Raw genomic sequence first — 144,179 nt, forward strand, 5'->3', positions numbered from 1 at the left:
CCACCAGTTCACCCTTCTTGTTTATCAGGGGGCGTACATTCTCCTTGGACTTTCTTTTCCGACCCATGTAATTATAGAATCCTTTCTTGTTATTCTGCATGTCGCTTGCCAAGTCCTGTTCCAACTTTGCCTTAGCTTTCCCCACCCTACACATTCCAAACATATCCCTGTACTCTCCCCAGGACACCTATTTCTGCTTCCACTAGCTGTGCATTTCTTTCAGTTTGAGGAGCGGATCCTTGCTCAGCCACGCCAGTTTCAGGCCTGCCTTGATCGGTTTCCTAGACACCGGGATACAGAGATCTTACAGTCTAAGAAAGTGGCCTTGATGAGCTGCCAGCTCTGTTCAGCCCCTCTGTCCTTTGGCAGCTTCACAGAGGATCTCATTCACCAACTCCTTAATGAGCTGAAAACTCGCTCTTGCAAAATTCAGGGATTTGACTTTGCTCCTCATGATTTACCACTTTTTGAGGCTGGGGGTTTTCCTCAGTTTCATCTTCATTCTCTCTTCTAGTGTTGACACCCAATCAGACACAAAATGGGTCGAAATTGGAAGTTCCAAAAAAGGAACAGTGACAAGGTTGCACAGAACTATAAGTCCTGGTAAAGTCTGATGAGATTCCAGGACTACTTCCATATGTATCAGGTACATTTGAAAAATGTTTCATGAATAATATTTAATGGTGGGGAAGAAACAACATCATCTTCTTTACTTGACGGTAGAATGCAAATGTCTATATTTTCCTTAAACAGTCTCTGTCATTGGATAAGCTCTCCAAATGTAATTAAAAAAGATTATGTCAGCCTCCGTTGTGGCTATAATTACAGAATTTAAGGCTGAGAAAGGTTTCATCTTGTTGTCTTCCACATCAGGACGAGGAGGAACTGGAAAACAGCCTATCTATTTAGTAAGGTAATAATTCAGCTATTGACTGCAATAGCTTAAGAAAGATCATACTTCTAAAAATCCTCTAATTAAAATTAATTCTAAAAAATTAATTGGTCTTCGTTTAAATATTTATAATTTAATCTCTGGCAGCATTAAACACTGGTGCGATATTAATTTTATATTTACTTCAACATTTTTTAGTCTGGGAAGCTTTCACATATTCTGTGCTGCTGCGTGCAAGTGTCTGAAATTGTCTCAGAATTTTAGTTTTCAAGTCTTTAGAGTCAATTAAGTTGAGAGGGAGAATTCTGGAAATGCCAGCTAAGACTTTCAAGGTTGGTAATATTGTTTGTTGATTTCTGTCGGTTGTCCTCAGGTCTTCCCCCTCATCATCCCCCCCATGAATATGCATATCTATTTTGTTTCAGCTGTAATGTACTGTTCATCGTATTTAATTTTACTTTCTATTTCACGTTTCTACATCTATCTACATTACATCCAGACTAGAACATCAAAGAGCAAATTTCCTTTGGTACGTATCTCATGTTACGTCGAATTTCCCTGAAAGGAATGTTTTGTTCGTGATTGCAGTTAAACGGGTTCCTTTTCTTGCCATTAGATGTCTCTGCTATCCTTTGTAAAACACCAAATGCCACAGGACTTTTTCAGTGTTTCCTGAATTGTACTTAGAGGATTCTTTTTATCCCTCTCTCTTATGCTTTTATTTGGGAGAACATGTATATTAGTTGTTTTAAAGACAGAATTCATCTCTCCCTACATCTTTAAAGTTTAAATAGAACAAATAACTAGGAAAAATTCTACAGTGTTGCATTCCAACACATAAAAGTAAGGACTTTCTTATTGTTGGTTTGTCAGAGTACAAACAAAATTACAAGCATCAATAAAAAAGTCTTCCCTCTGCATACCTCTTTCTCAAGTGGAGAAAAATAGAGAGATAAGGTCTTACAAAGATAAGGCATCCACTGTCTATTGAATCTCCTTGCTCTCTTTGCCTATATACTGTCATGTAATTATTGACTGATTTTGTAATCAAGATGCACCAAATTTTATTTTATTTATATTACAGCTATCCATAATTTTAAAGTTTTTCTGGAACGTAAAGCATTTATCTAGCTTGATGCAAGATGCCTCTATACTACCTCTCTAGTAGCATTATTAGAGAAAAAGGGTTAGGAAAACAGAAAAAGCTGTAAAATAGCATCTCTCAGCAACTCCTTTTACTTACATGAAGAAATTAACCAAAGCTGCCCAATCAAAATAGAAAATTTAGAAAATAGTCCTGACACAGCTAGCAATAAGAGACCACTGTTTTTCATAATAATCTGTATTATTTTGGCACAAGGAAGCTTCATCTGCCAGATTAGCCAAAGATATGATCAGCTCCTAGGCAAACACCATCAGCCCATGGTACTTTCTGAGGGATGACTGACAGTGTGACAGCAATTCCAACTGTAGACTGGTGTGGACGCCATTAAGTTGTCGAAAGTACTTCTAGAGATTAGCTGGCTGGTCTAAGAGGAAATTTAGTCATATTTTGGTTTGCATATTTTTATTTTGGTGAGCCTTTTTTGGTAAGGCTAGTACAGAACTGGGGACTAAGCTAGAATCTGTACCTGACTGTATGACATGAACAAAATTGGTACATAAATCCTCATTGCAAATCCTTTTTTCCTTTGTGGATTCTAGTACCATTAAAACCAGCTTTATTCTTACAAATCACCCAAACTTTCAAGCAGTTGCAAAATCCAGAGTATAACTTATAAAGAAGTTCATCAAGAACTTCTTTATTTCATCCAAGACTCATCAAGAAATGATAAATGAGGAATCCACAAAGTATCTTTTATGGAAAACACTTTTCAGAGCAGAAACACATTTTAATGTCAACTGAGTGAATGCTTTACATTGAAGAAAAAAACAGTGTACCATCTGTTACTTTTAATAACAAATGGACAACATGAATTGTAGTGAATACTGTTGATGTAAAATGTAAGAAGAATGGTATAAAACTGCTCACTGACAGATATAAACATGTTTTGAAATATGAATGGGCTCACTAAATTTAATATGCAACTTTTACCAGACAGCTGTTCTCAAAAGATAAGGCAACAACAGATTTTAACAAACCCTATGCCAGGCAAATGCAAGCTCAGTTCTCTGTCCCACAAGATGATTGGAGAAGCATTTCCTATCTAAAGCACACGTAGGGTGACAGATTCTTTCCATTAAAACACTCCAATCTTAGGTGAAACAATTTTCTTTTATAGAATTGTCACACTTCTGGCAGTCTGAGAGGTGGTATGAAAATGTCATCATGCGTATGTGTATTTATCTATATCTATCTATATTTATCTCTTTAGAAGAGACTCTTTGACAAAGATTTTTTTACAAAGGTATCCAGAAAAATCCAAATGACATTTCTTCATTTTTTGCTTAACATATGGTGCTACAATGAGGTTAGTTGTAGCATAGATCTTAGCCCTGTAAATGCTGATGTAGTGGGATGTGGCACATGAATAACAACCTATCCACTCAACGTGACAACTGCCTTTGATAAGACCAATATTAAATCACAAAGGAATTATCTTTATTAGAGCTCCCTCATTTTAAAACTAAACATTATACACCCTCTATATAAAATGCATTTTCAACTCATTGGATGATCAAGATTATGATTTAGGAATTTTATTTATACTATTGTCATTAAGAATAGTCTTGTTTCCCTTCTGCTAGATATTATCTTACTGCTTTTAATATCTGTGAAATGTTCTTCCTCATCCTGAATGGTTCAAGAAAACAGACAAAAGTGTTTCTTGACAGAGAACATGCCACTGAAATCTTTTAAATATTGTCTATTAATGTCTGGCCTTTTAGTGAGGAACATTTGCTAGTTTTGTTGATCCATCTAGAACACAAACTAGATTCTTTTTATCTTCAATAATAGGAAATAATAAAACATAAAAAAGAACACATTAAATAAAACATAAAGAACGCATTACTTTTCAAAGACTTTTCAGATTTCATTGAAACACATAACTTATGAGTCATCATAGGTTTCAATTCAGTGTACTGGTGTATTTCTCACCCATGATTAATTATATTTAGTTAACTAGAGCTATACTGACTTCTGGGCCAATTACTTCTTCACACCTATGCTGAACATTGCCAATAATAGGTTTAAACTATCTGTTTGGGTCAATTTACACAAAATTACTATAAAAATTGTCAGAAACCAGTAGCAAGATCATATCACAGAATCCATAATCTCTGTAGTCTGACCTGTCCCTTTGATTCCCTTTATAATAGTTGCCTTGATTTGTCTGTTGTTTATTTAAACTTCTTTGAAAGTGTAGGTGTAAATTGATAAATTAGGCCAATGGTGGTAGTAGTAGATTTACATGTAGCACTTGAATTTACTCATCTGGCAGTAGAGTGTTAGGAGGTTTGTGAGAGTCTAGGTGCATGTAAATTTATCTAATTTCATCTACCTTACACATACCCTGCATTTGACCTGCTGAATTTGAACTGTAACTTTACACATATGAAGCTGTTTATTTCAAAAGAACTATTCTTGAAACTTCAGTTTTGGCTTTTTCTTGAATCAAATGTGCTTTTTCCTGCTTTGCCTTATTTTCATAGAGCTTTTGACTCTATTGTGAATTACAATAGAGGAAAAAATAATGACTTTGGTATAAGACTGTAACCATGAGTGAGTTAACTGCTTACTGGGGCAGTGACCCTGCCACCTGGGTCACAGCAGGCAGTGCAAAGCCAAGCAACTACTTTATCAAAGAAGAGAGAAATACCAGGAGCTGGCCAGTTACTGCTGGCGTTGAGAGCAGCAGCAGTAGCTCTTGGCTCTTGCCCTTTAAACTTTTGAGAAGTAAGCTTGAATCCACAGGGCCTTTACTACTCTCTTCCTCAGCCCCTTTTGTGCTCAAGCCTCTCACTTTTATGGCTGGAAAATTCAGTTCTGGTTTTGCAATTGTCATGGGTTAATTACTTTCCCAGATGGTTAGTCAAACAAACAAAATACAACAAAAGAACAACCAATCAACCAACCAACAAAACTCTGTCCCCCCCACCCCCCCAAAAAAAAGAAAAATTTCTGTTCTTGTTCATGCAACTCAGACTTAAGTCATTCAGGACTTAGCTTTGGTAAAGATTTTTCAGAAGTTTGTGGGGTTTTTTTCTAGATATGCTTTACAGTTTTCAAAATCTGAAGCATTCATGCCTAACTGGTGTGTTGTCTTAGGACTGTTGAATTCATGTAACTTCTAATTGGCCTGATGTGGCCATTAATAGTAATCTAGAGGAAACTAACAGATTTTTTTATGGCTGAAAAATATAGACACAAATGTTCGCCTACAAATTTTCAGAAAATCCAATTTAGAAGGTTTATTAGGAATCTGATTATTTGACTTGCCTGTATTATTCATGTTTTCTATTCCCACCCAACTGGATGGAAGGAAATAGTTCAGGTGAATCGCCCTCCACATACTTCACACTTGCATTTGGATGGAATGAAAATGAAAATGTTCCTCAGCAGGTCACAAGTCTAGTGCATGGAAAGAATTGTTTCATTTTGATTCTCTTTCAGCAGAACAACCCCAGTGAATACTCTTCTTTACTGTGAGTTCCCAGGAGACGAGCTGCTCCGCTCATCTGAATGCCTCCTAGCCCCACAGCAACCCTGCCATGGGTGTCTGCAGATGAAAGGCATATGTTGAATTTACATTGCTGGACAGAGATAATTTCCTGATGCAGGACATGGATCTGGGGTCTACAGTAGATTTCCTTTTCTCTATGTACTCACCATAATGTATTTAGTATCTACAAGAATGTCTTCTCCTTTCCCTGGACAGTGGTCTTTGCAATGGCTTGGGACTGGATGCAGCCTTTTATTGGGATCAATTTCAAATATTTTCTACTGCAGCATTGCTACAGAAGTGTATCTCCCTAAAGGTAACCATCACAGTACTGATATGAATTTTTTTTTTTTTATTGGAACCAAGTGAGTCATACTGACATGGTGGGTAAATAATGTTTTTATGTAGATTTTCAGGTCTGTTTGCTTCACAGACGGTAAGGAGGGATAATGCCTGCTTTTATATCCCTCCAGCATTATAGAGCATATGCCTGCCCAGTTTGGCTGGTAGACACCAATGGAGTTTTGCCCTTGATAGCTCCTGTTTATACAGATGGTTTTAAAAATGCTACTGGAAGAAAAAACAGCCTGCACTGTAGGAAGCACCTTATACAGGAGCCAAGACCTAACAAGGAAAACTATTTTCGTCGTTCTCTCCTGTTTAGCTGGGAAATTTGAGCAAAATTTGACTGTCAGTCTTAAAACTAAATTTAAATTTATTTTTTTCTGTTATATTTAGACATAAGATTTTCAACATGATATTTTGAAGATCCTGTTTAGAAGATTTATTAGAGATCTGGTTACTTGACTTGTCTGTACTAGTCGTGTTTCTCATTCCCCTCCAAGTGGATGGAAGAAAAGAGTTCAGATGAATCACTCTCCACATACTTCTTCATCCTTGCCGTTGGATAGAATGAATCATTCTCTAGAGAGGCCCCATGCCTTCCTTCTGGCTGCAAGGGGAACTGAGCAAAACCAGATATAGATAAACTATACATAGGACAAGCATTTCATTCCAGAATCGTATCGAAGTTAGAGAAAAAATTCCCATCACTGTCAGCTGTTATCAGGCTTCCATCCTTTGTCATGTGAACTGTTAGCTATAGGTCTGCTGCCACCAATCACACAGTAATAATGTGTCTCTGCAAAGTATGCATTTCTTTCAAAGATGCGGGTCGTGGAAATTCTAGTAGCTGTTTTTCCTGATCCAGAATATGATTCATTCTCATGGAATATGATTCATTCTCATTCGCTCATAGAAACAGTCCCATCCCAGCTGTCTGCATCCATATATGGCTAATTTCAAAGCCCTACCCTCAAAACAAGCAGAGCAGCATAGAAGAGCTGTCACTAACTTTTACCTTGATCTACAGTGAATGTAAATTCCTTGGATGAAATGTGAGCCTAGTGAGCCTTTTAACAGTAACATATGCAGGACTGAGAGTATGACCCAGAAAAGTTCCCTGGTTTTTTGGGCTAAAAGTCTGAACTGAAAAAAAGTATATAGAATAAAAATACAATATGCACAAATAACTAACTGCCCATCTTAGAATTCTTTTAACATCAGAACATGTTCACCTCCTCTGAAAGTTCACAAAACCTGTCCATAATACATCTTGCGATTATGTTAGAGACAATGATATGACACTGCAATTTGCTAACAGTACAATTATTCAACAGCAGCAACATGTAAACCACCTATAGGAATATATATAGATCCATTGGTCTGTGACTGAAACAGAAATTAGAAAGAAAGAGCTTTCAGAAATTAAAAGTACACGCCATTAGCTGGGATAATGGAACTATAAGGAGTTAATGTTTTTTTTCATCTTTATGAATTCCAATGATAAAATTATATACTTATAAAACCCCTTACAGTGAATTTGTAAACAAATAAAACTGCTATATATGGAAAAAATCTAAGAATTGCCATTCAATGAACATCATGGAGATACAGTCACACAATCACTAAATAGGCACAATATCACCTTCATTAAATTAGAGAAGTCAGAAAATAATTATCTCTAATCTTAGAATAATCAAATTCAGACCAAAAGCCTTGAAAAAATATTCAAAGAAAATTTTCCATATGTCATTGATCAGCAGTGTAGAAGTTTGAGGAGAACAGAGTTGGTATCTAAACTTTTAAATATCTATTTTTATGTTATACACATTCTCCAAACAAATTTTTGCCTACACAGGTTTCACAATCAACACAGCAACACAAACACTTTTAAAGTACAGTTTTGTGCAGCATATTCTATAAAGTTAATCTGCACTGAGTAGAAGTTATTTTTGAACCAAAGTTCAGTCAATTTTAGATGAAATGCAATAATGACTTTGCCTTGGCATTGCTATGAGGAAAGTTTTACCTAAACAAATGGATTGTTTTTTCTTTATTCTAAGTAGATTTTTAGGCACAGTACCTGTAGTACTCGGATATTAGTTACTTCATTAGGGAAGACTGTATTAGCCCCGGGAAAACTATAATGAATGAGATGTAAGAGGTTGTCATGTTAAAGATAGAGGCTTGTTTATTTGGGAGGAGGCAAAGTTCTGTTCTGAAGAATGAAGAAAAAGGCAACTAGACAGCACACTAGAGCCACAAGGCGTTCAAATTATGGACAGGCAGCAGGCTAGTAGCTACTTCAGTGAAGGTACTGTATAGAATTGTACTGTAAAATTGTGTCCCTGCTGAAAGTCTATTGTGAAGCTATTGAGTACATCTGAGAGCCATTTAAATGCAAATAGAACGTGAGTTTTTTAGTGACTAAAAAGGATCTTCCAGGCAATGGCCTTAGTAATTAGAAACCATCTAGTATTATGAAAGCATACAATACTTTCAACATTTCCACAGGCCAAAATGATGCAATTTATCTCCTACAACAACAGAAAGACCTATGTTTATATGTTAGTGTTCTGATAATTAATATGCAAAATCAGATCCGTCTTACTAATTTTCCCTTAAGTCAGTTCTGGAAAATAAATAAATGAGAAGTCTGGAAGACAGAGTGCCATAAACTTCACAAAGGAAATTTAGAAAAAACAAACACGAACATGTGAGTACCTGACAAGATGAAGGAGCTGTGTTGAAACTTTGCCTCCTTTTTACCTGTTAAGATTATGAAAGACATAAAGCAAAAGACAAGTTTGATATCTCACCTGTCAGATCTCCTTAAAAAATTATGTTCTGTATTTTCAGTGCATGGTTTGTAGAAGTGGATTCAAAATAAATTAATTTATGAAAAACTGCTCTCTTTTCTGGTCCTTAGAAGCTTGGGGTTTAGAATTTTCATGCTGTAGAGACCAAAATGAAAGTATTCTAGTCTGTCCATCTAAATCTAACTACCCTTCATCATCTTTGTTTCCAAGCTAATATACCCTACAGAATATATGGGCAGGTTATTCTCTATTAAAAATAAATCAATAACATCACACCTTCAGTGCTCATCTGGGAGATTACATGATACTTGAATACTGACAAAAGAAAATTTGAAATTTAAATTAATAATTGCAGTAATTGTCTTCTTCAACACCATATTCACATGACATTTATAATTGTCAACTTCATTTGACAGTTTGTAAGAGTTAACAACAATACAGAACTTTAGCTCCAGAGCTTATTAGTGATAACCATTTATTAAGGGTATGGAAGAAAGTAAAATTAAGATATTTAATTTTGAGAGTTTCAGTAGTTAGAGAAGTAATAAGAGAGGCCCACTGTAACCACACAAAGGATGCAGTTTTTATGCACAATGAAACTGTTGAAACATCCCTGTCTGTGTGTCAATCAAAATAATGAGGGGGTGGTTGATCCACAGTAGTTCTGGTCTGAACAATGCAGGTTTCAAGGCTGAACAAACAACATCTGCAGATCATCTTAGAGCCTGTACCATCACACAGCTGTGTTTCTTGGATTATATGCTATAGAAAGTGAAGCTATTCCTAAACCTTATTCTTACATATACCAAAGTCATATCTCTATTTGTTGTTCTTATAATTCATGGAATATCTTCTTTCAAAAAATTTTATCAAAAATAAAATATGACAGAAATACTGAAACTGAGTCATCAAAACAGTAAATAGAAAATGTATCAACTATGTATGAAGAGGTTGTTTGAGTGTCTGTATGTCTGTCTATGTCTGTGTAGCACATTTCCGTAGTTCAGCTGAGGAACAGTATCTTTTCCTTGCATAGGTGACTAGGGCAACTGAGACTTTTTTCAAGTTCTCAAGAAACAGGATTCCCTACGTAGTAGTGCTTTGGAATAAATCAACTCTGAGCAATGTAACTAATTTCCAAGGACATAAATCTATTTGAGACTATCTATTTGAGACAATCAAAATGGTTTTTCTGCTTCCTGGGTATAAACTGTCAGATTAAGAGGTCTTGATATGTTTTCTCTTCTAACATGCATCACTTCCATGCAAAATCAACATTATCTCTCTCTAATACTTACTAAAGATATCTCTACACATTAATTGATTGTTTTATACCCCTGTGTCAACCATTACATGCATTATAAAAAATCAAAACCATTTGCCAACAACAATACTTCATTCAATATCCCTGTGTGTAATAGCTAATTAATTAATTAATTTTCATATCCTCATCCATTTGTTATCTTTTTGTATACGAGAGGAATTATTTTCCTTTTGCTTTTGACTTACTATCCTGAATAAACCTTAATAATTGAGACAAGAAATCTATACAGATATTCAGTTCCTCATAATTTTCAAATCATTTTCTATGCCAACTTGTCCATCAGCATGGTTTTCTAATGCTTTACCATTTTACCTCTCTTCTCAGCTATTGCACATAAATAATTTTGAAATGAGAAACTACAAGTAAGATATTGCTGATATATTTGAAATGGTGGTAGCTCTACAGATAGCTACTTAGCTAACATACCTAACATCACTTCAAATATTCTTAAAAATAAGACTGAGGAAACTCCTAGGTGGTCTATAGATAACATAAAGTTCTAGAGATAACACAAATTTTATGCAGAATACTTTGTCTGAACTATGCAATTTGCCACACTACAGTGACATATTTGAATGAACTCTTGCATTTTATGTTTCTGTGTTCTTAAAAAAAAAACCACAAAACTGAACAAAATAAAAAAAAAAAAACCACACACAAAAAACCCCAAACAAACAAAAACAAAACAAAACAACAAAAAAAAAACCTACAGCAACATAAAAGATAAAAAAAGGGATTTGTTTTAGGTAGACAACTAAAAAGGAAGTTTATTGACATCCCTGTAATTGGGTCACTTCAAATTACCACACGCCGTAAAACACATTCAGATCCTTTTTCAAACTGAAGATGTAACTTATTCATCTATAATGCTAAATACAGGCCTTCTTTTATAACATCACTCACTCATACTGATCCTCCAAATCCCCATTCATATTTTTGTTGTATGACTTTTCTTGCCAAAGCTTTTGGAAGGTTTATGATCTGTGCCCTTGTCATGGTTTGAGATAGCCCCAAAATCCAATTCCCTAGTGGGGAGTGAGTCTGGTGTGTTTTGTCTGGAAAAGCCCATCTCACATTAGGTTGAGATGTGGGAGGGGGGATGGAGCTAGGGAATTGGATTTTGGGACTATCTCAAACCATGACAGCCCTTCACAGTTTTTAGCTCATCTTTACTGAATTAAAATCTAATAACATAAATGACATAAATAATTTACAGAGTTTAAAGGAAAACAATTCCAAAATACATCAGCAGTGTTATCATAATATTTTTTAAAGAATATAAAGAGACATACTACCAACATCTCTTGCAAGTTAGGAAAAAGTATTCATTACAGCAGGCAATCTATTAAGAGTTTTAATTAGTTTTCTTGCACAAAGCAAATAGCAATAAGAAAATAATAAACTGAAGAGACCATATAATATAAAAGACAAGTTTAACCTTTATAAAGAAACTATACAACATATGAGCAAGCTTCAAAAACCAGTAGCCCAAAGTTAACCTCAAGACCATATTTAGAATTCATATAGAGAGATTTACAGTTTAATCGCATTATAAACTAGTCATACTAATCTGACTCACAAAATATAACTTTGCAAAATGTAATGGTGCACTTTTCCAGTGCTTACAGAGAATTTTTTACCTATACAATGTTTTAAACTGCAAAAATGGGGTGATCATATCAGTCAAGAGAGATAGTAACTATGACAAGAGTCACATGCTAAGACATTTAAATTTTTATAAGAAAACAAATTAGTGGATGAAATAATGACTGCAATCATAATATATAGTTTGACCATAAAGTTTCCCTGAAATTTGTGTTAACTAACAAGATTAATGCATTCAACTTCTAATGGGAAAAGAAATTTGAATTAGATATAAAAGCAAGAAGTCTTGAGGAGTTCCACTGTATCATTAAATCTCCCAAACAGATTTTTCAAGCAGGTTCATTTCCATTTAAGTTCTGTTTCGGCCAACCAGAGAACTCTGCCTTTATGGAATTACTGTAGAGATATAACTACCTCAGAAGCATCAACAATCCATCCTATACTATTTGTTCACTGCTTTTGACAAAGAATACACTAACTAAACACTATAGATTACTCTTTTCAGAGGTGCAAGAGAGAAAAACAATTTTGTTTCTCTCTACGTATCTCATTGTGCCTAGGAAAGAATGTGTTAAAAAATGTTAACTCTGGGCAGAACTTTCTACAAGTACCAGACAGCAATCACTTCAGGCAGTTGGCCAGAAATGGGAAATATGAGCACTTTCACGTAGAGGAAGGAAAAGGAGAAGAATGTGTCAAGGGTGTCTGAACTTAAGATGTCTCTGAACATCTGGCAGAAATCTTTCGAGTTCTTCTTCCTTTTGCAAATTGCTTGTGAAAAGAGCTGTGAAAATTACAATTGGCAGTGTCTAAGTCCTCTTAGACCACAATAAGGTGGACTGTCTCAGCCATTTCACTCTTGAATCTCTAGATTTTTTATTGGTCCTGATCAATGTTTTAAGGTTCTCAGTTTGTATCGACTGAGGAGGAAGGCAGAAGCAACTATGTGCTCAAATATACACGTGTATTTTAGAGTCGTCATATTTATTCCTTTCATAATGAGTATTATTCTTTTCATAATGAGTATAGAGATAGATTTGGGTCATAATTCATCAGATCAACTTTAAACAACTGCATTAGCATGGTACAGTTTCTGCTACAAAAGTGCTATCTGTAAAAGAAACTTTGAGCAACTATCTCAGACACAGAGGCAGTCCCGCAGGTGTCAAAGACAGACACCATCTAACTAATCAAGACTATGAAGCCAAAAGGCCTGAAGCTATTGCTCAGCCTGTGTTGTGAGAGATTCAGGATTTCAGACATTTACATGCCTTAAATATATTTTTTTATTTGGAAAGTACACACGTTCAACAGGTAGGGGAGGATTTATTTTTTTTTTTCTATTTCTTGCAGTTAGGGAAAAGTCATTAAACTTATTCAGGAAAATAAAACAACAACAACAACTAAAAAGAAACTTTGTAATTCCCTTCTATTTGCTATTTTTAAATAAATCCTTTGGCTTCCATCAACTTTGTACCAAATTGAGATCCCTTTTATAGATTTAGAAATTTTGAAAATTATCACTCATCATAAACGAATTAATGAATTTCTTTTGCTACTATTATTTTTCATTACTGTTGTTGTGACAGAAAGTGAAGTCCGTATTGATATCACTGCTTTTTATTTCTGAATGTCAAGAATTCACATACTGGTGTTCTGCGAGTTTTAAACTGAAATATTCCCTTTTCCCTTGGAAACTAAGAAATACTCAGAAATGTATCTGCTTTGTTTCTTGTGATTTACCAGTTTATTTTATGAACATAAATCCCTGCTTTCTAGATCAACTGTTCTGAACGTGACCAGCAATGCTTAGACTCTTAAGGGTTTTCTTTGCTTTTAAGATACAGTGGGTGCTCCCCATGAGCAGTGAGCCACACATATAGCCATACTCATGGACGAAGTATGAGTTTACTATTGTCTTCAGTATCTTCTAAGATCTCAGGAAAGGATGTCACTTGCTTACAGCAGATTTTTCTGGGAGTTTGTTCATTTTAGGAAGTAAAGGCCTGATCCAAACCCCGATGAAGTCAATGGAAAAAGTCTCCCATTGACTACAATGGGCTCTGGATCATGCCCTAAGTCCAGTCTCTTCATTAATCCAGGATTAATAATAGGATGTCTTTCCAGGAGCCTGGAGTACCTAAGATCCCAGCAATTTCAGCTGAACAATTTCACTTTAGATTGCCATCCACTGGAATATAAGAGGTGAAGTAAAGGTCTTTTTCAGTGACAAGAAAACCTTAAATGGGGGCATTTTCAGTTCCTGATTTTAGTCAATCCCACCAGTTCAGTGAAAATTCTTAGTCATCCTAATAAGAAAACAGCAAGAACAAGTGAAGCCAATAAAATGTATGTTGTTCAGGACACACTTCAGAAACACTGTGCAGGCTCTGGTTTGATCCATGAACAGATGCATGTTGATACTTTTGGAGAGACCAGTGTAAAGCCTGACTACGCAGGATAAATTAAAAGATTACAGCACCGTTAAATATATAAAGTTTTTGGTGGTACTTCTTTTTAAATTCACAGACAAGGAGAAATACAGCATTTCTTAAAGTGTTTTCTTAGTTTCCACAACAAAGCACCATCAGTTCATATATAATGAAAGTGGCAGAAAAATATTAACATTACGAATAGTAATAATACCTTGAAGTTCTCTGAACTTGCAGATGTGAACTGTGAATGTTATATTAGTACCAGCTTTGACAGACAGACAGTAAATGGATAGAATTACTATACTGTTATTAAATCAGATATAAAAATATATCTGTATTACAATCAGTTTTATATAAAATAAAAATCTGAAGCAAACACAGTTTATATTCTACTGTTCAAGAATTACATTTCTGATAAACCAGTGGACAAAGCAGCCATTCCGAAAGATCTCTAGTATTAACCATTAATCATATTTCATTAAATTGCCATTAGCAATATTTATTATTTTACCTTGGTTATTCATACTGACAAGAACAGATCAAAACTTGAAGCATTTTTTTTAAACCAATTACTAATTGTTCCACTAAAAATATCATCCAGGTTTCCATGTATTTTACGATAAAGGTATTTCTAAAGTTATATCCTAGCACTTAAAATTTCAGTGGAATTTGGCCATGATTTCAATAGCATTTACTATTAACAGATCAGGACATTCTCTGATCTATAAACGTTTGCAGACATGCCACCATCCTCCCACTAAGCCGGTGAAACACATTAATTTAAGCTAAGTTTTGAGTTTTCAATTTTACTTCAGATATAAAACCATAGCCATTTCTGCAATACTGTTTGACCACTCACATTTAGTTTTAAGCAACTCAAGAGACTGCTGACAACTGTTATACTAATTAATTTTGGAGATAAAAGAAGCAGATCTTAAATCTCTACATCAAAACGCAGCAGAATAGATTTATTTCAGACATGCATAAGTACAAACTTGTTCATTCAAGGACTCTCACAAAATACGGAAAAACCATTTGGATCCATGAGTCCACTTCAGACTCATGCATTTCTCTCCAAAATATCTGAATATTATAATAAAATGATGTGTTTTGGATCTCTTTCTTTGTCTTGATGATTTAAATATATACATATATATATATATATGTCACCTGATTACTGTAAAAGACACACAGTTTTCCAAATCTTGCCAGTTTCTGGCAAAAAAAAATTTGTCTTGTTCTATAGGATAAATTTCATGACATCTGAAACTCACATAGTTGTGCAAAATCAAGGAAAACCTGATTTGAGACGTGTCTGTGACATGTGTTGCTTTTTCTATTTGATCTATCAAATTCTGGCCAGATACACTACTTCGTCTTAGAATATAGTATTTAATAACACAAAGGCTACCCCAATTGCAAGTCTGTTGAACAAATCAAGTACAAGGCCTGCTTTCATTTTAACTCAGTGTCTTTTCTTCCATCCCTTCATTCTTGTTGAAATTCATTATACTCAGTATTACTTCATTCAAACCATAGTCTCTTAAACTTGATGGAGAAAATGAAAGGATCCCACCACCTGGATCTCCTGAAAAAAGAAGCAAGTTCATGCAGTCTATGTGCTGTTGTCTGGAGCAAACACAGACAAAATTGTTTCCCATCTATTTGTTTAGATAAAAGGCATTAATTTGATTTCTTGTGGTTTTCAATTTATCCAAGGATGTCCATCTACCACTTTCCAGATGAAAGCTATGGCTACAATCAGCAAGATGAATAGACACCAAAGCTCTTTAAGTAAGGTTTAGCAACTGCTTGCTTAATGCTTTTATAGCTTGGCTACTAAAATTAGCCTGTGCCAATGGATTATAAATAACCTATTCTTCTATGGTGTCTATTTATTTAACCAAAAAAATATTAAATCCCTGCCCCTAGAATCTCACAGTGACACCGGGCAGACCTGAAACCCTGGAAGCTCTCCAGGATGTACAGTGCATAGAAAACACTCCACACTGGTTTTCAGACAGAAGAAAAAAAATATTAGTCCAGATAAAATGCTTTACTGAAGAGGATTTCACAGCACGATGCTGTATTGAGAAAAATTCTTTCTTGCCCTTACAACATCTAGAGTAAAGAACTTAAAGTGTACAGGAAAAGGCTCAAGCACTCTCATCAGAGGGAAAAATTAATGGCATAATGATATCCAATACATTGTTTGAGCTAGTTTTAAAGTTAACAATTAGACGAAGGTATCTGTACATTAAATAGGTTGTTTTCAGCAGTTCTAAGTCTTTCAACACACAACTGAGACAGATCAGTCTGTAATATTCCCTAGAGACCTAGATAAATCAATAAACAAGGCCATAATAAATTTCAAAGAGAGTTTTGTCGTTAGAAAGTCTTGTACATAGCCAACAGTTTAATTCTTACAAGAAGTGGGAATTATTATCATGCATCTAACACCCTAGACTCTGTAATTTAGTTTTTTAAAATAAAAAAGTTAATAGACTTAATCACATTGCACAGCATTAGAAATAACTTTTTACTGACTTGTCATGTCAGTAGATTGGGTGAGATTTTGCATTCTTCCTTTCTATCCCCCTACTGTAATTAAATCCAAGCAAGCATTTAAATTTTCCCTAATTTCAGATGCTCTACAAAGATCTTAAATTCTTGCATATAGCAATATGTTCTGTGTACCTGCACAAAAGAGAGATAAGTGGCATCTTTTTGCCCTTTCGTATAAGGCCCAAGTCAATAACTGTAGTGCAAAATCGTCACTCAGACCAAAATTATGAATCTTAAATATTTGCCTGGACAGAAGGAAATACACATTTGTTCAAATACTAGCCAGGCAGTACTACTGGTGCATACACTGCAACCAAACAAGTGCATGGTCACAAATGAAAATCAAGCCAAATCACAAAATTACACAGAATCATTAATATTGTAAGAGAACTTCTAGATCTCGTCCAACTGTCAGCTTAGCACCACCATAATCGCCCCTAAACCATACCCCCAGGCGTGACACCCAGGCGCCTCTTGAACGCTTCCAGAGATGATGACTCCACCACCACACCGCGAAACTTATTTCAATGCCTGACCACTCTTTCAGTGAAAAAGCTTTTTCTATCATCTAACCTGAACCTCCCCTGGCACAACGTAACTTCCTCTCATCCTTTTGCTTGAAATATGGCAGAAGGGACCAACCCACACCTCACTACGACCTCCTTTCAGGTAGCTGTGGAGAGCAATGAGGTGCCCCCGAGCCTCCTCATTCCCTTTCTCTTTCCCTTCTTCTCTCCAGCACTCACATATTCCAGCACTCACATATTCCAGCACTCACAAAGCATTCAAGTATGTTTTTAGAGGTGTTGCTTTGCATATATCTCCTCCTTCAATCTGTTATCTGAATCTGTAGTCCTTGATATCATATTCTTTTCACCTGTACTGTCAGGCATAGGAACCAATGCCACAAACTGGATCAAAAGACCTTATTTTCAGTTGTTCCTGATGTAAAATAATAAATACTGATCCGACAGGTTTAAAAAGAAGAATGAATGGATATGAATGTAATGAGGCTTCAGAAATTAATCTAACTATCAGTCATATTAATCTTGTTTTCACAATGGACATTCTGTGAAATATAAAAGATGTTTATTTTCTCTGGAGAGTCTGATGAACCAGGATTTTTAATAATCAAATGCATTCTTTTTCTTTTGTTTTTAATTAAAAGAGGAGACAGAGTGTATGTTTGCTCTCATACCCCTTATTCATCATCTCACTTTCCAATTCATCCTCAGGCAAGCACATTTGGTAGATTAGGCCTCCACTAAAAAAAAACTAATGTTCATGTTTTTTCCCTCTTTAAAAAACATCAAGACTGAAGCATAACTTGAAAAGTTTTAAAATTAAACATCCCCCCTTTATCTACACACAAAGCAACCCTTAATTAAAACTTACTGAAGGACAGAAGAAAAAGCAATAACACAATATCAAGGAACAGGTAGACAAGAAGGAAGCATTCACCCTGAGATATTTAATATTTTAATTGGTTATCTGGAAGAAATAAGAAACTGCATGTTATGAGTCTGATTCCAACCTTATTAAAGTCAGTGGCAAAAAGCCCAGTGAGTTCAATGGGGCCAAGATGAAGCTCTAATTGAATTAGAAACTGACTTCAGATAAAATATGTTATCTTCTTCCCTTCGTCTTCCAATTTTAGCAAAAAGAAATGAGAAAGAGTTATTGAAACTCATCACAGACACAGGTGATTGAGTTTGTTTTGGCCTGGATCAAAAGAAATAAGTGCTCATGAGGCGAGTAGTTTTGACTTGGCATTTAAATAACAGTACTGGACACTGAGCTTGCCAATAGAAACTGACTGCCCTACTGAAGTGTATAAAATTTGTTCTGCACTAAAACCTGAGGTATCTTAACACCTTGGTAGCTCTATTTGAACACAATAAATATTGACATTTTTCTTGAAAAATAAATAAAAATGCAGAATTAGTGCATAGAAAAAGACAAATCCCCTTGTCCTTATAGTCTCCTCTGCCAGTCAGCACTTGCTGTAAGTTCAGGTAAGGAGTAAATCCACATACGGAAGAGCTGGCAAATGAAAACTTCACTCCCTTTTACTGTTTGCAAGATGTTTTATCAGTTGTTACTGGTGAAAGAGCAGCAATAATATACCAGGAAAAGTCTTCAATTTCCCTTTTCCAACACCCCCACCTCAGTGTCTTTTTCCTCCAGCTGCTACCTCTTTGCTACCTGGTTGCTGCCACTTCTTTTACCTTAGTCATTTGTGAAAGTGACTGAGTTGAGAGGAAGGGAGACTCTGCTACCTGAGACACATGTAGGGGACTATCTCTTCCTTAGGGATTTTCTTCCAGCCCTCAGAAGTAGGAGATTCTAAAATCTACTGGAATAGCAGAACTGAAACATGGAAAGACAGAAGCAATATCAGCAATATCAGAGCCTCCATTCAACTAGAAGGTTTCGATAGTGTTACCTGAAGTTGTGAATTCAAGTAACTCACTGGAAATAATTCTAAAATTAATTGACTGCAAGTGCATCACTCCAGCTGTTCTTGCATAGCTCTCTGTGAAACTGAGATTGGTTTCTGAGGGAGAGACCAATTCTATTCCATGAAAACTAATGCGGATGAGTAATCACCTAGTAATAAATTAGAAAAATGTTAGACAGCCTTAATGTGCCTCTCATATTGTTTTTGATGGCAGCAAAAGCAGCCTTCAGAAGAGGGACTTAATTTACAGTACCTTGGTTTCTGATGGGTTAAAGAATCTAAAGAAATTTTTGAAGCTTATCAGGTGAGGCTGTTTCCTTCTTTACTCTCCCTGCAGTGTTACAGGCTTGGGGAAATGTCAAGTACCCATTTTTCCTTTGGCTTCTGTTGTACTTAACCCAGAAAGGGTCCAACTCATCCAAAATCTTGAAGCAAGATTCAGCTTAGAGACATTATGTACCTTTGACTAACAGCTTTTATCATTCCATTAGGAGTGACTGAAAGACATAGAAACCAATAACAAAACACAAATAAAGTTAGTGTGGAGTTTCCTTAGTCATGATCTGGTTGAACAGATGTTTCCCAAGCATTTTAGCTGCATCTTTTTTCCCCTAGAATAAAATGCTACCAACATCTTCAGAAAGCAAATGGATAAATCATTTTAATATATGTTCATCATCATAGGAATTGAAATACTTTTACTAAAGCCAAGCATGAAATATTCTGGAAATGGATGAAAGCCTTCCTTTGTATTTCTCTGTCCAACTTTTTTGTGTAATATCAGTCCAACTACTTGCAGCATTAGATTGGGCACATTTGCAGTTTTCAGCCATCTGATGACTCTTATTGCTGTCTGGGGACATATAAGCTGTTGTGTTCGTAATGGAGTATCCATGTACCTGGAAAATACGCATACAAAGTGATGGAAAGCATGCCACATTAGAAAATTGATTGCATATGTCAGCATAGACACCACATTTTTACAAATTAGTCTGTGTTAATCTCCACAATATGCATGACTTGGAGGGGGAAGAGATTCATGACTTTTTTTCAAACTTGAGCTCCCTGCAAATTTTGTAATCTAGAATGTATTTCCTGTTGAAAACAGCAAAGGCAAAATGCTGTAATATTCTCATGTTTATTGGATTTATGAATTTTATGAAACTTCAATAACAGTCTTGGAGGAGACTTGCATAAGCATCAGCATTACACGTCATGACTGAAAGCCTGTAGCAGCACAGGATTCTCCCCAAACAATACATCACCCAAGCAGCAGATTTAGAGATAAGAATTACCATTATTATGAAAGAAAAGAATGTGTTTTATGCTTTTGTTCTCCCTTTCTCCTTTACAATGTTTGTTATTATTTTAGAAATCAGCATATGAAAAAGGACAAAGTCAAGCTCCTCAGAAATGACTCTGCACTGTCTTTTCTCTAAAAAGTTATTTTCTGGGGTTCTGTGGATTGTGTCCTTCAATGTGACCTTAGATTACATCATTGCATTTTCTCCTATTTTTCAAACAATGCACTATGATTACAATACTGACTAGAGGTCATAGCTATGCAATGTTTTGCTAGGCTCAACAGGAGTTCCATACTGTAGTTCCTGTTCCTAACTGATTATATAATACACGGAGCAGAGGAAGTTGTTGGAACTGTCTGGCTAACACCTTTCAAAAGTATTTAGGAATGTAGAGAGTTCCTAATTCCTGGTACTAGATGAAGACAACATAACTAAAATGTTAGCAGAGAATGCCTGATCCATGTATAAAAACAAACTCATTAGAAGATTTGCAAATTATCCAAAATAAACGGTAGTGGTTCCAATCCATGCTATGCTGTACATTAATTTTATGCACCAGGGTACAATGATTTATTTACTTACCATTGTCAGGGTTTTGGAAGATTTTTTTTCTTATTATCTTTCTTTGATTTCCACTTCTGTATGCACTTTGAAACTAAACATAAGGACTATTTTCACATGGCAAAAATACAACCTAGTGAGCTGAAATTTTAGTCTCATTTCTTCCTAGCAGTAGAAGGATCCATTCAGCTTCGGTAGTCACATTGACCTTCTCATGGAGAAAATGGATTAGTATCTTCATTTGCAAAGTTTTTCTTCTTTCTTCTCCCCCAGTTGGTGTTCAGCACTGACAATAATCAGCTCCAAGCTGGATAACAGTTCCTGAGAGGCTGGAGAGCTTTGAAAATGTTAATAAATGTCAGGGAACAAGGTGAGATACAAAAATTTATATCTTCAGAACTTCAAGCTCAAGCTAAACATCACTTGAGTCATGGCATTAAACAAGAAATACTTGACAGGTGTTTATCAATGAACATGTCTCAAGAATGGTAACGAAAATCCAAACACAGTGATAGAATGTATTTTAGATTAAATTAGCTACCTTTTTTTTTTCTACTTTAATTGCTAAAATGTAGAAATAGATAAAAGAAAATACAGATATATAGTTAAGGCTTAACTAGACCAAATTCTCCATCCCCCACTAACTTCTGTCATTATTATCATCATAGCTGGAGGTGAGTTTTGCAGACCTAACGAAAATGACAAGAGGTATGTCAAGAAGATCCTCTGAATAATCAGCCCATTTAGTGTCATTGACAACAGAGGGCGATGAGCCCACCCTCACAGAATGGATGACAAGATTTTAACTCAGGAACTCTAAAAAAAGAAATTTCCTCTTTACTTAATTAGGTATTACCCCCTTGGTATGTCGCAGCTTTAAACCATATGCCTAATAGTAAGGAAACCAAAGGAACTTGTTAAATTTTGCAGTACTTCAAAATGTGTTTACTAGGTACAGAATCACACATCATACTTCTAAACAATTTCACTACCATGATCTACTTCTGTTGCTTCTTAAATATTACATTTTATACCTCCCATTTAAATGGTTTGTTCATCATTATGCACAGATTCTATAAAAAGGAACCTGTGCAAAGTCTGCTTGATTAATTCTTAAGATAGAAGCTCAAAGCATTAAAACAGTTTCTAAATGTTCCCTTTCTTTTCTCCGTATATTCCAAACCAATGTGTGTTTAAAACTTTATGCTATATAAAGTTTATGTCCCTGTTGAGATTTCCATAAAAGTTTATGTCTGCTGAGATTTCTGTCTTTGATCAAAGCCAGTTGAATAATAAAAATTAGAGAACTAAAACCCTGCAGAGCTTCTAGAGTACTTTCTTATTTTTATTTGTTCACATCTTGAATCTAATAATTTTGCAGCAGCACATTGTGATCCATCTAATCTCTAATGACATTTGATAGCCTTTTTTAAAAAGCTGTATATGTTATCACAGAAAATATTTTTTTCTTTTTGAGTCCCTGTAAGCTAGTGAATTGCAAACGTAATGTTAATCTAATAGACATACACAGAGTACAAAGTTTCCATTACAAAAGGGAGGAGTAAAACTAAGAATTCTGGCTGAATTTAAGGAAATGAAATCACAGATCTGAAAACCCTAGCATACATAATAGCAATGTCACATTACCTTTGGCCCATTCTGTTACGAACTGTAAATTTTCCATGGTAACTTCATTCTCCAGTCACCAAAGAAATGGCAATATTAACCAATGGAGATGTCATAATAATATTCTAAAAAATTAAAGTTTAAATTATTACTAATAAATAATATTTCCCTAGATTGGTGTAGACTTTCTACCAAGACACTGAAAGTGATACTTTATGTCACTAAAGTTACTCTCGTATGACAGCACAATTCTCTGGGCCTGGATCTTTGCCATGCAACTTAGATAACACTTGAAGAAATTCCTCCTGCAGGCAAAGCTGTAATGTACTGTTTCATTACTAAACAGGTGCCAGATATGCTCAGAATATCAAAAAAATCACCCATGGGTGTTTTCTACACCAAAACAGTCAGTATAATGTGGGAGTGAAAAAGTTAGAAAGGAATTAAAAATTTCTTCCATTTGGCAAGAAAAACTCAAAATGCAGAGATTTGGCTCTGGGAAAAAAAAAAAAAGACAGTAATTCTTTCTGACCAGGAAAATCAGTTGTATTTAAAATGAATGATGCCAGCTCCTTGATAAAGATTTTTAAATGTTAAATTTGTAATTTGAAATTGGTATACAAATATAAATCATTCATATTCCAGCTGAGTTTCATCTTGTAACAATATGAATTTTATTGTAAAAATTTGGGTTAGGATTGAGCTTGTAGTGTAACCAAAGGTTCAACTGTTAGCCTTGTAACTGCCTAAAATATTATTGCTGCATTGATCATCGGGAAAATACGCTTACTTTAGATTTCTGGTGTTCTTTTTAATTGTTTTACTGCATTTTTCAAACTTGTATGAATCACCTAAGTATAGAGCATTAATCTTACTTTAAATCAATGATTTTTCAAACAAAGGGAGAAAGCAGCTTATACTGCTCTATGCTGAAACCCCCTCTAGCACTAAGAAATGAGAATGAAGCTCTCCTTTCCCAATATAAATCATATTCCTTGATTCACTAAAAAGGGGGAAAGTCATTCCCTTTCAATGAAACCATTTTTCCAAACCAAAATTTTCACTGAACTCAGAAAAAAAATCAGGATCTGGAGGGAGAATGTGACTAGACCATGAAACAGTTTTATAATCAGTTTTATAAGCAAAACCTTGTTTTTTTCATTTACTGATGCAGTTGATACAACTGAACGGTTCATTTAACCAGATATATTTATCCAGGATCTGTGCAAAAAAAGTACCTCTTTTTTTTTTTTTTTTAACCCACAATAGCAGCAGCAAGTACCATGGTTACCTTTCACATCCAACTAAATTAAATACCAAGTAATTGCTTTCCAGTAAAGCTACCGTTTTTTTAAATAGTTGAGTGTGCTTTTTATGTATCTCACTAGAGCTGAGGAGGATCAACTGAAGAATGGAAAACTTAAAATATCTAAATAACTAGGTGTTGCAGATGCTGTATATGGCAGCTCAAGACTACCCTCATAGGCCCAGTAAGTCCTTGTCTGCCTACATTTACACAAGAAGCTGTTAAGTGTTTCCAGAGTTCTGAATAGAGTCAGTACTCACAGTTGTGGCATCCTTCTCCCTGGGAAAAAGAAGACTTGAATTGCAGTCTTCCTTTATCTGAGAATGAAGAGATGAAATGCTGCTGCACAGTGTTGGTCAGGCCTGTTACTTTGGTAAAGAAATCTGAGCAGTCTCATTCTTTCCATTTTTCATCATTGGCTTCTTAAATTGTCTCTCTACTCTTAGTTACGATTTATTGCTTGGAGAGCAGCTTCCCTTTGTTCCCATAGTGACCTTGCTGGGAGATTGTGGATCAGCACAACTCCTTTTCCTGGGAAAGAAAATGCATGGAAGCAGCAACTCCTGCTTCTCCTGGTAGCTGATGTTCTTACCTTGCTGATTATAGCTCTGCCACACCACTGGCAGGTGTTTGCCAGGCTACGCAGTGTTTCAAGAGGTATGGGAAGGAGACTAAGACAAGGATCTATGTTGTGTGGTGAAACATACTAATCTAAATACAGCAGACAAGGAAACATAGAAGGGCTGGAAATTATTCGACGATGGTGTAAACTGGGAGAAGAAAAAGGGTGGATGCACACTGAGGTATGGTTAGCACAGGAGCACATATGCCAACCCAGAGGTAGACAGCCTAGACAACACTGATGCACAGTCGTTAAAATACAAATCCAGTATCCCTAATGAACCCACCCGCCAGTCCATTCCAATGTACCTTCATAGCTTTTGTTGTGCTACATGAATTAAGGGTGATTAGGATATGCTGAGATCTCATGTTTTCATTTTGCTCTTTATAGGCAAGGTACAATTAAGATGCCATCTATCACTTCAGAGCCATCTTAATTGTCATGATGATGATGATGATGATGATGATGATGACAACAATTAAGATGGCTCTGAAGTGATAGATGGCAAAGAGCTAGGTGAATGCAACAGAAGAACAAGGTAAGTGAGCTGGTAGGATTTCAGCATTTTCAGTGGATTTTGAGGAGAGATGGAAACAGAACTAAACTCACTGTGGACAGAAATGAAAGGCAGCAGTGATAGAGATGTAAAGTGATCATCAAAGAGCAAAGAGAGATGATCCTAAGGTAACGATGAAGAAGAGCAGTGGAGTCATGAGTCCAAGACTACACATGAAATGCTGAGTCAGGAGTGAGGAGATAAAATACTTTCAGATCAGATACAGACTTCTGTCTTCAAAGCAGCTTTGCAGTTTTTGTGCAGTAGTATCCCTTAGGACTTCAGCTGTGCTCCCTCAGCTGAAATATCTTTGTGGCAGAAGACAAACATAAGGTACACAAAAGCACAAAAGGCCAACTTCTTGTTTGTAGGACAGTGTTCTATAAAGCACAGGTATTCTGTCTCTTGGAGCTTGACATGGACAGTATGTTTTTATTTGGTGGGTGAAGAATTAATCTGTCCTATATGTGTCTGCAAATTTGGAAATGGGTATGAGCAACAATCCTTCATACTCTTCCTCTAATTATGATACCTTTCTGTGTTTCTTTTCTTTGTCTGTTTTTTTCTTTCTTTCTTTTGTTTTGTTTTGTTCTAGCAACTTCTCTTGAGCAGGACACCTTTCTACTTTCTCTTACTCCCTCTCATTGGTTACATTGTTGCTAGGTTCAAGAGAGTATCTCCGGCATAAAAACCGGGAAAAATAGAAGGATAAGGTACTGACATTTATTGGAGTCGTGAGTTGTTTTTTTTTTTCTTCAAGTGATTGTGAAGGTAGAAAAGCTATAAATGAGGATGGTTTACAAAATGGACTTCCTGAGATTTTTCAAACGATGCTGCAGAAAAGACTTCACAAACTGAAAAGGCCATATTTCCTGGAGCAGAGAAAAAATATTTGGGAGTGGTTGCTCAACTACTATCACACAAAAAGAAAAGCGTATACATAACACTACACCCATGGGGGAAAAAAAAACAGAGCACAAAACTATGAACAATATTGCAATGCACTATAACAAAACCTAATTTTTAAAAAGTATATAAGAAATAGGCATACTGTCAGCAAAGCTGTAGATCAAACACATTGCACCAGTCAAACCAAAATGATCTAGTAAATACCATTCTTAGTTTTAGCTTAAGGCTAACATGAGGTAAAATGCATGAAGCTAAGACCACTAGCTCTGCTAATTTACTGTAAGTTACTGTTTTGTTATACAGTATTAACACATACAGCTCTGTTAAATTAACAAGCCAAACTTTCTTTCCATAAAACAGAAAGCTTGTTTGAACTGCCTTCTGCTTTTAAAAGAGTAGCTTCCTAATAATAGAAAATACTCATAGGAAAGGAAAGCTGTTTACTTCCAGCAACAACTCCTTTTATTTCAATATTTTGAGTTTCACATTAAGATATCCTACTGTTGTGTGATACGAAACAAAAGTTTTCTTTACTGTTTGCAGTATAGTGGACTAGGCTATTATTTACTGACTACATAAAGCATTTAATTCCTTGGAATTGAATATTTCAATTATAATATTTTAACTAGGTTTGAATTTATTTTCATTTATATTAATAGATATAATTTGACCCTGTTCCCCCAGCTTACAGATATTTTGCAATTCACAGTGCTGTTTCTGTTTAAGGGTATACCTAGCTATTAGGCAACATATTTCTAAAGGAGTTTGCAAAATCAAGTAGGCATTAACATTCTCACTTTGTTTGACTTGCTCTATTTACACAGGTTTTATGTTACTCCCTTCTTTTTCTGTGACACAATTAGGTATTTTAAAAAGAAATCGAGGATGTGCATGAAATGTAATTATTAAAATCCATGTCTTCTCCAGTTTAGTTCTTTCAGTCAACACTTCACTGGAAGAATCTTAAAATTAATTTTATTATGCACTTGTCTAGAAGGGACTAGACAAACTCTGTATTTCAGGGGATTTAGGCACTTAAATATATAGCAATTATAAAAACCAAAAGTTAAGCATTTTTCTGAGACCATACAATTCATCCAAAGCTAAATTAATATTTAGAATTTTCCTTTTATATTTATTTATACACTATCTCCATTAGCAAATATTTATAAATATACATAAATGTTTGTGGCTGTATATGCACTTCTTCTAACAAGTCTTCCATTCTTCCTTTATTTTAAAATGGATGCATAGATGCATCCATTTTAAGCATGTATGTGGCAAATAATATAATATACTTAAGAAAGGATGATGAGCTAGGATTTGATAAGATTAAGGGAAAAAGCAGTGATAAAGTATATGAATTATAAAGAGATATTGATCTGGAAATGAACTATTAGTGCACGCTACAAACCCATGTAACTGAGGGATGACTCAATGACTCTCAATGACTGGAGAGGACAGAGGAGTGTCTTTTGCAGCTAATATGTGATAGCAAACAATTTAATCAAGCTAAAAACGAGTTGTGTAAAATATATTGTAAATTTAGTGTACAAAAAAAGTAATCAAATACCTAAAACCCTTCATCTTTTCATGTCATTCCTAAATCACACTTGTAGAAATCAAATTTTCTGTATTTTTAATTATACAAATTAGATCCTGTATATTTAAATAGCTCATATAGATCACCTTATTTTTTATGTCAGTCTTTCAGGTTTTCTTTTTTCCCATCTTTTTATACTTTGGGAAGATACATGGAATTTTTTACGCTTTTTTCAATAAATCTAGCAACATTTTTATATCATCCATGAATGACACAAGATGTTTAAGAAGGAACTGGGATTTGTTTTAAAACAGAATTTGGAAGGTAACACTTTACATAGATAATGAAACTATGATTTTATGCATGGTTACTGAGTTCTTAAATAAGAGGACTTTCAACTTTACATAATTTTGGCTCTCCAACCTATAATAACACAAATTCTCAGGTGTAATTTTGGTGTCAGTTGCTAATATTTGTAGCTTGAATTACGAATATAATTTTATCTTGCATAGGGAAGTGGTTTATATCTCTATTTCTAAAATTGGAACCCAAACATAACATTTGTGTAACTGATAAATATCTGCCACTCTACTACACTGAAGCAATCTTCTTATTAAATACCATGGAAATAAATTAATTAAGAGTACAGAATTGAGCATATATCTTATCACAAACCTTTGAACTGAAATTAAGTGATCAGCTTTATGTAATATGAATCCATTTAAATTGTAAAAAAAAATGTGTTTTGCTTTTCAGTAAGTGAGGGATGAGAGACAGATGATTTCCTGCTGTATCTGGGTTTTAAATTCCTAGAAGATACTTTTTGAGGTCAATCTCCCAAATTACACAGGATTGATAAATTAGGTAAAAGAAAACATTGCCATTAAACTCAAGGTACGAAATTATTATACATTTTTTTATGTATTTTTATATAAAAAGTTACAAGTAGCAAGCATATGACACAGAAATGGAACAGTAACAGCAATAATTGTGAATGCATGCTTTTTACAATGTATCTAATAAAGGGATTTTTGCCAACTCAAATATTCAGTAACAAACATGCAGATTAATTTCTCAATGTCAAATTCAGTCATATTGCTAGATGCTTATCCAACAAATGCTTCTATTGAAGTGATTATGAATGGCTAAATACCTGATTTCAATAAATTGTTCCTGAAATTGGGAATTTAAATTGTAACGAAAAGAAGAGAGAAAAAGAAAAAGAGAAATGACTGATAAGCATAATAACCAAAGTCTTATTGCCTTCTAGTAATTTTACTCAACACTGTTTGCTGAATTTTGTCATGACATGAGAATAGCTGGTCAGAGAGTCCATAAAACCTCTAGCTGGTGTTTCCGAGGACGATAGTTTCACATTTCATTGTAGCATGTTCAAAATCACCCAGGAGCGCACTATTCTCAAGCAGTCTATATAATGAAAACAATGTACATATAACAAAAGTTCAATGTAAATCTTCTTCCACATATCACAAAACGTACAAGTAAAAACCAGACATAAAACATATAAACTTAAATAAAACTATGCTTAAAAAAAAAGGGTTAATCTTAGGAGCTAATTTCTTCCTCAAGTTTGCAGCAAATATCCAAATATATTTAATAACTAAGGAGCACTTGGTGGCCAGCAACAACATTGCAAAAGAAATATATTATTGTGCAATGGGAGTCTCTTGCTACGGAAGTAAGATATGCTTTATTTCTTAGATTTGCATAAAGGCAATGAAATTAAATTAGAAAATTTTCCACTCTTTCTTTCAGACAGCTAATTCATTATAAATTTTTCCATTCAGAGTTTTCATGACTGCATGAATAGTTGTCTGAAAGGAAAAAAAACTTTAAAGATGTTCTCTGAAGAAAAAAATGCAGAAAAATATTTACTTTATCTATCTACAAGCAATAAAACCATTAATGGATTCTTTCCCTGTAAAATTGCTTTATACATATATATACGTAAAAATGTATATACACATATCTGTGTTTATACATACACATATATAAATTGACAGACTAGCAGCTATCTATAAGTCTATTATAAACATCTGAGATTATTGAGATTAAATGCTGATAAAAATGATGCAAAATTAAAAGTCTAGGAATAGACTCAAAAAAGTGAGTTTAATTTGAAAACATTAACAACAGTGCTACAGAATCTCTAAATTTATCAGTACTACCACATACTCTTCCCCCAACACTTCACAAATCCTCCCCCAACATTTCACAAGGTTGAATGAATAAAATGAACCAAAACCAGATAGTTCCACATCTTACTGACCTGAGTTAGATTGTCAAGTTTTATGTACTATTTCAAATGCTGAGACTCTAAATTTTATTTTCATAAATAATAATTAAAAAAAAATGAAACAGAAGAGACATGCAAAGCATCTGATTTTATAAAGTGTTTGGAATGAAGATTGCATTTAGCTGGGGCTGATTATAGTACTGTCAAGAATAAGTAACTAAAAATTTTGCTTAGTTTGCAATGTTAAAGTGGTCATCTGTCTTTCTGTTTTCTTAGAATTCAACCCTGGCTCTCTCCATACAAGGTGATATACAGTTTGAGACCGAATACGCATTTCAGAAAAATAACAAATGAAATGGAAAGCAACAGATGATTCAATTGCTGTATACATAAGTTTACTTACCTCAGGTTTGTCTCTTAGACCCTAGTTGTGTTGTACTCAGACTCATGTTTGCTTAGAGACCCAATGAGGCAGAACCTGGAATGTTATGGCTATTTCATTCAAAATAATAGTGTTTGCATAGAAAAGAAGAAATATATGCATATATATACTTAATAAACAGTACACTTTGATAATCTGACCAATATTCATGAAGTAATTTACACAGGCATGCAGTTAGATTAAAATAGTCAAATAACTTTTTTTTTAAGAAATAGAAATGCCTTAATGTGCAAAGAAAATATGGAGGGCATGTAAACAGTCACAAGAAGTGCATAAATAATGCATGGAAGAGAAAACAAATATATATAAAAAAAGTTATGTGTGTTTTTTAAATATATTGTTCATAAATGTTTTTGCTTTTTTTCTTTTGCTTGTAAACTTTTAATCATTTGTATTTACAGTCATTCAAAGTGCAATATATAGAAAAAATAGGTCTTTTATTAAAAATATCATGCTTGACTTTCCTTTTTTATTGATTAGAAAGATTTCTTTTAGCTTCATTCTTATATGTAAATATATGAGTTCAGTATGGTGTCTCATGTTCTAATTTGTCTATCTATCTTAAGTATGACAAAAATACTGTGATTAATAATGGAACAGATACATTAAAATTTGAAAATATTTTCATTCCTTATATAAAAGTTAACATTTCATGATAAAAGGGGTTTCCTTACCCCAGGATTGTGATCCTCATTCTTGTGTCATGCACCAAAATGGATACATGTATTTTTTATTTATTGATGTATTGGTTCAGAGATGGTTAGACCAACAGTGGATTATACTCAAGGCCACCTCAGTTACAAGGAAACCACATATATGTGGCTTTTCCAAAAACTAAATTTACACAATCTTCTTTGGTTTTTAAAAATTATACCTGTTCTCTGTTGACCTGTGTATGTATGCACACGGATATGTGTAAAATAGTAAAAATAAAAGAAAGAAATAAAGTAGAAATGTAAAGCTGAGATACAGGATCCTTCAGGAACCAGGAGCAGAGATGAGAGAAAGAGAGACAGGAAGAGAAATAATGTAATAGTATGTACTATCAGCAAACAGAAATTTAAACAATAAGTAAAGAAGAAAAAAAATCCGACTTTACTGAATAAAGAGGAAATATGTTTGGCCAATCAAGTCCTTACAAAATAATCTTCATCAAAAATCTATTGATACTGACCGCTGAACAGATTTATCATGTCTGGACAGCCTGTGACTTGTGGTTGGTACCTCTTCAATTTCGTCTATCTCACACGCATCTGCAGCATCTTGTGAGTAGCTATGCTTCATGACAAGGATATTTCTCCTGTTCATGGGTTGAACAAGTGGTTTTACAGGCTGGGGTTGTATTTCTGTCAAGACAGAAGCATCTCTTGTGCTGAGGTTACTACGGCTGCCCTTAATGCTAGACACTTGTGATCCACAGTGATGGTCATGAATGCATTTTGAAGAGGATCTCCGCAGTTTATGATAATTTTCAAAGTCATCTGCAACATCAGCAAGGTCAGCTGTAGTCCCTGTCCCTCTGAGGGTGCATAACTCATAATGAGGAGGCTCAAACACCTCCTGGAACACATTTTGATCAAAGTCTGTTTTCCTTTGGACAAATTTTTTACGAGGCTGCTTGATCTGTACTATAATAGATATGACAATGAGGATGATCACAATGCAAGAAGTCACCCCAATTATAGTCCCACTGGTATTGGTAAGTTGGTCCAATAGGTTAGCTTTTCTTTTTTCTGTGTGATAGGAGGAAAAAAAAAAGGCATAGCATTAATTGCAGTTCAGGAATAAAAACAACCATGATGAGTTCACAGATTACTACAAAGCTGAGCCTAGTATATGTCTGAGTTCACTTAATCAATCTCATCAACAAAAGAGAAAAGAGGAAGAAATCAGGTATTCATGAAAGCTAAATAAACAACACACAAGTCCTCTGTGTGCCTATTCGCTTGGAAAGTCATTTGTTCAGGGTATATTGCAGGCTTAATTAATTGAAAGAATTATATATGTTTTTTTTATAAAAAGCAACCACCGTAACAAGCAGATGGCTTCAGTGTAACCTCTGAACTCTATTTGCCTGCTAAAGCCCCCAAGACTGTTACAGATGTTCTCTTCATTATTTCTGTCCCTTCCAGTAAATATATGCAACTAGGACGTTAGGACCAATGGAAGAACAAGATTTTGCAGGATTTAAAAAGAAATTTTTCTTCGCATTGCAAACTGTGTTGAAGTCCTAATAATTGTGAGCTGACTGGGAATTTTGCAGCGCTCAAGGAAAAAGCTAAATCAGGAGAAAATAGAAAAGTTATTCAAACTGAGATTTGAGAAAGGAAAAAACCAAATTGGTGCAAGTTATTTCTTTTTTTTTTCTATTAATTTACAAAACTTTTCTGAACACCCATAAAAACACAAAAGTTGATCATGTCTACTACCCTTTACTCAGAGGCCTCTAATAGATTAGCCAGCAAATTGCATTGTGAATAATGATAAACAAAAATATGCAGTAAAATAATAAAAATAAAACCAGTTTCACCCTACTGTTGTGTATCTTTCTTTGTGATTTGCTTTCAAATGGCTGCAGGCACATGAGATGGTGACTGAGCCCTGTAGAAATTCCAGCTGAAAGCATTCTTATCTTTCTCTCTCAGGCATAGCAAGACTCGATAATTGTGATTAAGTTACTGTAATTTTTCTTGGCAACCTAAAACATATCAAAGAACTTAACAAAAAGCCTTTGAAATGAAAGTTATTGGCACCAAAACAGCAACATCCATCTCTTCAGAATCTCCTAGATTCCAAAAATTAACTTTTCAGTACTCCCCATTGCCTACTCTTACCCAGTGTTTTTCTAACTGACTGACACAGACTCTGGAGAAAAAGCAGACTTAGAAAAAGCAGCACTGCAGCAAACAACCTTTTTGCTGGAATCAGCAAACCTCCTTTTCATAGTTAAAAAAAAAAAAGAGAGGATAAATACACAAGACCCAATAAAAAGATACTTGGCAAAAGAAAGATGAAAATCATTCTGGAAATTAAAAGAGTGGTGAAGATTTTCTGTTTTCCGCTGTTCTGAAGAACTAGAGAATGAATAATTATTTCCCAATTGTATGTTTAGTTTCTTTGAAGAATATTATGCTATGCCACAGTTTGTGTTCTTTTGAAGTATGCTTTCATTTGTGTTTTACCCTATTGCACTGCTTGTCAGGATTTTACAGGCTTCAGCAGACTTATGGGCTGACTGTTAATCCACCTCATTCTGCATTTTTTCTTGATTGGTTCCTAAATTTGGCATATCCCATGTTTCCAGGAACAAATCTGGATCGGGGGGTGGGGGTGGGGATGGATGGGGGTGGGCAGGAGGGAAGCAAACTGTCTCCCAAGCCTGTAATGTAAGTTAGTTAAGCTCTTTTCCCTGAAGACAACACAGATGCTGACTTTTTTTTTTTTTCCAGAAAGACAGCAATATGCAGAAACCGCTGCCAACACATGGTTAGGAACATCCCTCCCTCCCTATGAAACAGACATTACACCTGGTTTCCTGTGCTTGTTCCTCACTCTTCAATTTCACTTGATTATAGTTGGATTTCTTTGCTTTCTTGCAGTGTAAATTCCACTTCACCTTGGCTTTTAAAACCACATGGCCTATTATGGGCATAACATGCAGCTAAAAGACACCTGCTACCCATATGTTACTCCACTACAAAAGTACCTATGACAAAGGAACTGAAACAGTACTTTTAATTATACTTTAGATTGTATGGGAAACAGAGACGAAGTGATCAGAAAGCCTCCCAGAAGTATATAGCCAGCCAGAAGGATGTAACCAATGCAACACGACACATCACGAATACAAACACTGAAAGTAGGATCCATTGGCATTTTTTAGCTCCCTTCATTTTCCCTATTGATGTACGCTCTTCCTGAATTACTCTTCCTGAGTTTTCATGAACCTGGCACATACTTAACAAGAAACTGAGGATCATTTGCTGAATCTCATGCAGTGTACATGATTTGACTTTTTCAATCCTTAACATTACCTTTGCAGTGGTTTTCATCCCAGGGATACACGCAGTTCTGGAGTCCGTTGCAGACCAGTGTATTATTTATACACATATTACTGTGGCAAAAGAATGTGTTGGCTTCACAAGGGGCTAAAAACAAGAGAGAAAAAGCTGATATTAAGTAGCAAATCATTCAGCACTCCACAACACACACATCTAGGAGCGGTCATGTAATCTGTAATAGGAAAAAACTATACAACACAGGTTCTGTGAGCACAATAATTATTTGACATGCAGCACTGACAGCACTCAATTGACAGTCACACACTTTTTATTACTCTGTGGCAAGAGATTTTCAGTTTTGTCTAAGATGACTGGACTTTCCCTTAGCCTGATTATCATGGTCGTAGTGGGTTGACCCGTTGATTGGCCCATTGATGGGGCATCATTGATACGTTATCAACAATTTTAGCCACAGATGCAAAATACATCACCCTATGGGCTGCTAGGAAAAGAGTTAACTGCATCCCAGACAGATCTAGTGTATAGGAAATAATTTGTTTTAAAGATTGTTGCTGAAACTCAAGCTTTGTAAGAAAACTTGTTTGACTTGAAGAAGTCACTTTAGGGCCCCTATAAATGATGCCTGAGCATTTATACACAGAGAAAGTAAAATTATTTTACAAAACCTTTTAGTCATGAGAAAGGCTACAGTTAAGAAGCACCACTTTGACCACAAGTATGAAGATTAATAAAAGCAGCAGTCTTCAGTGTCCCTGAAGCCCATGATCTAGAAGATGCATGCAGATTAAAGCTGCAAGAAAAAGGCTTTACTGATGGCCATCTATTATTACTGTGAAGAAGCTGCTTGGAAGCCATCAGAAAAAATCATACATGCTTGCTAATCTGTGCTGTTTATGGAAGTGTTGGGAGATGATTAGGTGTTGGCATTATGAAGCTACTACTCCAAAAGCATATGACACAGTAAAGATAAATTACTCCTCATATTTTTTTTATTAAAACCAAACCAGAAGACCTTCCTTCATTTAGAAGAGCTACAAACTTTATCAGTGTTAAATCAGTAAAAATTAACTCCTTATGTATTTTTTTAGTTCAAACAACCCAAAAGCATTATTGTAATTATTTTTAAGGGAAAGATAAAAAATAAACTATGACTTAACTAACCAGAAAGGAGTTATGATGCTCATATTATTTATACTTCAAATTTGATGCTTCATAGCAATTATTCTCCTCTGCAACTTTAAAAGCAATTTCTGTGACAACATATATGCACAGTGCAGAGACTGGCTCAGAGTAGACAACTGCTTTAGTGATTTGCAAACTAAGGACAGCACAAAGTATTTAATTTATATTGTAGAACTTAATGACTCCATATATCATGACAAGAAATTCACTCTCCAATAAGTGTTTAAGTTCAGATATCCATAACTGACTATAATGGCTTATTTGGAGCATTTATGGTCTGTTAAATAAATAGTAAATGCCATCAAAATCAAAGTGTACACACTCAAATATGCAACTGTTCACTCAGATATAACAGTATATATATACTATATGTCTTAGCCAATGCTGAAGACATCAACCAGCCTGCTTCTGTTCACTGTTAATTTTTTTTTTTAAGTCTGGTATACCATCTCCTAAACTGCAGTGAGCCTGGTGAGGTTGTAAGTTTGTTACAGAAAGGATTCTACTTTAAAATGGACAGAAAGAACAAAACAGTACGTGCATATAGAAAGGGAGGGTACTTTGGGACAGTCCTTATCTATCTGTTGCTGTCATTTGGGGACAGTGAGGTCTGAGCCTGGAGGATATTGTGTCACATCATGATGCAATACCTCATATAGGTAACACATCAGAGGCATAATCATCCTTCCACACTCTAGCTGTTTCCAGGTGAGGAACTTTTGGGACTGGTTCTTTCCAACATGCAGAAAGAGTCTCACTGTCTACTCTAAGTAAAAAAAGGTGAAGCAGAGGAAGAGAATTATGGAAAAGAGAAACCTAAGAAAATCTAAAGATCTACCCATTCAAAATCATGGTAATAGGTAGGAAGTGTGCAAGAAAATAAGACCTGAATGGAGAAAGTACAAGAGTGACACAGGAACAAGAGAAGAAAAAACCAAAGACAAACCAACCAAAAAACCAACCAAACAAACAAAGAGGAGAAACAAAAACCCAAACAAACTAACAAAAAACACCAATTGCAAGATTAGGATAGCTTCTGTTAATAAAGCCACAAAGAAGAAGAAAAAAAAAAAAGACCAAAAAACATTCAGAGTGGCATGAAGGACCTCAGAAGTGAAATGGGGGAACAGAGCGCTGTGTCTGAGCAGGCAGAACCACCTAAATGTCTATGACTTTAAAATCATTCTGATTTAATCCTAAATGCAACTTCAAAGAAAGAATTAATAGTGAAAAAAACAAATCCCAAAAGAAAACATAGCAATTTAAAGGAAGAAAGGGCAGTTGTTCAAGGCAGAAATAAAGGAATTCAGAAGTGGTAAGTAGAAAAGGAGAACTAAAGGCAGGTAGGTAGGAAGTGAAAGGAAAAGGAAGAAGAGGAAGAAATGAGAACTGTATAGGAAAAGTAGATGTCAATTAAGGCATTCTGCACTGAAAGGAACAGCAAGATCAAATGAAAAATATTAGGAAATGTTTTGGAAATTAGAGAAAAATTAAGGGCAATAAGAAAGACCTTTTCTACAGATTTAAGAAGGAGTAATTATGCAAAGAGATAGCAGGGAGATCTGGAAAGGTAAGAGAAAGGAAGAAAAAGGAATGAAAATTTCAATTTTTCTAAATTGTGCTGTTGAACTGTGGAGGAACAAAATGGTATGTGAATAAATGTCAAAACAAGATAAATAGTGATGCAAAGCAATTTCAGATCAGGTACAGAAAACTTAACAGGAAAGAAACACAAATGTAAGATTCAGAAAACTAATGACAAACAGCTCCCTCTTTTTCATATTTATAAAACTAGTATAGTCAAGTTCTCTCTGTGGTCCCAAGAACCTGGATTGATTAAGATTGTCAGGAGGTTAGGGTTAGGCTAGGGTCATATTTTCTCCACTCTAATTAAGGTTTTTTGTTGGAACAAATGAAAGCGTCTAGGGAAGGTGAAAACTTGTTGGTCCCATTGTACGTTGGAGGAATTAGTTTCCTTGCCCTTGAAAAGGCACAGCAATGAGGTCCTGGGATGTTGTATCAAAGACATTCTAGTAATAGCAAAAAGATAAATGAACCAATAGTAAACAAGTTTCTTTTATAGCAAGATATATCTGGTCCTGATGCTTTTCTGAAGCTCTTAGAGAACTCAGGACGGGAGTGGAATCAAGCAGTCAAGGTATGTGACATCAAGCTTGTGGAATTTTTTCACAAAAGGAAGCCCCCACTATCATTAACTTCAACTACATTAAACAACACAAGCATCTCCACACAGCAGGAGCCGTACTCTATCACTCTCTGGTTTTCCCCATGACTATATAAAATGCCCTTTATATGAGAGAGCAGCAGGAACAGAGAAAGCTCACTCAAGCAAGGAGCCAAGTGAGAGTTATTGGGTCACGATTAGTGGAAAGCCCAGTGTCTGCCCACAGCTACTAATATTGTACTTTGTGTCTGGACTACTTGATCATGGTCAAGAAGTCAACAAAATCTTTAGGCAGCTGGAAACAGCCTCACATTCACAGGCCCTGGTCTTTATGGGGATTTTAACCCTGTGGAGGGCAACACAGAGGGCACAAGCAATCCAGGAAGCTTCCAGAGTGCACTGATAGCTTCCTGACATAGGTAAGTGGGGAGATGATGAAGGAAGCTCTGCTGTGCCTCATACTCATAAACAAGAACCAAGCAAGGATATGAATGTCAAGAGCAGCCCTGGCTGCAGTGAGTATGAGATCGTGACGTTCAGGATGCTGCAAAGAGGGAATAAGTTGGCTAATATTACTGTGAAGCCACTCTTGACTATCTCTTTAAAGTCATGCTGATCGAGACCTCAACGGGTTGAACAGAAATGAATGTCAAACAGATCAACAAAAGGAAATGCAAAGTCCTGTCTCTGGGAAAGAATAACTTCATGCACTAGTACATGTTGGGGACTGGCTGTCTGGAAAGGAAGTTTGCAGAATAGGTTCTGTTATGCAATAAGGTGACCATGGGCCAGCATTGTGCCCTTGTGGCAAAGAATGCCACCAGTATGCTGGGCTGCATTAGAAACAGAATTGTCAGCAGGTTGAGAGATATGATCCTTCCCCTCTAAGGCTTGAGACATCAGACATGTGAAGAGAGGCTGAGAGACCTCAGACTGTTCAACCTGAAGAAGAGAAGGCTCATGCAGGCTCTTGTCCATGCATACAAATACCCAATGGGAGGGAGTAAAGAAGACAGAACCAAGCTCTTCTCAGCGATGTCCAGCGACAAGACAAGAAGCAAGAAGCACTTAATTAAACATAGGCAATTCCCTTTAAAATCCAAGAACAAACTTCTATTTTGAGGCTGGTCAGACACTATGCACGAGCTTGTTTACCAGAGAGGTTGTGGAGTCTCCATCATTGAAAATAATAAAAACACAACTGGACGCAACCTATTGTAACTGACTCTGCTTTGAGCAGAAAGATTGGACTAGACCACATCCTGGAGTCCCTTCCAACCCCTCCATGACTCTTTGAAAAAAGTGACTTCATAATTAGATTAAAAGTAACAGCTGGGAACACACAATTATTTAATTTCTCCTGTGTCCCAAAGCTGCCTTGCGTCAAACTCTGACAAGATACTGGCCCAGAAATAGGTGAGATAGCATATTCAGCACAATGAAGAATTCACAATGATTATAACAAAAGTGAGCAAATTGGAACTACACATATAATTCTATCTGATGTGTTTTAATAAATTTAGACCTCTGATAAATTTTTACTGTATGAAAACACTACAATCTAAATTAAATCACTAATTAAAGAAAAAATATTATTAAAGATTCTTTTTCTAGTTTGGATTTGAACTGATAATTATTTTTATATAAAATTACAGTTTGTATAAAATCATATACACAATGAAAAAATTCAAAAGTTTTCATTCTATTTTTAATGATGATATTTTCTTTTTATGAATATGGGTGCTATAAGAACACCTTGTATCTTAATATACAAACAAATTTTATAGTTATTGAATTCATTATAATGTAACATTATCTTCTTTGCAACAAGTATTTATATTGAACACAAGATGGTGCCCTTATCCTAGACGATATATAAGTGAGTTACCAGGAATAAAAATGATATTCCAATCTTTTTCAGGTTTAGGAAATGTGCACTTAAAAAACCACAACTATAATAATAACAATACTGTTTTTATTATTGGTCATAAAATATATTTTGTTTCTAGTGCAAATTAGGAGATTGTTATATTATTCATATTTCCATAAGGTTACCATCACAGCATTCAAAAAAAGCTTGTGTTTGCTACTGCTTTTCAAATTCATAAAAACTGAACCAATGTAGTTGTCTACATTTTCTTACTATGGGAAGCTTTTAGAAATGCACATGTCCATATACTTTTTCATTTATTAATCTAAAATGAATATTTTAATCCTGAATAGACTTAAGGCAGAGAACAATGAAGTGTATTAATAGTTCTCCAATGTGCCATTTTAACAAAGCAAGATGAAATAAAAGAAGTCATAGTTTATATTTAAAAATATAATTATACTGCTTTCACTTAGACACTAAAATAAATAATCATGAGTAATGCATTCCAGTTTGTACTATAAAATGAAAATATTTAGAAAGCGGTAGAGAAATTAAATATTCCATGTTATTAAAGATTATTATACTATTGTGATATTATCACATTAATAGCAAAATACATTGCTTTGTACATTGAACATAATTTTATTGGGTATTTCAGGTTACTTTGGATATAAAATACAAACATGGCCAGGTCAAAACATTTTTACAAGATGGAGTTAATAGCAGAATTGTTATGGAACTCGTGTGAAGCCTGGCTGTTCCACTTCAGTGCAGTGCTTTCCCCAGTGTATTTACACCATTTCTTACCACCGTACAGCATTAGTGCAACTCCTTTGCTTCTGGAGTGTGAACTAGATCTGAGTAACCTAGCTTGGGTGCCTATGTCATCCTTCATTGTACTATGTGGATTTACCCTTTAAGCCTGTTTCAAGGCAGGGATTTCAGGCCAGGACTCGATAATCTTAGACAAACGTCCTACACCACTTGCTATTTTTAGTCTTATCCCTCTTCCCCCCCTTCCCTTCTTGTCATAACATTTTTGAGAGGTCTTACTTCTTCCTAAGGGTAAATGGAAAAAATCTGAAATTTTAACAATGGTTAGATGTAAGAAACATTTTACACTGAAGTCGTTAGACATTTCACACCTACTCCTCATCTACTCAAGACAGCTCATTGCATCATGCTCTGCATGTGAATTCTTTAAGTACAGATCATTTGGATTTTTCTATTGTTCAGTCCTGAAATATAGGGCTTTCTTTTCTCCACAAGAGGAAGAAAAATTAAATTCTTCAAATGTTCCTTGAATCATCCTTGAAAAAGAGGAAGAAGTTTTCTAGCAGCCTTTTCAAGGAAAAATTCATCAGTCATACTGAGTGACTGTTTCAGTTGACTTATTAAAATTATAAAAATATTAAGCTGGTTTTAGTACTGTACACTACAAGTATATCATCTAAAGTAAAATTATCATCTTTTCATTTGCCATCAATGAAATAAAAAAAAGTTATTAAAACACAGAAACTTGACAATGAAATGTGCTTAATACTAAATGTTATTTCTCAGTCATCTTCAGACAGGTCTGTTCAAGATAAATGTATCTTTTATGAATAGTTAATACCAGATACACATTGATAATCTTGTCTTCAAAAAAAATCTATATGTGGTTTCACGCATTTTTGTTTGTTTGGGAGTGGGGTTGTGGGTTTTGGGTTTGGTTTGGTTTTGGTTACGGTTTTTTCGTTGTTTCATTTGTTGTGGGGGTTTTTTGTTTTGGTTTTGTTTGGTTTTATTTGGTTTTAAGTTTTGGTTTTTTCAGGGTTTTTTTTGTTTTGGTTGGTTGGTTGGGTTTTGGTTGGTTTTATTTTTTTCCTATACAAGCTCACCAGAGAATGGCAGCTCAGGAGCATGTGCTCAGAGGTCCAGTCTGTGTTCAGTTTATACACTCTAGGCACCACAAATATTTTTTTGTTCAGGGTCAGAGAGTCACTGGGATGCTTAGCCAGGGACGGTTTTTTACCAGAGATAACTGCAAACAGCACAGAAGGGAAGAAAATCACAGATGAGTGCTCATCAGGAAGGAGGCAATCCCAGTGTTTTTTTTTTTAATGTATTAGTGCAGAAGCAGAGACCAAAATCAGCAAAGTTGCAATCTGTTTATATTCCTAAGTCTTTGCAAAGGGAAACCACCTGTTCACGTGTTGCACTTCATAGAATCACAGAATCAATCGAGTTGGAAAAGACCTCCAAGATCATCAAGTCCAACCCTTGATCAAACACCGCCGTGGTTACTAGACCATGGCACTGAGTGGCACATCCACTCTCATCTTAAAAACCTTCAGGGATGGTGAATACAACACCTCCTTGGGCAGCCCATTGCAATGTCTGATTACTCTCTCTGTAAAGAATTTCTTCCTAACATCCAACCTAAACCTCCCCTGGTACAGCTTAAGACTGTGCCCTCTTGTCCTGCTGCTGGTTGCTTGAGAGGAGATCGATGCCCACCTAGCTTATCACCTTGTTGTTCTCTTTTTCAGTAGTTCCCTTAGCTTTACCACAATAAACACAGTCCTTAACACTGCATACCTGAAATCCCTTTTCCCCATCACCCATGCTGGGTGATCACCTTCAAGTCTGTAAACAAGGACTTGGGTGCTCTTATTTGATAAAGCTGCTCACTACTCCCCTGACAATGACCTTAGATTTCTATCCAATACAGTTTTTGTTATTAAAAATAAAATAGGAATGATAGAACTTGCGCTCCATTAGAAAAGTCACACGTGACAGGGCTTTAAAAACAGGCTTAGAGCTTAAAGGGACAATAAAATAAGAGAAGGAATGATGTTCTTCTGGACTGGGGTTTCTGGTGCAGGATTATGGGTAGAGAAGGAAGCAGTGATACCAAAGAGCAGTCAGAGGTGAGAGAGCAAACATCTTGCCTGCTGTGCATACAGAGGGTTTTTCTCTTATTCCATATGCCCTGGTTCTACAAACCTTCTTTTAGGCTAAAGTGTAGGTGTGTCTGCTGAGGAACAGCTCTTTGAAGAAGCTGTAGGTGTAGCATGTCTGTCATTAATCAGGCTGGAGATCATTCTCCAATCATGGAAAATGAACTGAACAGTTAGTCAGTGGGTAAAAAAACAAAGACTCATTTTTCAAGTCTCCTTACCAGATGAACAGACACCTTTTGGTGACACCAGCTTTCTTGTTTTCTTTTTTTTCTCATTCTTATATTAATTTATTGGATATTTAAAATCTAGTGTAGATAGTGACTACCATACATAAAAATATGATTATGCTTAGAAGATGTCTTAAATATTAAAAAGGTAAGGACATAAGCAGAAAAAATTCCATAATGACAGTTGGAATAACTAATAATGCTGATAATGAAATATCAGATCATCTCTATAAATTATCACCTATTAAAAATTAATTGGTTATTAAGTGTTACTTAGAGCTCTACTACTATCTTGATGACATGAAAATCATTCCTGATTTTCTGGCATAGGAAACCTCATGCATTATATATGCCTTTCCTTCAGACATATTTATAGCACCGCTGATCTGAAAGTATCATTGCTGGTGGTTTGGAAACTTGTAAGACCACTTTTCAGATGCCAGCAAAAAATGCATACATATTTGGAGCACATGATCAAAACATATGAAAATAATCATATAAGAAATCTCTTTAAGACTTCTCTATTCTACACAAATGTTACATCCCCAGGAAATGGCTCTATAACAAGAAGTAACACTGAACAGATTTATACTAAAAGAAAAGGTTGCTCAGGCTCAGTAGCCTGTTTCCAAAAAATACCACTTTGAGTTCACAGAGCCTTGTGTAAGGGAAGAGTCACAGTCTCAACAGCTTAATTCCACACTAAGGAGAGGAACTTGGGGAGCAACAGATCACAACATCTCCTGGTCATTCTAACAGGAACAGTACTGGAATTCTACTTTTGCACTCTTTGCCCTGCACATAACCGCAACATAAACGTAATCTTCTATTTTTTTCCTTTCTCAGCTCTAGATTAACAATATACAATTTTTCATCTTTGTCCCCAAATAGAGACACAGGTGTCTGTTCCCTGATGCACATCTCCCTGAATGAGGTCTGACACTCCTTCTCTTCCATGCCGATGATCTAATTATTCCCACATGCTGCTGAAAGATGTTGCAGTTTACATGCTATGAGATGTGTCTCACAGTGTGTCTCATTGACATCTGTTCTAGCTGACTTCTGACAGCCAGCACCAGTATGCAGCATAGGGCAGGACTCACAGACAACTGACATGACACAGAAAGTACCATCTGCATAACCTTTAAATCTTTAAAGTCAGTTTCCAGTATTACAATCACAGATGCAGTTTCTTCTATTATTTATGAGCAGGCTGTGAAGACATATTTCAAAGAACAATTTAGCCTTTAATAATTTTTCAGCTTTTAGTGAGCAATGACTGTTCAGAGTGAATTTACAGAAAACACATCAGTATTTCGAATTTACTCCATTCTTCTTACAAGAATGGAGTAGCTCATAAGATGTAGCATGTCAGATAAATATATTAGGAATACTGTAAGAGAAAAAAAAATCACTCATTTTTCCTTATTTTCTTTAAAATAGGAGAGATTTGCAAACACGTACTTATTCAAACCTTCATTTCAAGTTAGTCATCACAGTGTTTCACTCTCCAGTTCTTTATATGCTGTGAACCTCCAGTGTCTATGCAGTTGTTTCTAAGGTAACAGATCAAGATGCCTTGTGAAAAAATGAATCAGATCTTGAATATTCAAGATATCTCCAGTTGCAGAAATGAGAAAGGACAGCATCATCTCAACTGGTGTTCTCAATACCTTTTAGACCCTGACCTGATTTGCAGGCAAGAAAAATATAATCCATAAGGCTGCAAGTGTGAGAGTACAGTGGCTCATGCAGTTTCAGGCATGTAAACTGTCAGAAATTTTTAATCAGAGCCATAATTAAAGAATTAGGGAGGCTGTTCTAAACACAGTCTCATTGCCTCATTGAAGGGTACACACACACAGAATGCAGATGAAGAATGTGTTTGGTAGGATTGAGCCTTCATTATAACCACTGACGGCTGCACAGAAATCTTTCTGTCAGATATGTGATGCACAAACCAAAAAACACATTAAAAATTAACGTGAACCAGCATATGAAAATAATCATAGAATCATAGAATCGATTGGGTTGGAAAAGACCTCCGAGATCATCGAGTCCAACCCTTGGTCCAAATCCAGTCCATTTACTAGATCATGGCACTCAGTGCCACGTCCAATCTGCGTTTAAAAATCTCCAGGGATGGTGAATCCACCACCTCTCTGGGCAGCCCATTCCAATGCCTGATCACTCTCTCTGTAAAGAATTTTCTCCTGATATCCAACTTAAATTTCCCCTGGCGGAGCTTAAGCCCGTGCCCCCTTGTCCTATTGCTGAGTGCCTGAGAGAAGAGACCAACCCCCACCTGGCTAGAACTTCCCTTCAGGTAGTTATAGACGGTGATGAGGTCACCTCTGAGCCTCCTCTTCTCCAGGCTAAACAACCCCAGCTCCCTCAGCCTCTCCCCATAGGACTTATGCTCCAGTCCCTTCACCAGCCTTGTTGCTCTTCTCTGGACCCGCTCCAGCACCTCAATATCCTTTCTGAACTGAGGGGCCCAGAACTGAACACAATACTCAAGGTGTGGCCTCACCAACGCAGAGTACAGGGGTAGGATCACTTCCCTGCTCCTGCTGGCCACACTATTTTTGATACAGGACAAGATCCCATTGGCCTTCTTGGCCACCTGGGCACACTGTTGGCTCATGTTGAGCTTCCTGTCAATTAGTACCCCCAGGTCCCTTTCTGCCTGGCTGCTCTTCAGCCACTCTGTGCCCAGCTTGTAGCGCTGCATGGGGTTGTTGTGGCCAAAGTGCAGGACCCGGCACTTGGCTTTATTGAACTTCATCCCATTGGAATCAGCCCATCTCTCAAGTCTATCCAGATCCCTCTGCAGAGCCCTCCTGCCTTCTAGCAGGTCGACACTCCCTCCCAATTTAGTGTCATCAGCAAATTTGCTGATGATACACTCAATCCCCTCATCTAAATCATCTATAAAGATGTTAAACAGGACTGGGCCCAACACTGATCCCTGGGGAACACCACTGGTGACCGGCCGCCAGCTGGATGCAGCTCCATTCACCAGCACTCTCTGGGCCCGACCCTCCAGCCAGTTCCTAATCCAGGAGAGGGTATACTTGTCCAAGCCATGGGCTACCAGCTTTTCCAGGAGTATATTATGGGAGACAGTGTCAATAAATGCATATACATCTTTCTCAAGAGATCAAATATGTACTATTTCCACCAAAGAAAACAAATTGATATCTTTCACAGGTCTTTCACAGGATTAGCTGGGTCAATCATTTTCAGTGAATGGAATTATTGGGTTTTGTTGAGGTTTTTTGCTGTTGGTTTGACTGTGTGTTTGTTTTCTTAGGCTGGCTAGAACTACCTTTTTTTTTATTTCAAAGCCTATTTTACTTATTATCTGAGTCCAGAATTCATATAAACATTTAAATGCAAGTAAGGCACATAGAGAGAATATTAACTGAAATATGTAAGGCTTTTAGAAAGCTTTTGTTGCTACAAAAATGTAAATTCTTTGCTTAACAATCTCTGACATATGTTTATTGATATGTGCACACACCCACGAACTGTGATAAAATAATCATAGGGTATTTTTCAAATGCATATTAGAATGAGATCTAAAAAATAAAATTCATAAAAAAGGATCAGACTTGATAAAAACCTTCAGAGCTGTATTATTTTCCATGTTGTATAAGGAAAAATCGAGGCATAGCACCCTGGTAACTTGGGGATCAGACAAAAGTCATGGCCATATGACTTTACAGGTCATGACTGCTTCTACCTGTTTTCCTGTCTTTGAATTAGCTCCAAATGCCCCAAATGCTACTGCATTACAGATTATTGCTCACTACAAATGCATGTAATAAAAGCTGTTCTGAATATTTACGTAGGCTTGTTTGGCAACATTCTTCAGTGACTACTCTGCATGAAGAAAATATTAACAGATTTTGGGACTTGTATCATTTAACAAACTGAAAGGCAGCTGCATTGATTAGGGTCTTACGTTCTTGGAAAGATGTGAAGAGCATCTGGAATCGGCTGTTTCGACTGCCTTCATCTGCCCACATGCGGATTACACCAAGACCTGTCCGCAGCATTACATCATTAGCAACAGTGCTGCAAAACTTTGCTTTCAAATCCTCCACGGAGCTGCTTCCATCATAGACAGCTACAAAATTCCTTTTGCATTCGTTGGAATTCTGCATCTCGTAGTCCAAGAATCGCAAATAGATCTATGAATCAATCAGAAAACAAAGGCAACATGTACAGATATTTGAGAATGACTGAAAAAACATTAAGCAACTTTGCTCTACCTTGTAGGAGAAAAAGCACACAACACCACAATCAGAATAATTTTTCTGGAGCTGGTGATCCACAGGGCACTTCCTTGTAAGGGCATTTATATGTAAACTGAGTACCGTTTGTATTTCCTGGTATTTTGTCCTGCTTCGACTCTATCAGAAGATCTAGGTACTTTTTTGTTCTTATTTGCTGTAAGGTCCTAATTTCAAAACATATACCTCTCTTTCAGAAATATGTACGACAGTTCTTCAAGCTGAAGGACAGATAAGCTAGAAATTTCTTCTTTCACTGCTTGGCACAATATTACTCTATTACATGCCTGGCATGGAAAATAATAAGGCAAATCATTGCATCTCCCTCCTCAGAGTCAATATGTGTCATCTTTCTATGTCCCTGCTACACTGGTTCAGGAAGTGAGAATCTGAGAGCCAGGCAGAAATCAATCATAACTCTTTTTACCTTTCCTCAAGCAATTTTTCCACCTCTTGGTTCTTCTAAACAAAACATTGTGGTATATAACTTCATAATTTAACAGGGTTAATTAATCAGGCTTCCTTTATGGAAACTTCTAGAAACCTAGAAAGTTTCTTAGGAAATGTCTCTTGCATACAAGCTGTCTCATAAAGTAATAGATTTAGCGCTTTTTGCAAAGAACTCTTTAAATCTACCTAAAAAGAAGCAGGGGTGACTATAAAAGGCTATAATTTTATATTGAAATGTATATGGACTTTAACAGGGAAAATCACTAATTTTAAAAGCATTTGATTATACAAGCAAAATCAAATATTCCATTAACAAAGAAGGCAAGTAGTATTTTCAATAGATACATGACAAATAATCAAAGTGTCAAGGGTACCTGGGAGACTTCAGGGTGAATTACCGCAAAAATAGTATAAAAAAAGAGTAAACATATCCAGCATAGAGCTGGATCTCCAGCTTGAAAAAATTACCAAAAAAGAAACCCCACTGTATTAGACATAAAATATACTTTTTTTGAAACAACTTTATTGACTCCAGGTATTTTTTTACATGCACAGAACAATTGCTTTAATACACTTCTCTGACTTTGCATAAAGTACACAAACATAGCATATCCTAGTAGCAACAAGACTCACCATTTCACTTCATGAATACATTAAAGCTTTTATGGTTTAGGCATTATGTGCTCTTAAGCAACGTGCTACTGTTTCATAATAGCTCAGATTTTTTTAATGAGCCTTTTCAGGTAGCATATTATGGTGCATTTTCATTCCTTGTTAGGCTTTGCATAAGTGTTTCTCTAAAAAGAGTATTTGTAGAAAAAAATTTTACTAGCAAATGAAATTTGGTATACTAAGTTTCATTTTGCTTGCCAAATTTTTTCTAGTATGTTATTTCTTACAGTAACCCTTACTTATGTTCCATCCTTCCCATCCTTCAGAATAATTCAGAGGAACGTATTTCAATTAAATTCAGTTAAGTGAATTCTACTTTCACCATGTATCTTGGGTTTAACATACTATAAATTAAGAAGCTGTTTGTATTGGTCTCTACGAAATGGAGCAGTTAAGAGCAATACACAAAGAAATATCCAGATGGAAATATCTTATGTGAAGGTATACTTTTTATAGTGTTTTTCACTTCAAGTATTGGTTGCTCCAGTAAAGCAGTGGAATGATACATACTATTGTCCTGACAGAGAACGATTACACATGGGGGAGGGAGGTATGGGAAGAGGCAGAGCCATGATATCCACACCCAGCAACTGGCCCATAGCTGGGACACACCAGAGAACTGCTTCTGTGTCCTGAAGACCAGTTGCTCCTGCTCAGACAAGAGTGTATCAGGCTGTGCAGCCCTGGCACCCAGCCTCTCCTGTGAATCTGCTGAGTCCATAGTCCATCTCTGCGTAACTTACAGCAGAGGGTTAAATGCACACTTTGCTTTTCTTTTTCTCCATTAACAGTGTCAGTCTGCTTCAGACAGGTGCTTCAGTGCTTGCCAGCTTTGTTACGGGTAATGCAATAAAACCCTCCTGCAGCTGATTTTATGCAATATTGTATAAATGTGACTGTTTTCCAGGAAGCAAAGCATGTCAGATCGCTGTCTCACAGAGAAGAACAGATGGCTTCCAACATATTATTGTCATGAATCATGACTTTAACACTATATATGCCTATCATATGTATGCCATCTGTATGTTACAATATACTATATATATATGATAGACCACACAGGTATAATGCAATGTATCACATCACATTTTTATCACATTTTTATCTATTCTAGTTTTCAGTAAAGCTCTTATTTACTCCAGAAAAAAAAATTATCTTAGTCTGACTACAGAATAACAGCAAAATTAAACCTACTGAGTGAAAGACCTCTCATTCTTGTTCATATGTTCTTTATTTCTACCCTGCTTTCTCATATATATGCATTTATATGTACAAGTGTATATGCATATACATATATATAAGCACATGTCTAGCTTGTAAAGGGTATCCTATTTCAGTACTGAGATGCAACTTTTATGAGTTTTCATTCTTACAAGAAATGTGTGCTAATCCTCACTGTGGTTACAAAATACCATCTCTCACAGCAATTTCCAGCATTCATCAATTATTCCTGTTCTGCTCAAATGCCCTATTCATACAACAGTACAGCCAAAATCTTATTTCTATGGGTTTATCATTTGACATTCTCTAGTTTCTGGTATCACACTAGCCTTATAAAATGAAAAATATTTCTTAGAGTAGCAGTCATAAATGCTGAAAAGGATTCAAGAGAATAATAACTTAGCATTCTGCTTTGAGTCTTTCAGTGAAGCAGACAACACCTTCAGTTCTTCCTAGGACTGAATTCTGCTGTCAGTCTTACCAGTTCACTCCTCTGTGCGAGAAATTCAGCTAACATCATAACATATATAACTTGATAGGCACTGGAACCACTGGAAAGAAATATTTGATTTAAAAATCTACATCTATCCTTCAGAAGAAAGATGCCACCTTCTCCAATGGCATGAATTTTCATAAATTAGACAAAACAAATTCCTGATATTCTGAGGTGAGTTGGATTTTCATTCTCAAAATCTCCTTTGGAGATGACTACTCCTAGAACTTTATATAAAATAATGAGGACTTGATACAACACTCACTGAAATCAGTGGGTATTTTTCCATTTACTTATTTGGATCAGACCTTTGGATTAAAACTGCAGTGAATTTTCAAAAACAGGAAACTGATTACCTACACTGACAATCTGATGTTGGATCAGATTTTATTTTAAAGCGCTGGAATAATTTAATTGCATCTGCACGCCTCTGCCAACTTTTATGGTTTTATAACTATATATTTGCCATTGTTCCTGTCACTGGCTGTAAGACCCACACTAGTAGAAGAAAATGACTAATAAATTGAGTTCCCCGAGGAAAGAACAAAACTGATTATATGACAAACTCTTACCTAATGCAAAATGTTCCCTATACATAGCTTTTTGAAATCAGTGGCAATATTCTCATTATTTTCACTGGTATGTGGATCTCACTAAAAGAAATTAATCAGAAAGTGAAATAAAAATTATCAATATTTCTGGTTATGTCATTTACAAAGACCTTAGCCTTTACTTTACTGTAGCCATTACTTCTAGCAGTAGTGGATAAGGAACTTTGTTCCCCTGAAAGAAAACAAATGAGCTAAAGAAGAGGTCACCAACTCAACCACCATCTGCTTTCATTAAGAATTTTTTCACTGATGCCAATAGAATCTTTTGAAATGAACATTTCCACAGATACTGACACATTATATTACCATAATCAGGGCATTCTTGTTGAAGAGAACATCTTCTTTGAAAGGAACATAACTGCCATATCTTCTTTCATATTTTTGCTGCTAAGTTTTAATAAGACACTTTCTTCAAATCATCAGTTCCACATTAGCTAGAAGAGTGGGCTGCTCAAGTATTAGATTTACTGAGGTTTGAGATGTCACTGCAAATGCCAGTGTCATTAGCAACAAAACTGATTAAGCCTCACTGCAATTATGGCATATATAATTTACACTTAATCACATTATATTTTAAATAATTGTCTTGTCATCTTTAAGATTTGTATTGTAATCATGAACAACTATCAAAAAGGAAAATGCTGGATAAGTTTTATTATTTTTTTAATTTAAATTTGAAAACAACAGAAATGTCTGATTGCATGTACTAGGAAAAAAACCCCAACCCATTATAAACTATAAACCTCGGTAAAATGGCCAGATTATAATCTCTTCATAGTGATCCACTTTTGATGAGTTCTGCTTTTTAATCAATCACTGAATGTTAGGGCTGACAACATGATTGATCAGACCAGTCAGGAAAAGCTTCCAACTATATCCCTGTATCAGACTTAATATATGTGCACAGACACTCAGTCCCTCTAAATGAAACCAAACCAAACAAACAAAAAGCCATCGTTCAGCTGCCAAAAGTAATTTAGACATAAGGGAAAAACCTCAGCTCCATCCAAGCATAATGTCCAGATTTCGCATATTCAGCTTCTGGGTTCGTTCAATTCACTTGTAAGCACAGGACTTGGTTAAATCATCCTATGTCCTTCCCCATTGCTCAGTGATCAGTTACAGCACCTGCTTTATTCTGCATCTTTTTCAGCTCTATGTGATTAGCAAAGGGCTTTCAAGATGATACCTAGAGTATTTAGGCCTCAGAAGCCCTGTTTTTTAGGGCAGATTGTGCAACACTAATTAATCTCCTTCAAGGCAGCAAGGCGCCAACTATACTAGCCTAAAAAGCATATTACTGATGATGCTTGAATTTGCCTTCTGATGCAGCCTATCTTCTTGTTTGGATCTTAAACTTTTTTTCAATTAACATTACTTCAAAAGTGTTAACAAAAGTGTTCTGTTTGGATTTTTGGTTAGCTGGTTGGGTGGTTTTTAGATTTTTGGGCCTTCTGTTATTAGTCTGGGAACATATTGTGCAAACAGAGGGCTCCATACCTCATATTTTCCTCTCTTCTGGGGCTTGGAGAATACTGTCTGTCAAAGGTGACAACATTATACAGTACTTCTAAGACCCTGTGGTTCACAGCCAAGGCTCAGACATCAAAACACCATTTTCCTGGACAAGTGAAGCTCTTTGGATTTCTTTGCTTTGTCCTATTTGTTTCTTCAAACTTCTGTGACTACCCAATAGCTGACATTTATTCTAACTGTCAAGTCACCCTCATTTTTCTCTAATACAGTGCCAAAATGCTTGCAAGTGACAACCTTTACAGCTCCTTGGTGTTGTTCTGCTTTTAACACTGAAAACTGTAGATCAAATCCTGATTCTGCTGTTCTCTTTGGCGGATGTTTTATTACTTTCATCAGTAGTTTTTTTTATCATATTTCCTACTATTTGGTTTGAGAATGCTGAGGTTTGTTATATTCCTATACCTGAATGGAATTCAGGGAATTCAGATTCATGGGAACTTAAAATTGGTGGGTTTGTCAGTGTTGCTCTGACATGCGCATTAACATGCCTGCTAGCAGAGTTCCTACACACATGATTGTAAACATGTCTTGCACCTTCATCTAAGAAAATTGTTCAAATAACTGATTTTAATAGTTTAAAGTAGGTAAACAATATTTTCTACTTGTTTAAACATAATTTGTTCACTTTGTTCCAGGTATGTCATATACATGTGTTGGGTTTTTTTTTAATTCATAATATTATTTGCATTATCTGTATGTTACCAAGCTTCAGAGCATCTTCAGAGATGGAGCTCATCTGAAGCCTGCAAAAGAGTCTCTGGTTGATAGATATTCAGTCTTTAAATTTCATTTTTCTGTAACATTTTAAGAATCAAAACTCAAATGGCTCCTATTAAGCTTTAGTGCAGTACTTAAAGCTTCTCTTCTTCACTTGATTAAGAAGCTTCCAAAAATTAGGGATGTGGTAGCCTGGCAGTGCTGACAGCTCAGACTGCTTTTCTTGCAGGCCTCATTTAAGAGCACTAGTTTCCACTTCATAGGAGAACAGATGTTTTGGTTTAGTCAGATTGGTTTAAACTGACTCTTAACTCCACAGTTTGCTTCACTGCATGTTTCCTCCTAACTGGAAATGCATGCACAACAAGCCAGTCTCTGTCTGGACTACATTCCATATGAAGTCAGGCACCTGGAACCATCTCTTTATTTGGTTAGTTGTGTGGATACAAGGTCCAGCATGTCAACGGTGGCAAGTGATATAGAGCCTTTAGCAGGTAGCAGTACCTATTCTTTGTAAATATGCAAGTGTCTTGGTCACACTGGGGCTCTTGGCCCATGCTCAGCCTCATCCTGCAATAACCCAGCCTCATCCCTCCCCAGGCTGCTGCCTGGCTTGTGCTTGGGCCAACCTCATTGCCTGAGGAAAGTCCAGCCACCGCTATACCCCAGCCACCACGGCCGGGAGTGCCCAACTCTCCTTATCAGCCATGTCCTGGCCCTGTGGCCACCGTCTGCCTGGCCCCCTTCTGTGTACAGGGTAGCCCCCTCCTTCTGCTCCCCAATGGCTCTGCTTGAAACAAACTTCACCACTCACAGGCAGCTCAGCGTTAAGGGTACTGTAATAATATGTCAAAACTAGATACTTGTTAATTGATACTTTTGGTTTCTCAATCTTTCGTATTAAGTCTTTCATCCTATAAAGATCCTGAAAAGATATCTTCTTTGCCCCATAGCTTGCTCAGGTGGGGCAAGAAAATTAGGCATCACTCTCTAAAAAGCTTATAACTCCATTTTTTTTCTCCTAGTGTAAATACAGTGGGTATCCTTGCTATTTTCTCAGTATAAATGTACTTCTTGCTCGTTCCTCCAGAATAGATGACTTTCTCTGGACTACATTCAAATTAATTCTTGCCTATCTGTAGTTTTTGATGCTGTTTCCTGAGCTGCCCAGAGCTTCTGGTAATAGTGCTTATAATAGCATTGCTCACTGTTTTTTTCCCAGCATCAGAATATCATATTTGTAAACATTTTATTACTCTTATTGTCACATTCTGCTGTCTTTTTTTTTTCTACAGAACCTCTGAAAGAGCAAGCATGACACAATTCTTGGGAAAGTTGCTCACCCAAGGGAGCGTTACCTGAGCACAAACATGCATTCTGTCTTCCTGGGGGGCCTTGTCAAACTCTGCTGATACATCCAATATAGAAAAACACTTGTTGATATTAGCCTCCAAAATTTCACCCTTATCAGAAAGTAAGAAAATACTAAATTTATTTTTATTTTCTATTCCAAAATACAGAATCTTTGCTTATCCAGTGCTTGTCGGCAATGATATCTCTGAAGTTTTTCAAATCCTTATGCGAAAAGCTTATACACTTCCTTCTCTGGGCTTTGTTCTCCAGTGAAGAATTTTCAGATGGGGATGTCCCTCCAGAACTTTACTGTTCTGGGTGGGTTGGCACATTCAGTCAGCAGCTCACTTCTTAATTTTACATTCTTGCTCTGATTACTGATTGAAGTCATATTCTACATGAAGTGCAGAACCCCCAATATTACTGAATTCACAGCAGCAACTGACTTTGAATGATTATGAGAAACACACACTTTTCAACCAGTCACTTTCAAGTATAAGACTCCAGGTCTGCATGTAGGTTGAAGTTGTGTTCAAACTGCCTTATGCTGTCTTCTGCACTTACAGAAAGTTTCCATTCTGCATGCATTTTGTTTTGTTTTTTTTTTTTTTTTTTTTTTTTTGGTTTTGTTTGTTTGTGTGTTTAGGGTTTTTTTCGGGGGGGGTGTGTTTGTTTGTTTTATTTTGGTGAGGGTTTCTGTAATATAAGGTAATCAGTGATCACTCTGTTTTAAGTGTCTGCAAGAAATTTGCTGCCCTCTGTCTCATTCCAGCTCACTGAGGATAGCAACATTACACCCAGGCTGTCAGCCTGAAGCTCAGGTTCAGAGATCTCAGGTTCATACTCCCTGGCTAATCTCATTGCTCATACGTTGAGCTCAGACTTGGCTTCAATCTGGAATTGGAAACCAAGGGAAGGACTTGAATCTTGCTTCTGCAGACAGTTTAGATTGGATGATTTTAAGCCAAATGAAATTGCAAGCAACCCACATTCTGGCACAGTTTAATTAAGAAACTAAAGATGAAAAGATCCGGCACAAACTCTGTTTGAAAAACTCTGGCCTTTTAGGCATAATTCCCAGTAACAAACTGTGCAGCCCAGAGTCCAGGAACACGTGAATTTAAAGATGCCTACTGAGTTCTCACTGTTCTTAGCAGAAGAGTCTGTTTTCATAGGTGAAAGCTGACATAAATTAAAGTGATGTCATTAAATAATTGTACTGAATATGTCATTAGTTCAAGGTTAGACAAGCACAAAGGAAGTTGATGGCAAAGCATGGACAACAGAATTCAGTTCAATTGAATCAGACTCATAAAAAATGTTATCATAAATTTTACATCATACATGTTTCTTTAAAATTTATTCACTTATTCCTTCCTTAATATCTGAAAATTTTTCAACCTGTCCCAGTATGGTGAAAAGTATATAACTCTGTGTGTGTGTGTATATATATATATATATATGTGTGTGTGTGTCTGGAAACAACACAAAGAAAGTTCAAATGGACTTACCCCTCGAAGATGGACCTCAACTTGAAAACTTTTTTTCCTAGCTTGCTGTGAAATCTTTCAACTCCACATGTTAGGAAGCACTAATTTATACTCTTTTATATTGCTCAATCTCTCTACCCAGATAGCTCTGCAAGATGGGAACAGCAAGATCCATCAAGAGATGACCCATCCCAGCTCTCTGCCTAAAGGTAGGATTGATTAGTACTGTTTTTCCCATTTTTTATTATTTTTATCCCATTATTCTTATCTAACCCACACTTTAAGACTGCTAGCAACGCTAACTGAACAGACTTTTTCAACCAATCACTCATAATCCCAACCAATCATAATTCCCTCACTGTTGTTTGAAATTTTCTTCTTTAGTATCTAACCTGAAACTTTCTCTCAGAGTGTGAGATCATGAGTTATCCTACAGACATGGACTTCAGAGCATTCCTTCCTCATTGTAAAAGCCTTTTATTATATCATGCTCCTTCGCAAAATCATGTAGATTACATTAAATAACTTTTAGAACTACTTCCATTTTTCTAAAACTCTCTTGTTGCTCTCCCTTCCAGATGCCCTTCAGCTAGGATACACTTCTTAAAATGCAACACAACTAAATGTAGGTATGGAAGAATTCATGAACTTCAATCTTTAATGCTCTATTAACAGTGTTAGTGTGGTGTCCTTCTGTTATACACTGTGTTTATTTTTATGTAGCTACCCAATTTGTAGTTTTACATCAGGACTGAAGTGTGGATAAATACTACAGGTAAGTAAATAAGGAATTTTTAGGAGGTTTTTGAATCATATAGAACTTTGGAGTTAGATCAAGTAAGAACATGACAATGACATTACTAGATCAACCAATTATGAACTTGAATTAAGACTACAGGATAATTTTGTTGGCTTATTTGTGCTGATTCTAAGAAGTGCAATTCTAATTTTGTGTTTATCTGTTTTCATTCTACTAATATCTAAGTACATCATAGAATATTTTGGGTTGGAAGGGACCCAGTCCAACTCTCCTGCCGTAAGCAAAGATGTCTTTAAACAAATCCAGTTGCTCAGAGTCCCGTCCAACCTGACCCTGAATGTTTCCAGGGATGGGTCATCGACCACCTCTCTGGGCAACATGTTCCAGTGTTCCAAGACCCTCATTATAAAAAATTTTTTCCTCATACCTATTCTAAATCTACCCTCTTTTAGTTTAAAACCATTATCCCTTGTCCTCTTACTACAGGCCATGCTAAAATGTTTGTTCCCATTTTCTTATGCGCCCCCATTGAGTACCGGAAGGCTGCTATAAGGTCTACCCAGAGCCTTCTGTTCTCTTGACTGAACAACCCCAACTCTCTCTCATTCCTCACTGGAGAGGTGCTCCATTCCTCTCATTATTTTTCTGGCCCTCCAACGGGCCCATGTCTTTCCTGTTCTGGGGGTCCACAGGTAGACACAGCACTCCAGGTGGGGTCTCACAAGAGCAGAGTGGAGGGGTAAATTCACCTCCCTTGACCTGCTGGATATGCTGCTTTTGATGCAGCCCGGGATATGGTTGTTTTTCTGGGCTGCAAGTGCACATTGCCAGCTCATGTCCAGCCTCTCATTTACCCCCAAGACCTTCTCGGCAGGGCTGCTCTCAATCTGTTCATCCCCAAGCTTGTTTTGATACTGGGGGTGCCCTGAATGAATATAAATTACATATAATAAATGTAATAATCATTCATCAGCCCAGTCATCTCATATCACTGCTTGGTATAACAAAGTGGGAAGCTCATCCACTTAACTGAAAACCCCTATCAATATTAAATTTATCAAAAAGTAAAAGAAAAATGATATGAGATTAAAGCATATTCTGGAAATACTTTATCTGTAGCCTTTATGAGCCAACTCTTCTCCTCAACTTTCCCATAAGAAAAATGCTGATACTAATGACTTTTTCTCTTCTGGAAACTCTTACTGAAGAGAACCCTACAGCATTCATCCATGTGTTATATTGATGATGAAACAGTTACATATCCAGTACAGTCTCCTCTCTGAGATTATACACAAAAACCCTTATCTGTTTAAAGACAGCAGAGATTAGTGCATAGATAAATTCTACCTTGTAAAACCTTTCCTGTCCAATAAAAGACAGCTAGAAAAAGTATACTGTGGAATCTCTTTAACGCAGTGAATAAAAGTAGGTAGGAGGCATAAAGCTGTTCCAATTGTAAAGAAGGGAGAAGCAGTAGTTTTTCAGCAACAATTAATGCTATAATAATTGATAATCTATGGATAAGAGGGGAAATCAAGCAGAATCCAGGAAGGTATTGTTAAATTCATTGCAGCCCTCTCATTTTACAAAGGCATTGCTTGATGTCAGTGGTGGGAAGGAAACGAGAACACTATCTCTTTTTGTCTGTGGCTCTAAACCACTAAAGGTTTTATACAGAGGAACGTGAATTTACCTTGGGTCCATTTTCACAGTTCCCAGATGAGAAACAATGATGACCTTAGGGAGCCAGCAGTGTTCCCTTAGTAGTCTCTATATTAGGTATTTGAAATACATTGAAAATTAAAATTATAAGATTACTTCCCACTTAAGAAAACATGTTGATTGTTTAAAAATATGAGCAAAATTAAAGATGAATTTAAGAAAATCACTTATGGCACAAAAAGCACATTAGCACTGCCCACATCATCATTTATAGAGAAAGGTGGTTATTTTGGCTGAGATGACAAATTACCCTTCCACAGCAGAAGGAAAAAATAGTTTACAGTTCAAGCTGTAAAGTTATTAAACAAGATCTGACTGTACTAAGAAATGCACAATATATTAGAAAAGTCAATTTCTTAAATTAAATGGCAAATCAGCAAGTGGATGAAGGACTGACCTTGGATCGGGGTGGCGCTCGGATGTACCATTTACAGTCTACTGCTTCAGTTTCAGAAGCTTTTCCTTCTTTGACAATTTGTACAGATTCCACAATTCCTTCAGGTCCTCCCATCTCAAACTCACAAACTGAATAACAAAACACCAGAAAAAATGAAACCTGAACAGCAAACAAAAATATTTTCTACAGAAGAGTATAAAGGCCTCCAAGTTAGAAAAAAACCCAAAACCAACATACCAACCTGGCAATGGTTTCAAAACGCCAAGGTCCTTAAAATCTGGATCTTAAAAACAGAGAAAAATAAAATAAGTTTTGTTCAATATCTAGGCTTTAATGTCAATGTGCTAAAATTTGATAATGTGCTTCAGTGACATAATTATACATATACTTCTTGAAAATGAGAAATGTTTCAAAACTATGGCAACACACTAATTATTAATGCAGAAATTATTGATACTATCATACCAAGTTATTTTTTTCTGATGTGAAATCCTGCTTTTCTCTGTCTCTCTCTTTCAGAAGAATAAGTTCAAAAATATTTCTGCATACATTAGCAAGTGAGAACATCACACAGCTAACCACATGATATTTTAATACATCAGCCTAATGAAAGAGGATATATTTACAGACCCATTCAGAATCTTTTTGCCTATTTTGCATTTTACAGTATAACACTCAACTTAACTAGAGAAATCTAAACTTCATTCTGTCTTTTTGAATAGTCTGCCATCCCCATTGACCAAGAGGAGACATTTCTTTGTGAGAAGCATCCATTTGGCCTTACTGGGAAAAAATATCATAAGGATTTAGAGTGGAATTCATTGTGTTAACAACGTAATAAGTCTAATACGTGTGCTATTTTCCATCAGATAAACATGATTATATTTGCTGTCTGATAGGATTTGTATCACACATTTGTAGCCAAGTGTAGTAAATAGAAGAAATGAGTTTGGTCTTAGACCTACGGTTCAATAAACAACAATCCACAGACAAATTATCATTTCACAATATTTGGCCCAGTTTGAAGATACTGTCCGAAATCAGAAATGTGAGAGACTAAAGCATTTCAAGATATGTTTTCTTAGAATAAACTGATCTTGTCTGGGAAATTTTTATCATTTGCTTTTCCACCTAAAAAAATGTTTTGCACTGTTTTTCTCATTTACACATAGAGCTGTTCTTGTTTCAGAATGCGGTCAATGAAGAAGGAACTATTAACAAAACAATGAAGAGAAAGCTTGGAAGTAGGAGATGTATCAAATGAAAAAAACCAAACTCACAACCAATCCACCACCAAAACTCCTGTTTCCCTCTAGCCTTAGTCTATCCAGGATAGCAAGAATCATAACCAAATAATATAATGAAAAAATATAGTGTTCGTAAGCAAGATAGGTAATTTTAATCTCAATGGTCAAAATGTATTGCCTTCAAAAACTGGAGTTGTAAAATCACTTTTTAAATTATTCCTCTGTAACCAGGCTGCTGTTGTTCTTCTCATTTATCTTTTACAGTTGCAAAATATAAATCATGAGTAAATACTCATGACCTTCTGGAACCACAAATATAACTGAGTAGGCAATTAGCATTAATTGTTAAGCAGTTTTATAGATCGGTATATGATAATCAACAATGATAAATGTAATCAAATATTTCAGTTAGTGTACTTGGATGTTGATAACTAATGCTGAAACAAAATACTTTGAATTCTGGTTCAAATTAACATCCCAACTGTATCCCATGTAACCACTGCATTTCTTCCTTTAACTAAGTTTGCAAGGATCACTCCGATCCACTGAAAACACTCCACCACATTAGCAAAGTACAAAGGAGGAAGAAGGCGAAAAAGGTCCTGCCAGGATCTTCCCCATATGAAGGAGTTTTCATATAAAGCAGTGCCAGTAGCAAGAATCCAGGCTGAAGTGTAATCTAGACCATGCAATTTGCTGCACAAAACAATTCTTAAAGTATGTTCTTGTGTAACAATACAGTAACATTGGTAACAGTGCACACAGAAATACACAATCTGTTAACATTCTAGAAATATGGTAGATCTTCCCCAGCCTTGAAAAATAATCTTTTTGCAATTTTTCAGCATTTCAAGTGTGATGGTGAAATAAAATCTACGACACCTGAGGTGATATACTTCATTACCATTGCTGGTATACCAATACTATTATAATAAAAACAAAATCTGTAAATAAGGTATTATCAGAGATGCTTAAAAGTCAACCACGTTTAAGCATATTTGCCCAGTAAATATTTGCTTTTTAAATAGTCTACCATTAAATAGATTAGTCTTTAGCAGCTCTTCTGTATGTAATTCAATCAAATTGTTATTCTCAGTCTGGCTGAGTCAGAACACTTTTAATGATATCTAAACACTGAGTGGCTAGATCTTCCAACAGAGAGATGAAAATCATGTTCCCATAAGGAAAAATTCCCCAAGCAGGAAAACTCTGAAAAAGAGTGAAAAAGAAGATGGATCACCAATAAGGAGAGAGAAAAGTAGGATGCAATAGACTTTAAGGGCAATGAAATATATGCAAATATTTTTATGAGGATCTCCTTAATAGCAAAATGAAGTATGTAAAGAGAAAAACAAGAATGTTCATAAAAATTTTGAAAATATGTAAAAGTTATGTAAATGGAAGACCTTACATCCAGAAGAAGTTCTGTGACTCTTTCCTGAAGCATTGAAAGTCTCTTTTAAAACAAAGTAACTCAATAAAATAAAGGTTATTTCCTCCAGTGATATATTATGACCCACTCTACAATAACAGATGCAATGTTTATTATAAGCTTTACTGTAAAGCATTTGAAACTTTTTATGAGATGTAAAAAACTGTACCAGGTTATTTAGAGTTGCTGGAAAACAAAGAGAATGTGAAACTTTGGAGTGGCCTAGGGTGAAAATGATAGTAATCTGTAATTTCCTTAACTAGTAAAAAAAATGTAGTGAATTAGCAGACAGTGAGATGGACCATGCCGGTGATAGTATTGATCATCTTAGCATGAAGTCAAGTTGGAGGCCAGTGGTGCATCAAAGGGGTCAATACTGGGAAAAATCCAGTTTAATATTTTCATTAACAACCTGGATGACGAGACAGAATGTACCCTCAGCAAGTTTACTGATGACACAAAACTGCAAGGGATGGCTGATACATCAGAGGATAGTGCTGCCATCCAGAGGGACCTCAAGAAGCTAGAGAATCAGACTGACAGGAACCTCATGCAGTTCAACAAGGGGAAGTGTCAAGTGTTGCACCTGGGAAGGAGCAACCCCATACACCAGAAAATGCTGAGACCATCCAGCTGTAAAGCATCATTACATAAAAGGACCTGGGGGTCCTGGCAGACACCACATTAAATATGATCCAATAATATATCCATGGAGTAAATAAGGCCACTAGTATCCTGGGTTGCACTAGGAGGAGTGCTGCCAACCAGGCCAAGAGAACTGATCCTTCCCCTCTACTTGGCACTGATAAAGCAACATCTGGAGCACTGTGACCAGTTCTGGGTTCCCCAGAACAAAAGCAACATGGAGCTGCTGGGATCCAGCAAAGAGTTATGAATCTGTTTAAAGGACCAAAGCATCTCTCATATGAGGAAAGGCTGATAGAAGTGGGACTGGTCAGCCTGGAGAAGAGTAGGGTCAGAGGTGATATTACAAATCTGTACATAAACCTGAAAGGAGGGTGTAAAGAGAAGGGAGCCAGGCTCTTTTCAGTGGTATCCAGTGACAGAACAAGTGGCAACGAGCACATGCTGAATCACAGGAGGTTCCATCTGAACATCAGGAAACACTTTTCCACTGTGAGGGTGACTGAGCACCAGCACAGGTGGCTCAGAGAGGTTATGGAGTCTATATCCTTGGAGATATTCAGTAGCTGTCTAGATACAGTCCTAAGCAAGTGGATCTAGGTGACTCTGCTTGAAAAGGGGGTTGGACAAAATGAGCTATAGGGGTGCCTTCTGATACCAGCCATTTTGTGATCCTCTGATTTTGTAATAACTAAACATCAGAACTGGATAATAGTAGAATAACCAGTCGAAAGACTAAACTTATTATTTAAGGTATAAGCAGAGGTTAGATAAACTTTTATCACAGTGCAGACTTATTCTTGTGGAATTTGTTTTTAATCATGGGTACATATATACCCCACCTGGAGAAAACCGAAATATTTAAGACTGGTTTCAAAAAGATCCACTAGGTCTTCATGGGAGACTCTGAATATTTTGGATGTTGGCTTTGGAATCTATTCCATATCTGGCCCATGGAAATCATGCTACATTTCTTTATTTTTCCTTTCACTGTTACTATGCAAGAAGTCTGGCTTTTCTAAGCAGCTGGCAAACATGAAATTTAAATGAGAAAACAGGACGTCAGTTGTAGGGAGTTAGAGCACCTGATTGCTCAAAAATCTTATGAAGTAAAGAAAATTGTAAAGTAAAAAGGGATTGTATATTAACTGGATTAAGTCTTCAAAAAGTATGTAGATGCTGTTGTTTACAAGTACACCCCATCATCTTATGTTATTGCTGAGCTGTGGTATATTCACACAGAGATATGCTTATGCACATATGCATGCATGTATGCATGTAATTCCTTGCTCTTTGTCACTTGCACAGAAAGTGGAATGGTTTCAAATTCTATTACTTGAATAATTTCTATAAGAGACAGGGAAAAGGCATAAAGTTCAAACTAATTGCTAGCAACAAGGTGTGCTGCTGGTAATTATTATCACAAATCAATTTTAAAAGATCACATTTTGAGTAAAAAATCCACAGTTAGAAAAACCATTCAGCTTGTCTTGAAAGACAGATTGCACAAGGTTTCTAAAAGCAATGCTATATTACAGAAAAATTAGAGTATTTTCTTTCTTATAAATGCTCAAAAATGTAAGTACACATCTGGCATTTTATTACTCTAATTCTTTAGCTTTTCATATAAAAAGTTCATTTTGGCACTTTCTTACCCTGTCAACATCAAATCTGCTGCTCTCACTGATAAAAATTAATAGCTATCTCACTCTTGGAAGTCAAAATATTTAAGTCAATGTTTTAATACCTCTTATAATAAATGGAAGATTGAGTTAGTGTGGAGCATATCTGGACTGCAATATACTTAATTACACATTTTTTTTAATTTTGAAGTACAGTATATACTGTGAAGAACATAAGCAATTGCTGCATGGTTAAAAGTCAATATGAAGGAAATATGTACCACAAAATCCAGATGTTGATTAATTTTTGAGGTATTTTGCTTTCTTCTAAAAATGAGAAATGAAGGAATTTTTTTTTAACAAACTATACACTACAAAGGGTTGATGTTTGAGACGTAAAGGAGTTTTTGTTGTTTGTGAATACAAACCCTCCTTTTTAATGGATACATACAGCAAGTAGTCACAGTACGCAGAAACCATATTTCCTAATGTTAAGTAGGGAAACTCTCCACTTCTACTCACTAAACAGACAGCTGTAGATACGTCTTTTCATTTCCCTGTCTTTGACTAGAAATAGGCATTCAAATTCTATCTATCAGTATTTAAGAAATTTTAACACATGCACATGCTTCACTGTCAGAGAACTTATTAGAGACTTGATTTTGCATGTAAATACTCATAGAAAAGTAAAGAGAATTGCACTATTCAGCAAGCAACTAGTTATTCATCTTCATGTTTACAAAGTCAGGTTCTTTTACAGTGATTTCTGGGAATCTAAATCAGTCCTACCCTCTTGAGCAGTGAGGTATAGTTCTCTGTAAAAGTAGAGCTTGCAGAAGTCAGTACTGAAAAGGTATTTCATTTTGTTACCTCATAGTATTTGATGATACAGTAAAAATACTGGAAGATGATACCCAAAAGATTTTAAAAGCATAAAAATATGCTCAATAAATCATTAAAACTGTTCTAAAATAGAAAAAATATTTCTATAAATAAATATTTTTGTGAGGTACACAAATAAAGGGGATTTAGCTATTCTACTGGAGAGAGTACAGAGAAAATACTAAGTAAAAAAAAAAATTACGTTAAATACCTGTGCAAAACTCCACAAATTATTGTCTTATTAGCCTAAAATGAAATTTGTTCTGATTAATCTTTTTGTATTTGTAGTCTTCCTGAAAATCCCATGTATGTCTATATCAGTATTAATGATACCAAAGGATCTTTAAAGAAAGTCTGTAGTTTGCCAGACACCCTGAAAAAGTTCTATAATAATTATAGTTGTCAAATAGTATGTGCTGTATTTGCTCTTTATTTTCTATGTTCTTTGTTTCAAGGACATTTTTGTGAGCAAGGGAAGCTTTTTTGGAGGCTGCATATTTGTAATCTAAAACAATGCTTCTCAAAGTTTTCACTTCTTAGCAGAGTCATGAAAGAACTCAAAGCTAGTAAGTGCAAACGTAGTAATGAATATGATTCCTGCTCTTTCACCTTGAAAATCTACCAGCTATTAGACCAATGAAAAGTCATATGAAGACCCATTCAGAGTAGGGACTTTCTCCACTGTAAATTTTGTATGGGTGAGAACTGTGTTAGAAAGTAAAAGGTCTCATAAGAGCCTCGTTGTCATCTTCAAATGGTGTTTGGACTATTTGATATGTGCCGTTAAATCCCAGAAGTGAGAAGTGCTTCCTGGAACTGACTTAGTGACAAAGGAGAAAAAGAATGGGAAACAATATCATACTCAGGCTGATGAGTGGAAAGAGGCAGTCTAGGAGCCTTGATATAAGTAGGATTATTTGGTAGATATTTTTTGTTATGTTAAATATTTACAGTAGCAGCCGAGTAATTCAGTTAGGCATTACATTCCCTTTATGCAGCACACTGTGTGTGGAAATGCAAGGAAAAAAGGATCCTATGATGAGTATTTCAAGGGCTGCACGTACCTTCATCTGCTGGTTTCCTGAAAATGTGTAAAACAAGACTGAATGAGCTCAGGAGTCCACTTTATCTGAGTAATGCAGCATTGCTATGACAGTGCAGCTGACTTGACCACCAGGACTGACTATCAGTCAAGGGCAGCACCTTGTATGTGTCTCCCCAAGATAATATCCCTGAGGCTTCCTGTAACTGACTAATGGTCTCTGGACTTGACTAGGAAGAGAGATGTGTGATTCTATGGTGCTTTTCCTGAATAATGTTGAATTCTAAGTATTCTTAATCATGCAATTTCAGCACAATACTACTAAGGCTTGGAATGCGTCTAATTTTTTATGGATGACTCCTAGCACAGTCCAAGGAAATAACACTTTAAGCTCGTGGCAGAAGACTAGGAGAAAAAATGATCCAGAGGGTTTAGCCTCAACTGATTGCCAAGAATTACTTCTGCAGATTGAACCTATTTATACATGATTATTGCTTCCTACCACTGAGTGCTGAATCTGCATATTCTTTTCAGGACATTCATGCTGTATCAGTCCATAGAGTGAATTTCTCAGGACAGAAGGATCTTATGGGAATAACTTGGTGATATAAAATAGCCTTTGTTATTTTATTATAGGAGAAATACTTTATCCTAGTTTTGCCTCAGGACATTCAGTAGAATGAATATATTCACTGAAGAATTCTTTTGAATAGTTACATCTTTTAGAGCTAATATAGTCAAAAGAATATGCTACTTCTGCTACTTCAAATAGTCCTGCATCACTAGTAGCCAATTGGACATTATGACATATTTCCAATAAAAAAGCAACATCAACATAGTGTTTACATGTACTAATATTCTCCTGCTGTAGTTGGCCATGCCAGTGATGGCATCTTTTTGAAGATAACTGAATCTATAATGAGAAAGTCAAACATCTCCTCTAGTTTCCACATGTCAATAGTTCACTTTCCACTTTAACAAGAGAATTCTTGCACTGTTTCCACACATTTTTCTTCTACAGCCTAGCAAAGCACCAGGTGGTCTTTTACTAAAGGAAGAATCATGTCAGGGAGCACCAGAAGGGAACTGAGTTGTGTTTATAGAAACATCTGCTTGCTTAATCATCTGGCCATATATCAGAAGGAGATGAAACAGACAAAATACCCCAGAAAAACAAATACTTAGATTAGAAACAAGTGAAATAGCCATAGTCACAAAGTCATTCGTTACTTTGCTGTGCAACTGTAAGATTTTGAAAGTCATTGGATTAATTATGTTCTGGTACTCTCCTATAACAGTCTCTGTATGATTCAAAACAGTCAATGTCACAGGATGTTTTCAATGTATTCAATACCCAAAGTAGAAATCTCTTGGTGTTTAAGATCAAAGGGAAAAAATCTAGGTTTCCATCCGCATTGGAGCCTGAATGTTCTCTTTCTAAAGGAAATATTAAAAAAAAATAAAAAGGCTCTAGAACATATCAGAGGAAGAGTGAAATTCATTTGTTAAACCTAATTGTCAACTCCAATTGTAATATGTGCTCCCTACAGACACTTTCAGTGAACAAGAAGAGGAACTCTAAAAGCCACATAGCTCTATGAATTGCTGAGGAAGGCTTATCAACTCCAAGAAACATATCAGTCCCAGAAACTGTGGGTAAGTGGAGATTTGGAACCTAGAATACGAATTCAGTAAGATTCAAGTCTATAATAACTCTGTTACTGCTGACTTTTCCTCACCCCAGAAACTCCAGATTCAGCAGTCCCTAAACAGTGATTATATTCAGTACATATAAGTAAATTTTTAATTCTATTATCATAACTTGAGAATTTAGGTTTAAAAATTATAGTTTTCATGGAATTTAACAGATTTGTGTTTTTTTTATCCTCCATTCAAAATCTACCAGTCTGAAGCAGCAATCTGATTTCCACTGGATTTACTCACAATTTTAATACTGATTTTAAAAGGAGGAGGCTTAGGCCCACAACCTGAGCTGACATACAGTAGGATTTTTCCTAGCTTTATTTAAGAGTAATTTAAAGTTCTGGAGATAGAAAGAAAAAAGTTAAACATAAATTAAAGTTTTCATTTAAAAGTACTTTGTAAACCATTGATCTATATTTGTATTGTAATATTAGTGGTATGCAATATTCTAGAATTTAAAAAACTATATTAATGCTGCAAATTATTCTAGTGGAGGATGCACATATAATTAAATTTGATTTTTAAAATCTTAAGCCAGTATGCATTTTTTATTAAAAACCAAACAAGCAAACAAACTGAAAGTATAAACTTATTTTGTAGAATTTCAGTATGGACTTCATAGTTGGTAGCAGTTAATAACCAACTGTCTAATTCCTATAGTGAAATCAATGTTTAAGAACAAAATATTTTTAGTAAGTATTTTCTGCATTCTCTTTTAATATTAATTTTCACATAGACTGGAGAAATGAGCTACAAGAAATAAAAGAAAGAGAAAAATAGAATTCAGAGAAAACAAGAGATGGTATAATACAATCTTTTGTTAACCCACATACTGCAACCAGCAGATTTGATAACATTGTCTCTTGAGCTTCAACTATCAGATAACATCTGGCAAATGATGTGTGTAAGTCCTGTTACACAACATCTTCTGGCTTCTCAGTGTCATTTAGGGGACTGATATGTGACTAGAATAACACATTTCACGCTGCCTGCTTCTGTCATGCTAGTACAAATTTGCCACAGACACCAGTTTATTTAAATCTGAATTCTCAAAATAAATTTGACAACTCTCTTCTTATCATCTTACTCATGACTCAAATTGCTGGTTACTAGATAGTCTTTTGACATCAAAATATTCAAATAAACTTTCTACATCTTTAATGAAATGACCTCTAAAGCAATATTTTTAAATGTTGATCAAAAGCATTTGTTTATTTATTTTCACAATTTTTATTCTGTTCAATTGCATTCTCAATTGTTTGGTAATTTTGTCTCACTGAAGTTGAAATCTCCTCTACAATCTATATGAGGAAATCCTAATGTCAGGCATTAATTTCCCTAGTGAATTGGAAACCATGCTGGGATCATGTAAACAATGCGCAGTTGACATAATCAAGAAGGATCTTCAGAGCAAGAATAATATGATTATTATATAATAATAAAATTTCCCCTTTCAAAAAGTTATCCGTATGTACTGCTTCATTTTTATTTTTAAAAGCCCCTCTGATTGCACTATCAAAAGTTCAAATAGTAGGAATGTAGTAAAAATGTACTGGAAACTTTTTTTTATGTTTCAAATTTTAAAACCATGGGGTGGAACCAGTACTCATTGCAAATGGTTGCATTTTACAGCTTGTAAATCTGACTGAACAACTGAGTTGGACCAAAAAAGCTTCTCTGAATTAATTATGTTCTAAGCAGAAGATGGCTGAAGTAAATTATTTCATTTCAGACAATTCCAAGGTGGTTTTTTTAGGGGCAAAGATATCTACAGGAAGAATAGCAAAGGAAGAAAGACAAATAATAAATTGTGATCCGACAAAAACTTAGCTTACTGTAACAGAATATTTAAAAAGAAAAAAGGAAAAACTGAGAGTTAGTAAATTAAACCTACTTAGGGCTATATTAGTGTGATACTTGTCAAATAGACAAAGTCTGAATTGATGCAGATCTACCACATCATTGTGAAGGTAGAAAAGTAGTTTTTAATTCGTGACAAGAGTTGAAGAAACACTGGCTCCATTCTCCAAAATTAACAAATATTTTATTTTGACCTAGTACAATAGATGGAAAGGTAAAGGACAGTATTTAAACTTACCTACTTTTAAATAAGTACCCAAATCTGGAGATTGTCCAGATTTAGGCACATGCTTCGATGTAGGCTTCGTGAAGTTCTTTGATAAATTCAGACTAGATTTAGTGGCTTGTCAGTGCAGCATTTGAGTATAGTAAGCTTAAGCAACTCTTCTTGGGAATTATCCTTGGGCATATCAGAAAGTAATTTCAGAGATTTTTGGTGGATTATAGTGTTAAATTATAGTAGTTGTTATTCTTAGTCGGCCTGAGGGCCTTTATGAAGTGAAAAAAAAAGAAGGACATCTAGCATTTGGATTTGCCATAATAAAAAAAATATGCAAATTGAAAATATGTACACATGGAACAGAAATTGAATAAAAAATTACTTGTTGGTTTTCCCAAACAAAAGATTAGGAATATCTCTACCTAATGTGAATTAATGTTGCAAGGAAAAAAAACCCACATTTAATCTACTCAGCATTTGGAAACATTAAACAACACCCACATTAAGTAAGTGATTCTTACATGAACTCATTATTGCCACTATATAATTCTTTATAGATTTTCATATTTCAAAATTTGAATTATTTTGAAATTGGACTTAAAAATTTTGACTCTTTACTTCCTCAATGTTAGTGGTTATTTTTAGGACAACACATCTGCATCTATTGTATACATGACATCAGCCAATGTTAGTGAGAGGAGATTTGTTCATAACTCCTCGATGTATGTAGAAGATAAAAGTATATATGATAAACAGAATCTGTCATTAGCTTTAGGTAGGTTATAATTGTACAGAGAGAAAAAAAACTGAAAAAGAAAAAAGGGAGAAAACCAGAAAGGACTAAGTCTGGGTGTTCAGAGACTTGATTCATGCTCTCGTTTTCCACAATGTTTGCGTCTAGCAACACATGCATTGGCCAGATTTAACCATACAGATGACACCTACTCAAAGAAATCATTGAATTAATCTGTTCCTTACATGGAAAGAACTGTACATTATAGTATTTCTCTACCCCATGACAGCAGTACGATATTGAAGATTACAGTCTCTTTGATATCTTAGGAGAAAAAGAGAAGATGGATCAAAGGCATAGATACTCTAATGGGCCACCTAAGTTTATTTACAAAATATTTAGAACAAAATTTGTATCAAAGTTGAATGAAGCATGATCTTATTTTTAAATCTGAGCATCAAAGCAGCTCAAATGTGATATCTGAAATGGAAGAATTACATAGTCTGCATTTCTCAACAGACAGTAAACAAATAAGGGTTGGTCGTAGCCACCAATATTGCAAAAGATATATTAAGATGACAACACACACCTCCTAGAACTACAAATATACAAATAATTTTCAATAACATTCACCTCAGTACTTGTAAACAAAACAGACTCTCTGGATTGACCTCTATACAAAAAATATGAATATTACCCTCAGAATATGAACCAATGCCAGACAGTTGATGAGTATGTACAACAAAGGCTGAGAGAGGATATACTTCTTATCTGACACACTTCATAATTTAATAACTATTGCATACTACAAAAATATTCAGTTCTAAAAACAGAAACATGACTTAGTTTTCCAAAGACTCAAATGTTGAAAGCTACTAATTATTGGGCAAGAACTCTCTTTATTAGTTACAGGGAACTTGGAGATTTCTAACAAGGGCTTGTGTATACTTCTTTAAGGAGATTTAGCTAAAAGCTCTATTCAAAGAGTTAAGAATCTATTAAAGAAAGCTAAATATCTCAATAAAGATCTTCATTTATTGATGATAAAATCTCCTACTCCGTAAAAGAAGTAGAAGATAACAAAAAAAATTGGCAATCACAGTTACTTGAACCTACACAAATACGTGACTGAAAACAAGTGATATAAACGTGGTTTTGCATCTAACATATAAGGACAGCTAAAGAATCAGACCAGTTGCAACTGTGTGCCTAAACTAAAAAATAGCTTTCCCATCTAACAGATAGGCCACACTCAGGCTGATTAGACAAAAACCACTGAGATGAGTGTTAAGATTTATTTGCTATACCAGTAACACCTCAGAAACCTGTAGATACAATGCATAAAGATGAAAATTTAATGGCTTAAAGCATGGATAAGTAAAGAAAAAGAATTACTTTAATGTCAGCAGAATCTTTGCATACATCCACATTTCTAGGGTCACTAAGAGAAACCATTACCAGGATCAGGCTGCAACACAACCAGCTCGGAGTGCATCCCAGTACAATCTATGAGAAAATCTACCAGATGAGGAAGTCAGATGAACTGGAAAACCTTTGCAGAGTATTTAAAAATTCTTTATTCATTATATATGAGGCAGGAAGTTTCTAATTTTTTCCCTGAAGAAATACGTGTTATTATGTTTAAATAAGAACAAGCAAGTAAGACACTAAAAGACAGATTTTGTACATGTTTTTCTGAATGTGGGTATTAGTAGTGAAAATTCTCACTGTAAAAGATGTTGTTCACAAACACTAGTGGAAGACTTTCTGTTTGCTACAAATTCCATTTTATCCCCCCTGCTCTACCATTTTCAAGTGCTTCACAAACATTACAGAGAAATCAAGAATTAATAGGGGAAACAAATGTCCATGTCCCACTGGTTATTTCCACATTTTACAAGGGTTTAAAGCAAAGGATAATCACTTTATATCAGACCTAATGTTATGCTAACTCAGCATAGTATTTGCATAAAGTCAAAATTTTATCCTTAGGGAAAAGAACATAAGAAAAGGATCTTATTTGGGGAAAAATCTTCTCCTGTTTCTAAGATTTAGTTTTAATTGTTCTATAACAAGTAATAATACAAACAATTTATAGAATGACAATGGTGGTGTAAAAATGCGCTTAATCTAAAAATGTTGGTTTTCTAGTATTAATTTTGAATGCACATCTAAGCTTGCTAAAGATTCCTCCCAGGTGCTTCCAAAAGCACAATTTTTTTTGTCAGAGAAGTATGATTCCTATTTAAATAATCTTTAACCTCAAAACACCATAATCACTGTTATTGGTGAGATCACCTACATGTCAAGAAAGGTATTTCCAGTGGAGGTAAATAGAATTATCTGTACCTGTACAGGTGTATAATATCCTAGTAAACCTTCTCTAGAAGTACGAGTTCCACTTGTTACGGAACAAATACAGAGAAGAAACTTTTGTACAGAAGAGGGGTAGTACTGATGGCAGGGAGAGCAAGGAGCCTATGGCATAAAAAGACAGCGCAAGGATTTGACTTGTGTAGACAAGGAAACTGACAACTTAAAATAGAGAGGACTGCCATCTCTAAGCTCACAACGCAGTGGCATGCAGCCCTGGTGAGGAAAGAGGTCTCATAGTTAACAAGTAACTTTGGTGTAAGAAGGCAAAGACATAGCTGTCTATATTTTAGGTAAGAAATCAGAAGAATGTTCCTAATAATTTGGATCCTGGAACAGGTCTTCCATAAAAATGGCAGAAGCAGAAAATACCCAAATAAAATTAACTTGGAAAGTCTTTTAAGATCTATTTATAGAGACATATGAATTTAAACAGTTATGACATGAGCTGGAAACTGACTGTTTGCAGTCACAGTGTGAGAGAACCCTGGACTTTGAAAGCCCCTTCAATCCAATATTCAGTCAATACAAATGAAACTCTAATGCCCCTAGTCAATTAAAAATCTTACTCCAATTCTAAAATACTTAAAACTATGCATTATATTGCTATTGCTCTTATTTTTCCATCAAAGTTCAACAAAATAGGGATCAAAGTGTTCAGTTTCTTTTTGTTGGTGATCTGATATCCCAGCATGCAGGGATTTCTAAACCAGGAAGTTCTGTAGTTACCTTTTGGGTATTGTCAAAAGAAAAATATAAGTATGTGATAACAAGAGGTAATACGGGACCTGAGAATCCCATGAGACCTTTTAGATAATCATTTGCTCCACATAAGGAATTATTTTTCACTTGAAATTTAAAATAAACATATTATCACATTACATTCTCATATTTATGATACTGAAGTACTCTAGGCCTAGACCTACGGTTCTTGTAAGATAATGAAATCTATAGGACATCACGACAGAAAAGAAATTCCCTTGAAAAGACAATATTTATTTAACTAATCATGATTGTCAATGCAATGCATGATCCTACATGTGAGAAATTCCTTCTCACTCACAAGATCAGATGCTCTTATGCTCTGTGAACAGTAATGAAGGGTCTGACTTTTATGAAGTGCACTTTTATGAACACACTAAAAGTTGATAAGTCAAGCAAGCTGCTTATAAAAATTTGAAGTGCTGAGGGCTAGTTATCTCAATAAATAAAGAGATTCACACTTTTTAGTTTTTTTGTAACATCAGAAGGTTCTGGCTCAAAAGCTTAAATAAAGAGTTATGATGAATAATTTCTCCTAATTTTTAAAACCAAGTCTGATCCCAAAGGAAAAAGATTGCCACATTCAAAGCCACATGGCTCTGAGACTGTTTGCTGGTTCTCAAAAGCTTAACTGGATTGCAAATTGGTTAAAAGTGATTGTCATTGCTGATACTAACTTAGAAGCAATCAGACCAAGTTTGGAAGAGAACAGGAACATAATCAAATGAATACAAACAACTGAGCAAGCTCACACAAGTGTTCACCTGTCACAGACAACTGGGAAATGTCCCTTCCTTAAATACACTCAAGGAAGGGCATAGGCATTAGATGGCAAAATGATTTGACAATCTCTTATCTAAGCTCTTTAGACCTGTGATTCAACTTAAGAAATTCACATTAAATTTTTCATGAGTTTTAAAATATGCAAATTCCCCAACCAGGAAGAATTTGAGCTGGTTTTTATTTTTTTCCCTCAAGATAGATGATGCAATTATTCTATTACTCTTACATTCACTGCAATGGGAATGTAAAATACAGTTATTCTGATTAGACAGTGTTTTACACTCCACTTTTTGGGACATATGATCATAAATATTTTTTTCTTTTTCCATTATCAGGCAGTTGAACAGAAAACATTACTGACTGACGTTTATATCAATGAGGCTAAATAAAAACACAGATGGCTTCTACTAAGTGAAGGAACTGAAAGTAATGATGTGCTATCTTAAGCCACTGTCCTGCAAAATCAGGGACCAGGATAAACAGAAATCTGATTATTCTAGCTGAGTAAGAAAGCTCAAATAAACATAGCCTCTCTCTGTCTGAATCCTTGTCTACACTAAAAAATTGACTCATTTTAAATAATAGTTGTCATAAGAAGTCCCTTTGAAGTAGTACTTGAATTTTTCTACACAAAACAGTGATTCAACATCATTTTGGAAAAGAGCCCTGAGACATAACTTTTTTAGGAAAAATGAGTGTAACAGATTGAGTCAAAGGACCTAGAGCTGTGAAATGAAATTTCAGGTGTAGGCCTTTCCATGGCCCAAAGAATGGCAAAGCAAGAGCAAGAATGACTTATCATTTGACTTGTCTCATGGGTCTTTCACATTTGTATTCAAAATTAAACAAAGTAAATAAAACATATTGTAGTCAGATATGTACTTTTTTAATACATCAGATTTGAGAAAAAAAGCCAACAAAAATGTTTGTACACATTTATGAAGGTTTCATAGGTTCAGACAGTTCTATTTTGAAATGGTCACAGTTAATCAGAATTTAAAAATAAAAACTAAAATTGAAATAGTATATAAACAGTAAATAAGTTTTGTTTTGCTTATAAACTCTAATGTGTACAAAAGGGTTGAAAATGTACTTTACATCCATATTTCATCTTGTTATTACTGGTATTCAGCTGTAATAATGTAAAAGATGACTACTTTTTCCCTTAACTCAGAATTTGACATTGAAAATAGTTTATCCTTAAACCATACATACAGCTTCATTCATCCACACCTTGCTTAACCCCATACTTTATAAAATCACAAAAATTAAAGCCTAAATTATTCTCTTAATAAGAACCTTGTTTTTGAAAAATTTTCAGTAGTTTTACCACTTAATGGGTGTGTTTGTATTGGCTTTGTGTGTAGCTCTGATTTTGTCATTAAAGTTTTTTTCTTCTGCTAGATCTCACCTCTTAGACTGCTGAAAAGAGCTCTGAAAAAAAGTCTATTTAAATGGAACAGAATTTATGACAAAAGGGTTTCATTTTAGGCATTTAGTTTCAAAATGCCTAAAACTCCAGTCCCTACTAGACTTTTGCATCAGTGGATGGATTTCTGACCATTTCAATACCAAGGAGTCAAAGAAATTATTGAAAAGTTCTAGTAATTGCAAAAAATTAGTCTATTCCTTAGGATTTTTCTATATAATTTCTTTTTGTAAGACTTAATTTTAAAACTTTAGTTTTAAAATGCCTTGGGTGCAGGGCTGTTTCCATTTGCACGGACTAATAGAACTTCAGCGCAAGATTTTTCATGATACCTTAATTGATCTTGTTTTCAGCTTCATCCAGTTAGCTGTTCTTATACACCCTGGAGACATAGTAAATAATTTCTTTCCCTGTTTCTCCAGGTACCATTAGAATAACAATAAATGGTTGCAGCTTCAATTTAGTAAAATTTACTTAGTGGTTGGTTTTTTTTTTTTTTTAAATCTTGCCACACACCCACACGTTTAACATCACATCTCTTTATAATCAAACCAGAGACTCCATCAAGACATCAAATGCAAAAGTGGCAGATGAGAAACACTTCATGGGTGGGTGGGGACCCTCAAAGTTTGTTGGTACTGGAGAAACAGCTCTGTTGCACTTGTCACTGGGATAAAGAAAGCCTCCTATGCAGACTGCAGATAGGCAGTGTGTCCTGCTTTCGACAAGTGAGATGGGTGTCAACCTATCTCCCCTGAGTGTTCAGCTGTTCTAGACAGAAAAAGTTTCTAAATGAGTTTTTGCTTTGGATCATTTTCATGTTCTTTAAAGAGAGGTTAGGTAAAAATTTTCTTTTGTAGTCATAATTTAATTTCATAAGTTTTCACTACCTAAGATGGATCTAGGTGGTTTAAGTGATAATTCTGTAGTGGAGTCCTCTCTATGGTACTCTTATACACTCTTGAAAACCATAATTCACTTTTATGAATTGAGAGTGATCCCTCCCACTGCACAGATTTGGACAATAGATCTCAAAAGGTCATGCCTTATCCATGCCTACATAATAAAAGACTGTTCAAGTAATCATGTTCAATGTGAACTGCTTCTTGTTACCAGCGATCAAGAAGGCAGCAGTGCCGTTTTGCATTTGTCAGATTAATCATGTTCTCATTTTGGCCAATATTCCTAGAAATCCTCCATTATTTGCAGAGCTTTCTATTGAAATATATGGAGGGGGTAAAAAAAGAAAGAAGAAAGAAAAAAAGATAGCTATTCCATTTGAAGTCTAGAATAATTTATGCTGCTGTAACAATTTACCAGCATTGATCTCTGCGTAGAAATTCTCCTTACATCAATAGAAAAACAACAAGGATAAAACATGATCCCTGAAATTGTCTTTTACCTGAGAGTTTTTTAGACAGAATAAGCTGCAGGTAGTGCTATGAACATTTTTTCAACTATAATGCATAACCCTTTGAAACAAGAAGGACAAGAAACGTAAAGCAAAGAACTTTTGGCAGAGGGTGGGGAAATGGCAAAAGTCCACAGATCCATGGTAAATGAGAGATAAAAATTTAACTCACTTTTCAGAGTGAATATGCAAAATTTTGTCCATTGTCTTTGAATTTACAATAATAGATACATGGATACAGCTCTCAGGTTATTTGCTGAAGAAATTCTGTGTTCTATTGCTGTTTGAACCTTCTGAATAGGTTTACCCTTTGCAAAACAGTATCCTTGACTTGAAAGAAAACTGAACTATGCTGGTTAATTCTATAACTATTAAGAAAACCACATAAAGGAGCCACATAGAGCAAAAAGTCCTGCCACCATCTGTGATGTCCCTGGAATAACTAAGGAAGAAGAATTTCAGGTCTGCTAATTTTAGGAGATATTCTGAAGAATATTGTTTGACCTAATACAACAATTTAGCTGAAACAATAGTGACATAATTGACAAAATGAGATAATAATTATAGTGCTTTAGACCGTGCTATATTAAAGTATGACTCATCACTCAATACATAAGAAGGTAGAGAACTACGTCAAATCCAGCAGTGCAGTGCAGTGCAGTATAGTGTAGCTGTAGCCAAAAAAGAAATTTAAAATCAGCAATCTTTTTCTGATAAGTGGGAGACCAAGGGAATTAATCAAAAGTATGAATGTGAATTTTGTTTTACTTTAATGAATTAATTTTAAAAGTGACAAGGAACAAGTGTGTAATTACGATTAATATTTACAGTCTTTTTAGAAAAATATTTAATACATATTACTATATTTATCTCACACTTCCCCTGGCAATACTTGTAATAGTTTGCTTTATTGAGAAGGGAGAATATTCCACTCCTCATCTAGGGAAATGATTGGTGAAGTGGAAAAGCAATGATGGAATTTTCTGACATAATTACATTTTTTTACTAGAATACTTTATCAATGATTTTTTTGAAAGAAAAGGTATACAGTGTAACAATCAAGTATAAAACACAGAACTTCCCACGAAACATTTTGAATGTTTCTCTGTAATAGAATTCAATTGAAAACAATACTTTCAAAAACTGCAGTCTGCAAATTACTTCCTTGAAAAAGCCTTACTTTTATGTTAAAGATACATATGCCTTCTATCAGCGTCCTATCTATTAATACTTTCCTTGATAATAAAAATAGTCTCAGTTGAAGATATTGTTCAACAGCATGATTATACACCAGTGGAAAAGTTATTATGTTAAGCTTTTTCTATTAAAAAGTGTGATGATGTGTACTCACCAGGTGTAAAGTTGTACCGAGCAGAAAACCCAATAGATTCTAGTTCACCATCAGCAAAAAATTTAATCCACAGGAATCTGCCACTGGATTTTATCATAGGTGGATTTTGCTGTCCACAGAAACGTCCAATGATTGGGGAAAAGCCAAAAGGTCCATCTCGTACTTCAATATGGTCAAATTTACACTCCCAAGAAGGCTCTATGGAATATTTTTCATCAAAGTGTAGTTCAATGCATTGTCTAGGAGCAGCTAGAGATGAAAAGAAAATTATCATATTATTTTCTAACCCAAACTCTTCAAAACTAAAGCAAACGAAAGAAAATCAAATATATCAATTTTGTATGCTTCTTAACATTTTGCTTAAAAACTTTTTTGAGAATTAGTACATCTATATTTTTATGGATTTCACACTGTCAAATTACTTGTCTATTGTTTTCCTTTAAAAAAGTGCGCTTGACAGCAGTGCTTGGCAAAGATAAGAGAGATATCTATGATACAAAGCAAAATATAGTTAGGAACAATTGGTTCAAACACAAAATCTTTTTAAGAAACTTGCAGATTTGGTAAAAGACTTTTTTCTTATATTTGGGGGAGGGGTGTTCATCAGAATGCCTTTTTATACTTATAGCTCACAAAGACAATGAAGAACAAGCTGATCATAATTGTGCTACAGTAAGGGCAGATTATATTCCTATATGTATTGCAGTCAATGACAAACTGGAGTGTAATTGCTTATACTGAGAATTACTCATCATCTCATTTGAAACATAAGGACAAATGGAGTGAATTCTCACTTAAGAAAGAACCAGATAAGGATGATAGCTAAAGAGCAAATGATCTACTGAAAACCTTGAAGGAACTATATAGTGGTCACTTAATTAGACATGAAAAAGTTCCATCCTTTATGTTAGGTACTAAGTCTAGTGACAATCAGAATGATCCATAAAACAAATATTCCGTGGCATCTCCTGCATAAAGCAAAAAAGTTACTGGTAGAACTACAGTATTTTCTTAAAAGGAGAAAAAAAAATCATGGTTCAGTCTACAAATTTGAACAGATGCAGCCTCCCTAGGTGCACTATTTCCTATGCTTAATCCTTCCATAGCAAAAACTGTATGCCTTCAGTGTCTAGACCATGATGTGCTAGAGCTTTTTGCTGACAAAGCCTTCTGCTAAAGAAAAGATTTGTTGTGTCATTGCCCACTATGCCTCTCATGGGATCATGTCCTACACTTTACACATCTTGGAAGAGGTTGGAATTGCTATGAGCTTTGCCTGAGTTACCATTCTTTTCACACAAAAACACACAATATCAAAGTCCAAGCCAGGTGCATAAGCTTAATATGGAAACTGCTCTCACTCCACCAAGTCAGTATCTCTCCATTTCTTTCCTCAAGATTAATACAAAACTGTTAACATGACCAGAACTTAGATCTTGTTTGGATTTTGAAATGTTTGAAATTGAAGTTTTTGGTACAAACTCATTACTGACATAAGAAAAGAGACTATTTAAAATTAACAGAATAAGAAGAAGATATCAGGTAAATCTTAAAATCTTTACATAAAAGCACACAGTCAGAACCCTTTTACAAGTATTTCACATAAATAAATACAGCGTCTTTTGACAAGAAGCGTTTAAGTAGTAAATCAATAAAATACATTATTTGGAAAAAAAACATTTTAACAGCTTTGCTTACAATGTTAATATTGAGTGATTGATATTTACTGAAACATTTAATTTAACATAAGAAATAAGCCTTTTTTACTGTTCTCAATTTGAAGAAATTCACATTTAGGGAAGTACTTAATACTGACTTTTTATTTATACCAATTTGCAGGAAATTTGTGATCTTCGTGCCCATACAAATTCAAAACCAAAGCAATACATAAAGCTTTTCAAATAATTGCACCAAATTCACAGACTATGTAAAAGAAACCACTTTGAAAGCATGGAAAAAATTTATAAAAATAAAATCAGATATTAAAGGTTGTGAAGAAGATCATACTAATTTTATCCTTGGTGAGGTTTGAAGACCGAAGTAGATATTTTTCGATTATAGTAAAAGATTGAATACCTGGAAGACATCATCGATTAATGTTATTCAGATGTTTCTATCTTTGACTTCACATTTTTATAACAAATATTGATTTAAATTTAACTAAGTAATACTAGGGCAGAAGGGAGCAATCAGCACCTTTCAATCTGGCATATTTTTCATGCTCTTATTTCATTTAAGGAGATTTGTGGAGAAGTGTTCATCATTCACCTAAGGACAGCAGAGTTAGGCATCAGAAACTCCATACTTACAATGCTTTAGGTAATCTTAAGAATGCTCATTATGTCTTGAAAATCTTACATACACACTATTCCAATGTTATGCTATTAACCTACCTAAAGCTTTATTGTAATGTTTTAACATCACAAACTAGATATGAAGATTAACTCTGCTACAACTGTGTCATCATAGCCAGTGAATGGCTGCTCTGCTTTCCACAGCCACGAAGAGACACCTGCTTCAAAAATGGTTTATGACCTTATTATAACGTACTTGTCCTTTATAAACTTTCTCTTTTTCACGGCCTTATTTTGTACAAGTGCTGGCCCATAGTTAAACCCATAGCAGGTCTTCTCTAAATCTAAGATTCATGTAACATACATTAAAAATGGGCATGAGGTCCCTTCAGAGTTGTAGCTTAGTCATTTGATGTGATTTTTGGTGTTGAAAAAGAGCCAATTATACCTTCAGTATAATATAAAAAGAGTCATTGGGGGTAAATGAGACAGTTACACACGAGATCTATTGACTAGGTGAATGTACAATCTGAGAAAAAGCACAATTTCCACGAAGTGTAGTGCTCTGAATCTCACACTGCAGACTACTTTTACAATCAGAATATTGCTATAGTTTACACTTCTCTGTTTTTATTTATTTTTCAACAAAGTGAAGATGAGGATTTTCCTAGTGAAGCTCAGATCTTGCTACCGGATCAAAGATAATCATCAGCTCAAGGAGGGCTCAAGAGTTTTCGGTTTTCCCCAAAGCTCTCATCAGTAGAGGCTACTTCACTCTAAGAAAGGAGCATTGAATACTCATTAGCACCACTTCTCCATTGCTAAACAAGGCTAGGAATTGAATTTGGGGGCTGGACCACTGGATGTTCACACTCCTTAAATGTTAAAGTCACATTCTAGCATCACTTTGGCTGTGCCAGTTGGAGCTGCCAAACCCCGTTCTTAGGCATGATGTGGTGGCTCGCATCAGTCAAGGATCACTCACTCCAAGTAGTTTGTATCTGTACTCTTAACTTGGAAGGTAAAAGGAGTTGAAATGTACATGTACAATTGTGCCTATGGGCCTTAAGGCCAGTAATCATATCCAGACCTGTTTCAAGCACTAGTATAGGTAACTGCCCATGGCACAGCCTGCTCTGCAAGCTAATCCAAACAGGACTAATCTAAAACTCCTTTTGCCCGACTCTCCTGAGGAATGCAACACTTCATGTTTCTCTAATTGTATGTAACTGTGGGGTGCAATACACACATTCATGCACCTTTTCATTACGTGCTTTTGAATGCACCTCTGTGCTTCATCTTAACATTTAGTTAACGGTTAAATTATTTGTTTGCAATAACCTACAGAAGATACAAAATGAATCAAATCTTTCTAGAAATGACCATAAGGGATGAAATCACATAACTCAAACTCTCAACTTTAGCTTCCTCTTAGCAAAAGAAGGTATATTTTCAGATTTATACTCTGGATATAACTAAGGATTTCTTTGTCAAATACGAGCTAAAACAAGTAGATATTGTATCAATACACATCTTGTGCCACAACTTTTGCAACAAAGTTGGGCATATGTGGTTACAGTAAAACTTTCAGAAATAAAGTCAGAACAAGTTCAGAATAATGATTAATAATAATGAGTGTGTACCTATAGAAAAACAAAACAAAAAACAAAAAAATCTGGAATATGCAAATCTCCCAGACTGGATTGGCATCTGGCCATCTAATCAGAAAAGGCAGGATGGAGTGGCCATTTCTGGTATCCTTACTCAAAGGTAAAGCCCATTCACATTTTCAGAACTCCTTCTGTGGCTATGACATCAGGAAAAGCTGTTGTCAACTCCAAATGAAACATACTGAAATTGTCTCATAAAATGATTTTATTCCAAATCTCAAAAATCTTCCATACTTAGCTTCCAATTATATTTCTTCGAAAATATTTAATACCAAGGAAAGCCTACTTAATGCTTTCATGTCTTGTCATATTTTTCACCTAATTATCTTACACAAGTGCTGTCTTGAGATTTTACATCCAATGAAAAAAAAAAGGCATTGGATTCCAGCTTGCAGTAGAACAGTTGCAGCAAAACCACACAATTAAGGTTTTAATTCTGATCAGCCTCTAAGTCTGTGTAACTGACAGCTGAAGTTAAGTGAAAAATCTGTTTCAATTTGCTGCACTGCATGGAAATGAGAAACTGAATTTAACACCTACCCCCATCTCTCTGAGCTGCTACCCTTCTAATAGTTTTCAATAATCCTCGGTCTTTCTGGTTGGCCTGCTATTATTGATAAGAAAGCCACATATATCCTCCTTTTAAAAGAGGATTCTTTTCTTGTTTTGATGAAAACTCTTTGAACACAAAAATCATTGTGAAATACAAAAGAACTTTGAGCAGATGTTTTTCATACAGTGATAACGTGACTGTTTTCTAACACCTGTGAAACATCTAGGATTAAAGAGTTTAATAGTCTTTTGTGAGAACATGGAAGACCTTCAAAAGTGCTAGCTCTAAACGTCCACAAACATGCAAAATGGAATATTTATTTCATATCTATATGTAAATCAATTCTGGTCCCTAACTCTATTTATAAATAAATGCTTAATTATTTAAAACCAATGAACTGATAAAATCTTACAAGTATTTTGCTTACAGAATTTCCAAAACAATTCTCAAGTTATAATGTATAAAGTATGACTATACCACTCCCCAAATATTTTTAATACAAGCAAAAGCCTTTGCTCCTACAAAATCTGCTGTGCAAATTTCCATTTGTAGCACACATGCCAAATGTTCTGCAGTCTGGCAAAGGCTAATGCTGTCACTGCTGCAATTGCTCTGGGCAGCTGTGAATTTTGCCAGGTTAGAGTCATGAATATGCAAAATAAGGGTGCAATTTGGCTGAAGAGGGAATTTAATGTGTACACTCAGCTATTTCCTATGTTTTCTATACGCCAAGTAAGACTGAAAGAAGATGACAAAAAACCAAAATTTTCATTGTGTTTTGAAAGGCAGATGGGATTCATCAGAAGCACCTTGTGATAGTGCATCCTTCCCCACCAAGCTGCACTGTTCACAGCTATTCTGCACTCATTCACGACATTCTTCTATAGCATAACAATTTTTGTACAGAGTCCATGATTTCTAGATGATCTAAAAGATTTCTCTTAGAAAGACATTCAACCTGAGCTTTAAAATTCCTAGTTGTTCCAATAGTTAATTATCTTTACTACTGAAACAGAAGTTTAAAAAAAAAAAAAAAGAGAGAAAAAGAAAAAATATCTAAGAAACTTCTAGCTGTTTGATTTGTTTAATCTTTGACTGCTAGGATAGAAGTCCCTGCAGTTAGAAATCCTCTTCGTTTTCAGAAATTCAGTCTATGATCATGGCTACTTTTGCCAGCTCCTTTACTTTACCTAAGTAATTCTGACATGATAAAATGCTTGCATACATTTAAGAGGAGCTACAATGTGGAGGAAAAAAGTTGTAACACGAGATGAAATTCAATTTTTCTACAACACACTACATGCTGGAATCTTTGCTTAAGACCACGAAAGTCAGTAGGAATTGCATTTGAAGGAAGTCACCAGAATTTGCCCTAGAGTGTGTTTGATAGCAAAAAATGAAGGAGTCAGGAAGGAACCTAGTGATTCATATGTGTGTTTATAATCACATCACACAGTTTTCAGCATGGTGTATATATACAGTCCTGGTATGCTGAACTTTCTAAGACATACGAAGGGGAGATGGGAATGCAGCAATGCTATTACAGATCACATCGACAATCCCTCTAGTTTGGTACTTGGTATTCAAGAGCACCCAGAAGCTATTTGAAGCACATTGGAATTTCAATAATAAATATAGAAATAAAATGCATATGGCGATGTTTCTGTTTTACTCTAAAATACTTACGTCCTTCATGAGCCAGGATTATCCACAATTTCCAAAAATTGTTATCTGTTCTCAAAGATATTGCTATCAGTAAAATAATTAATCTTTCTTTTTTTGCAATCCTTTAACTTCAATATCTTATGCCAATGACTTCCACAGAATATAAAAGATATCGGGAAAGGTTTATACTTGCCAGCCCTCTTATCATTTTCTGCCATTTTTATACTTTGCAAAAAGAATAAATATGGACAAATAATGATTTTTTTGTAATTTAATTGTAATTACAATATAATTTTTGTAGACTTTCAGTGCTTCTTTTGCCTTTTTTTGAAATCTGCCACATTTTAAAATGTTATTGCTCAGACATTTTTGTGACATTTTCCAGACATGACTATTCAAGATTTTTTTAGAGAACAGAAATAGACACGGGGAGATCAGAGCTGAAAATGTTGTGCAATATCCATGGTTCTCATCAAATTATGTACTGATAGAGCTGCTTTCATTTTAGGTTTTAAAATGTCCAGTTGCAATCCAAATCGTTCATTAGGCTGGATGGGAAGATGAAAATATCAGAGGCATAAAAAATTGCATGCAACTGTTTTTTACCAGATTGAGTTTTCCCATGAAATATAACAAGACGTTTGTTAAGTTTGAATTACTCTTTCTCCTATACATTGCTCCAAACCTGTCAACGTGGAATTTCGTCTTCATTATAAAATTTGGTTGACTAAATCTTGCTTTCATAAAGTGTTCTTAGACATTTCTATTTTTAGCTATTTAAAATCAGGTTATTTTAACAGTGTATTTTGCCACCTTTCAGCTTATTAACTCTATTTTTGTAAGTACTCAATTTGTATGACAAAAGTCTTTACAGCAAAGGGGATTCAGGCACCTTCTTTGTATGAGGAGGAACATCTTGCAACGGAGATATGGGACTGAAGTTTACAAAAATGTTCTTTTTTTGTTCTACACCCTTTCTCTTTAATGATAAAACACCTTGTGTTTCAGATATTTGAAGATAAGGCAAGCTTAGTTCTTCCCAGTCCCCAGGAAGGTTAGATAATTTGATCAATAGATGCAAAAGATCCTGGATCTAGCAACGTAAGTGTAACAAAACAAAAAAGTCAAGTTGTACATATTCGATCTCTACATTTACTTTTTTTGTACAAAATTTATTTGTATTTTAAAACAATTACTAAACTGTGAAAGAATTTAAATGTTTACCATACATCTGCTTAAGTTTCATTCTCTTATGGGAAGACTGACAAACATAAATTTTCTTTAAAGACCTTGTTTGGCTCCGTTATTTATAATCACCTCTTTACTTCTAACTCAAGGCAAGTTGCCTAGCACTAAAGTGGAATTCAGTCATTTTGTTGTGATTTTTTGCCTTTCTGAAAGGGCATAGCAGAAGTGGGTCTAATACAGTTAATTCAATTTAAATCAGCTCTAACCTTTGGAAATCTGTCTTGATACTACCTGAATCTTTAGTAAAATAACTACTTCAGTAATTCCTGGTTCCATCATTAATTAATTAATTAATAATTCTGTAAACCAAGCAGGGATAGAGCAACATCAGCGTTATATTCTACATGTACTCAAAACTCATGAAAGAATCTTCTTGGTTCCAACTACTTGCTATACTGTACCTGATTCACCTTTTCTGCTACTAAGCTCTCTGACAGTATCTAATCATTATTACTTTCCACAGATTCATTTTTACAACAATCTTTTCAACATCCACTGTGTTAAGACTGATGAAATTACATAATTTTTTTGTAATACACTTTCAGCATTTCTTACATCACCTCCATGCCTACAATTAAAAATTACTCTTTAAAAACTGTGTCTTAGACCTGTTTGGTGTAAATGTTTATTCTTTTCTGGTTTTATTTTGTGAGGTGTTTTTAGTTTTTTTGATTTATTTTCATTTCTCATCAACCATTAGACAGAAAATAATTTTTACACTCACTTTATGGTATTTTCTGTACAACTTCTTTTACTATACTTTGCCTAGCTGTGCTTGTCATCCCTGATTCCATTATGATAAGTTTAGAATATCTGAATGAAAGTCTAAAGCATTTTTTTTCCCTACTCATTTTAAAATATTCTTCCATCGTGTTACTGCATTTTAGATTCTACTCATTCTCTGAATATCCTGAAATAAATTGTACTGTATTTATTACTGTCATGCATACTTACCACCTGAACTAATTTATGAGTGATGTCAAGATATAAATCAAGAGCTTCTCTAAATCTTTGTCTTGAAAAGATTTATCATGAGCTTTATCTACCACAACTTCATCTATTCTTCACAGATAATAAAACTTTTTTTTTAATACAGTTGGTAATAAAATATAAAGATTCCTCATTTGGTCACCTTCTATAATGTAGACACACTCTCTGTCCGGAGGATACTTGTTGGGGTAATTTGGAGAAGTGAAGATGCCTCCTTCTGCATATTTGGTCCAAGTTCCGCACTGCACTGGTTTCTGTCCTTCGGAAGCAGTTTGCTTTTCTGTGAAATGATGACATTAAGCATTATACAATTAGCTCACAAATTACTATGTCTATGTGACACTTAGAAGTCTCTTACAGGATAAATAAAACAGTTCCTTCTGTCAGTGGCCTCAAGCTTTTTTCTGTTGAGAGTGGGTATGATCATGGACCTGGGGGAAAACAATGCTGTTCTTTATGGGTACAAATATATAATTCTTACTCAAAACATTTTTTTCAAAGTGGAGAAGAGGTTTGGATATCTTGGGGAGACATATATGTATTGTTTTTAAAATAATAACCTGTAGGGAAAGCACATGCTCAAGAAATGGAAGACATGAGTTTCCCATTCATATATCTCAAAAAGCTCAAGCATGTTCTCTATCAGCAAGCTTCATGCCGTAATACAGGAATACATAAGAGTCACAAAAGCAAAAAAAAAAAAAACCCAGGGAATTAAGATGGTGTATACAAGTTGTTTTAAAATCTGCAGCGTCTTTATTCTATATTCACTGGCCAGAAGTAGACAGGAGAATTCCTGGAATCTAGTTCATAGATTCCATAGATTTTTGCTGTTTGCTGTAAAATTAATAAATAGTTCTGAGGCAAGGAATCACATCCAAGAACTTTCCTCCTCCTAGGTGAATCATCAGAGAGCAGAGTCAGACCTACTTGTTTGTTTTCTTCCTAGCCCTGAATTGCTTGCCTTCCTTTCTACACACTGACAGAGACTGGAGACAAAGGTTTGGGTCTGTTCAAGCTGAAGATGATGAAGGAATCCTTCCTAGGCACCACACTTTAACAAGTAGGCTAAAATGAGATAGATTCTTCAGAGACAAATATACCTAGGTTTCTATTAAAAGGAAAGATAGTAGGTTCTAGATTGGTTTTGCTCCAAATGAGGTATCTAAGACCAAAGGTGTCCCATCTAACTTAATCCCCTGATGTATAAAGTCAGGTATTTAACGTTCCCTCTTACAATCAACGGAGGGAAACAGGCACCTTCCAAGGATGATTTTAACCACCTGAGTTCTGACTTATAGTCTGCAATCATTTCTTTTTCTGCCTAGTCTTTATCTGGGCAGAGTTCAACATGGAGCCTAATTTCCTGAAAGGAATTCAGGCCTGCAAGGACTGAGCATTCAGACACAGGTTCAGACATACACTGGGCTTAGCAGCATTATCCGGCTCGGGTCTCATCACACAGAGCACCCAAGGCTTTTAAGAATATCTTTCTCTACTCACCCTGCCTAAAAGCACCCACAATAACCAATTCTAGATTTTTAATTATACTTCAAACAAGCAAAAATATTTTAAGTGTATGTAGCTCAGTGCCCAAGCTAGACTTCCCAGTTTGAAAGTGGGAGCACTTTACAGTCTTCAGTTACAGTCAAATTGAGTCTGCCCAGTACCACTGGATTTTTTTTTTTTTTGTGTGTAGAGGCATGCAAATATTCTAAACAAATGGACAAAGCACAGATACTGGAAGTAAATGAGCCACTAAAAATTCCAAAAACTAAACTAATAACTCAAGTCCATACTTTGGTCTTTAATATACTGTCAGAAAAAAAATGTCTGAAGTTTACATACCTGTTCCTTTTTTCGTTGCCCCAGACAAATGTAGGATGATTAGACTTGCTACAACTGAAAGAGAAACATGAATTAAATATCACAGTGTGATTGTGCCTGCAATCAAATTGCACCCATCTATCTTACAAGAATACAAATTAAATAGAATTCCTGTAAAAAAAAGTTTCATGTTTACTTGCATCTTTAAATTGCACATTTTGTATAAACAAGTTTCTTTGTAGTCTGTCGTAAATATTTATCTTTGCAAATGTATCCAAATAAAGAGATCTTTTGGGTTTAAAACAAATGCATCCCATTTTTTCTTTTCCTTTAATAATAAAGAAAAACATTTTTACAAATATTTATATAATCACAATTTGTGCCAGTAATAGAAAAGTGTTTGCTTTTAACAGAGGTAGACAAAGGCCTGCTAAGTTTCAATGCCACTGTACTCACTAATGTCTCTCACTATGGCATAATAAAATTTGAAAATGAGCACTGGGAGTACGAAAGAAGTGAGGGGTTGGGTTCTTCACATCCATCAAAGCATTTGCAAATCCCTAGTGAAGTAAATTATTGTGTATGCTTAACAGTCCCATTAATCTAGTTTGTTTGACTTGTCAAGAGGGTGTTGCTTTGTGCTGCAGTGAATCTGCAGCCCATTTTACAAATAGAAATCTCCTCTCTCCCACTATGATAATTATTGGGTTTCTGGGAATAATTTCCAAATATAACATTTTAACTGGAAAAGCTTAAGAGGTAAACACTTAGGCCAGTCTGATTTGGAAGATCGAAGTGACTAGTTAGCTACCTGATAAAGAAATCGTGCACTGATTTTCTTGTCATCACTCACATCTTCTGACTATCGGAGAAAGTGGGATAGCAAGAGCAGAAGAGAACAGATCCATCAGTTCTTGGAGTGCTTGGGGCTTTGCCCCAGCTAGTTTGGCATTAGCCCAAACATAGTGCCCAGGCTGCACTGAAGTTAAAGCAGAGATTAAGTTGCATGTTTATTCTGAGCATTTTAGATCAATCAGCTGCCATTTGTGTTGTTGACTGTGATGAGGAACTGACAGAACTATGGTCTTAAATGTAATTCAATGGCATACTTTCTTCTTATTATCCTCAAGAAACACCAAAGGCCATCATGGGCTGGTAACTATGATCTTTTCAAAGAAGGTGCTTTCATCATTTTCAGCTTTTATACTGCAAATTGTGTGTAATTTTTACCCTGAAGGAAGGCTGTATTTGCAGTATTCTGATGGCATTGAGATATTTATTTCTATGTCTTTGACCTTTCCCATGTGACAGAGGGTTACAGACATAGATGATGGCTGCCTTATTAAGGAGGGAAAGGCTGAAATTCTGGGGAAATGAAGGCTTGGCAGCATATTCACTATTTCTTAGTCAGGCTAACAGCCCCTAGAGATGGATACTGGCAGCGCTGATAGTTAAAAACTTCTGTGTCGTGGGCATAAGTGAGAACACTACATCTTCTCCTTGGATCTGAATGCTACCTAGCCATTCATACCCTTACTCTCCTCAGGGATGAATTCTGGAAATATGTGCTAGCTGGGACTCTGCCTGCTGGCTGTGTCAGAATCTGAAGGCAATGGAGGAATCACCCATTTACTAAGTTGCTCATTTACTTTAGCTGTATTTCACACAGTGAACATACTGTATCTATGCCTGTAATCTTCACCAGTCAAGGCCTAATTTCTCTATAGTGTAAGGTGGATTGGTGGTGGAATATGGAACCAGCTGCTGGTGTTCCTTCTGCCCACAGATTTATTAAAGCTAGAATAGGATGCACAGTAGCCAAACAAACTCCACGTGAGAAATGTTTCTTTTTAGGCAATTGATAACAATTCATATCTGATTCTTACAGGTTCATTTCAAGCATCTTTATCTATTCACTCACCCTTCCTTTTCTATATAGAAAAAAAATGGAGTTCAGAGAAGTAAAGAGAGTTGGTCCAAGTCACAGATATATTATTAGCAAGATGACAGAAAGAAACACAGGTCTTTTCAGTTTCAGCTGTAACCGCTAGAAAGAATCTTTCCAAACCACAGAGCTATGTTTTTACAGAGCACAGAGCTATACTTACATGTCATTATGTCACTACTGATTGTTAATAGAGAGTCAATCTTGATAATAAAATCTAATGGACAAGAAGAGACTAAGAGATTAAGTTTGTTGGGGTTTTTTTTCTGTACTTACCACATCTAAAATTTTCATAGATAAAAGGAAACACTTCTCCCATATAAAAAAAAAAAAAAAAAAAAAAAAAAAAGAGAAAACCTCTTGATTTAGTGTTATTAACACCAACAGCGCCAAAATAGGTATACTGACAGAAAGTAATTAAAATTATGGGCTTCATGGGACAAGACAGTACAATTTACTTTAATTAAGCAGACAAGGCAGACCATTTTATTCTGTGATCTCTTGCCTTTTTCTTTCTCAAGCCACAGAAAAAGAACAGTGCTTTTCACAGAGGGGGAGAAAAAAAAAAAAAAAAGACCCCAAAGAGGCCAACCACGCAATTTTCACTCATTGAAAACTGTCACTTGGGAAGCGTTGGCAGCATGGCAACAATATTGTGATTATCTCGGTTTGGGAATTATTTTAAAGAAGTTTCCACCAAATTTCTTGTTGCATTCTCACTGTCTTCCTCCTTCTCCTTTCCTTCCTAATCATGGATGTAATTATAATCATGCTTTCTAGTGCCATTCTGATTACGCATCTTTCCATCTTTTTAGACCTCTGTATTTTTTTTTATTACAAGCTGTACATTAAGAGATTTATCTCTTGGCTAGGCTTTCAGGAGGCTGTGATTTGGCACAGACGTGGCTTAGCCTAGCGAAGAGTTGCTGGACGAGCAATACCTGGCCACAGCGCTATTGTACAGGTGTGGGCGCAGAGGGAAGTGCTGGAAGGCACTGTGCCCAGTCAAGCCCCTTCAATACTGCAAAACAGAGGCGGGAGATGGTATCCCACCCGCGCAGGCTGAGGGCCCTGGGGGTGTTCGAGGAGTAGGTGATACATTTCGGTGCCTCCTTGCTGCTCCTGGAGGATTTCGGCCGATGGGGCCGCCCCCGCCCCGCAGACCTGCGGGATCCGTGCCCGGTGTGGCCGCCCCCGCCGCGGCTCTCTGCACTGCCCCGCGCCCCCATGGCCGGTTCGAGCCACGGCTGGGGCCACACCACTGCGGACAGCGGGGGCTGTGCCCCCCTCTTCCCCGGCACGCCAAAGGCCACCAGATGCGCCGCGTCCAGCGAAAGCCTCCAGCCCTCGGGAGCGTGTCCCGCCGCCCCACGGCGCTGGCAGACACGGGCTCCCCCCCGGAGCACCGCAGCGCGGTGGGGGATAGGGTGCTGTGTGTGCGGGAGAGAGTTCGCCCCCGCGCCGCGGAAGTCTGGGCGTCCCGTTACGCCAGTCGTGCAGGCAGCGGAGGGCAGGATCCCGTGCGCGCCGGGGGAGCTTGGTCAGGGGTGGTGGGCTGGGAAGGGGGAGCCAGATACTCACTGTGAAAGAAGCTGCGTCCATGGGTCATGTCTGTTCCTTACACAAGGGGCTTCGGTCTCCACTAATTCCATTTAGATACGGGAGGACTTCCAGTGGCGGGGAGAGGATGGAAGTAAGAAAAGAAGAAGAAAAAGAAAAATCCCGAAGCCCCTACACACACAGCACAGCGGAGCAGCCCTTCCTCTCCCTCGCTCTCCCTCACCGCCTTCAAATGATCACCGCCGGCTCAATCCCATCACACCCGAGCGATCACCAGCACCGCCAGGAGCGTTGCATCGCGGCGGCGGGCAAGGCGGCGGCGGCGGCGGCCCGCGCATCCAGGTGCCGGCGGGCGGCGGCGGCGGAGCGAGCCGAGCCCCTAGTCACCAGTTTCATACAGAACCAAAAGCAGATCGAAGCATTTCCTGCAGGACTCCGAGCCCAGCGACTTCCAGCCCTTCGGCTTCTTTTGATGCATTGAAGAAGGGATTAATGGGTCCGTCATCAGCTCCCTGTGCTTGCTCCTCTGAAGGGGTGGGGGCGCGGGCGGGAGGGAACCCAAAGAGAAGGGGTGGGGTAGAGAAAGATTTACCAAATAGGGGATTTAGTCATATTTGTGTGCAATGAGATCCTTATTAGAGAAGAAATCCTTTAAAATAGAATAAATCCATTTTCGCAAAACCCTCTCCCTGCGCGTCGCATAGTATCAAGTGGTAGCAGCGGCAAGAGGCTGAAAACACATTGCACAGTCTGAAATCCCGTCGGGAATGGATGAAGCGAGAAAGAGATGGATGAGGATAGATAGATGCCCCCTCACTTCTCCAGTCCAGGGCGAGAAGCAGAAGAAAGCCCTGGAGTCTCTTTCATTCATTCAGTGCAGGGGAAGGGGAGGGGGTGGGTGGGAGGGCAGCAGTGGTGGGGAAGGAATGATTTCAAAACTGGGAAAGGAAGACCAAGAGGAGAGGGATCCTTTCCCCTCCCCTAATCAGTTCATGGATCAGACAAAATGCTCATGGATTCCTCCTTGACCTGCACCTGCTAAAGGGAAATTGAAAAGATTTTCCCCCTTGAGAGGCGACTTCTTCATCTACACACCCACACCCACATACAGACACGCACACACACGCGCACAAAAGGGAGCAATAAAAGTTTATCTGCTAATCCTCCGGCCACACATATAAGGATTGCCTCTTCCAATCAGCCCAGAGACAACTGCAAAATCTCTCTCTTTCTCTCCCGCCCTCCTCTCCTGTCTAGACCTCTAGAGGAGGTTTATCCTCCCCAGCTACATCCCACCCCAAACACCCATCCCTTTGACGAGACTGCAGAGGGCTAGTGGTCAGGGCGGGAAGTGAGGGGAAGGGAGTAGAGCACGGAAAATATAGTAAGAGTACTGAGAGAAGCTGAAGTGGTCTCAGCGGAAGAGGGGAGGAGGAGTGAATGAACAGAGAGAGCTGTATCCCTCCTTGGCCCCGGGACCTGGCCCTGCAGAGCCGCGGCAGCGACACCTGACTCCCGCAGCACCGCGGCCCCGGCACTCTCGGCCCGGCCGAAGGGAGGGCGACAAGAGTGGACAGGGGCAAAGCGCACCGCTGGGGCGGCGGGGAGGGCCGAGGAGAAGGGAAGATTTGTGCGACAGAAGTGCGAGGGGAGCAGCATAGGATCCCCCGGGCTCTCTGCACCGCTGTTGCTGCGGCTAGGCTGGGGAATAGTCGACGCGGGAAAGCCGCCGACCCCGGAGGGGATGGGGCAGAACCAAGGGACCCTGGTTACCGCCAGCTCAGGCTGCCACGCCGCAGCAGAGCCTCGGAGGCGGGGCCGGCCCCGCTCCTCCTTTGCCCGCAACCTGATGCTCATGCCGTTTGCAACAAGAAAAGTGTGTCTGGAAGCGCAGCCGGAGCGGGGAGAGGAGGAGGGACGGTGTGAGGGTGTCGTGGAGGAGCCTGTAGATCAAATAAAACTGAAATACAGTCCAGGATCCTCCTTTGCGCGGGTGCGGGGGAGGTGAGCGCAGGTCGGAAGGCGCCGATGGCCGTGTGCCGGAGCAGCGGGGCACAGCCGCGGGACTGGGCTGACCGCTGGGGCCGGAGCGGGTCCTATCCCCCAGCCCGAAGGCAGACCCAGGAATGGAGGGTAGTGACACGGTAGCCGGGAGGCCTGTTGTCTTTAGGGTACCTTTTAATTGGGAGAGTACACTTACTGCCTTTGGAATAACACTGAGCAGCATAGAGGCTGCTCTGGAAAGTGAATGATGAGAAAGCCTGGACATTCATTTATTTATTTATTTAACTATTAATTTATTGAGTGGTTTTCCCAGTAAATCGCCTTATTTTAATAAAGAACCTCTAGGTTTTTTCAGCTTGTGGATTGTCTGCCCTGTAGCCTGAAATCAAGACTGTGTCTTCCATCAATGCTTAATAATGCAGTCAGCAGTAGCAGCATGCACGGTAGGGTTAAGTCTGAGGTGATCTTGGCTAGCAGAATTCATCCCTTCAATCAGCCAGCCATCCAGCCCTCAGTCCAACCAGCCTGACTGAGCACTTAAAATTCCTTCTGGGTTAGAAGAGAACAGGGTTTTGCTACAGGGTTTTGCAGTAAGCTCCTTATAATAAGGAATATAGAAGATATAAGACTTTATGAAGGGGTTCACCTATGTTTTGTGTAATCTGTTTTACCATTAGCAACATTGAGTCTGCAGCTGTTAATCTTAATAAACTGTCCTACTTTGCTTTCTAACCCTCTCAGCACTTTCTTTGACCTTCCTTATTCTCTTCCACCACAAGTTATAGAACTTTATTTGTCCAGTAATTGAAAGTCACATGATTTATCCATAGGATGAACTTCTATAATACAGATGTTCAGACTGCCTCTAGTCAAGCAACAGTAGAGTAACTGAAAAAGGGTAGTGTTGAAACCAGCCATAAGAATGTTTATAGGCAGTCAGATGTTTCTTCTGCAGGATGATGCAGACATTCATATGGCTAAGTTTCAAGCTATAGTTACTTTAAAAAAAAGGGTTATGGAACAAGTAGGCACAAAACAGCTGATTGCGCTGTTCTGTGAAATGTGCTGTGTCACATCATATAACAGTGAGCTTCAACATTTTTCCTTTTCTGAAATAGGGTGTTTTCAGCTTTAAAGTTCTTAGATCTCTTTTGCTTGTCACTCTTAATTTTAAGGACACCATTGCAATAGTATTGAGAAACACAAAGTTGTACTTCCCAAGTGTGTTTATGCCAAAATGTAATCAGTCACCATCATTATGGAGGGAGACATCCACAAAATAGCTGAGCCATAGCCACAGTGGCCACTGGATGTTCTCATTAGTAATGAGACCTTAAGGAAATATCTCAGAATCTACATAGTTGAATGCTAAAAGCTTGTTCAAATGTGTTTATAAGCAAGGACACAGGGTTTGAAGTTAGAGATGGTCAAAATCACTTTCTACCTCAGCAGATCTCACTTCTATAGAGAGTTTGAAATTTTGAGCTTCATACAACTACTGAAGTCTTCACCACATTTTTTGGCTTTATGTTTCATTTTGCTGCAAAATCTGCTTATGTCAGGTTTGGTAAATGCTCTTTCTAATAAAGTAGTAGCTCACCCACTGTGGTGTGTGCATCTTTCATTACCCTGCTACTGTATGGGTAAATTTTTATGTGTGTATTTTTTTCATCCTGAATTAGCCAATCACCAGAACCTTGTGCTTCTACTAGGCAGTAAACTAAAAGGTAGAAAGGGACTCACATTTAATCAAACATGAGAAGTTAAAAAAAAAAATGGAAAAGCGTAATGACCATAAATAATTTTCTAAAATGGCATCTTGGTGTTGTTTGGAAGTTTTTGGATTTTACTTGGTAAGAGTCTTATTGATTTTTAAGTGAGTTTAAGGGTGTTTTTTACATTTTGCATTTTCCTTAGAGTAAGAACATTGCCTTATTTTATTACATGGAATGACAGCCACACATTTAGATTAGAAATATATTTTTACTAGTTCTATGTTGGTTGTCAGCTGAAATCTTGTTTTTAAAAATAAGCAAGACAACCAAACATAATTATGTTTCTTGATTCAGTACATACAAAGTTATTCTTTGTAGTCTTAAATCATCCATTACATGGCAATCTCTTCATATAGCGAGTTCTGTTAGCCTCTCTCTTCACATTCACAGCTGAGTTTTTCTATTGATTTTTAGGGCAATTTGTTTGAGCACAGAATATTTTATTCAGCAAGATATGAAATCCTTCCTTCCTGTGGTCTAACATCTTTAGGCTAACCTAAGATACTGATCAGTGATGGTTGGTATGGCAGAAAGGAGATCACCCATTTATAGACCTATTTAAACTCTACGAAACATTTTCAAATTGATATTATAAAATGAAAAAAGACAAATATGCATGTAAGTATTTCTAACAGTTTTGTCAGAAACAGCAGTCTACAAACAAATTGCCCTAAAAATCAATAGAAAAACTCAACCTATTGAGATCTAAGTGAAGTATTGGACAATTTCTTAAACAGACAGAACAAAAGCTTTTGAATCTGAACTGTGTTATGCTGGTGTTTCAGCACAAGAAAAGAACATAAAAATTCTGCCTCGCTTCCACCCCTTCTGTGCTTGGCCTATGTGTTTATATGTCAAATAGCACAAGCAAGTCCAGGGTGACTAGTTGTATGTGGCCCTGCTTGAGCAGAGGGTTCAACAAGACAACCTTCAGAGGTCTCTTCCCATCCCAACCATTCCACGATGCTGTGATACTGTAAGCAGTGGGGGACAATGGAGCATAAAGCAGGTGAGCAGTTTTAGTGAGAAAAAGAAAATCGTTAATATTCAGGACTGATTTGGCTTGCTTTCAGTTGTAGCATGCAAGAAAATGAGACAATATATCTGGATTATTTTCTCCTTGAATCAGAGGAGATTATTCAGTCTCAGTTAAAATGGTAAATTATTGTCTCAGCTAAAAATTTCCCAATATGGAGGCACCTTAGATAAATTGCCTCCGTACATTTCTCAATGAAATTCTTTCCTGTGAAAACAAAACCTGTTTGGCATTTATTCCCTTTTTTTGCCACTTTGGATAGTCTTGTCTTAACCCAGCTCTGCCATTGGCAACTGTTCTAACTATACCCCATAATAACTAAGTGAATTAATTCTTCTTTGTGTAGATAAAAGACTGAAAGTATTCAAAGTAGCCATGAGTTGCTCCCAAATTCCTAACAAAAGCCTCCTTGAACTGTAAGAAAAAATGCAGTTATGAAATAGAGGAGGTATTGGCTCCCTGATTTATAGAAAACAATCTATGCTTCTGAGAATGGGAAAGAGAAAATAAAAGAGTGATATTTTACTTTTCAATGTTTTCTTTAAAATCAGTTTGGATTCTGTGTTGTCGTATATAATCACAGATGCACTTTTTGTCACAATCTCTTTGTGAATGATTTTTGTTGCTAAAATGTAGCAAATCCAAACTACAGGCTCAGAATAGCACAGCTATACACAGTGTGACATTTGGAAACACCAAAATGAATCACCAAGCCGATCAGCACATTCGTGTTTTAGTTCAGATTAGGAGTGTGGTTCTAAAATGAATCTCCCAATTGCCCCCACTTACCACATTTTGGATTGCAAATTGGGCCAGTCTTTGAGTGTGTGAGCTGTTTTACTTATGGATGAAACTAAGCTGAGAGATGTGTTTCAGGAGCGGAGTTGGTTTTCCAACTTCTAAAGGGCATGCAGTCCACAGGAACAGAGTAAAAGTAATGCTAAATAAATACCCCTTAAAATAGATACAGAGCAGGCAAGGAGAGCTCAGTATCAACAATTTCACCTTTCGGATAGGCTCCTTTTGCCCCAAGTTGCTTGTTAATGTGAAATATTCAATATTTCTTCCAACAGTGCTATAAACTGAAACAAGAAATACTGAAATATACTCTATTCGTTTGTGATGAAACACCTACTGAGAGGCATAATATGTACCTCCCTGTGTGATATCAGAATAATGGAACATTTTGCTCCCTTAAAATAACCTCTATACTCTTATTGTCCATTTTTTGGTCATTCGCAGACGTGTCTCCTGTAAGTGCAGGAGGACTCTGAGTCTAGACTCTTCCAATAAAGGCTTTCCTGAACACGACAGAGTTAGAACACCTCTTCCCAAAAACTTTCCTTGAAAATTGAATCGTGTTCCCCTTCTGCAAGCCAATCTGGGGGACAATACTTAAATACGAGAAGCAAGCAGTTTAAACGAGGAACAAAGAAAAATCTTATACTTTGTATCTGCAGTTTCTCATAATTGCATCTTGGATTTACACGATATCACGCAATTTTAATGAGATTAGAGACTTCTCTTCTACAGGACACTTGCTATTATTTCTTCTTCTCTTTTTTTTTTTATTCTTCCTATTTGATTAGTCTCACTGAAATGGAATGAATTTATAAAAGTATTTTTTTATGTGATACAGGAATTGACAAGGTTGTCTATTGTAGTCAGTTTTCTTATTTTATCCAGAACAGTAGTCACTGAAATGGGGGCAGGCTGTGCATTCATGGGGTACACAATACAACTCACTGGGGTGCAGGAAGAAAATACTTTTGCACCATTACTTAAAAAAAAATTAAAAAACATTTTTATTTCTTCTTTATCTCATTCTTTTTAATTTATATTTTTTATAAGTTTTACAATTTACAAAAGGCATTAGTAGGGTAGTTCATGTATGCATTTTATAAATAAATAAATAAAGGTATATTGGGGGCACATGCTTAAAAATCTTTTAATGATGGGGGATTGCTATAAAAAAAAGTTTGGACAACACTCAACTACTGTCAGCTATCTTCTCTGAAGCAAATGACAGTTGCAAAAATACTAGCCAAAATTCCAATTTTTAGGCGGAGACATATTTGCAACTTAAAGTAAAAGTTTCAAGAACCTATGATTCTACTATTGCAAGAATAAGGGCAATTCCTAAGTGAATTTCTTAGTAGATAATATGGGTTTTGGTTGGTTGGTTTGCTTTGTGTTGGATTTTTTGGTGGGGTTGGGTTTTTTTGTTTTATTTTGTTTGGGGTTTTCTGTCATTCACACATTGGTGAGTTGGAAGACAGCTGTTGAACAGGAATATCTGTTTTTCTCTTTTCCACGTCGCCCAGTAGGAATTTTGTAATTACTACTCTCTGGCTCAAGTAACTTACGTTAAACAAAACAAAACCAACAAACAAAAACCCAACCAACCAACCAAATCAACAAGAGAATTGATAAATTATCAGTTTTCAAAGAAACAACTGTAAAAGTACATGAAACTCGCGGTAAACCTTTCCCCAAGATTATACTCTGAATCTTCAATAACAGATTAAGTTGAAGACAACAAAGAGAGTTAAACCATGGGAATATGTATAATTTAAAATTATAAACTGAAGTGGCAGAGGCTAAAAAAAGCTTTAAAATAGATAACTTACTGCTTAAAATATTCTATCATTTAGTACACAATAAAAACCTATTTAAAAATTGTGAGTTGCATTTTTTCTGAAGAATAACTTCCAGCTAGTTTCCACACAATAGGCATGTTGTGTAGAAGTAAAAACCTCTTTTACAGAGATCAGTCTGATCCAAAGCACTAATAGCACAGTGACAAAGAGATACTAAATTTGAGTACTACATGACATTATGGGGCCCACGTTTGAGATAGAAGATTCAGATTTTTATAACACAGTTAAGGCTGACCCTTTAAACCCGATAAGCACGATATAACCAACAATTGGTTTAATAAATTAAGATCTATTGCAAAATCAAATGTTTTCATTTGATGTAATTTCAACACTGTTTTCAGCAGAATGTTGTGTTGGAAAATGCATTAAAGAAATAAAACTATCTCATTTGTATTCTGAAGTAATAAATTACAAATGTCATTACAAAAAAATGGTAAATATTTTAACAGAACAATTAATAGTAAAATATTTAAAGAATTATTAAGAATGGTTCAAAATGCTGATATTTTTTAAAATCTGAAGGTAATCCCTTGGATGGAAATATGCTCCTCTGTGATCCATATTTACACAAAAAAAAATATTGTGACTTATTCAAATGTCTAAAATATCTGGCCTTTCCCTTTTATATCCTAAACTATATTTCACATTTTTTAAATCTTCCTAAAATCAAATGCTACATTTATGCATGAACATGCATATTCAGAATTTTGGCATTAGGTATTCATAATAGCATTGCTTTATGTTGTGTAATGAAGACTACAAACAAGTCGACTCTGAGGTTTCTAACTTAGTTTTTTTTGAACTGTGACCATTCAAATATGAATACTCATATAAGTCAGAACGTTTATGTCCACATTTACTGGGATTAAAAAGAATCCTTGCAGAGATTTTACTCTATATTAGGGGGAAAAAAAGTGGCTGGTGAAAAAGAGTTCTCCCCATAGGATGCCAGCTGAAGAAAACATTAATCCAAAATGAAAGCATCTGATAAAACTGCAAGACTCCAAAGTGAAAGAATGAAATGTAAATTGTAGTGTGGATTTTTTGATAAAATCAAGTGCTCATTCCTGTGCCTATAGATAGCCAACAGAAGCTGATGATGAACTGCAGGAACTTCCTGCTCATCTAAGTAAGACAGTTCTGCGCCTCGCTCCTTTTGCTCTTCTGAAAGAGAACTTTCCCTTTTGAATCAGGGAGGGAATTTCTTTCTTTATCATTTTCAAATTCTTTCTTTACCATCTTAAGTTACTTAAATACAAATATGATAAACAAAGCATTTATTTGCCTATTGGTCTGCCACGTGGAAATACAAAATGTCTGGAAATAAGGCAGATAACTATTGTGTTAATAAATTGTAGCCCCATGATAGATGCCATTGAGACCTCAGTACAATATGCATACACAGTAGACTCTATAGCCATGTTCTGGTGGCATTAACTATTAGCTGATTCATCTGCACTTACCTCTGAGCCATCCCATTGCAGCTTTCACTTTTTCCTATAACTGTGTTTAGGGTAAATATATGCAAATGACCGATGGGTGTCCCACCTGAAAAATGTATTTAAAAATATTGTGACGTGTAGGAACTGTAGGAACTTGTTCTTCATTGCACCTTAAGAGAAGGTATAATTTAGTTATGCTTGCATGTTTTCCTGAAGCTCATTAAATATTTTCTTTGTTATTCATAAAAGAAATTACCTCCTTATTAAGACAAAAAAGCAGTTTTTCCTATATGATTGTATGGAATCTTAAAAGGGTTAATTGGGAAGTTTGACTAATTCTTCTTGCATTAGTGTTCCAGTGGAACACTGTAATTATAAGCATTTTTCTCGAGAATTGTTGTTATTATTTAAGTGAAATGTTTGTAATATGATGCCATGGAAAGAAGTGGATGAATTGTGCTGTCTTACAAAACTTTTCATCCTCGTGAGAGAGTAAGAGAGACAGTGTCAGATCACACATTTTGGAGTTAAATTAGTTATTGTTAGATACTATGAAAATATTAATTACGATAGAGCTGCTTCAAAAAGGACATTTATTTACAATCTCTTACAGAAAATTAGTTTGAAAGCTGCATGCAGTTTGCTAACTTCCAAGTCAGCAGCTTTGCTATATCTAGCACACAAGTTATATGTGTAGAGCACAGAGCAAAGTTACAAGTAAATAGATGATGGACTGAAGACTAGATTGAGATGAGAGTAAAAGGGGAAGACTGAATTAGAAGCAGAAGCCTGGCTTGATCAGCAGGTGTAAATCAAAAAAATTTCACTGAAGATGTTGGATACACATTTATCAGGCCAAATGAAGTCTTATCTTAATTACTAGCTTCTACATTAATGCATAGGTTAGACTTTCATTGCATTGTTCTGTTCTTAATCTTGAGATGGGGAGAAAGGAAAAGGTTGGCAAGAGATGGAAAGAATACATATACAAGGCAAGTATGACATACTCCTAATGGAGATACTTGGATATTAACGGATAACACTGCAGACTTAACTCATCTTGGTATAACAAATACTAACAGATGTAGGAAGCTCCACTACTAAATATCAGGTCAACATCTGACAGTAGAAATCTAAACAATTTATGAGGACCTGAAGTCACAAGACAAGAGTACTCAGAGATGTCCTCCACCAGGGTAGGATTCATTCAGCTTCATACCTGGTATAGAGTTAATTTTCCTTATATGGGGCTATGATAATTTTGTTATTGCTGATCAGCGCGTGTACAGAGTCAAGGACTTTTCTGCTTCTCACACCACCCCACTGGTGAGGAGTCTGGAAGTGTACAAGGAATTTGGAGGGGACACAGCTGGGACAGCTAATCTCTACTGACTATAGGACATCCCAGGGCATATGACGTCACACTCAGCAATGAAAAATTTGGGGAAGAAGAAAGGCGAAGAGAGGGATGTTCAGAGCGATGTCGTTTGTCTTCCCAAGTCACTCTTACATGCAATGGAGACCTTCTTTCCTGGGGATGTCTGAACATTTACATACCAATGGGAAGTAGTGAATCAGTTCCTTGTTTTGCTTTGCTTGCATGAGCAGCTTTTGCTTCACCTGTTACCCTGTCCTTATCTCAATCCAGAGGTTTTCTTGCTTTGACCTTTCTCATTCTCTCCCCCATCCCACGGGGGGTCAGTGAACACCTGGCTGTGTTGTGCTGAGCTTCCAGCTGCAGCCAAACCAACACAGTATTGCATGTGGTTCACACAGCCAGTCCCTGTCTATAATGGCACAGGACACACTGGTGCCATGGCTGGCCTTACCTGGGTGTTTTTTCCTGCTTCCAGAAGTTTGTTGCCTTATGTAAGAGCCTGCTTCACCAACACCTGAAGCTATCTGGAGTGTCTTTCGTGTTCTGTATACATATGGTTTTAGTTTTAGGAAACTGTTATCAAAATATACTAAATAAGGCAAAGCAATTGTCTTGTGCTTCGGGACAATGTTAGTATGCATTAAGGCTGCAATTTCTCCAAGAGGCTAACTACCAATACAGAGTCCTTGACTATTATTTACACAAATAAGTTGTTACCAGGTGAAAACTTTTTCAGTTTCTAGTTTAAAATGCATGTCCTGTCATTTAAGTCCTATAACACTTCTTCATGATTAAGAAAAATATGTTAAAACCCATTTTAGTACACATTTCCTGCAGAAAGTAAACTATTTCTTTCCAAGGCCTGAGCTCATGGAAGAATAATCAGGTCTCTTTAAAGTCACAGTTAGGACAAAATTTAGTATCATTAAGTCAATAATGTTAAAATTACTTTCAATTTCCATCCTTTAAATGGCCTTTCATTCACAGTGTCCATATGCAAATTTTGACAGAGGTCTTCATCGTTAAATGAATCGTATGCTCTTGCACTTGACAGCTTTTAAAATTACATTTCAGCTTTCTCAGTGTATCCTGAATCAGCCTACTAAACTGACTAGCATCAAGTTTAGCTATTCTATTTTAAAACTGTCAAACATTATTAGCAAAGCAGAGAAGCAGTTCAAAAAGTAATTAATTCCAAGGCTTAGAGTAAACTGCTATTTTAATTAAAAGAACACTAAATACTAATGTTCTGATTCTTTGTACTTAGAACATGAAATAAAAAAAGTCTAAATAAATTACATTTAATATATTTTAAGTGCCAGCTGAAATATATTAAAGGCATATGTCCTGTTCCTCCTATTCATAAACTGCTTCAGAAGAAAAAAAGTTAGATCATATACCATATTCATTGGTTATGTTGCTTTATGTTGCTCCTTTTTTTATGGATTCTCTTTCAATTTGTGCTGAGTAGAAATATCAGTTGGTACACAATAAAATAAATTTTCACCATAATTATACTGCATAAGATGCCAAACCTCAGTTGTGCAGTTATGGCAGTTGCCACCTATAGGGCCACAGGTGGTGTAAGGTCCAAAACACTCTTCTCATTTGAAGCTTTGAAGTGCTTTCTATGCTTTGTAAATTTACAGCTTCCAGCTTGTCCAAACTTTAGATTATACACAAGGAAGGTACTTTGCATGTGAAGAAGCACTGTTCAGAGTACTGGAACAGGCTGTACAGAGAGATTGTGGAGTTGCCTTCTCTGAAGATATCCAAATCCCAACTGGTTGTGATCCTGTAAAATTTGCTCTAGGTGAACCTGCTTTAGCAGTGGGGTTAGACTAGATGATCTTCAGAGTCCCTTCCAACTGTAATCATTCTATGACTCTGTGAAAAAGGAATTTTAGGCAGTTTGGTTTCTACTAAAATTTTACAATCTCACCTTTGGTGATTCGATCTCCTCATGAAGCGTTTAAAGTCTCAGTAGGTATGTCTGCAGTGTCCCACATGGCTGGTCTCAAACTAGCACTGATCCCCTCACTGCCAAACAGAAATCTTCAACAGGATAATCACCATGGCCTGAAGCAGTTTGAGCTACAATCCATAAGAAATAGGATTTATCCTCTAGAACAGGAAGCCCTGTGTGCCACATGATTTTATCAACACTGCTTGGGGCTAGCTCAGGTATCTATGTCCAGAGCTCCTTTGCACAACATAGTTCTGCCTTTTTACTTATGCCTGTGATGCTTATCTCACTTCATAGTTGAACTGCAGTAAGGCAATAAGTGTCATCACAACATTTTCCATGTGGACAAAATTCCAACTTGTTCAAGAAGATTTAAAAGGAACATATCTTTGACAGAAACACAGACCAGGCTTGTCCTTCCCTCTTCATGATATTTACTGTCCCCATAATTTCTAATTCTGTTGCTACTTTATGGTCAGGACTCAGGAAAACTAATCAATTCAAATTCTGTGGAGGAAGGCACAGAAAATGGGCTTACTCTTCTAGTTAAAAAAAAAAAAAGAAATCAAAATTTTGTTGCAGATTGTATGTCTAACCTGCAGAAGTGTCAGATAAAATTTAAGAAACTAGTGCAAGCTTTTGTCATCACTGTGAAGCAAAGGACTGAAAAATACTCTCCTTTCTTCTCAGCTACAAGGTTCAACACTTTGACCTTGCCTTCTCTAACACACACACTTTTAAAGAGCTGGACAGAAAACCTGCATCTGAAATCTGAGAATTCCCCGTTCAAGTATTTTTTTTTCCTGATTTAGACTGCAGACTTAAACTAGAGGTGCTGCATCCTAAGTAATTATCAAGAGGTTGCCTATGGGCTTTTATGAATTTAATTTTCCTGGAAAATCTAATGCTGGACATAAGAAACTTTTCCCAAAAGATGTTTACACAAAACTAGTGCATTGGCACAGTAAGTTTCAATTCAACAACTCATTCTATATTAATTTTAAAAAAAAAACAAGCCACGAAACAAAATAATCAAACAAACAACCCTTTGCCATCAAACTGCTGCACTGAAAAAATCCCAGCCCTTCCAAAATATAAGATAATATGTTTACAAGCTAGAAAAACCACAAAGCATTCCACTGCATACTCGAAACAAAGAGATATCAAGCACTCAGTGTTAGTCAAATACTCAAATTGTATTAGTCACACTAAGTGGTGCAACAAAAAAACTGTGTTGGAGAGTCCGTGAGGCTTCTTCATCTCAGGTGTCAGGAAGGATCAGCTGCAGAATTAGAGACTGAAACTCCAAATGTAAAGCATAAATATCCATTGCAAGAGTGTTATTGAATTTGGCTTCTAAATTTCCATTACCAGCAGAGATACCCAGAGAGTGATGTTCAATCATTTATTCTTTGCTCAGAGAATGAATTTAACCATGCATTGAGTTGTCCATTCACTGATTCAGGATCAGTGAAACTCGCTTTTGATGTACTGCATACTTGACTAACTGTTCTTTGCCTACAGATAAAATTTTATGTCACCATCTTTTTAACACAAGAAAATTTTATCAGTATTATCATAGTATTATATGAGACAACGTTTTTTTGCGAGCTACACTACTGTCACGTGAGATGTTAATATTGGCCCAGTACTACCAATATGAGCACAAATGTGTATCAAGTATTAAGGCTTATCTCAAGTTTTACAGTATTTTTTTATTTTAGGGTCCATTCGCAGTTTCTTATACTTATCTAGGCTTTAACTACATGTGTAGGGTTTTTTCTGCCGAATAACTGATTCTATCTTCACTCTTTGTAAAAATGTCAAGAATGGCTGAGCCATTTCTCAGTCAGATGTAAAGAACTAATCCTCTGTGAATTTTTTTCACTGAAAAGCTTTGTAGACACCTTACTTTAAATGGAAGAATATCATTCTAACTTAAATATTTGATACTTCATGCTATTAATAAAAGTATTAAAAGTGCATGCAAATTTGACCAAATTAGGAGACAGAAGCACATTAGGTCTATCTTCCAGCCAGTAGAAAGAAAGGAGGAAGAAAATAGAGATATGAAAAGACTAATACATAACTGAAAGTGTGCTTCTTCTAGATGGTGCTATTGCTTTGCTCTTGTGGGAAAAAAAATCTTTCAAGAAAAAAATTGATTGTGATAAATTTTTATATTATTGTTACACAAATTAGACATATTATTAGGATATAAAATAAACTCACACATAGCATACCTAAATTCTAAATTTTTGTTATATTTATGTTTTCAGGTACTTTTTATGGTAATTTTCAATTTCTTGCATATTGCCATAACTAAATTACATTGCAGCAATTAATACTATCATTTGATTTCATCTCTAAAATTTACACCAAAATGAAGCTTTTACCACAGAAAACTTTTCTTTTTCCATTGGCAGTATTGAAAGGCTTGAAAACCAGAAAATACTCCTAAAACTCTCTGGGATTTGCATGTACGTATGACTGCACAGCAGTCAGAATTGAAAAAGGTTTCCAAAGGTCAAATAAGAAATGGTATATATCAGAGAAACATTCTTTATAAAGGTATTTACATTTCTTAGCATTTATATTACTCCATTCCTAATGATCAGAATGTGTTCCTTTCTGTTCAGGTGCCTAATTTCTTTATATGAATCTAAGAATAAAAGCTTCAATAGAAATAAATTGAAGGATTCAGTAGCATAAGTGTTGAGAAAAGCTGTAGTTCAAAGTTGCTTACCGAGCAAAAATCCCAGGAAGACAGCATTGATGTAATCTATTCAAAACATTATATGGCTCCTTTACTGCAGTCTGTGAGCATCTCAAAGCTTTTATTGTATTTATTTTAAAATCTTCACAGAATCATAGGAAAATAAAGCTGAGAGGGGCTTTAAGAGGTCACTGAGTTCTCTGGCACAAGATAAGATGGACTATATCTTTTTCATTCCCGATGCATGTTTATATAGCCAGTCCTTAAATTCGCTAGTGAAGGAGACAATACAGTCTCAGTGGGCAAATTCTTTCCATGCTTCAGTAACCCTATTATTACTAATATTCAACCTGATTCTTTCTGGGTGCAAATCCAAATCCATCATATACTGACAAAACGACATGAGTCAGCTGAGTGTGTTTAAGCAACATCAGACTTTGAGCTTACACTGCTCAGGGTGAAGTGATGCTGCTCAGTTGAAGCTTACTCCTTCACTAAGGGAACTAGATTTTTCATTTTAACATTATGATCAGTCTATTATTTGGCTCAGAGATCACAAAAGAAGAGTACAAAAGGAGAGATATCCCAAAACATAAGCTGCATGTTTAACATTCAGAGTTCCTCCCTCCAAATTACCTACAGAGGAACAGTTTACCAAACTATTGTCTATGCAAGCTTCTATATATGGGATACTTTGGGTGTTTTCTCAGTGGTTTACAGAAAGCATTTTAATTAAGTAACAGTACTTATGGTGCTTGTGGTATAAGATATAATATGTCAACACATACCTGAGGCATTTGGGTTGCCAAGTATTCATTTTTCATTTTCCTCTTGGCTGCCTAGTGCAGCACGAGACAATGTTCCTCACTATTGCTCACCTTGCCTGGTTTGGTTGCTGCTTCTAGTCAGGACTTGGCTCTCATTACCCACTTCTGCATAAAGCTTTAATAAGCAAGAAAAAGAATAAATTGCAAAGTAAGCACAGAGGTCTTTATGCTTTAAGCGCAGCATATAATATTAAGGTACAGTCTAGCACAAGGACCTATAACCATAGCATGCTTGCTGGAAATCTGAAAAATTCCCAGATACTTCTCAAGTTTTCTAAGAAGTTTTCTAATAAATCTCGGGAACAACCAGATGATGGCATTTGCGAAAATAGTGAAGTAGTAGTCATCAGAAATCATACAAGTTCACTTTCAAAATATTCAGAAACTCACCTGCCATACAGAAAAAGAAAAATTACAGGTGAGAACATTTCCGAAATAATTCAAAAGTTAATTTAATAATGCTCTCAGAGTTATAGTGTGTTGATTTTTTTGTATATCTGTTACAAAATGTATACTGTCCTTAACTGGTCTTTGAAATGCACTTTAAGAAAATGACCTAAATTCATCACTAAGTTGTCTTTGCCCTTTGAAAATAAATCATCTCAATTTTAAAAGTCTTATTGAACAGATTTAATTTCCACAGTAGGTCTGAACCGAATCAACATATCACTCATTCCATTTAATGAAATGTTGTATTTTCAAAAAAATCCACCACAAGCCACATTCACATTCTGAGTGACAAGATCAAAATTTTAATAGGATTGGTGTTGGATTTCATACTATTTTCAAAATCAGAACTACATGAGGTAGTCAAAAAGTGTTCATTTAGATTCCATTGCTTCATAGTTTAATGAAAACCTGACAAGTCAGATATATAAAGCAGATACAGAAAATATATAGAATATGTGAGAAACCCAAAGTTTAACCAGAAAAATAAGATAAATTCTATTTATTGGTTTTCCTTACAAAGGAGGTGAGGATTTTCCCTCTCTGGAACTATTTTTATGGGCGAGTTCAAAGTACTGGTTAAACTGGAGTTGGTGTTAGGAGCACAAGTAGTGAATATAGAAATGGCAGCTTGTGAAAGAAAGCTGGATAATGAACTGGATAACTATAGATCAGTCAGAGATCAACAGTGGGCAAAATCGTAGAAACAAGAGTCGACCTGAGGATAAATACTGCTTTTGTAGAGGAAAGACACGTCTGATACATCCACCAGAGTCCTCCAAGACAGTAATAAACTCGTGAGAAAATAAAAGGCAATTTGGTTAATATTCTTGCCTTTTCAGTATATTCCGCGCAAAGGTTCCTAGATAAACTAAGATGTCAGAAATGCTAGGCAAGATTTGCCCATGGTAAGAAACAAAACATGGAATTAATGGTCAGTTTTCACAACTATAGGGACTTCTCAGAGGGACCTTTTTGGATCTCTGTTGTTAAATATGTTCACAAATAAATCTGAAAATGATGTGATATAGCTTTTTAAGAATACAAAATCATGCAGAAAGGTCAAAGCTGATTGTGCAGTATTACAGAAGGACCTTATAATATTTGAATGAAGCCTCTAGAAACTGAAAGATAAAGTGGCAGATTAACTCAAATGAAATAACACAAGGTAATTAATTTTTAAAAAATCACCCAGTGACATACCCACAATAAAAGACTCTGCTTTATTATGATAAATGAAAGAGCTCTTGAAGCTTTTGTAGGTAGCTCCTTGAAATTATCAGATAGAATTTTCAGCTGTCAAAAAGACAAAATGAATGTTAGCCACCATCAGGAACAGAAAAAAAATAAATAGGAACTTGGTTAGAATGCACATTCTTACATGCTGCCTGTAGTCCTGTTCATTCTATCTCAAAAAAAACTTACATTAAAATAAAAAAAATATGGATCAAAATATAGGAAGTGTGTTGAGACAAACTGAGTAGCTTCTATAGGTTTGGAGAGAGATTACTGACAGAAGATAAGATGGAAGACCCAAAGAATTATTAGTGACATGAAATGGGTGAACTGGGAGATCTGGAGTATAAGACTCCTATTTCTTTTTTTTTCTTTAAGCAGGTGCTCTTAATGATTGTGAGGGACAGGACATTGAACAAGATTTAGTTTTATGCAAAGCATAATTGTTTTAAATTTTGTAATTAGCATGCTTTTCAGCCTCTATTTCAAAAAAAAAAAAAAAGGCATGTAAAATATTATTTGCATGCAACCTGTATAAGTCTTAAAAGAAGGAAATTTTTACCTGGACTTGGTCAAGGTACATGAATAGCTGGTCAAGTACTGGCATTTACTGGACTTTCATTGGGTGATGCTGGCTCTTTCAAACTATCTCTTTCTCTGTCAGGCACTTAGTTACATTAACCAATACAAAAGACCTGACAGATTTTTTTTCCCCTGTGTACTCTAACGCAGGTCACAAGGACTTGAAATACTCAGATTCTCAAGCATTGAAGGAGTCTTGACAAGAAATCTTCTTCTACATTGGTGACTACAGAGTTCTTAAAATATTTGAGGCTCCCTGAGATGCTTGGAAGTCCCAAGGGCTCTTTGTCTTCCTAAGTGTCCTTGAATGACCATAAGAGTTTGGAATTTTCACTTTCTTCCCACTCCAGGGTGAGCAGGAAGATTCTCTCTTGGCCAAACACCCTTCCTGGGATATCTGGAGCCCATGCTTTAATACTGAGTAGCTACAGAGTCTGGAAATCCTGACTTCCAGACTCACTTTTGGGACACCAGTAACATCCCACAGACGGCGCTTATTCTAGGATTTGAGTAAAAACCTGTAGTGGTTACACAGCTTTAGTGCTTGAAATATATACTCTGTTGTTTTATCTGATTCATTCCCAGAGGCAAAATCTCAGCTTAAATTTAATCAATATAGGGGTTGAACTGTTAATTCAACAATTGAGGTCTGCTGTGAAGAGTGCATGGAAACTTTAGCAAATCAAACAAATCCCAAAATAACCAACAGACTAAAGCTCATTTCACAGAACTTTACAGAAAAAATAGCAGCTTGGCTTTAATAAAAGCTGCACTTTGAGTCAAATCTTTTCTCTGTTCCATAATCACATGTAAAATAGATCTTGTTTCATTTTTATATTTTTATCATAATGCCACATTAAAGCACCATATTTAAAAGAGAAAGAATGAAATTCACTTGCTTTGTATGACTCAAGGTAAAAAAAAAAAAAAAGAAATTTAAATAATTCATAAGTTTTGCTGCTACTTTGTCCTCAGTGTACTCTGAATTTACATGTATTTTGAGTGCATTGAATGATAACCCCAAAATCTTGCTATCACCACAACATACAGTGCAATACTCTTACTTACACATTGGGAAAAAAAAAAAAAGCTATTTAAATTCTTGTTTTCAAGCCAGTCTCTCATTCTTAATCACAGTCAGAATTTCCTTTATTTTCTTGATTTATCATGGACCCATAACTGATATTCATATTTTACCCTGTGTTTAATTACAGACTTACTAGATTCTTCTTTTAAACAACTTTGTGTTTGGACACTGCAGTTTGGGGGAGAGCAAATGTTCTATTATCTTATGACTGACTAAATGAAGAGAGAACATAATGGAAAGAAAAAAAAATCATGCCAGCTCGTAAGATTATTTTATTATGTGCCTTACAGATGTCGTAGATTAAAGGGAAATGTTTGCTTCATTATGAACTGGACATTTTTAAGAACTGCATTAATAAGGTTTGGCCATATTCCAGAGTAACCAGAACTCTTTTTAGAGCGTCTATCACAACTGTGCTTTCATTCTCCTACAGCGCAAAAGGAAGCCCATTCTCTCTTGAAAATCTAACATACCTATTCCATCTGCCCTTCTCAAGGCATAATGTGGATGTGAACCATCTGATTTGGATCACATGTCCCAGCTTGAAGATTTATCATGTTTTCACAGGTAAAATAAACACGTTTTAAAAAAGGATATATACATCTGCATTGTAGCTGTGTGTCATCAATTACAGGAGTACAGTGAGATTTTTTTAATTTATTAAATTATGAAAAAGTTGTGGTTAGATAAATAATGAATAGTGCAAAATTTGACTGTTACAGAATACTTTACACAAAACAATTTTGACTGGATTACACTTAGTGAAATTCTAAACAGCTATTAATGAACAACCATCTCACTGCATTAGAAATTATGAAGATCTTATCTTCAGCATTAATATAGCATTAAAGTATTTAAAGACATCATAAGAGAAAAGTTTGAATGAGCATGGACAATCATCTACCACACGTGCACATTAAAGACATAGAAGTACAAGATGGTCTTAATATTTAAAGTTGCAGAATCCTGAGATGCATCAAAAAGATGCAAACCACATGATGATACCTGTGAAGATAAAGAGATTTAAATTACAGACTTAAATTGCAGACTACCCACTTACCAAAATATAGGCAAGATGACTTCGTGATCAATTGACTCCGTGAAGAAAATAAGTTATTATAAAAAGATTTGATGATGGCCAAAGCTCTTTGAAAAATACAACTTACCTATCACAGTCTATTCCTCTCTTTTCCTCATGGCTGCCCATACCAATGATACAGGGTGGGGAAAATGGAGAGGGACAGTTTGATCATAATAAAATGTAGATGATCACTTTATGGAAGCTACAAAAACCTGTTCCTCTGACCTCGAGGTTGTGAAAGGTGACTAATTAGTCTTCTTTGCTTTGACACCTACAGTTGAATGTCCTTGGGGCAAGCAGTGTGTGGCAATTTATCTCTGCAATCTTTAGTAGTTTGAAAAATGAGATTATAAGATATATGTAGGTTTTTGACTAGTGTTCATGTGGTCATAAGAGTGTCTTACATTGTCAGATATATTAACATAACGTTAGTGTTTCAAAATCACCAGGGTATTCCATACTGTAAAAATACTCTGTGAAGAAATAGCCCTGAGCAGATATTCCACCATTTTTACAGGATAGTCACAGCAAAAAGAGAATATAGCTGTTTCAGAAGGTAACGAAAAGTCAGACAAGATTTCATTTAGCAGTTATACAGGCATACACTCATTCTGGAATTTTTCACATGGTGTCAAATGCTGGTGGCGTCAAGAATAATAAGACAGTTCTGAATATACTGAAAAAAGCTCATGCAGGAAAACAGACGTTGCTAATAGTATAGTCACATATTGGGGTATACAAAAGCTTTGATAATGATTTATTTATCAGGGATTCAATATACAAGCTATTCAAGTACCAGTTCATGGGTAAATGCCAATTAGAATGTTGTTAAAGGCAGCCTAGTAATGGTGATATGAATGATAAATTGATATTAATATCAGGTCCTTGGCCCTTTTCTTGTTACAAGTTGAAAATAAGCAACCACTCGAATTTCTGGTGTCTTGTGAAGTACCAAGTGACTGCTGTAATCCTCTCTAAAGCTGATATAGATCATTGCCTTAAGCTACACGATCTGTAAATAGAACAGCAGAAGATAATAATTGGATTCTTGTTACGATTTATTTCCATTTCCTGATTCAAAATAAAATAGAAACCTTTGATCACTTTACGTGTGTGCTTTTAAGTATAGAGGTTAGGGTATTCACTTGGATGATAAGATTCAAAACAGTTTTTTTGTCTCCACTGAAAAAATCTCACTCAAAATATCTTATATCTGCAGGTCATGACCTTGAGCAATTAGCCTGTGATAACATCCTCACCAACACGGGGAAACAATGCAATACAACAAAAATGTTCTGACATAAGATGAGGTCAGAGTTACTTATTTCTGAGCACATTTTTGTCTCAGTCTCTACTGTGATCTATTTTTATCAAAACACTTTCAGAAGACCTCCAAAAGTTACAGCCAGTATATGTTTCCTGACACAACTTTTTTTCTTTCAGATGCATTAAAGTGAGAGTTCTCTGTCATATGGTTTAATAGTTCATAGAGAAACAAGTCTGATCAGATTTACTGTCAAAAGGGCATTATACATCCATTCATTTGCATTTTAGATAATTAGTACACTGAATTGTAAAAGTACGTAATGAGATTTGTTAGGATCCAAGACACAGTTACATAGTCTAATTCTATTCATATTCTCGAAATACTTTCTGAAACATTTATGATCATATGTGCTTATGACTAGGAAAGTGTTCTGCATGTGCAGATGATAGCACAGCAAACTTGAACTCAAAAATTCCCTGCAGGAGCTCAAGCTACCACACAGTATCAACACCCCCAGCCTGTGTTAGTTACTCTGTGCACCATAATTTGCATTTCACTCATATATGAATTATTACTCTTGTAGGCAGCTCTATTTTGAAACACATTGAGAATGACAGGTGGAAGTATTAAGAGTTATCTTTTCCCTGATATTCAAAAAACAACTTCATGTTTCTCTTCTAGACACGCTTTGGATGAATCTCTATACATTTAAGCTCAGGAATAACTAAGGAGACCATTCAGTGTTTACCAGCTGGATAATTGCAGCCTTAAGGGAAAATCAGTGTTAATTCAAGGTAAGTGTAGATGCTTACCCTATTAAAGAAATACATCCACAAAAATAATTTAAAATTTTATGGCAGTTTTGCTCGTTTCAGAAAGCTACGAGGTTACGCAGGTATTTGTGTTTAGGCACTAATATAAATTATTGAGCCGTCTCACTTTCTTTGTCCAATGAAAGTCTGGAAGAATGAATGGGGATTATGTCCAAGACAATGTCCAGTAATTTTTCAGAGACAAAGCAGATTTCTGAATTTACCAACAGGTCTTGACATTACAGGTAAAGAGATGTGAATGAAAGAAGTGTTTATGTGAATGAAAAATATACAAAAATGCACTAACAGAAAAGTTTTTCTTCACCTCATTATCCTAATTTTTACAACCTACATATTTTAAGCATAATAACCTTTTTCTCAAAGTTACAAATCCTTTTGTGACCTTACTGTCTTCCATTTAGGGATACCCAACTCATCTCTAAATCGTTTTAGAAAAGCAGAACTAGTACCTTCCCATTAACAAATCCATGTAAATAGGCCACCTGAAAATGAGTGATAAACCATCAAACATTACAGAAAGAATAAACCGTACGTTAAGGTTCTCCAGAGAGCATGAGTAACAGGCAAATCAGACATGTCAATTCCTTAAATTATAGGCAGACAGAAATTTCTTGATTGGAAAGAGGAATGAGAAAAATTGTCTCAGTGCTATGTGACATAGGTTTCTAATATCCAGAGAAATCATCTGCCATGAACATTCAAAGTTCAATTACCCAAATATACATTGGATTTATTGCTTAGTTCTACTGCATTTTCAATGCATTTTGTTTCGGCAGATTTTCAGTCAGTAAAAATTCAGTATCCTATTTCCAGCTGCATTGCAGTAATTGGAAAAATCATTTCATTACATTGTACAAGGTAAGGTGAAAAATACATCAGAACTCCTTTAACTTCTGCTGTTCGTGAACTACTGCATAGTTGTTTTGCCATCTAAAAATCCTTCTCTCTCCATGACTAATGTAGTGGCTCAGTTCTTACCGACAGTAAGTGAGAAGTCTGTCTCAAGGATTCTACATCTTCTTTGTTTTAGATTATTAGGCTTATTTCAGCATGAAGTGGTAGCCTTTGGCTGAAAAGATCTCGCTATATCTTGTCATAATCTGATTTCAGAAAAGGGATTTATAAAACCAATAAATATATATCTAACAAAGAGACAAATTGGCAGACAATGTTTCGACTGTTGCTGATCTTATTTCTCTTCAGGCCTTTGGGAATGAGTGTAAACTTTGCCTTGATTATTAAAGGCAAGTCAAACTAAAATTTAAATAACTCTGGTTTGTATTTACAAAAACAATGTTTGTTTATATTTGTTTTTTCCCAATAATACTTTGATTATTATCTTTTCAGATTTTGTCACACATGACAAAGAAAGATTTTTTTGGTAGGATAATCCATGATACACAGTATAAGTTCTCCATAACATCTGTCATTAAAGTGTTCTCTTTTTAATATATATTTTTTCCTCTTTCATATTTTTCTATTCTTAGATGAACTGCAATAGCACTTTGCTAGAGCTGTGGCATGTATATGGGATATGAGAGATTTTTTTTTTTAATCAGATGCAAAAGAAATCTGGAAGCTTTAGAAAAAGCAAAACATAAATATAAAAAGTGATTAGAAAAATATGTTTTAAAATATAGCCATTATCTTTTTTAAGATTGCTAAGATCCCATTAACAATTAATGGGTTCTTCTTGATTTATTCCCTCAGGTTGCTCTTACTACTTTTCTAGAATATTAAAATTATTCAACCTTTGCAATCCTTCCTGTCATCTTGATAATTTGATCAAGAGATTTCTTAACCTCAAACAATTACTGTTATGTTACACAGCAGATCCCTGGTAGCTCCTTTAGGACTGCAGTACACATATACTATGACAAATGAAATGATAAAAGTGCATAGCTTGATTAAAATCTTGCCTATACTGGAATAGTAGGAAAAACATATTTTTGCTATTTACCTTTCTTTCCAATTAATGATCATACAATAGATTTTCAAGGTAAATTGTTTAACTTCTCATAAAATTAATATTCTTTTATAATTGATGATAAATTTGTAATTATTCTTTCAATCTAAGGTTTCTGTTTACTATCCATTTATTTGTGTCTGTGTGTGTTCATAAATAGAGAGTTTGTCACTGACCTCAGAAAGTCTGGTTTCCTTTTGCACCGGGAAACTGCTTTTAGACATAGGTAGACACAGACCACTGTCAAGAGGAAAAATTACTTAACTACAAGTCATTGTCTAACATTGTCTCTCCATATGCAAACTCTAGGCCAACTTCTAAATTGCTGTACTTGCAATTGTGAAGTAGTAAGGAAAAAAAGGCACATAGAATAGAAAAAGATGTTTTGAATTGACGTGGGAACTCTTGGTTCAGTGAGAGTTGAAAAGAATATGACAAGGTGGGTTTAAGGATACTCTTTGCTCCTGTTAACTACACGTTTCAGATGAGACTGAAATTATAGAGAAGATGAAAAGAGATGTTAGTCATTAACACTTCAAAAGCCTTTCATGATGACTAAATTGTCTGTTCCAAGTGTTAGTGGAACACATAAGGATTGTGCATGATTCAAAATGCTTTTTGCAAAATACACGTAAAAGCTGGTGCTTGCTTTCTTCTCAGGGGAAACTGATAGGACCTGGGTATTAGTGAGGAGATGGAAGGAGAATGGACTCCTTATTTTTTAGACAAAATATGTAGTGGCCTTGAGGCTTTAAATTATGTAAGAGCTAGTATTCACACCATAAATGGCATCACTTCACTTGTATACCTTGGTATACAAGGTAAAACAAAAAGTTATAATTCAACAAGAGCAAGTAACAAGATAGCTGTCTGCAAAAAAAGTCCTTGCTTTACTATTCAAGAATAACAAAAGGCCTCAGTGAAAATAAAAAGATTCACCTATTTCATTATACAAAGAGTTAGTTAAATACGAGCAATGATCCAAATCCTTAAAATAGTTAATGGCCATTCAAACTCAATGAAAAAAGGGAAGAGGATTTGTCATTCATTCTGTATAAATTAATATTTTAAATGCAACCTCTCATCACATGTGTAGTAGATTTCATCAAAGTTATAAAGTTTTTAGCTCTCGCTATGATCATCAGTTTGAATCTGCAAAGCCCTTCATGAGATATAACAAAAGTGATTTCATGGTGCTGAAGTGGGGTAAGCCTAAGTCTGAAACAGGACTTAGGTTTGTGTCATCTGCTAACACTACACAAAGAGGTAATTCAATGTTTAAAGGAACTACCTACTGCCTTCAATCAAATGTCAGCCTGGCTGTACTGGGCAATGAAAAATGTAATTTTTAGGGTACACTATGATAAATTGGTCCTATGGTAGTTGCATATAACTACCATAGACATTCTTAATAAGGCCAAAATCTTGCTTTGCTCCAAAATGATGGAGTGCAACACTTAAAGACTATCATCATAAGAGGAATGAGTTTTTATGATTTCAGTCAGCCACGAATGACCCACAATTAATTTTAAAATCAGAATATAGAAAACAGAAGGGCATGGAAGATGGTAATGGGGAGGAAATGTAGGGAAAAGAAGGGAAGTGCAGAAGACGACAAGAGAAGTCTTGGGTCTCATATGTTCCAGGTGAGTTCTCCAGGCAGATTGTAGACTGTAAGAAAAGCATGCATTGTCTCAAATTTTGGCTAGAGAGGTGCTGCTGGTACTGCCTTTTGAACCAAGAAACACATCTAAATTGCCAAATTGTGAATGTCACAGGACCCTCAGTGTAAACATAGCATCAAACAATGATCAAATTTTGTCCGATGGAAATATGACATATTTCAGAAATACTGACTTGTAAGGGTCCTTTTGGCATTAAAATTTTGTACTTTAGATACGCTGGAACCTCTGCAATTGTGAGAAGAGTTTAAAGATCTAAACTTTGGATTTTGAAATCTAAAATGGCAACTATCAGTGAAAAACCTTTGTCTCAGTAATTTTATCTCTGTCTCATTTTAAGGCATCAAAAACTGTTCAAAATAAAAAAATTCCAGCACTCTTCTTTAGGGCGCTGTGACCTTTGAAAATATTTTAACATATTCATTTTAATTGATTTCACCACTGTTTCAAATATGAGTGGCTCCTAAATGATCTGCATAATAGTATTTAAAGTTTCCTTCACATGTTAGAAGTTTTCCTTACAAAGCCATCTTTGACTGCTGCCCTACAAAATAGTAGAGTCATTCACTGAGAAAGACAAGAAAACATTTTAAAACTGGTTTTGCAAAGGTCTTTAAAAGCTGTGAAAACCCTGAATACACAATGCAGTTTGTCTAGCTCTTATTGTGTTGGATACATTTGCATTCAGTGAAGTAAAAACTAAATTAAATTAAGGTTATATATTCCAAAATTTGAAATAAAATGCTCATGATTGCACAGTTACATGAACTATCAAAAAAAAAAGATCCAAAAGGTGTTTAAGTATAGGCTATTTAAGTATAGAAAGCATATTTGGAGATCCTGTAATTGTTTCACTTGATAGTGATCCAGGACATCCTGCATGGTTTTTATCAACCAATAGCCACAGTAAGTTACTGACCTGTCATATCTTAGGTTTATCAAGTGACATGCAAGGATTGAGGCATGTCATCCTGGTGTTTCACTTAGATATTCTGTGACTACTGGGTCAAAATTTCATTTCCCCCAAAATTTCAAAATTTGATTTTAAAAACCCTACACCTTTTAATATTAAAATGCCAACTTTAGGTGATTTAACTGAATCTGATTTCTGCTTCTAAGATTTGAACTATGCTAAAACCCTCTGAGTTTCATTCTTCCCAGTGCGTCTTTTCTCTCCTTCTACTTTACGTATGCCTTGCTCTTGTTTCATAATCAGATTCTTTTAGCAGTGATATTGTTTTCAACTTTCTAACGCATGAGAAAATATTCTGGTCTTTCGTGATAAGTAGACAGGGCAGGCATACCTTTGTCACTGAAAAAGTTGAGCTAAATAGTGCCCTGTTGTAGCAAGTAGACGGCTTTGAAGAGCCGTGCAGTTTGAAGTGATTGTTTGGAGTGTAACAAAAAAAGCAGGAAAATTTGCCAGAGAGAAGCAAAAAGAATTAATTTCATTAAAACATTAGACAGCATAAGATATCACTGTCTCTAAAAGAAGAAGCTTTGCTTTTCTTCAGTCTAGCAACTCATTTCTGCCTTTGTGTTACATTGAATCAGATGTAGGAACTGATCTGGCTTTATATTTTAATTTTTCTTCTTGATTTAGTTCACAATTTAACTACCAACTCATGGTGAAAGTTGGTTTCGTTCAGGGAGGGACTGCCAAGGTGTAAGTGAAACTCAAAACTGAAAAAAAATTTGGTTTGATTGAAAATTTATTTGCCTGGAAATTGACTTGATTTGTGTATTGAAATTGATGAATATCTCACTCTTAACAGAGCAGGTTTTCCCAGCAGATACCAGTTTTGCAAGCAAATATCTCAAACACAGTGAAGCCTTTATTACTTGTTTCCGAGACATTTCTGAGTCACTTTGGAAACAGGCTTGCATGCTAGCAGCCAGGAAAGATTTCTGGATGAAGGCTATAATAAAATGGTCAATGGGTTATTAAACTCGTTGATGTCAGAAGCAGAAGAGCCTCAGGCATACCAGAGTGCAGAATAACTGGAAATCTGTTATTTACAGTGTATACCTTTTGGCTCTCTAAAAGTCTTTCACAGGAAAAATCTTGATGAGTTTATTGTCTGAGTCTAGCCAAACAAGGAATTTAGGAGCCCATTACTCTACTGGACATAACCATCAAAATATTGATAGTAACACTATGAAATAATAAATAAATTTAGTTGTGGGGTTTTGTTTTCCTCCCTAAATCCTCTGACAAAACCATTTCTCTCTTAGTTATCCCTGTGTGTATATCTGTTTGTCTGTTGTAACTAATGAGATTTATTTCTTCATTATATTTGAACAAGTCCTTTGATAACCACTGGTGTCATGAGTTGACTTTGGCCGGATTCTAGGCACCCACTAAAGTCGCTCTGGGCTGGGAGAGGTCACACAGGCAAAACAGACTCAACGTGGGGTTAATACTAAAATTTATTACTAACAGGATAAGATCTAAAGAGTGAGAAATAAAACACAAACACACTTTCTACCCACCCCTCCTTCTTTCAATGTTCTCCCTCCTCCCCCTGCAGCAGTGCAGAGGGACAAGTCCACTCCTCGGGCAACAGGTCTTCCAAATCTGCTGTCCCATAGGTCACTCTTCCACGGGCTGCAGGGGGACAGTCTGCTCCACCACGGTCCTCACCACGGGCTACAGGGGCGGGGCACAGCTCAGAGTCCTTCCCCTGTTCTGTGGGGTCCCTCCCATGGGTAACAGTCCTTGATGGACATCTCCAGCGTGGGTCCACCCCTCAGGCAGTAGTTCTTCCATATCTACTGTTCCAAGGGTCACTTCTCCATGGGGTGCAGGGGGCGTCTCTACACCCCGATGGTCCATCATAGGGTAAGGTGCATCCTTCATAGGATGCAGTCCTTCATAGGGTGAGCTGTACTGATGTGGATCCCCCACAGAGCCATGAGTCCTACCTGGGAATAACCTGCTCCAGCGTGGATTTTCCTCTCCATGGGCCCCAAGTTTCTTGAAGGACTCCGCTCCATCCATGGGTAATGGCCTTCTTGCATGCATCCATCTGCTCCAGCGTGGGGCTCAGCTGAACCACGACAGGCCGCCCCAGTCCCGGCCCCTGGCCTGGCTTGATTCGGCCCAGTGAGGAAGGGAGGGCAGTGCCTGCCGGCAGGGGCCACTCTGCTGCCCTGGCCTAGCCCTCAGGCCACCCTCCTCCCACCCCTCACAGTTCACCTTGGGGGCTTTGGCACTGTCGGTGCTGTTTGGTTCCTCAGGCAGGAGAGGCTCCAGCACGGGCTGCTCGTGGGGCAGGCCTGGGGGGCTGCAGGGCCGCTCTCCACGGGGCCGCACACCCCGGCCCCTACCCCAGCCACCCCTTCGCAGGGACCACTACTCAGCTGGGCCAGCACTGCCGAGAGCAGCACAGGCAGCTCAGCCAGGGCACCACTGCCTGCTCCGGGCTGGGTGCCAAGAGGCCCAGGCCGGGCTGCTGCCGCTCCCACCCCCACAGTGGAGGAGGCAGCAGGGCCACCTGGGAGCTTCAGTCAGCTCTCCTCTGGCTCGAATTCTTCTGCGCAACAACCTCGTTCGTAAATATTACGCCTCACAGAGGCATAATTGTTGGCTGTCCCTTGGCTAGCAGCAGGAAGTCCCTCCTGTAGCCAGCTATCATTGGCTTCACTGGGGGGAAACTTCTAGCAGCTTCTAATTGAAGCCACCCTATGTAGCCCCCCTTGCTATCAAAAAAACCCAGCCACCTCAACCCATGACAACTGGCTTAAACAAGTTGACAAGTAGCTAAGCCACCTTCTTGTTTGTGTGCATACCTGTGTGTTGCACTTTCAGAAATCGTACTGAATCAGTGAAAATGAAATAGTGCTAGTGATTACTCAGATCAATCACTATAACTAGACAGAGAGCAGTGATCCACACTTCTTTGTTTTGTCCTCTTTAATTGCAGTTTAATTTGCTCAAAAGCCCTTGAACTGAACTGTGGAAATCAAGGTCATATATCTGCAGTTGTATTTGTCATATAGAACAAAACCGTCAGCACTCAGCTTCCTGTATGAATAGACAACAACTGACTAATTTCTGCTTGAGATCAAAGCAGAAGTTAAATACTTTGAAATTCTCTGATCTTATCTCAAAGATAATTTCTCGTAATTATCAAACACAATTCTTTATAAAGTTTCAGCTGTGACAATACAGCAGGACCCATTAGCTTTTCTCTTGCTCTTTTGACAACAAGCACAGAATATTGTTCCCCTCTAAGGTTATTGCTCTATTAATACTGAATCTTGTGGGGAAATAAAACACTTTTTTTCCTTAAGAAGTCACTGGAGATTGATAGCCGGTATCACATCACAAAGGAGACTACATGCTCATAAAATTGTAAATAATTTTACCATATTTATTCCTTTTTATAATGTAGTATTTCACTGCAGTTTCTATTTCATGTAGATTTCTGGTCTGGATCCTGATCCTTTCTCATCTGAAAGTTTAAACTGTGCAAAACTGCATCAAAAATAAGTACAAGGGTATTGTCTTAGTATTCTACATTTTCTTCTTTCTATTTCCCTGGAAGAGGTGGAGGGAAAACAGAGGAAATTAAAAAAAACAATGCAAGTGAGAAACAAGTTAAACATTTCTACCAGTTCGCAAATTCCAATACCATAGAAATTAGCTCAAGCGGTTACATCCACACGCACAGCTGTAAGGGTGCAAAAGATTGACATTCAGAAAGGTCTGGATATAGACTTTTAGGTCAGCACACTGTAAATATAAAACTGTCTGTATCTGTGCTCTGATAGATTTTATACCATTAAAAAAAGCAAAAAAAACCCCAACAAAATAAGACCAAAACACCCAATGCCAAGCCCACAAAACCAACCTAACCCAACCACAAAACTCCCACCAAAAACCAAAACCAACCTCCCACCTCAGCTACTGTAAATTATAGACAGGATGTTGCAGCAATGATTTCATACACATTCATTTCTAAAATTTAATACTAATAATCAGGGAGTACAAAGGCAAAGTTTACACAGTGCTGACAGTCAGCATGAATCTTTTAATTAATTTTTATTTAAGAATCAGAATCTTATTTAAAATTTGCATTAGCATAGGTTTTCATTTTCTGTTCTGTACAGCTTCTTCAATGATTTCTGTTGTTAACTAAAACCCGAAGGCAGGTGTGTGGTTTCAAAAGCTGACAGTATACACCCTATGGATTTCCTACATAAATATTTTAAAGAAATCAGTTGTATGGATCAATAACACTAGATGCAAGATTCTACTAGATTAATATTTTGGAAATTTCAAAGGACATCAAAGAAAATTACAGGAATGAGGGTTTATTTCTTTGGACTGGAAGAGAAAATAAATCTATTGGCAACCAATTTGATAAGACTGTAACTTAATCAGGAATTAGGAGCATAAGGAGTTTTGGGATTCTTCAAAAATCTAAAGAGTTTTGTCCAATTCTCTTTGTTCAGGTTGTTTCCTTGAAATTATCAGACCTGAAGAATGATAATTAGAATGATACTTTAAATCAAAATACTATACCTGGTGAGGTTTGACCTTGATTCAAGAAAACACTTCATACGTGGTCTTAAATAAGAGGATCACTTCCCCCTATTCCATAATGCTCTTAATTTATTATTAGGAATCCCTTAATTTTTTTGTGTCCTTTATCTACTCTGCTTGCTCTCTTCAGCAGTCTTTTTACCAGTGGAAGTTCTTTTCATACTTACAAAGAATTTAGGGATTTTATCTGTGTCTAGTAGTGTGGACAGGTAGGAAAGAATGAGGGATATCAACTTAAGCCCAACAGGTCCTTCAGGTAATAAGTGATAAACCCGTAAGGAACTGCTTTGTAAAATCTCTCTAAACATAACAGCCCATTTCTAGATCTAGGAACAGAGCATTTCCTTTCAATACTCCCCTTAAAGCCTGTATAAAAATTCAGAAACATTGATCTACACTTAAGGACTCTACAGAGACTATTTCAGAGAAAGAGCATCCTAGGCATCTGTTCAGGCACAAAGTGATCCCAATTTTAGTAGCAAGGTTTAAGGAAGGACAGATTTCTTCTTTGGGTTTTTTGTTGTTTGTTTTTTATTTCTTTTTTGTTTGTTTGTTTTATTTTAAATACAAGAATTTGGACTTTGTACTAAACAAAATTTTCAGAGAAAAAGGCTTGGCACATTTACACAGCAAGACATCAAGATTCCAGTTTCTATGTCCTTCTAGGACACACTCCTGTCTGAAGGATTCACTCTAAGTTACCACTTTGCTCTCCTACAGGTGACTGAGTCTTTTGGTAACTGAAAAATGAAAAGGAACATTATTAAATTTTATACCATATTGACTGGAAAAGGGTATGAACAATTGGTGTTCAAAAACCTGAGTTCTATTCGGCAATTTTAAATTAAAAGAGAACCAAAATTGAGAAACTTCAGTTAGTTCTGCCCATTCCATATGCACAATGCTGTACATATATTTTGCAGTGCTTTGAACAAGATTGTCTTCCTTATAAGCTGAATATGGGGGGACTTATAGACTACACACGAATACTTTGTTCATTTTTGAACTTTGTTTTTCTGACTGAGAAGTCTGGAAAGTAAAGGAATCAGAAAAATATTAGGAAGACTGAGGCTACTGTGAAGCAACAGAGTAGACCTATTGCCACAAATTCACAAAGAATAAGAGGGGTTTTTAGCATCACTTTTCATGCTTTGTACTTTGAAAGGACTTGGGCACATGACCAAATTTCTCCAGGAATAACAATGTACATCAGCTGATCTCTGCTAAAATTAGCATCCTCCACCCTGTCATGCTCAGCAAAGCTAGCAAAGCTGAACAAAACATATCTAAATGTTTCCACAATTCATGTGATTTTGATAAAGATATAAAAGAAATATATATAAAGAAATAAACAAGCTATATACACATTATAGAAAATTCAGAATCAGGAAGGAATAACTATTTTAACTAGCAGAGGATTTTTTTTTTTTTAGAATGCCACAAATAGGAACTATTTCCATTTTGACAGCTGCTGTCTATTATCTTGTAAAAATCATACTTTTCCATAGAGATTATTGCAATATTATCACAGTTATGAGTAGGACAGATCTGAGAAGGTAAATACTAAGGAAAAAAAGTCAAGAGACTGACAAAAGAAATTAGCAGTTCAAGAAATACAGTTGCTACCTGCTGCAAATACACAGTAATGCACTGTAACCTTCCTGCTCATTCGTCTAAATCTAGCATGCACTAGTTACTCATTCCGGGGATGACAGGTGGAAAGAAAATCAGCCAATTATTTGTACAACTATTATTATAAATATGCTTGTTTAAAGCATGCACTCCTACAAACCTGTGTCTTTGGTTTCAAAGTCAAGCAGGCGAGTTCAGTGCCAGCTCGTCAACTGAGTTCTTCTTGTCTGGAGGCACTTCACCCCAAGGTGAAGATGGAATATCCATGTTCTTTGTCCATGTCTTTGCTGTGTTTCCCCTAATTTTGTAAGGAGGGACAAACTGCAGTGAGGGATCACACAACCCAGATGCCAGCTGCTTGTCGTTATCTCTAATTAACATTTGAAGAGAAATGTGGAAACCGAAAGGAACTGAGTTTTTGTTTTGTCTCTGACCCGAAACCTTCCTATAACCAAACTATGAATTAAATGTGTAAACAACCTCTGAGAAGATGGCGGGTTCCTCATAGACTCACAAACCCTGAATAACAGAAATTGCTGGAGTATGGTTGCTCTGGACTTGTGCTTTCAAATATTTTCCCAAGTGAGCTGGCAGAAGACTTCTTAACGTGTCTGAAAGCATCTGCTGTGTCTGGACTAGGACTCTGGGCTCCTAAGGTCAGTCACGTCTCAGAACCTTAGAAAAGAACTTCCATTTTATAGAAAATGCAATCCAGTCATATAGTGAAAGTATGATGAGAGAGGATTTATATTGCTACATCTGAAATATAACAAGGCATTTCATCCACTGCTTATAAAAATATACAAAATTGAAAGACACCTACATACCATATAGACAAGACTAATTTGACTAAAATTATGTAGATCCCTGCAACAGCTACTAGTGCAGTCTCCTTACCTTCTGCTGTGGTCCTTGTGGTGTGGCTGTGTTATTCACTCAGCAATGATTGCGATGTCACATTAATTCAACTTGTTAAAAAGCCTGCAAATGAAAAATATTCAAAGGAAGCAAGACAAAAGCTAAAACTCAACAGGAGTTGGGAAGTCTGACAGGAAATTATACAGGACGACCAGTTCCACAATGGAAATACTCAAAGAACAAGGTGAAAAGGCCATTTTTCTGAAAAAACTGTTTAATTGAACATTTCTGTTGTGTTTCTCTAATCAAAGCCAGCCTGACAGGCCCAGAAAAACAATTGCTTCTCCTATGCAGTATTAATACTTATAAGCAGCTGCTGCATCTCAGATTGCATCATATCTCTCATTACTTGAAGGCTGTGGTTTGGCACCTGCAGCATACTAAATGCATCCCAAATAGTAACTGTCTCTTATACAGTATAGTTGAATACTGTATGACTAAATTGTGTCAAACAGTTGGAATTATCTAGTCTTCTGTCTGCATCTAGTCTTACATAATCTGCATTAGGCTTGTGAGTTCGGAAAGTCACATTGGCAGCTTGCCAATCCTCAAGAATTCATTGGGATTTTAAAGCTCCTAATGATCTTAGGCGATATCACTGCCAAATATTTGTACAAGTGACTTTGGTTTGTTGCTTTTCAAATGAAATTATAATCAGATGAGAGATTCTCCTAGGCTTTTTAAAGTGTTTTTTTTTCCTAAAATTAACTAGCAAGTACGACTATCTTACTCATCTAAATTACTATTTCTCAAGTCACAAAAAAAAGTAATTCTGATTCAATACCTGTAGATTTGTGGAAATGGAGACAATTCTCACCCTTGTGCAACCTTCATATCCTCAACACTACATTGGAGAAAGTTGTTCTCCAGACATTTACATGCAATGCTAGAGGCAACAACTCTAAACTACTTCTTTGTATCAGCATAAAATGGCAGTCTGTTTTTCTCCCAGCACTGCTCTGGTATGTACTGACACAAATTCAAGTGGTAAATGAAAGACTTCAGTCTGCCATTATCTAATCTGAAGATTAGATTCCAAGATAATTACACATTTCAAATAGAAATTAGATTAAAACCTGACTGATGGTCTAATCGAATTAGAGTTCAGTTTGGTAATTCTTGCTTATTGCAACATATTGAAAGAGTCTGGTACATATAAATGAAGACTGTAATAGTATATCTGGAATACTTCAGTCCTCTGCATATTTGTAGTCACTAGTTAATTTTACTTCAAGGAGATGGCTCATCCTCAAGGAGGTTAACCTACTGGGTAAGGCTCCAAGACCTTGCAAAGATTTTCTCTAAACTGACTTGTCTAACTCTAAGTGTGTTTTACATATTTAAATGACCACATTTAAATATCTCTATACCTTTTCAGCTCAGTTTGAGAAACTGCTTCTCAAATGAGATATTTAAACTTTTATGTACTCTACTCACAGAAATAATTGTTCCTCATCTGACACCCACTCAAGTACAAAGGAGGTTTGTCTGGACTGGGATTACATCATAAGGCTCTTAAAGAAGTCCAGAGAGATGAGGTGCTAAGGAAAGTATTATCTTACTTGTATTGTACTTCTGTATTAGTTAATTGGTACTCCAATAAAGCTTGGCAAACTAGCTCAGCTGTTGGGTACACAGGTTTCTGACGGGAACCTCACAACTTTGCTTCTTAATGTTCATTAAGGAGATTATACTTGACTTTTCCTGCTCTCCTTAAAGTCAGGGTGTGATTTCACAGAGTGAATTTGATTGAGTATTCATATCCTGGAATGTATCCATTTTTTTCCATCATCCTTTCCCACAAGTAACTGAAAGGGAATAGTTTTGTTCTGAAGTAGTTCTTCTCACACTCATGGTACTCAGATGTATTTTACCAAGTATGGGTTAAACACTAAAGGGGCAACAGACGTATGGAAAAATAAAGCAGTCATTATGCTTTCAGCAAAGGCTGGATAACATCCAAAGACACAGGCTTGTTTTAGCGAAAGGGGATGTTGGCTAGAATCCTGGTGGCCTGATAAGGAAAAAGAACAAATACAGAAATCAAATCAGATTCTCTTGGGCACACAGGGAAGACTATTAGTGATAACACTTTATTAGCATTAACTTTTAAAATTTTGCCATTTATGATATTTTGGGTCCTAAATTCACTGGAAGGTTTTTTATTTTTTTATCAGTCCTTCAGCATTTTCACTGATATGAGTGAATGAATTCTTATTTACCAATACAAGAAGGTTTTCTACTCATTCTTTTACTTGGTAGCATAGAAAGAGAATCATAGGTTGGAAGGGAGCTTTTTAGGTCAGCTAGTCCAATCTTCCTTGTCATGACCAGCACCATTTTCAACTAGATCAGGCTGTCCCAGGGCAAGGTCCAGCCTGACCTTGAATATTTCCAGTGATGGGGCATCTACCGCCTCTCTGGGCAACCTGTTACAGTGTTTCATCACACTTATGATAAAAACCTTCTTTTTTATATATTTAAGATAACCTAATCTAATCTAATCTAATTTGGCTTTGTGGAGCCTCATGAGGTTCACATGGGACCACTTCTCGAATTTGTCCTCTGCATGACATCTCATCTCTCAGGCATGTCAGCCTCACCGCTTGGCTTGGTGTCATCTGCAAACTTGCTGAAGGTACATTCCATCCCACTGGATGGACACAGAGGAAGATATTAAACAGTACCTATCCCAATACAAACCCCTGAGGGACACCCCTTATAACTGATCATCTGGACATTGAGACATTGACCACTATTATCTGGATGAGACCATCCAACCAATTCCTCATCCATATGGTGTTTCCCTCTACGAAAAATCCTTTTCATTTTCCAAATTTGCTACTTGTCTCCCTGAGTGGATAGTTTTCATTTACATATTCATATTTTCAGGTTTCTTTAGCCCTTTGCAATCCTGTACATTTTTCAAGGATTGTGTTAATTTGGGGCAAAGGGTGGCCTCATGAGTAGAATTAGTTAAATGTGTTTAACATTCTGTATGCTTTTCCATTAATAAATAATTATTTCTTGTAGTTCAATACATTAGAAAGTTATACTGAAAGAATACAATGTGCTATCATTCAAGAACAATGCTAGGATTGTGAAGTAAGATTTGTTTCATATATTAATTAGTTTTTAATTTTTAATTTTAGCTACAATAGAGTTCATGTTTCATTGCAGTCACTCATACATAATAAAGTACAGAATGGTACCAAAGGTTTCTGGCATGACCAAGACACACTGTGAGTGCTATTGTGTATTACAGTTTAATGAGCCTCAACAACTGTAGCTAATAGGTCATATTGTGCAAAGAAAAAAAATAATTAAATGCTATTTCTGTGTAATTACACCATCCGTCATTCATTACTAAAATTTAGAAAATTCTAAAAGCCTTCTATCACAAAAATTACTAGAGAAGAATAAAGATCATTTGAGGTGAAACCTTGTTTTTACGCTTTGCTATATTACGTGTCTAAGTAAATGTCTGCAGCCTATCCTGAAAATGGAACACTGACTTCCTGAGAGAAGAAAGTCTAAGAGTGCACCAAACTATCATTATCCAACATTATCACTTACACATGGAAAAGGGTACAACAGAGACATAAACAACCCCCGTATCTGAAAAACACAAGATGGTATGTACATATTTTGTAGTATACAGTAGCTGTACAGAAACTGGGTTGTACATATAAGAAGAGGTAGGGAGAGATAGTTGTATATTTGATATTCTATAGATAAAGATAAAGCTAAAAAGCTTAATTTTTGTCAATGTGAATCTGGGAATCAGAATAATAGAAACTGAAGTTACTCAAAACTGTGATATCAATAAATATATAGAACATATGTCGTGAGTAACACAGTTTCCTATGTAACTCAGTAGCATACAAGACCAATCACCCAAGTGATTGGTAGCATATACCAACAGCCAAGGTATTTTTCAATAACCAAAATTAAAAAAAAAACCTTTCCTTTACCCCTTCTATACCTCCTATTGAAACAATCACAACACTGTTGAAGTGCCACAAAAATGTCAGAGAAATACTTTCCAACTTCAAGCATAGGGACATTCTACTTATCTGTTATTACACTGTTTATATGCTGCAGCTTAAAAAGAAGTACTGATAGGATCCCAAAACTAAATTCTAAAACTTAATATTACATAAGGTCAACAGTACCCGCAAGATAAATAGCCTGAAAAAATCTCCATAAGCAAGTTTGTAAGCAAATCATTTATATTTCTAAGAACATATTTTGAACACTGAGATCTAGGTAGATATACTTAAAACATTAACATTGAAAACTTTCAAAGAGGCTTGGTTCCTTCTCAGCAATTAGGTATATACTATAAGGACAAGTGAAGACCAGAAAACTGGTAGTAGTGAGATCCAGGTTCCTTTTATATTTTATGTTTCCTATCAAAAGGAGTGTGGCCAGCAGATCGCAGGAAGTGATTTTTCCCCTCTACTCCGCTCTAGTGAGACCTCACCTGGAGTGCTGCATCAGGCCCTGGAGTCCCCAGCACAGGAAAGGTATTGATCTGTTTCAATGAGTCCAGAGCAGGACCACAGATGATTTAGGGATGGGGCACCTCTCCTATGAGGAAAGGCTGAAAAAGTTGGGTTTGTTCAGCCTGGAGAAGAGAAGGCTTCAGAGTGACCTAATTGTGGCCTTCCAGGTTCTCAAGGGAGCCAAAAAGAAGGATGGAGAGGGACTATTTACAAGAGCATGTAGAGACAGGACAAGGGGGAATGGATTCAAACTGAAAGAGAGTAGGTTTAGATTAAATATTAGGAAGATATTCTTTACCGTAAGGATGATGAGGCACTGGCACAGGTTGCCTAGAGGAGTTCTGGATGCCTTATCCCTCAAATTGTTCAAGGTCAGGCTGGATGGATCTCTGAGCAAGCTGATCTAGCGAAATGTGTCCCTGCACATAGAAGGGGGTTTGGAACTAGATGATTTTTAAGGTCCTTTCCAACTAAACCGTTCTATGATTCTCTATTCAGATGGTTAAGACAGGAGTAATAATGGGAAGAATGATGCTCTCTGCCATGCTGGCTGGCAGCAAATAAGTGAATCAAACTGTTTAAGATATTTTTGGGGGGAAAAAAGTACTGGCCTATTTATTGATCTATTTCATAGAGAACTATTGCAGTTCTCTATGAAAATCTCAGCACTTAAAAGACAGATTCCATAACAGGAACCAAGAAGAGACTCTCAAGACAGGGTAGACAGCAAATGGGCAGTGCAAAGATGGTGGCACATTTCTTGTCACAGTATATTGAGAAGATTATTTTGACTCTTAGAACAACTTAAGTATAAAATATTACAGAATTAGAATACCAGAATGTTTTTCAGCAAGTGGCAGTGGAAAAAAATGAACCCAATTATACACTGATACCAGAAGAACAGAGGGGCATTTATAGCAAAAAATTATGTGAAATAGACAAAATTAGAGAAACATGTCAAGGCGGCTACTGATGGGAAGATAGATTATATCTAAAGACAAATGAAATGAGCTACAGTCATAAACTGAAGAGGATACTATGGCATGTACAAATTCTATGATCAGACCTGATTTGCACGGTGGACATTAGATTTGCTTGAAGATAGAAAAACTCCTGCCAAGAAAAGGTGGAAAACTATTCAATTAAAAAGATGTTTTCCAGGCCGATAAACAAAAAATTCTCAAACTTACAGTGAATATAAGACTAATAATTTCCACAAAGGAAAAACAGTAATAAACCATATAACATTTTAGAAGATACTAAAAATAAAATACATTCCAAGGACAGGAGAGACAATAGAGAAATATTTTTCTTTACATAGTTTAAATGGACTTAGGTCTTGGTTTTAATATTAGCCTAAAGCTAGTGAGACCTAAGTTTGAATAAGATATAAACTGCCCCACTGTAATACTACATGGAATCATAATTTGCATCCAATGTGATGGATTCATATCAGTAGTTCAGATTTTAGGTTAATATTTTTTTAATTTTCCAGGTACATAAGGATATTTTGAAAGCTCAGTAATATAAAGAATTAAATTTCTGCCAGTACAAGATTGCTGCACCTTTTAAAACACTGTTAGCAACCAACGATTTAAATAAACGTGAATGTGCAAAACATATTTCAATCTGGTGTTGCGGTACCTTGAGTAGTCTTTGTTTTATTAATAGCTTTTATTGCACAGAGATTGCCAACAAATTACACTATTTAAACTCACAAAAAAAATTCCACAGTGTTGCTATATGAAAATATCCTATTTTATTGACTAATATAAAGAAATGTGAGCACAAGAAAAAGAAAGAGCACAGAAAGTTAGAGTGACACCTTTGAAATATATTGGCTCAATAAAAATGGCATTAAACGTCCAGAAAATTATGCAGAAAATACAGTAAAATAAAAAGTAGACTCTAGTTAACCTCTACAGTATAGTTCACAAGCAAAGATAAAATCAAAGGAAAATATTATCTGCAGTCATGGTCAGATGTACTCTGTGCTTTCTGACTGAAATCAAAACAAGGCATGGGATGTTACAACAAGAGAAAGAGATCTTGTCCTCTCACCTTACATACTGTCACCTATCATTACCTATAAACATAATAACGTCACCATCTGGCCTAAAATGAGAGTTTTACTACAAAATTAGCTTAATTGCCAGTGGAAGTCAAGATGTAATAACAAACCTGTGTGGCAAATGCCCCTTATACGCTGATCAAAATATCATCTTTCCTACAGAACACTAAGCAAGCTTTCTCATTATCTACTTCAGAGTTCCTGCAAAATAAGTCTCTTGCTGTGCTGTTTCCTAAATACCTCCAAAACGTGATGCTCACAAGTGGTCTGAGTAAACTCTGGTAAAGCTTCAAATTACTCCAAGGATTGGCAGAGAGAAAAAAAAAACAAATTGTAGCTATAGAGTTTTTAAAACTCTGTTGGTCTAGACAAAAAGTTGCTGCTGTTGTTACCAGACTGCAGACCTTAAGAGACTGATAATCAAAATGATGAGTCATCCTCTGGATGATCTCAATTAAGTGGTTTCTAGTGTTCAGCAAATTCTTCTTAAAGGTATTTTGATTCACAGAAGTGGACAAACAGCAATATAACATTGTTTTAACCTTGTAGGAAAATGTCTGGCTTCATTAGTAGTTTTATGAAGATTTACATCTTCAGTTAATGACACTATCTGCCTAAGAGCATTTTTCCCAAATCATCATTAGAAAAGCACTGGTTAAAAGGTTAGGTAGTTAAATTTGGCTTAAGCTGCCTTCATACAAATCAACTCGTGCCCATCTTTTATTATATTCATTTTTTTTTTATAAATGTGTTTTAGGCGTGTCTGTCTCAAATGTCAAACTTCTAGTAGAGTATTAGAAAACTTGTAAAATATATCTATAAGGGAAAAGCAAATTGCTTTCTCCATATTTTTGGCTGTATGCTAGAAATATTGCAGCCCATTTTAAAACTTGTCTTTTAAAGCAATATTTTCAGTTCTTAATTTGGCCTTGAAAATTTGCCTAAACTATATTAAATTCTTACATTACATGAGACTGAAACCAAATTATGTAATTCAGAACAAAATTATCCAAATCTGATATAAGCTGCAAGAAACTAAAAGTATTACTGAAGTTTGAAGGGTTTAACATCTTGTTTAATTTCATGCTCTGACTGGCTGCTTCTCAGATTTAAAAAAAAAAAAAGACTGATGCAGAGAAAGGGAAAGAAAATATTTTCCACCACTTTTTCACAAAAACAAAATAAAACCCCTTTCCTTTACCCCTCCTATACCTCCTATTGAAACAATCACAACACTGTTGAAGTGCCACAAATAAGTCAGAGAAACACGTTCCAGCTTCAAGCATAGGGACATTCTACTTGTCTGTTATTACCCTGTTTATATGCTGCAGCTCCAACAGCAAAAGGCCATCAAATAAACTAGCAGGTACAAAAGGAACTAAAGAAAACATATCCACACACCACACATAGAGGACTTGTGGAACTCCTTGCTGCAAAACTTTTACAGTGCTAAGGGGGTTGGACAGTTTCACAGAAGAGGATACATGGCCTTTTATGTACACCATGGAATGTACACCAGGGGCTTCTGTCACCAAGAAGCTCCTGGGGTTCAGCTCATTGAGTATTGAGAATTTATCAAAGGAGTACTACTGCATATTTGCACCAATTTATATTTTTTTGTAGGGCATTTGTGGTGATAGACAGGGTGCTTATCTGGGCCTTTGGTGCCTACAGTGTGTGTCTCACATTCTTAGAAAATATATCCTAGTCTTTTTGCAAGTAACAGATAATAGAATTGTTTCTATACTGAAGAGCAAAGCCCTGATCTAAATTTGTACACATCACTAGAATTAGGGTCTTAAATTCATCGCCTAGCAGATTAGATTGCAATCTCATTTATTAACTATTTAATAGAGAGAGAAAGCATTACTGCAATGGCTGGTTAAAAGCCATCATACATCCTAGGAAGTATTTTGTATTTATCCAGAAAAGGTGTGATTTCTTGAAACGCACCTAGGTTATGTGACCAGGGACTAAGAGTTAAATTTCAGAATGGAAATAATCTTCACCAAAATGTACATTTGAGTGGTCTGCCATAAACAAGTGGGTTTGGAAAATGTTTATACTGAGTATTGTAGTATGTAGGTTTTTTATTACTGCAATTATCAACCATGAACTTAGGCGTTGTTGTAATTATACATATTACCATCTAATTCAAATTAAATGTGTTGCTAACTTGACATCCATTGTCCACTGCAACACTCAGAATTTGTTTACAGACTTGATTTGATGACTTAGAATCTAGATAACATGACTTCTCCTGTGGGTTGAGGTGCAATAGTGCCAGAGACCTGTAAGCTAAAATACCAGTTCTACTCTGGCATGTGTGGGTTTTTTTAATTGCTATGAGATAACAGACAAGTTATTTGGAGTGCCTGTGTTCCCTCTTTCCAAGGCCCTAATATTTATGGCACTGGTGATTATAATGTCAATTAGGTATGTTTGTTTAACCACTGAGAAGACACAACCTCAAAATTATTTATTATCAGTACTCGCTCTCTGGAGGTTAAAGTAGCAGCAGAGGATCATATTGTACAGGGCAGAATTTCCTTCCCACATCCAAGTCTTCTCAGTGGAAAGAGCATCTCAAAACATATAAATAATTGCAAGCTGACACCTTTTTTTTTTTTTTTTTTTAATCTTAAGGAACTAGAGTCAAAACAAAAGACTAAAATTAAGCTTTAAGGGGCTGTTGAAAGAATAGCTTTGGTTTGAGCATTTACTATAGCAGAATTGTTCAGGTTTATATTAGGTAAAAGCTGTCTTGTACCACTCCACTTCAGGGAAGAACTGGCAATTATGAGTGATGAAGTGGTGACTGTGACTTTCAGACAAAGCCTAGACTAATAATTTTCCTATCTCTTTCAAAATTACCACAGATGTTGCATACTGTTGGGTGGTGGTAAGAAGGAAGAGAGAAAGTTGTATGATATCCTCTTGTCTTGCCCTTGTGCAAAATACTAGTCTTCTAACAGTGATATATTCAGTTTCTGTTTGCTTGGGCTACAGATCAACTGCAGTCCTGGGAAATGAGCACAGCACACGCACAGAGCACTGCTACACATAAAGAGTGAATCCAAAACATCTCAAACATACTGAACTATTTCAGTACGTGATACAATACAAATGTGTGATAGAGCTAACATAACTGGAATTTGCTGTGCCATCTTATGTGAGGGATGCATTAGAGATGCTGACCAAGCTGAACAATGGAATCTGTACTCAAACCCAACTTTTCTTACAGCAAAACTGTAACTCAATTAGGACTGGAGGCTGTATCCAAAGTACCGGAAATTTTGGAAATTATTTAGTTCAATGCAACTTTACATTACCAAAGGCAGTAGTTTGTTTAATGTTTCTTAGAAACGATAGAACTAGACTAACTTAAACATTTGTTTCTGTTTTCTTCCTCTTTTCTTTTTAGTGATATTAAAGAGCTATTTCTCTAAAAGAAAAAGTTTGACTGAATTTCTGAATATTATTGAAAGACAACCTTAACTTGATGCCTTCTGCTTTCATTATATTTAAAAGTATACAAAACTCAAAATTATTTATATGAAAATTGAATATATGACTGACCCTTTCAAGAAAAAAAAGAAAAAGAAATTTTCTTGCTTGATTTTTTTAATGGCAGCAAACTTTCCTTGGAAAGGAACAGTTTCTACAAAGCAGTTGGAAGAATATAAAGAAACATCAATTTTTCAGAGTTGAGAAATCATTGGACGATTAAAATTTGATTTACATGATTAAGAACACATAGGCAAATGCCTACTATGTACAGTTTTATGCTCTTTTCATCCATGCTGTTCTAATCAATATGTAACTTCTAGAACATATATTTGGAATATATATGGAGACAGTTTGTGAAAAGCATGCACATGAAAAGCATATTGAAATGGAAAATCACAGAATCACAGAATTTACTGAGTTGGAAAGGACCCACAAGGATTATCAAGTCCAGTTCCCAGTCCTGCATAGGACCATCCCCAAAAGTCACACCATGTCCCTGAGAGTATCATCCAAATGCTTCTTGAACTCAATATACTATGACTAAATGGTCTTATAAGCTATTTTTGTTCTTCTCCATAGATAATCAAATACTTGAAACACAGGAGCTTAGTAATGCTAAAGAAAATTCGTCAGTGTCTAGTTGTTTCTTTTTTTAAATTATGGATATATGAGGTCAGTGACCTATGCATATTATCTGTCAATCAGTATGAACAAAGGGATATCATAATCAGCTCAAAAAAAAAAGCCAGTAGCACACAGAAAGTTTTTTAAAATGTGCTGTCACAGACTTTCAGAATGAAAAGGCAGCGCAATTTGAGGACTGTTACAAGCAACAAACATTCCTTAAGATAAATGGTCGGTATTTCTAAAGTCTACTGTATTTTTAAAAAAAAATACAATCTCTGTAAAACACCTAGAAGAAAATGCAACCATTGTGCTTCGTATTCAGTGACCAAGAAAATTTATCATCCATGATTTTTTATGAACTCTAATAAATTCTGAGCATCTACTCTCTGCTCAGGTACGCCTCAGGGATCCAGATCCAAAACAATAATTCTCATATTTTATAATACAGTTTTTAGTACTTGGATCTCAGATTTTGGATATGAAGCTAAAAAAAAAAAGGAAACTATCAAACAGAAACTTCTAGGAAATATATCTGAATTCTATAACATAACAAAAATAAACCAAAATGTATTTGTTCATAATATAGGAGATAATTTCATTATTGTTCTCCCTAATGCTGTAGGAAATTAAAGTGAATAAATCCCACCAACTCCCACAGTACAGGTACTTGCAGGAGCAGGATATTTTCACTTTTTATGGCTATTCATTATTAGATACTTAGAAGAACTTAGATGTATTGAGCACATAATAGGTTTTATCACTTTTGAGAGAGAAAGAGGATGAGAAGAGATAGAAAGAAATTGGACATATTTTGCAAAGTTTAGACAGTCCAGAGAAGGTAAATTTCTCATCCAGTACTTTTATTTTTAAGAAAATTGAATAATATGTTCAAAGAATTTAGTAACAACTGGAAAGGATAGTACCTGTGAAAAAAGAAGTGGCTAGAGGCAGCCAAAGCAAGAATGAGAGAAGCAAGGCAACAAACATGATGACAACAAAGGAGAAAAGAATATGCAAATTAAAAGAAAGGAATGAAGGTGGAGACCTAGTTCAAGTCCATACATGAAAGTTAATCTTGAATTGAACATGTCAGTAATGGATTTGCCTTATTATTTCCACAAATAATAATATTTGCAGTGTGCTATTTACACAAATAATGAGCAGTTTAAATCTCATGTTCTTAAAAGTAGCATTATCTCCTTTTCTTAAAAACCTGATCTGCAAGATGATGAACACACAAACCAAAAAGCACAAGATATTTTTCACCCAAGACATAAATTACTGTGGAATTATACCTTTAGAGTGCAAATAACTCTCTATAAGTACAGTGTAGGAATCTTTACTTTCACTGGACAAAATAAAATCAATCTTAAAAATAAGTTTACAGTATAATGGAAAATCAGAAGCCAACTCGTTAAAATTAATACAGCCTGGAATAGAATAGGGAAAGACAATATGCAAATAACACAGAAAATGCATTTAATTTTTTATTAACTTTAGAAGAGATGCTGACTTTGTAAAAGCAAATGGAAAAGTTTGATTAAATATGTTTATATGAAAGGAATTGTAGTTCTTGTGTTTATTTCTCCTTTTAAAATATGTGAACACTTCATTCTTTCAAAGTTATTCCGTGAGTGTTCATTTGTTCGGTAGAAGCAGAAGGAGCTGAGTTGCACATCATTATTCTTAATTCATGACTTATGATTCCTTTGTAAATCCCAGCCTGGATGTTATTAACAGAATCAGAAGCATTGAAGCCAGACTGAGTCATCAGTTTTATGGGAAAAAGTGTAAACACTTGGAAGATGGCCAGAGAATAGCCAATACAAAACTAGAATTTTCTTTTCATTTATGAAATAAGGAATTTCCTTTCCAGAATTTTATTGAAGAAACAATGGTCATTTTTGGCCATTCATGCTACTAAGAGGAGAAGCTATGCCATAGTTGCAGTACAATGTTGCTTCCATGTAAAACCTTTTCCGAATATATTTCTTGATTTGCTTTTACTTTCATCTCATGGAGAATGTTGTAATATATTTCATTTGGATTTGAGTACTTCTAATTAATAGTAGTATAGAAATAGGAAAAAATGTCTCCAAAATAACATTGGTCTGGACACAACTGGTGTTTTCTCATTTTTAATAATATTTTCACAGGTACTATGGTGCATTTCTCAGTACTGCATAAAGCCATACTTTACAGATATAACCAATCCATTTAAAAATAGGAAGCAGTATACCCAATTAAAACACAATACATTCCTTAATTTATTAGTATATCATATATGGACACGCCTGCTCAGCCTTTCCTCCCCCTGCCCAATCACCTTTCAATCTGATATTTCTTTTTTCCTTCCTTTTTTACTTTTCTTTTTTAGTATCCCCTGTTTCTGTAGTCCATCTTTAAATTTTGTTTTAGGAAGAGAGGTAAGCCCATAACTCAGAACAGTACACTCAGGATGTTGAAATCTGGTTCTATTCCCTCCTATTTTCCTGGAGAATTATTTGATCACATGGCAGTAGGAAATTTGTATCTATTTCTATTTTTGAAGATGTATATCTGCAAAGGAGAACTGTAAGTTCATTAGATTGAAAAATTTGAGAAAAAGAGACTGATCCTGTTTCACTATCTATTCATCTGAGAAGAAGGAACTCTGGTTTCTAATGGCTGCTCCAATAGCTTAGCATTTTTATTCCAGTTATGTATTAAACCATCTTAATGCTCATTAATTTAGCTTTAATATTTTCTTTCTCCCCGAGAAATTCATTTGATACATTAATACAGTTTTGGCATCCCCAGGGTTAGACTGTAGGTGAAGGAAGAGTTGAGGATCTACATTTTGAATTTGTGCTCCCAAATTCCAATTAACTGTTACACCAGACGCTGAAAGTCTTTCATGGATTAAGGCTTTAAACTTTTATACCCCAAGTCATAAAACAGGATACAAAACTTTCGATATCTCACAACATTTCTGAAAGGTTTAATTCACTGACATTGACTGAAAATTGCTTGGAAAAAAACTTGAATGAAAGACATAGAAGTGCAAATGTAATATCTTTTCAGTAGAACTGTGGAAAGGATTTCTCTTAAGCAGGCTTGTCAAACTAGACCACTTGAAACACTTGCTGCTTGATAAGGATGTCTATTTAACAGCTGAATGAAAACAAGATCTACTTCCCCCCCACCATTTTTTCTCTGTTTTAATGAACAACTTGAGCGGGCACTCTCTCATTTCACAATAGTTTCTATTTTCTTTGCCTGACTGAATTTACTTTAAATTGTTCACTTTGTTTTTTTCTCCTCAGGAACAAAATATTTCTCTGGTTGAGGGAATAGTGAAGTTTAATCATCCCTTTGCACTTATATTTAGGAAAAAAACACCCAAACTAGAAGCTAGGTTCTTTTGAGCACTTCCAAGTAAAAAGGGAACAGTCCTCTATCCTGCTAGATAACATATCTTACGTGTACATGGGATGCAATCTTATGCAATCATTGTTGAAAAAAATTATATTTAAATAAGCAGCAAAGTTAGCAATTTCAACTAAGTTCTCTAATGTATCTTATGGGCTTTGAAAGAATTAATAGCTAAAGAGGGTTTCAAGCTTTACTAGCCTTCTCTTCCAATATGTTAAATTTACGTTTTTAATATTTTTACACTGTGTTGTTGTGAAATATTGAGAATGGCCAAAACTCTAGATAAATAACTTGTGACCAGGAATGATAAGTCTTTCTTTAGACTAAAAAGCTTTAAAAAGTGTATAATACAGATACAGTATTATGAAGAAATGTCAGATTTCAGGGGATAATAATTTTATTGACTTTAAGTGACCACAAATTCTAAGACAGTAGCTAGACTGATGGCTTAAATTAGTTGCAGTGATTGAATACAAAAGCAAACAAACATTTTCTCCCCCATTTTTGACAAAAGGAAAACATTTTTTTCTGTAATCTACTTAATTTTCTGAGTTGCAGATTGTGTCTTAACAAAAGCAACAGAAGTTGTTTATTTTCAAAATTCAAAACACATAAGTCTTTCTCAGGAGAATTCCTCAAACATCAATATTTTATTTTTAAACTGAATTTATTGGATGAATAACTCATACAATACTCAGAGTAATGACAGCAAATGAAAAATTACACATTTAGGTTTACTTTGGGTTTGGGAGGAGGGCTGTGATGTTCTGCAAAAGCAAATTGAAGCTAAAGGATAAATATTGGATAGGATATTTAAAATGTCAGATCACCACAATTTAATTAGGATTTTAGTACGCCCTATAAAAAAAATCACTCCAACCTTTCTAATACTTTCTATATTACTGTACAACTGCTGTCATTTATGTCATCTGAATGCATGTGTTAGAGTTTAGCTATGCAAAATGCATATTTTTTTAGATTTCATTTTATTTTCATTATTTGCTTTTCTCTCTTTCAATACTTTTAATACATTTGTTTGACTTGCACTGTGACTATTTGAGGAGATATTTACTGTTCCTGTACTTGTGTGCATTAAGTTGGTCTCTAACCACACTGCTTTCCAGAAATGGACTTGTTCTTCAACTGTGGGAAGAAATGGAGTTTAGGAATGATACAAGATGTAATAAGAAAACATACACCAAAAGAATCTTTAGATGCAATATCCTCCCTAACATTATGCATCTAAAGTTACTTGTACTCCTGACTAATCAGTCACAAAAGCTAAACATATTCAAAGACAAAACTGCCTATCTTAATATCAAGGTGAGACAGAAGAATGGCTGTCTGTCTTTAGATGACTCTCAGCCTTTATATCCATAATTTACTCAAGAAACCCACATGATAACAAATAATAACTGAGATAAATCTGCAGTGGGGCAATTAATATTCCCAGCATTTTTATGAGTATTAAATAATTTAATTTTTTGTTTAAAATATCAGTACATCAGTTTAAAAAAAATAGGCTGAAGAAAGCAAAAAACTTATATAACAAATGCATAAGACTTAATCAGAAGTGTTGGTATACTATTCTTTATTTACCAAGTAAATTAAATGGAAAATGAGTTTATGTTTGACATACACACAAGCAATTTAATATAGTCTTTAAAAGTGAAACATAGGTGATAAAACACCAGAATATAATTTATGAACACTCAGGGAACACTTAAAATGGTATCCTGAGATTCAGAAGTTTTTAAAAGGCTAAATATTTTTTAAAAAAATCTTTAAAATACTTACTTGAAGAACTAGTAAATTGTTAAGCATATATGTTGTACTCATTTGCTTCAACTTTTGTTATTTCAAGAGCATTTAGCAGTTTTAAATATTTTACAGTAGGTCTTCAAGACAACTAATCTCATTGTTTTCTAAGTAGAATTGAAACAGGAAAATTACAGAAATTGACACACATTATCACAGAAATCTGAGAGAAGTACCAAACAAATTCTTTAAAATAGCTGTTTCTCAATTATACAGAAGCTGAAAAATGAATGATTCTAAGGTTAATGACAAGAAAGCCATAAATTGTACTGTGAACATTTTCAAAATGTTATCATTAAGTGGGCTAAGAACACACAAGTATCAAAAGGATATATTTACTTTGGAATAAAGTCATCTTTCTGTGCCCTGGCCTTAAAAAAGGACAGTACAAGAATAAAAGCGAGAATAAAAAATAACCTTGACCATGAGCCAAATGTGACCTGCTGATACGTGCATTAAAATCAACAGCAGTTGATTTCCAAACAGTTGATGTCCAAATGGATTTAAGAAACGCTTTGTTATTAAATGCATTCAAGAGGGAAATCCCCCCTTGTAAGAGTGTAACGAGGTGCATACATGATCTCAGAATGACATCCTGTAAGCCAAGCAAATTTTAAGCTTCTATATCTGGCTGTTTAAAAGCAAGATAGGTTGAAAAGATGAGCAGCATTGCTCTCTTTCATGAGAAGACATAAAAACAATAGAAATGGGGCAAGATCTGAAGTTGCATCAGCCTCACATGGCCTGTGTTCCTGAAGTCAGAAAACACAATTTTCAGTGGAAAGTCCATTACCTTATATTTGAACTGTGAACCTTCTCTGACAGTCATCTCCCAGTCGTAACGCTGCATAGGGTTTTGTTTTCTTAAGCATGGTTTCACAGCTGCCGGTTAGGGAAGAAGATGACATGTGAGTTTACAAAAGGATTTAATTATGACCTTGAAAATTGATCCTGTTTGTGTGTTTGAGACGTACACACATAAATTAACAACAGTCAACACTTTTGCTGCTGCACTGCTTCCTATAACAATGATGGACATCAAATGGGTTTGAAAACTACCTTTGCACATGGTTATGTGCTTAAAAAATATCAGAGCTACAAATTAAAAAAAAACTAAAACCTTCACCTCTCCCTTCTGCCCAGGCTCAACTTCTCTCCTTCACTTCGAACTCCTCTACCTCCTCCTCGTGACTGTCACAGGGGAATGGGGAGTGAGCGCTGTGGTCAGTCCATAACAGCTCCTTTCGGATGCTTCTTCCTCTTCAGACTTTCTCCCTGCTCTGTGCTGGGTCTTTTCCATGGTCTGCTGTCCTTTGGATAAATCAGCTCCAGCGTGGCTTCTCCATACGCTGCAAGTTCTTTCAGGGAATATATACCTACTCTGGGTCTATGGGCTTCTCCATGGGTTGAAGGAATATCTACTTCACGATGGTCTTCTCCAAGGTCTGCATGAGAATCCCTGCTCCAGAGCCTGGAGCACATCCTCCTGCGTCTTGTTCTCTGGCCTTGGTGTCTGAGAGCTGTTTGTCTCACTGTTGCTTTGGTTTTTTTGTGGTGGAGACTTTTTGTTTCTTGTCCTCCCCCTCCACCCACTCCCAAATAGGCCGCAAACACTTTACGAGCTTGTTGTCCTATTTAAGGAAGCACCTTATTTTTTATTAGATACATTGAAATCAATGATCCCAAATAATGCTGCTGACACTTGCAAAATTATATATTCTTTATCAAAGATTCTGGCTTTTACTTCTTTTACTCTTGAACTGGCTTAATATAAAGTGTCAGCTGAAATCCTGAAGAACTTCCCATATTCCAAATCTGTATTCCGGCCTTTTCTCTGTGAACTTCAGTACAGCGAAGTTCACTGTACTTTTGTACAAAACCTGTGCTTTATCTGTCAGAACTGTTTAATTCAGCAGTTACTTATGTTCTCTATGGGTAACAAAAGAGGAATTTTTTCAGAGTTGTTGCACAGCATTTCAAAGGTATATCATTTATGTTAGGAGTAAGGCATTCACTTGAAAATAGTTTCTTTTTTTTTAACTGTACTCCAACTTTGTACTGTTTCAAGAGACAGTTGTATTCATGAATTTTCAATCATGTGCAAGACTTTCTGTTTGAAACAACTTCTCTGCCCAGAATGACCATCACAGCTGCCTTCCCTCTACACCAGAGAGGGTGAGAAGGGAGAGAAACTGAATAAAAGCTTTACTACTAAAATCTTTTTTGCAGGACTAACTTTCTTTTGGGGGGAGGGGTAGAGGATGTTAAAAAAGTAATGAAGATAGTTGCCTCTATTAATATCTAAACTATAAAGTTCAAGAATTAGGAATGGGCACTTAACATGCGCTCAAGTCACCTATAGCTGGATGTTGTTCTTGTGATGCATCTTAAGGATTGTTAAACAGATCCATCAGATCAGTTACACAACATTAAGGATACAAAACCATGTTTTCTTTTCAAGAAAATACCTGTATTGAAAGCAAATTGTCAATCCTTTGTGGAATCCA

The 144,179-nt window shown here is 36.0% G+C and overlaps 1 protein-coding gene and 2 long non-coding RNA genes across 6 annotated transcripts; 1 reads left to right on the forward strand and 2 right to left on the reverse strand.

Moving 5' to 3' along the window:
• Positions 1-28,429: 28,429 nt before the first annotated feature.
• On the reverse strand, positions 28,430-92,740 carry NETO1 (neuropilin and tolloid like 1). 4 transcript variants are annotated; one of them, XR_010431257.1, is made up of 11 exons: positions 91,660-92,735; positions 88,155-88,208; positions 86,449-86,586; positions 77,887-78,135; positions 58,632-58,673; positions 58,391-58,518; positions 46,638-46,866; positions 34,268-34,381; positions 31,408-31,966; positions 30,195-30,283; positions 28,430-28,962 (listed from the first exon to the last, which is right to left on the reverse strand). XR_010431257.1 is itself a non-coding variant. In XM_064657905.1 (11 exons), exons 1-10 carry the CDS (start codon positions 91,685-91,687, stop codon positions 30,209-30,211), a joined length of 1,602 nt encoding a protein of 533 aa, XP_064513975.1. In that variant the 5' UTR covers positions 91,688-92,733; the 3' UTR covers positions 28,430-28,962; positions 30,195-30,208. The 4 variants fall into 4 exon arrangements, 3 of the variants coding, with proteins under 3 accessions (XP_064513975.1, XP_064514001.1, XP_064513991.1); XM_064657905.1 differs by having other exon boundaries at positions 30,195-30,269; positions 91,660-92,733; XM_064657921.1 differs by lacking the exons at positions 28,430-28,962; positions 30,195-30,283; positions 31,408-31,966; positions 34,268-34,381; positions 46,638-46,866 and having other exon boundaries at positions 58,402-58,549; positions 91,660-92,740.
• LOC135415744 (uncharacterized) lies at positions 53,967-71,437 on the forward strand. The gene is made up of 6 exons (XR_010431258.1): positions 53,967-54,142; positions 55,654-55,720; positions 56,090-56,136; positions 59,113-59,224; positions 66,811-66,916; positions 71,214-71,437. It is a non-coding gene; the product is annotated as an uncharacterized LOC135415744 (long non-coding RNA).
• Positions 92,741-105,766: 13,026 nt separating the features above from the next.
• Positions 105,767-121,348, reverse strand: LOC135415746 (uncharacterized). The gene is made up of 3 exons (XR_010431260.1): positions 120,549-121,348; positions 116,118-116,181; positions 105,767-107,557 (listed from the first exon to the last, which is right to left on the reverse strand). It is a non-coding gene; the product is annotated as an uncharacterized LOC135415746 (long non-coding RNA).
• Positions 121,349-144,179: the final 22,831 nt, after the last annotated feature.

Source organism: Pseudopipra pipra, chromosome 1 (genome assembly GCF_036250125.1).
Source record: "Pseudopipra pipra isolate bDixPip1 chromosome 1, bDixPip1.hap1, whole genome shotgun sequence".
Taxonomy (NCBI): domain Eukaryota; kingdom Metazoa; phylum Chordata; class Aves; order Passeriformes; family Pipridae; genus Pseudopipra; species Pseudopipra pipra.

Bases quoted from the DNA above. Each gene is read 5' to 3' on its own strand.
- NETO1 (XM_064657905.1), bottom strand. From the start codon at position 91,687: ATGACCCATGGACGCAGCTTCTTTCACA. The intron at 88,209-91,659 runs GTGAGTATCTGG...TTTCTCTTTCAG, and splicing joins TGGACGCAGCTTCTTTCACA to TTGTAGCAAGTCTAATCATC. The intron at 58,674-77,886 runs GTGAGTACACAT...TCTGTTTTTAAG, and splicing joins TCGGTACAACTTTACACCTG to ATCCAGATTTTAAGGACCTT.